The sequence below is a fragment of the Coregonus lavaretus genome, assembly GCF_964263955.1.
Source record: "Coregonus lavaretus genome assembly, chromosome: 12".
Taxonomy (NCBI): Eukaryota; Metazoa; Chordata; class Actinopteri; order Salmoniformes; family Salmonidae; genus Coregonus; species Coregonus lavaretus.
Genome location: NC_139999.1, coordinates 5,400,849 through 5,532,495, shown reverse-complemented (window position 1 = coordinate 5,532,495; position 131,647 = coordinate 5,400,849). Strand labels below are relative to the sequence as shown.

Below are 131,647 nucleotides of genomic sequence, written 5' to 3'. Positions count from 1 at the left end.
GCTCCGTCTGCGATGGACGATACGGCTCCCTGGCCTTTGTTGACGTCGCTGATGCAGGCCCACTGGCCGTCCGTAGACTCCTTCCACAACGTCACCTGGAGACGGGCAACGACAGACACTGTCAGAATTAAAAACATTTGTGACAGCACTGAAGGGATGCACTGCACTCACTCGCCAAGTCGCTTTGGATAAAAGCTTCTGCTAAGTGGTGTGAATTACACGTACAGTGGGGGAAAACAGTATTTAGTCAGCCACCAATTGTGCAAGTTCTCCCACTTAAAAAGATGAGAGAGGCCTGTAATTTTCATCATAGGTACATGTCAACGATGACAGACAAAATGAGGAAAAAAAATCCAGAAAATCACATTGTAGGATTTTTAATGAATTTATTTGCAAATTATGGTAGAAAATAAGTATTTGGTCAATAACAAAAGTTTCTCAATACTTTGTTATATACCCTTTGTTGGCAATGACACAGGTCAAACGTGTTCTGTAAGTCTTCACAAGGTTTTCACACACTGTTGCTGGTATTTTGGCCCATTCCTCCATGCAGATCTCCTCTAGAGCGCAGTGATGTTTTGGGGCTGTTGCTGGCAACACGGACTTTCAACTCCCTCCAAAGATTTTCTATGGGGTTGAGATCTGGAGACTGGCTAGGCCACTCCAGGACCTTGAAATGCTTCTTACGAAGCCACTCCTTTGTTGCCCGGGCGTGTGTTTGGGATCATTGTCATGCTGAAAGACCCAGCCACGTTTCATCTTCAATGCCCTTGCTGATGGAAGGAGGTTTTCAGTCAAAATCTCACGATACATGGCCCCATTCATTCTTCCTTTACACGGATCAGTCGTCCTGGTCCCTTTGCAGAAAAACAGCCCCAAAGCATGATGTTTCCACCCCCATACTTCACAGTAGGTATGGTGTTCTTTGGATGCAACTCAGCATTCTTTGTCCTCCAAACACGACGAGTTGAGTTTTTACCAAAAAGTTCTATTTTGGTTTCATCTGACCATATGACATTCTCCCAATCCTCTTCTGGATCATCCAAATGCACTCTAGCAAACTTCAGACGGGCCTGGACATGTACTGGCTTAAGCAGGGGGACACGTCTGGCACTGCAGGATTTGAGTCCCTGGCGGCGTAGTGTGTTACTGATGGTAGGCTTGTTACTTTGGTCCCAGCTTTCTGCAGGTCATTCACTAGGTCCCCCGTGTGGTTCTGGGATTTTTGCTCACCGTTCTTGTGATCATTTTGACCCCACGGGGTGAGATCTTGCGTGGAGCCCCAGATCGAGGGAGATTATCAGTGGTTTTGTATGTCTTCCATTTCCTAATAATTGCTCCCACAGTTGATTTCTTCAAACCAAGCTGCTTACCTATTGCAGATTCAGTCTTCCCAGCCTGGTGCAGGTCTACAATTTTGTTTCTGGTGTCCTTTGACAGCTCTTTGGTCTTGGCCATAGTGGAGTTTGGAGTGTGACTGTTTGAGGTTGTGGACAGGTGTCTTTTATCCTGATAACAAGTTCAAACAGGTGCCATTAATACAGGTTACGAGTGGAGGACAGAGGAGCCTCTTAAAGAAGAAGTTACAGGTCTGTGAGAGCCAGAAATCTTGCTTGTTTGTAGGTGACCAAATACTTATTTTCTACCATAATTTGCAAATAAATTCATAAAAAATCCTACAATGTGATTTTCTGGATTTTTTTCCCTAATTTTGTCTGTCATAGTTGACGTGTACCTATGATGAAAAGTACAGGCCTCTCTCATCTTTTTAAGTGGGAGAACTTGCACAATTGGTGGCTGACTAAATACTTTTTCCCCCCACTGTATAGCTGGGGATCAAAATGTCACCCATTTCTGGCATTTCACCAATAAATCACTGTTGGGAACAAAGAGTTGCTTTCATATTTTCCCTTTCAACATTTGGTGACAGAAACTTGAAAAAAGGTTTATTCAGCCCACTAGTGAAAGAGTAAACACTTCACCCCTGACCTTGGGTGTCTTGGTGTGTACTGACCTTGTTGTCCCCCCCAGACACAGCCAGGATGTTTCCAGTGATGGACCAGCTGACATGCCACACCACGTCGTTGAACTTGTGGAGGAGTTTAGCCGTCCACGTGTTGCCTGTAGGGTCGTCACACGTCCAGATGAATACCCTGCCGTCCTGCACACAGACAGCAAGAGAGAGTTTTTGTTATGAGATAAAGGTCATAGCAGACCAGACCACAACAAATCAAATTAATTTTAAACTGCAGTTCACAAGGGTCCCAACAGACCTTAGAAAGATGACAGACCGCAGTCGTGTGTTCAATTCCATTTCAATTCAGGAAGTGACATTTATTTTGAATGAGGACTAAAACATCCCTATTCTAAATAAAACTGCCACTTTCTCAATTGTTGGAATTTCAAATCATCTCCGGAATGAACTGAACTGGAATCGACCTTCAGCAGTTTGTTGGGTCGTATGAGACGAGCCTGAATCACAAACATAAGTAACACTGTACAAGCCATATGAGTGGTTGTTTTTCTCTGATAGTAGTCGAGGTATACCTGGGAGCAGCTGGCGATGGTGCTGGTGGGTAGTCCTATGGATGGAGCCCAGCCTACATCTCTGACCCAATCACTATGAGCTTCCAGCTTCTGGTCCTCCTTCCATTGGCCATCCTCCTCTCTAAGAAAGAAGACATACAAACCTGTCTGGCAGCCATTTTATTCAAATTCCCCACTTACCATAGGAACCTATTTGGTAAAACTTTCCATGAAGTGGCTCACGCAATTATGGCTATATCATCGCGTTGCTATTGTACGAGAAGAGATGTTACAGCAAGTAAGTAAATATTTGAAGTGATTTCATAGAAATATAGCGGTGTTGTTGTTGTGAATAAAAACATAAGCATTTCATTAACAGAGAAGACCCCGTGACTTACTTCCAGAGCTTGACCAGGTTGTCGCAGCCTCCTGAGACAAACCTCTTGATGCAGTTGGGTTTCTGACCCGACGGTTGGTCTATCAGACTACCCGGCACCACTGCTGGAGCCCAGCTCACTGCGTTACAGCCGATCTAACAGGACAGAGGAGGGGTTACAACACACAGTTTAAAAAGCCCGTTCATACGACTACAACGTTTCTGACAGGTAATGTCAAAATACTGACCGTATGCAACTACTTTAGTTTGAAAGGATTAGCATTTGACCATTCAGGTTTATTCATACGAACACAGCATACTGTCATGAGAAAAGAAAGCTGTGGGGTGACATCAGAACGGTGAACGGTACATCCATTTAAACCGTAAGGTTCTCACTGTGTGTGCATTGCTGATCTTCTTAATCTCCCACCGTTGATCCCCAGAGCAGGTGACCAATGAGATGGCTCCGTCTGAGCTGCCACAGGCCAGGATCAGACCAAAGTCATAGGGACCCCAGCATACTGAATTCACTGGAGACACACAATGGGATAATTAAGCAGTAAGGCCAGAGGGGGTGTGGTATGTGACCAATATACCACGGCTAAGGGCTGTTCTTATGCACGACGGAACACGGAGTGCCTGGATACAGCTCTTAGCTGTGGTATATTGGCCATTTACCACAAACCCCAGAGGTGCCTTACCGCTATTATAAACTAGTTACCAACGTAATTAGAGCAGTAAAAAGTACTTTTTTGTCATACCCGTGGTATACGGTCTGATATACCACGGCTTTCAGCCAATCAGCATTATGGGCTCGAACCACCCGGTTTACAACAACTAATAACATACAATAAAAACTCACAGATCTTTAACATGTTGTGAACTCGTGAGCTCAACTGATACAATTCCCAGTTCATCCCAGAAGAATACATTATTGTCCATTTTCTTTACAGTCCACAGAAATGCTTATTTTGCTTGCCTTTTAACCCAACCCCCTGAGATATACACACCCCAAAGGGGTTGGAAGCACAGGGGTCAGGGGTAAGCCAAGGTTCCGTGCCCCTGGAGCAATTAGGGGTTAAGTGGTTATAGGAGATGCTCTTACCTGAGGAGTCGTGTCCAGTGTACTCGTACATCTTGTCCCAGGTACCGTTCTCCTCCTTCCAGATGATCACCTTCCTGTCGTAGGAGCATGAGGCCAGGATGTTGCCGTACATGGGGTGAGCCCAGGCCACCTGCCACACAGGACCCTCGTGACTGAGAGAGAGAAAATGATCAAACAGCAACATTATTAGTTCCCTCCATGTGAGTTTGAAAATGTGAAAAAAGTTCCAACGTCACAATCACACGTTTTCTACCAAGCTGATACTTGGTAGAAATCTTCCCTCCAATCGCACACTGGTGAAAAATATACAGCTAGGTTAAATAACTTCTAAAAGATAAGTGATCGAAGAACAACCACAATAGATCTCAAACCATTTAGTCACACTTACCCTCTCAAATCTGCCACAAGGATCTGTCCTCCATTTTTGACATCGAAGATCTTGACAGACCTGTCAGAAGAGCAGGTTGCCAGTCTGGTACCGTAGTAATCCATCTGGGCATCATGCTTTAGACACAACAGACCACATCAACACAGATCAAAGGTTGCAGTCATGTCGAATCAGTCATGGTAGACTTAGTAGTAGACTAGGCATAGCTAGATACAATCAATTCAGAAGATAGTTTGGCACATAACAGTACAGCGAGGAAACCTCAATTAAGACTTACAGGCAAATGGAATTAAGCTAATACACAACCCATTCAAAATCAAATCAACGACACTCAGTCAACTATCTTAGTTAGCTACACTGAAAAAATATATAAACGCAACATGTAAAGTGTTGGTCCCATGTTTCATGATATGAAATAAAAGATCCCAGAAATTGTCCATATGCACAAAAAGCTTATTTCTCTCAAATGTTGTGCACAAATTTGTTGACATCCCTGTTAGTGAGCATTTCTCCTTTGCCAAGATAATCCATCCACCTGACAAGTGTGGCATATCAAGAAGCTGATTAAACAGCATGATCATTACAAAGGTGCACCTTGTGCTGGGGACAATAAAAGGCCACTCTAAAATGTGCCGTTTTGTCACACAACACAATGCCACAGATGTCTCAAGTTTTGAGGGAGCGTGCAATTGGCATGCTGACTGCAGTAATGTCCACCAGAGCTGTTGCCAGAGATTTGAATGTTAATTTCTCTACATCGTTTTAGAGAATTAGGCAGTACATCCAACCGGCCTCACAACCTCAGACCATGTGTAACCACGCCAGCTCAGGACCTCCATATCCGGCTTCTTTACCTGCGGGATTGTCTGAGACCGGCCACCCGGACAGCCGATGAAACAGTGGGTTTGCACAACCGAAGACTTTCTGCACAAACTGTCAGAAACAGTCTGGGAAGCTCATTTTCGTGCTCATTGCCTCACCAGGGTCTTGACCTGGCTGCAGTTTGGCATCGTAACCAACTTCAATGGGAAAATGGTCACATTGATGGCCACTGGCACGCTGGAGAAGTGTGCTCTTCACAGATGAATCCCAGTTTCAACTCTACCGGGCAGATGGCAGACAGCGTGTATGGCGTCTTGTGGGCGAGCGGTTTGCTGATGTCAACGTTGTGAACAGAGTGCCCCATGGTGGCGGTGGGGTTATGGTATGGGCAGGCATATGCTATGGACAATGAACACAATTGCATTTTATCGATGGCAATTTGAATGCACAGAGATACTGTGACAAGATCCTGAAGCCCAATGTTGTGCCATTCATCCGCCGCCATCACCTCATGTTTCAGCATGATAATGCACGGCCCCATGTCACAAGGATCTGTACACAATTCCTGGATCTGTAGACAATTTTGTTTGATACCGTTCCATTTCTTCCATTGCGGCCATTACAATGAGCCCGTCCTTGTATAGCTCATCCCACCAGCCTCCACTGATTCCCAGTCATGTGAAATCCATAGAGCAGGGCCTAATGAATTTATTTCAATTGACTGATTTCCTTATATAAACTGTAACTCAGTAAAATCTTTTACACTGTTGCGTTTATATTTTGGTTCAGTATAGCTAGTTGTCAGCGTTCACAGTTCTTTGATGAGGAACTTGACTCACTATCATGTCCTCATGGGAGGTGTCCACAGTGTTGATGACGGAAACCTATATGCAAGACAAAAACAGAAGGGATGATCAGATAGCTAACTGACGTTAGCTAGAACACCACATCCTTCTCTTCATAGTGTTACAGGAGGTGCTAACGTTAGCTAACTAACTAAATGATAGAGACACTGCATACAATATCGTTTACGAAAGATTGGAACAGACATAACTGTATGTTTAGTGGTCTAGCTACTTAAATAACAGTAAACAAAAATGGTTTGTCGTTGAAAAAGACACATGTACACGTTTGCAACTTGGCAAGCTAGCGTTAGTTACCTAGCCGGTGACTGGCTAACGTCAGGTAGCTACCATTAACTGATGTTAGAATGAACCAGAAATGTTCCGCTACTTACCATGATTGATGAGTATTGTAATGAGTTTGACTCTAAACAGAGAAATTGCACTCCAAGGCGTGTAACCCTGTTACAAACGTCTCTCGGTTTTACGATATACCATCAAGAATGGTTTTCTGATCCGACGTGGCAACAACTATTAGCGTCTCCTCAGCAACACTAAAAATGTCTTCCGGGTCACGGAATTTCGACATTTTCAAAATAAATGTCCCCCACGTAATGGTAAAAAAAAAAAACGAATGAACCTGAATTTATTCATGGTGTATGACAAATAACTCTCTAAACATGAACAAACTCGCCTGTTCTGTGTTCTACGGTACTCTACTGAGTAGACTCGACCCTGGTTTTATGGACACAAAATCGATAGTCTTTCCTGTACAGTGCAATTCGTTTGTGCAATACATCAAAAATACAGCAAGACTTTTCTTAAAGTTAAATTTCAAAATTGCACCCTTGAACAATAGCACCAGTAAAATAAACAAGAATCATACAATCAACATTTTATATATTTTTACCAGTAGGCTGTTATTATGTTCTTGACATTCATTTACTTAAGCTCCAACCATTTCTCAATATGCTCCACCTTATAATATTCTTTATCTATAAAGTAGTAATTTTCTTTAGTTTAGATTTTCCCCCATGTAGAGTTATATATCTTTTTTTTACATACTTGTAACATTATGCACTATGCAAAGCTGCAAAATACAGTGGCTTGCGAAAGTATTCACCCCCCTTGGCATTTTTCCTATTTTGTTGCCTTACAACCTGGAATTAAAAGGGATTGTTTGGGGGGTTTGTATCATTTGATTTACACAACATGCCTACCACTTTGAAGATGCTAAATATTTTTTATTGTGAAACATACAAAAAATAAGACAAAAAAACAGAAAATTTGAGCATGCATAACTATTCTTTGTAGAGCCACCTTCTGCAGCAATTACAGCTGCAAGTCTCTTGGGGTATGTCTCTATAAGCTTGGCACATCTAGCCACTGGGATTTTTGCCCATTCTTCAAGGCAAAACTGCTCCAGCTCCTTCAAGTTGGATGCGTTCCGCTGGTGTACAGCAATCTTTAAGTCATACCACAGGTTCTCAATTGGATTGAGGTCTGGGCTTTGACTAGGCCATTCCAAGACATTTAAATGTTTCCCCTTAAACCACTCAAGTGTTGCTTTAGCAGTATGCTTAGGGTCATTGTCCTGCTGGAAGGTGAACCTCCGTCCCAGTCTCAAATCTCTGGAAGACTGAAACAGGTTTCCCTCAAGAATTTCCCTGTATTTAGCAACATCCATCATTCCTTCAATTCTGACCCATTTTCCAGTCCCTGCCGATGGAAAAACATCCCCACAGCATGATGCTGCCACCACCATGCTTCATTGTGGGGATGGTGTTTTCGGGGTGATGAGAGTTGTTGGGTTTGCGCCAGACATAGCGTTTTCCTTGATGGCCAAAAATCTCAATTTTAGTCTAATCTGACCAGAGTACCATCTTCCATATGTTTGGGGAGTCTCCCACATGGCTTTTTGCGAACACCAAACGTGTTTGCTTATTTATGGCCACTCTTCTGTAAAGCCCAGCTCTGTGGAGTGTTCGACTTAAAGTGGTCCTATGGACAGATACTCCAATCTCCGCTGTGGAGCTTTGCAGCTCCTTCAGGGTTATCTTTGGTCTCTTTGTTGCCTCTCTGATTAATGCACTCCTTGCCTGGTCCGTGAGTTTTGGTGGGCGGCCCTCTCTTGGCAGGTTTGTTGTGGTGCCATATTCTTTCAATTTTTTAATAATGGATTTATTGGTGCTCCGTGGGATGTTAAAAGTTTCAGATATTTTTTTATAACCCAACCCTGATCTGTACTTCTCCACAACTTTGTCCCTGACCTGTTTGGAGAGCTCCTTGGTCTTCACGGTGCCCCTTTCTTAGTGGTGTTGCAGACTCTGGGGCCTTTCAGAACAGGTGTATATATACTCAGATCATGTGACAGATCATGTCACACTTAGATTGCACACAGGTGGACTTTATTTCACTAATTATGTGACTTCAGAATGTAATTGGTTGCACCAGATCTTATTTAGGGGCTTCATAGCAAAGGGGGTGAAGAAAGTTATTTTTTTCATTTAATTTCACCAATTTAGACTATTTTGTGTATGTCCATTATATGAAATCCAAATAACAATCAATTTAAATTACAGGTTGTAATGCAACAAAATTGGAAAAACGCCAAGGGGGATGAATACTTTTGCAAGGCACTGTATATTGATTTCGCATTGCTTTGCATAGTGCATAATGTTAAAATTATGTCACCCCCCCCAAAAAAAAAACAGTGAGGTAACGTCTAAACGAAAGATAATAAATACTTTGAGTGAATGTCAAGAGCATAATAAATAAACTAGATACAGAGCCTTCAGAAAGTATTCATACCCCTGGACTTATTCCACATTTTAGTGTGGTACAGCCTGAATTCAAAATGGATTATATATATATATATATATATACATATATATATATATATATATATACAGTTCCTTCAGAAAGTATTCATACCCCTTGACTTATTCCACATTTTAGTGTGGTACAGCCTGAATTCAAAATGGTAAAAAAATTATAATTGTCTCACCCCTCAACACACAATACCCCATAATGACAAAGTGAAAACATTGTTTTTAGAATTGTTTTGCAAATGTATTGAAAATGAAATACATAACTATCTCATTTACATACATATTCACACCCCTAAGTCAATAAATGTTGGAATCACCTTTGGCAGCGATTTCAGCTGTGAGTCTTTCTGGGTACGTCTCTAAGAGCTTTGCACACCTGGATTGTACAATATTTGCACATTATTAATTTGAAAATTCTTCAAGCTCTGTCAAGTTGGTTGTTGATCATTGCTAGACAGCCATTTTCAAGTCTTGCCATAGATTTACAAGCCGATTGAAGTTTAAACTGTAACTAGGCCACTCAGGAACAATGTTGTCTTGGTAAGTAACTCCAGTTTATATTTGGCCTTGTGTTTTAGGGTGTTGTCCTGCTGAAAGGTGAATTTGTCTCCCAGTGTTTGTTGGAAAGCAGACAGAATCAGGTTTTCCTCAAGTATTTTGCCTGTGCTTAGCTCTATTCCGTTTATTTTTATATAAAGAAAACTCTCTAGTCCTTGCCGATGACAAGCATACCCATAACATGATGCAGCCACCACCATGCTTGAAAATATGAAGAGTGGTATTCAGTGATGTGTTATGTTGGATTTGCCCCAAACATAACGCTTTGTATTTAGGACATAAAGTGCATTTATTTGCCAATTTTTTTTGTTGCAGTTTGACTACTAGTGCCTTATTGCAAACAGGATGCATGTTTTGGAATATTTTTTTATTCTGTACAGGTTTTCTTCTTTTCACTCTGTCAATTAGGTTAGTATTGTGGATTAACTACAATGTTATTGATCCATCCTCAGTTTTCTCCTATCACAGTCATTAATCTCTGTAACTCTTTTAAAGTCACCATTGGCCTCATGGTGAAATCCCTGAGCAGTTTCCTTTCCGGCAACTGAGTTAGGAAGGACGCCTGTATCTTTGTAGCGACACCATCCAAAGTGTAATTAATAACTTCACCATGCTCAAAGGGATATTCAAAGTCAGCTTCTTCTTTTTTTTTTTACTCATCTAGCCATAGGTGTCGTTCTTTGCGAGCAATTGGAAAACCTCCCTGGTCTTTGTAGTTGAATCTGTGTTTGAAATTCACTACTCGATTGAGGGACCTTGCAGATAATTGTATGTGTGGGGTACAGAGATGAGGTAGTCGTTGGGGTACAGAGATGAGGTAGTCGTTGGGGTACAGAGATGAGGTAGTCGTTGGGGTACAGAGATGAGGTAGTCGTTGGGGTACAGAGATGAGGTAGTCGTTGGGGTACAGAGATGAGGTAGTCGTTAAAAAATAATGTTAAACACTATTATTGCACACAGAGTGAGTCCATGCAACTTATTATGTGACCTGTTAAGCACATTTTTACTCCTGAACTTATTTAAGCTTGCCATAACAAAGGGGTTGAAAACTTATTGACTCAAGACATTTCAGCTTTTCATTTTTAATCAATTTGCAAAAATGTCTAAAAACGTAATTCCACTTTGAAATTATGGGGTATTGTGTGTAGGCCAGTGACACACAATCTCAATTTAATCAATTTAAAATGTAGGCTGTAACACAACAAAATGTGGAAAAAGTCAAAGGGGTGTGAATACTTTCTGAAGGCACCGTATCTCCTGTAACGCTATGAAGAATGTGGAGTTCTAACTAACGTCTTTCATATAGGTTTCCTTCATCAAACACGGAGGACACCTTCCATGACGACATGATCGCGAGTCAAGTTCCTCATCCATGAACTGTGAACGCTGCTGTGACAGCCAGCTTCTAACTACGATAGTTGACCGAGTGTCATTGATTTGATTTTGAATGGGGTCGTGTATTATCTTAATTCAATTGCCCTGTAAATGTTTAGCTTTCCTCGCTGTACTGTTCTGCGCCAAACTATCCTCTGAACAGACCGTATCTAGCTATGCCTAGTCTACTACTAAGTCTACCTTGACTGATTTGACATGACTGCAACCTTTGATCTGTGTTGACGTGGTCTGTTATGTCTAAAGCATGATTCCCAGATGGATTAATTCTTATCATACGCATAGCGTTTTACTGCGGACTTTTATTTTGAAGGTAAAATCCGAAAAAGCGGAAGTGTTAATTTGGATAGGATCCAGCTCAAAGACAGTACCTTTAGACAGTACAGTATGAAGGCAGGCAGAAGCTTTTCTACTTTAACTATTTGCACGTTGTTATAACACTGTACATAGCCATAATATGACATTTGAAATGTCTCTATTCCTTTGAAACTTTTGTGAGTGTAATGTTTACTGTTCATTTTTTATTGTTTATTTCACTTTTGTTTATTAACTATTTCACTTGCTTTGGCAATGTTAACATATGTTTCCCATGCCAATAAAGCACTTTGAATTGAATTGAATTGAACTGCTTCCCCGACCACACTTGTAGGCGATGTCATGGCGACGTTGGCTCGCTAAACTCCGGTCTAACGGTCGTCTAGCGCCGAACTGCGCAAGCCAGTGTCTTAAGTAGTTTTTGACGAAAATTAAAACGTGTCAGTTTGTCACTTTCACGAGGTTGGGAGTAATAACATGTTCAACTACTTAAGACACTGGCTCGAATCTAGGTTGTGCCTTTAGATTTCGAGAAAATGCACAACTAAGGAAGAAAAACGTTTCTGTGCGCTGAGGCATTGGTTCCTGATTGGTTCCACCAGCTGTCAGTATAAACTAGGAATTAATTCTCGACTCACTCATAACACCGCGGTGCCTATTTATAACGAACCCTGAGTGTCATGTTTCCCAGTTTGTTCTTGGCCAAAGTTAGCTCGTCACTATTGCCACCCTGCCTCTCGCCATGTTCTCCGGCTGAAACTTCTGCTCCACTATTTCAAAGTTATTCATAACTATTATCATATATAAATTAACTGTAACTGGTAGTCAAGATGTCGAATATCTCCTACCATATCTCCAATCTGTTGGAGAAAATGACATCTACTGACAAAGACTTTCGGTAAGAAGCCCGAGTGCTTTGCAATGCATGTCTGAGTGTGGGATGACACAGTAATAATGTGGGCTATCAACGATGACTGTCATTTTCTGTGTCAGCCTGCCACTAAGTATTTCTGCCTACTTTTATTAGTAATTACTTTAAAACGGGCCTATAACTTATCTCACCTATTCAGATGATATTAAGTGCATAATAATGATGTCAAGGTTATGATAATAAAAAAATAAATGCTAACTCCTTTCACTAAAGTGTGTCCACAATAATAATTATGATGTAATGCTATTTTCTAGAGCCTCAAAATGACTATTATCATATTGATAACAATTGAATGACAGGTGCGATAGGGAGAGCCATGAGAATACGAGGGAGAAGATAATAGATATACTTTATTGTCCATTTCGTGAGAACCAAAACAGACAGTGTAGTCATTTCCTCCAGGTTCATGGCCATAATAAAGGAACACAGTCTAGATTACATCACAGTACAAAAGATAACTTCATTTATTAATATCAAGACCGTCATATTGGACTCGTCTTTTCCTCCAGCTTCATGGCCACCAATGACCTCATGATGGAGCTTCAGAAGGATTCTATCAAGCTGGATGAAGACAGTGAGAAGAAGGTGGTCACCATGCTCCTGAAGCTGCTGGAGGACAAGAACGGAGAGGTTCAGAATCTAGCAGTCAAGTGGTAGGCTAACGCTGGCGTGTCTCTCTTTATAATAACCATTGTGTTTGTAAAGTGTTAAAAATACACAAGGCGTCTCCTGTGTGTCACAAGGTATTTCGTATCATAGACATGTTGATAGTTAAGTCTTTCGTCAAGGACCACTTGCAGATATAACACCTTTTATTTGTTTGAACAGTGCTTTTCAATCGGTTTAGTTAGGTAACGATTCTCCCCACCGCTCTGCTGCAGCCTGGGTCCCCTGGTGAGCAAGGTGAAGGAGTACCAGGTGGAGACCATGGTGGATACTCTCTGCTCCAACATGATGTCAGACAAGGAACAACTCAGAGACATCTCCAGTATGGGTCTGAAGACAGTCATCGCTGAGCTGCCCTCATGCTCCGCAGGTACGGGTCACTTTGTTGTTCAAGCTACGCTACAGTATGGTCCTCCTTGGAGGAGCTCTGAAATGGAAACTGTCCATTGAGAGTGTATTATATTATGTCAGCTAACCATGTAGCGAATTGTGTTGGTGTAAGCAATGACAAGCATTTCGCTACACCTGCTATAACATCTGCTAAACACGTGTATGTGAGAAATTACAATTTGATTTGATTTGATTTGACTGGAGGAAGTGTCCACCATTGTTAAAATCCATGACAGGGGCCCAATCCCACAAATGCACCCCTAAACCCTATGGGCATAGGGTTTAGGGCTTAGGGGTCCATTTGGGATTGGGCCAGGGAGTGTAGCCTACAAGTGCACACTTCAGTAGAAGGGTAGAGAATCTGGACACAGCAAACTATACAGTTCTAGAATGGCTCTTTTGCTTTGAGTTACCAGGTCAGAGCCTGACTGCCAATGTGTGTAAGAAGATCACGTCTCAGCTGATAGGAGCCATGGGGAAACAGGAAGATGTTTCTGTTCAGCTGGAGGCCTTGGACATCCTGTCGGACATGTTGGGAAGGTAAGTACTGCTTTTCTAGAGTGTTATAAACATGCTTTTTAAACAGAAGACTCCATAATGACCGGCATTTATCCTATACAGATCTGGATCAAATACAGGTCAATTCTAGTATTGAAGTGCTTTTAATTAAGTTTAGAGTTTTGGGACTATGCCCCAAACACAGCTCAAGATATTTGAAAGAATGTTACATAATGTTGTTGACTAATATCTGATGCTGTACCCTCTCTGTTCTCCCCTTATAGGTTGAGTGGTACGTTGATCAGCTTCCATGCCTCCATCCTGACCAGCCTGCTCCCCCAGCTGACCAGCCCCCGTATGGCTGTGAGGAAGAGGGCTATCATGGCCCTGGGTCACCTGGTGCCCAGCTGCAGCACGGCCCTCTTCACCCAGCTCACCGAGCACCTGCTGGCTGAGCTGGGCCGGGGACAGCAGACCTCCACCACACGCACCTACATCCAGTGTCTGGCCACCGTCAGCCGCCAGGGAGGGCATCGAGTCGGTGAGGGAGCTAGCTAGCCTTAGCATGGGTGGTGTTCAGCGGGCAGGAGAGGGCATCGAGTCGGTGAGGCAGGATGGGGTATGGTGAGGTGGGCTGGGGATCAGTTTCTTTATGCTTGATTGTAGAATTTATAGTTTTTTATTAGAGTTCTTGCAATGAATGACATCCAAGTCATTTTTTTACAAAACCATCTTGATATCTGTCACCTGGTTGCACTAAAAATTGACGCACTAAAAATTGACGTTGTATGAAGTTTTAGCCACCAGAGGGCAGCATTGTATTGGTCAGTCTGGTAAGTTATTGTGGTATTGGTCCTGTTCCAGGTGAGCACCTAGAGAAGATCATCCCCATGGTGGTGAAGTTCTGCAGTGTGGAGGATGATGAACTCAGGGAGTACTGCTTCCAGGCCTTCGAAGCCTTCGTCCGTGGGTAAAACTCTCTACTGAATCTCTCTCTCTCTCTCTCTCTCTCTCTCTCTCTCTCTCTCTCTCTCTCTCTCGATAGCTCTCTCTCTCTCTCTCTCTCGATAGCTCTCTCTCTCTCTCTCTCTCTCTCTCTCTCTCTCTCTCTCTCTCTCTCTCTCTCTCTCTCTCTCAATTCAATTTCAATTCAATTTCAATTTTCAATTTAAGGGCTTTATTGGCATGGGAAACGTATGTTAACATTGCCAAAGCAAGTGAAGTAGATAGTAAACAAAAGTGAAATAAACAATAAATATTAACAGTAAACATTACACTCAGAAGTTTCAAAAGAATAAAGACATTTCAAATGTCATATTATGTATATATACAGTGTTGTAACAATGTGCAAATAGTTAAAGTACAAATGGGAAAATAATCTCTCTCTCTCTCTCTCTCTCTCTCTCTCTCGATATCTCTCTGTCTTGATTTATGATTTATTGTGATTTATTGCACCCATTACTAACTGACCAGTGGCCAGTGCTCACACGAGATTAGACACAGTTGAAAAACATACCCATAACTACTAAATAAGTTCTGTACTTATATTTCTATATAAGATGCCCCAAGGAGATGTCCCCTCATATCCCCACGGTGATCAAGCTGTGTCTGAGGTACATCACCTATGACCCCAACTACAACTATGATGTGGATGAGGACAGGGATGAGTCCATGGACACAGAGGACGGAGGGGATGTGGACCAAGGTACTCAAACTATCAACAAACCTATCAACAGCAACTATGCTGATATGCAATTACTGAATAGAGTCAGGATCAGGGTCAGGGATAGGGTCAGGGATAGGGTCAGGGATAGGGTCAGGGATAGGGTCAGGGATAGGGTCAGGGTCAGGGTCAGGGTCAGGGTCAGGATCAGGGTCAGGGATAGGGTCAGGGTCAGGGATAGGGTCAGGGATAGGGTCAGGGATAGGGTCAGGGATAGGGTCAGGGATAGGGTCAGGGATAGGGTCAGGGTTAGGGTCAGGGTCAGGGATAGGGTCAGGGATAGGGTCAGGGTTAGGGTCAGGGTCAGGGATAGGGTCAGGGTCAGGGATAGGGTCAGGGATAGGGTCAGGGTTAGGGTCAGGGATAGGGTCAGGGATAGGGTCAGGGATAGGGATAGGGTCAGGGTCAGGGTCAGGGATAGGGTCAGGGTTAGGGATAGGGTCAGGGTCAGGGATAGGGTCAGGGATAGGGTCAGGGTCAGGGTTAGGGTCAGGTTTGGGGTTAAGGTAAGGGTTAGAGTCAGGTTTGGGGTTAAGGTAAGGGTTAGAGTCAGGTTTGGGGTTAAGGTTAGGGTCAGGTTTGGGGTTAAGGTTAGGGTTAGAGTCAGGTTTGGGGTTAAGGTTAGGGTCAGGTTTGGGGTTAAGGTTAGGGTTAGAGTCAGGTTTGGGGTTAAGGTTAGGGTCAGGTTTGGGGTTAAGGTAAGGGTTAGAGTCAGGTTTGGGGTTAAGGTTAGGGTCAGGTTTGGGGTTAAGGTTAGGGTTAGAGTCAGGTTTGGGGTTAAGGTTAGGGTCAGGTTTGGGGTTAAGGTTAGGGTTAGAGTCAGGTTTGGGGTTAAGGTTAGGGTCAGGTTTGGGGTTAAGGTTAGGGTCAGGTTTGGGGTTAAGGTTAGGGTCAGGTTTGGGGTTAAGGTAAGGGTTAGAGTCAGGTTGGGGTTAAGGTTAGGGTCAGGTTTGGGGTTAAGGTAAGGGTTAGAGTCAGGTTTGGGGTTAAGGTTAGGGTCAGGTTTGGGTTAAGGTTAGGGTCAGGTTTGGGGTTAAGGTAAGGGTTAGAGTCAGGTTTGGGGTTAAGGTTAGGGTCAGGTTTGGGGTTAAGGTTAGGGTCAGGTTTGGGGTTAAGGTTAGGGTCAGGTTTGGGGATAAGGTTAGGGTCAGGTTTGGGGTTAAGGTTAGGGTCAGGTTTGGGGTTAAGGTTAGGATCAGGTTTGGGGTTAAGGTTAGGGTCAGGTTTGGGGTTAAGGTTAGGGTCAGGTTTGGGGTTACGGTTAGGGTCAGGTTTGGGGTTAAGGTAAGGGTTAGAGTCAGGTTTGGGGTTAAGGTTAGGGTCAGGTTTGGGGTTAAGGTTAGGGTCAGGTTTGGGGTTAAGGTAGGGTCAGGTTTGGGGTTAAGGTTAGGGTCAGGTTTGGGGTTAGGGTCAGGTTTGGGGTTAAGGTAAGGGTTAGAGTCAGGTTTGGGGTTACAGTTAGGGTCAGGTTTGGGGTTAAGGTTAGGGTCAGGTTTGGGGTTAAGGTTAGGGTCAGGTTTGGGGTTAAGGTAAGGGTTAGAGTCAGGTTTGGGGTTAAGGTTAGGGTCAGGTTTGGGGATAAGGTTAGGGTCAGGTTTGGGGTTAAGGTTAGGGTCAGGTTTGGGGTTAAGGTAAGGGTTAGAGTCAGGTTTGGGGTTAAGGTTAGGGTCAGGTTTGGGGATAAGGTTAGGGTCAGGTTTGGGGTTAAGGTTAGGGTCAGGTTTGGGGTTAAGGTTAGGGTCAGGTTTGGGGTTAAGGTTAGGGTCAGGTTTGGGGTTAAGGTTAGGGTCAGGTTTGGGGTTAAGGTTATGGTCAGGTTTGGGGTTAAGGTTAGGGTCAGGTTTGGGGTTAAGGTAAGGGTTAGAGTCAGGTTTGGGGTTAAGGTTAGGGTCAGGTTTGGGGTTAAGGTTAGGGTCAGGTTTGGGGTTAAGGTAGGGTCAGGTTTGGGGTTAAGGTTAGAGTCAGGTTTGGGGATAAGGTTAGGGTCAGGTTTGGGTTCAAGGTTAGGGTCAGGTTTGGGGTTAAGGTAAGGGAATTTAGGGAATTTAAATACAATCTATTGGACATGAATTGTAATAGGGTCTGCTTGTATGGCCATTGGAACAAAGTCAATGTTTCTTTCCCCCTTGCAGAGTCAGATGATGAGTACAGTGACGATGACGACATGAGCTGGAAGGTACGGAGGTCGTCCGTCAAGTGTCTGGAGGCTGTGATCAGCACCAGGAGAGACCTGCTGGTGGAGCTGTATGGTTCAGTGGCTCCAGCCTTGCTGGCTCGGTTTAAAGAGAGGGAGGAGAACGTCAAGACAGACATCTTTGTAGCCTTTGTTGCCCTACTCAAACAGACCAGGCCTTCTCAGGGCCTCATCACCACAGCAGCAGAGCCTGGAGCCAAAGAAGACCCAGCCATCACTCTGCTTAAGAAACAGGTCATTTGTTCTGGTTGTTGTTGTTGTTCTAGTTGTTGTTGTTTTCTAGCCATTATTCATCCAGGTTAGTCTCATTGAGATAAAATGACATTTAAAGTGAGTCCTCGTCCAAGACAGCAGCAGGGCAGACAGTAAACGCAATATTGTATATCACAATACAGAGGTCACAAGGTGAATTAGGAGACATACTGCAGTACATTTTATCTGAGCTTTCATTTGTTTGAGGTGTTTCTCAATGCTTTGTTTGTTGTTTCTCAGGTCCCCACAGTAGTGAAGGCTCTCCACAAACAGCTGAAAGAGAAGAGCATGAAGTCTAGACAGGGCTGTTTCAGTCTGCTGACAGAGCTGGCCAACGTACTGCCAGGAGCCCTGGGGGAACACATACCAGCTCTCATCCCTGGTAACCTCACTAACACGCTCACATACCAGCTCTCATCCCTGGTAACCTCACTAACACGCTCACATACCAGCTCTCATCCCTGGTAACCTCACTAACACGCTCACATACCAGCTCTCATCCCTGGTAACCTCACTAACACGCTCACATACCAGCTCTCATCCCTGGTAACCTCACTAACACGCTCACATACCAGCTCTCATCCCTGGTCACCTCACTAACACGCTCACATACCAGCTCTCATCCCTGGTAACCTCACTAACACGCTCACATACCAGCTCTCATCCCTGGTAACCTCACTCACTCACACGCTCACATACCAGCTCTCATCCCTGGTAACCTCACTCACTCACACGCTCACTCACCCACAGCTTCTCATTTAAATTACTACATTCCTTTGTTCATTTCTTGGGCCAGTAGTTTTTTCCCATAACAAATAGGATTTTATTTGGATCCCCATTGGCTGGTGCAGCTACCAGCTACTCTTCCTGGGGTCCACAAGAAACAAGAATCATGACAGAATACAGGACAATAACAGAACAGCTCAATGACAGAAGCTACATACATTCAACATGATCTTGACCATCTGCTGAGTGACCAGTAGGGCCTCGGAGATGATCTTATAGAAAGGGTCCTCCACACACTGCACCACCGGGGGCAGAATAACCTTCATGTGAGGCTGGGAGACGTCAGGAGGGTGGCTGCACAGGAGGACGTAGAGGAAAGAGAGGGCGTCGATTATGTGACCTGGCCAGGAAAAAACTCTGGGCCTACTGCAGTTATAGGCTACAACAATTGTTCATTTCTTCTCTGTAGTTAGTCATAGGACCAGGACTATTTCCCAGTCTTAGCCACGTGGTCAGGAAAACTCATGTCCCTAATAAATAGTACAATAACTTAAAAGGAAATAGTGTTGGAATGGCTATTGTAACAATGTCAAAAAGTCATCTTGACATTCATATTAATCTTTTCTCTGGCATCTCTCTTTTCAGGTATAGTTCACTCCCTCACCGACAAGTCTACCTCGTCCAACATGAAGATCGACGCCCTCTCTTTCCTCCACGTCCTCCTGTGCAGCCACCCTCCTGACGTCTTCCAGCCTCACATGAAGGTTATTCTGCCCCCGGTGGTGCAGTGTGTGGAGGACCCTTTCTATAAGATCACCTCCGAGGCCCTACTGGTCACTCAGCAGATGGTCAAGATCATACGCCCGTTAGGAGGTAGGTATTGTAGCCAAAGAGGTTAGAGAGGTGGACCAGTAATCGAAAGGTTGCTGGTTCAAGTCCTGGGCCGGGCGATGAAATAGTGGGGACTGAGCTGGCTACTGCAGGGCTGCTGGTGTCAGAGCGTTGTGCCTCTCGACTTCTGTCTGGGGTTGGGACAAAAGGCAGAAGAAGAATTTCCGTTCCAACCAAATAAACAATAAAGTATCTATTCTACTCTAGACAAACTACCCGCCTTTGACGTCAAGCCCTACGTGAAGGATGTGTTCTCTGGCACTCTGAAGAGGCTGAAGGCTGCAGACATAGACCAGGAAGTGAAGGAGAGGGCCATTTCCTGTATGGGTCACATAGTGTGTCACCTAGGAGACCAGCTGGGTGGGGACCTCCAGCCGACGCTGCAGATCTTCCTGGAGAGACTGAAGAACGAGATCACCAGGTAGGTAGCCTAGAGTGTTGCAGGTACGAATCCCAGCGGCGATTGGGAAAAATCTGGTGGGTTGGGACCGGAGAGTTACTGGCATCAGTATCCTCATGCCATTGAGCAAGGCACTTATCCCCTTAAACTGCTCCCATAACCCCCTACACTATACTGCGGCTGACCCTTCCTGCCAAGCTCTCTGTGGGTTTATGTGTATCTTGGGGGGGGGTAGGGATAAAGACAAAAAGTGTCTCCATGACAATAATGTATCTTATCCATAGAGTTGGAGGGCACATCTTTGCATCTCTGCAAAAATGGCTTCTGTGACAACATGGGCAGCTTCATTGAGGGCTATCGCTGTTTCAAAGTAGTCTATTTCTTCTCCTAACAGGCTGACTGCAGTGAAGACCCTGACTCTCATCGCCACATCACCCCTCAGGATCGACCTCCGACCTTTACTCACTGAGGGCATCCCCATCTTGGGCTCCTTCCTCAGGAAGAACCAGCGCGCCCTCAAGCTGAGCACGCTGACTGCTCTCAACATGATCGTGATGAACTACAGCGACAGCCTGAAGCCCCCTATGATCGAGGCTGTGCTCAACGAGCTACCTGCCCTGATAGAGGAGAGCGACATGCACATATCCCAGGTGGCGGTGATGCTTCTCACCTGTTTAGCTAAGGTGTGCCCCTCCTCCCTGTCCAAGATCGGGAACACTGTCCTACCTGGTGTGTTTCATCTGGTTCATTCCCCGTTGCTGCAAGGAGGGGCTCTGTCGGCCATCTTGGAGTTCTTCAAGGCCCTGGTGGTCACTAAGGCAGGGAACACGGGATACAACGACCTCCTGAAAGCTCTCACCGGTCCTTTCCACAGCTCAGGGAAGGCTGCAGGCCCCACGCCCATGCACAGACAGTCCTACTACTCTGTTGCCAGGTAGGAGTAGTGGTTTGTTCGATTGATTGATTGATTCAGTGGACAGATAAAGAGTTAAAGGGGATAGAGACAAGTGATATACTTACAGTGTCCTTTAGAGGCATGGGAAACATACAATTATGTTTTAATTTCTTCTGTTTTCTATTTTCTATTTTTTTTCTCATGTTTGGCCAGGTGTGTGGCTGCTCTATCCTCTGTGTGCCCTAAAGAAGCATCCGGAATGGTCACCAGCTTCATCCAGGAAGTCAAGAACCCCAAGTCTTCCGAGTCGGTCAGAATCCTGTCCTTCCTGTGTCTGGGGGAAGTGGGGCGCACCATGAACCTCGGGGGTCAGAAGGAGCTAAAGACCGTGATCCTGGAGGCCTTCTCCTCTCCCAACGAGGAGGTCAAGTCAGCCGCTTCCTGTGCTCTGGGGAACATCTGTGTGGGCAACCTGGAGGAGTACCTTCCCTTTATGCTGAAGGAGATAGGTAGCCAGCCTAAGAGAAGGTACCTGCTGTTACACAGCCTCAAAGAGGTGATCAGCGCCTGCTCGGCGGAGAGCTTGATGGCCCACGTCGAGGATATCTGGGCTCTGCTCTTTAAGAACCGTGAGTGTGCCGAGGAGGGGACAAGGAATGTGGTGGCGGAGTGTCTGGGAAAACTCACCATGGTCAACCCGGCTCAGCTCCTGCCCAGGCTCAAACAACAGCTGTCTTCAGGGTCTCCTGTGGCCCGCAGTACTGTGGTCACTGCTGTTAAGTTCACCATCGTTGATCAGCCTGTACCCATAGATTCACTACTCAAAGGATGCATAGGTAAGATGTCAAAGTGGCTCAACACAGGTCAAATGACAACCTTATTCCCTATACTGCACAACTTTGGGTTAAAGCCACATCTGGTTAAATGTAGTGCACTGTATGGTGAAACAGGGTGTCATTTAAAATGTCCAGGGTTGTATTCATTCAGGCAATGGCACCATGGGATTTATTTTTATTTATTTTTTGCAACGGAAAACTAAAATGACTGTTTGCTATTGGACTAGTTCAAGTAGTCCCTCCCTGTTTCAGTTTGCTTTCTTCCATTTGGTTCTTAATGAACATCACCCTGTTCTCTATGACATCACCCTGTTCTCTATGACATCACCCTGTTCTCTATGACATCACCCTGTTCTCTATGCCAGGTGACTTCCTGACTACTCTGCAGGACAAAGACCCGAATGTACGTCGTGTGGCGTTGGTGATGTTCAACTCAGCGGCCCACAACAAACCTTCTCTGATCCGCGGCCTGCTAGCCTCAGTACTGCCTAGCCTCTACAACGAGACACAGATCAGGAAGGACCTTATCAGAGAGGTAGTGTGTAGTGTGTAGTGTGTGTGTGTGTGTGTGTGGCCTGCTAGCCTCTTCAATGAGAAACAGATCAGGAATGGCTGTTGCGGTGACAGTATTACCGCCACACCGGCAGTCATGTGATGAAATGGACAGCGCTTTCTAAGGTGATGATTAATTCAAAACCACCGAATGCATATTAGAGCTTATATGAGCACAAGCCTGGAAAAAGAAAACCTGAATTAAAATAATGATTGTGCCGTTATACAATACATAGCACCTGCATATTACACATGGTCCTCTGGCGCTAGTCAATACATAGCCACTGCATATTACACACGGTCCTCTGTAGCTAGTCAATACATAGCCACTGCATATTACCCACGGTCCTCTGGCGCTAGTCAATACATAGCCACTGCATATTACACACGGTCCTCTGTAGCTAGTCAATACATAGCCACTGCATATTACACATGGTCCTCTGTAGCTAGTCAATACATAGCCACTGCATATTACCCACGGTCCTCTGGCGCTAGTCAATACATAGCCACTGCATATTACACACGGTCCTCTGTAGCTAGTCAATACATAGCCACTGCATATTACACACGGTCCTCTGTAGCTAGTCAATACATAGCACCTGCATATTACACATGGTCCTCTGTAGCTAGTCAATACATAGCCACTGCATATTACACACGGTCCTCTGTAGCTAGTCAATACATAGCACCTGCATATTACACATGGTCCTCTGGCGCTAGTCAATACATAGCCACTGCATATTACACACGGTCCTCTGTAGCTAGTCAATACATAGCCACTGCATATTACACATGGTCCTCTGTAGCTAGTCAATACATAGCCACTGCATATTACACACGGTCCTCTGTAGCTAGTCAATACATAGCCACTGCATATTACACATGGTCCTCTGGCGCTAGTCAATACATAGCCACTGCATATTACACACGGTCCTCTGTAGCTAGTCAATACATAGCCACTGCATATTACACACGGTCCTCTGTAGCTAGTCAATACATAGCCACTGCATATTACACACGGTCCTCTGTAGCTAGTCAATACATAGCCACTGCATATTACACATGGTCCTCTGTAGCTAGTCAATACATAGCCACTGCATATTACACACGGTCCTCTGTAGCTAGTCAATACATAGCCACTGCATATTACACACGGTCCTCTGTAGCTAGTCAATACATAGCCACTGCATATTACACACGGTCCTCTGGCGCTAGTCAATACATAGCCACTGCATATTACACACGGTCCTTTGGCGCTAGTCAATACATAGCCACTGCATATTACACACGGTCCTCTGTAGCTAGTCAATACATAGCCACTGCATATTACACATGGTCCTCTGGCGCTAGTCAATACATAGCCACTGCATATTACCCATGGTCCTCTGGCGCTAGTCAATACATAGCCACTGCATATTACACATGGTCCTCTGTAGCTAGTCAATACATAGCCACTGCATATTACACACGGTCCTCTGGCGCTAGTCAATACATAGCCACTGCATATTACCCACGGTCCTCTGTAGCTAGTCAATACATAGCCACTGCATATTACCCACGGTCCTCTGTAGCTAGTCAATACATAGCCACTGCATATTACACATGGTCCTCTGGCGCTAGTCAATACATAGCCACTGCATATTACACATGGTCCTCTGTAGCTAGTCAATACATAGCCACTGCATATTACACACGGTCCTCTGGCGCTAGTCAATACATAGCCACTGCATATTACACACGGTCCTCTGTAGCTAGTCAATACATAGCCACTGCATATTACACACGGTCCTCTGGCGCTAGTCAATACATAGCCACTGCATATTACCCACGGTCCTCTGTAGCTAGTCAATACATAGCCACTGCATATTACCCACGGTCCTCTGGCGCTAGTCAATACATAGCCACTGCATATTACCCACGGTCCTCTGTAGCTAGTCAATACATAGCCACTGCATATTACACACGGTCCTCTGTAGCTCAATTGGTAGAGCATGGCGCTTGTAACGCCAGGGTAGTGGGTTCGATCCCCGGGACCACCCATACGTAAAAAATTTATGCGCACATGACTGTAAGTCGCTTTGGATAAAAGCGTCTGCTAAATGGCATATTATTATTATTACATGGCAGAAAAACATTTTAAAAAAAAACTGATTTAAGATATCTTTGGTACATAACTGGTCAAGCGTAAATCAAACAAATTCAGAGTTAGCCTACAATTATAGTGAATTTTGCGGAACTACGCACTGTTTTCGCCAGTGCGCCGGCACAGTCCAGTGCGTCCTGTGCTAGCACCACACATGTGCCGTGCGAAAATGGGCATCCAGCCAGGACGGGGTGTGCCGGCTCAACGCTCCTGGTCTCCAGTACGCCTCCTCGGTCCAGCATATCCTGCGGCGGTTCTACGTACTGTATTGCCAGTGCGCGTGCACAGCCCAGTGCGTCCTGTGCTGATGCCTCACACGTACTGTGTGGAAGTGGGCATCCAGCCAGGACGGGTTGTGCCAGCTCTACGCTCCAGACCTCCAGTGCGCCTCCACAGTCCGGTACGCCCCGTACCTGCTCCCCGCACCAAACCAGTGGTGCGCGTATCCAGTCCGGTACGGCCTGTGCCAGCTCCTCACACCAAACCAGTGGTGCGCGTATCCAGTCCAGTACGGCCCGTCCCTGCTCCTCGCACCAAACCAGTGGTGCGTGTCGCCAGCCCGGTACGCCCCGTACCTGCACCTCGCACCAAGCGAGTGGTGCGTGTTCCCAGTCCGGCCCGGCCCGTGCCTGCTCCTCGCACCAAGCCAGTGGTGCGTGTTCCCAGTCCGGCACGGCCCGTGCCCGTTCCACCGGTGCCCAGTCCAGCTCCGGTCAGCGGCTCCACTCCGGAGCCAGAGCAGTCCGCTCCACCGGTGCCCAGTCCAGCTCCGGTCAGCGGTTCCACTCCGGAGCCAGAGCAGTCCGCTCCACACCGGTGCCCAGTCCAACGGGGAGGCAGTAGGGGAGAGGTCGTCACGCCCGGAGCCGGATCCTGTCACGCCCTGTTTTTAGTTGGTTTGGTCAGGGCGTGAGATTCTATGCTAGAAATTCTATGTTTGTGTTCTAGGTATTGTATTTCTATGTTTGGCCGGGTGTGATTCCCAATCAGAGGCAGCTGTCGCTCGTTGTCTCTGATTGGGGGATCATACTTAAGTAGCCTGTTTGCCTACCTTAGTTGTGGGATCTTGTTCCGTGTTAGGCTTGTATGTGTTTAGCCTGAGGACTTCACGTTACGTTGTTTCTTGTTTTGTTTAATGTTTATTTGATTTAATAAACATGTTCGCATACCACGCTGCACCTTGGTCTGACCCATCTCTCAATGATCGTGACAGTAACGCCAGGGTAGTGGGTTCGATCTCCGGGACCACCCATACGTAAAAATGTATGCGCACATGACTGTAAGTCGCTTTGGATAAAAGCGTCTTCTAAATGGCATATTATTATTATTATTTTATTTTTTTCTTATTTCTTGTTTATTTCACAAGAAAAAATATTTTGCATCTTCAAAGTGGTAGGCATGTTGTGTAAATCAAATGATACAAACCCCCCCAAAAAATCAATTTTAATTCCAGGTTGTAAGGCAACAAAATAGGAAAAATGCCAAGGGGGATGAATACTTTTGCAAGCCACTATATCTTGTCTGCTAAATGAACAAGCCTACAGCCTATGGCATGGAGCATAGCCAGATAACATACAGTAGGCTAACTCAAATACTGTTCTTCTGAAATACATTTTCTTCATATCATAATGTTTCTTTAGACCTGCCTAAAATATATAATGGATTTATTGTGATGGTGTATATTCAATTGTTTATTAGACTTTTTTAAATGTAGATGTTCCAAAGGCAGATGCAGAATGTATGTGTGGAGGCCTGGAGATGCTAAATGTGTTTATGTTAGTTAACGGTGAATTACCGTGAGACCGGCAGTCTTCTGCATGACAATAACCGTCTGACAAAATGTCATGACTGCCACAGCCCTAGAAAGGACCTTATCAGAGAGGTACACTGACAATTTATGTTCCAGTTTCCCAGATACAGATTAAAGTCCCAATGCAGCCGTTTTTATCTCAATATCAAATAATTTCTGTGTAACAATAAGGTGCCATACTGTGGGTTTTTTTCTCCAATTAAAATTGTTAAAAATATACAAAAATAGCTTCTTAGCAAAGAGCAGTTTCTCAAGCAAGAATTTTGCTAGGACTCTGGGAGTGGTCTCACTGGGGATGGGAAAACTGAAAACTAGCTGTTATTGGCAGAGAGGTTTGGAACTCTCTTTCTTATTGGTCTATTTACCGCCTGGTGATGTCACCAGGAAATGCCAAAACTCCATCCCACCAAAACAGGCTGAAATTTCAGGTGGTCTTTTCAAACAGCTCTTACACTAAAAGTGCATTATCATAATTTTCACAATTTCACAGTATTATACCAACATCATAGTGTGGAAATATACACTGAGTGTACAAAACATTAGGAACATCTTCCTAATATTGAGTTGTACCCCCTTTTGCCCTCAGAATAGCCTCAATTTGTTGGGGCATGGACTCTACAAGGTGTAAAAAGCGTTCGACAGGGATGCTGGTCCATGTTGACTCCAATACTCTAATGCTCCAAGTTGTATCAAGTTGGCTGGATATCCTTTGGGTGGTGGACCAGTCTTGAAAAGCCCAGAAAACGTTGCAGTTTTTGACACACTCAAACCGGTGCGCCTGGCACCTACTGCCATAACCCGTTGAAAGGCACTTAAATCTTTTGTCTTGCCCATTCACCCTCTGAATGGAACACATACACAATCCATGTCTCAATTGTCTCAAGGCTTAAGAATCCTTCTTTAACCTGTCTCCTCCCTTCATCTACACTGATTGAAGTGGATTTAACAAGTGACATCAATAAGGGATCATAGCTTTCACCTGGATTCACCTGGTCAGTCTGTCATGGAAAGAGCAGGTGTTCCTGATATTTTGTACACTCAGTGTATAAAACACAGGAAAATCATGTTTTTGAGTGCACTGGGCCTTTAATACAAGACCTGGAATAAAAAGCACTTTTAATGGCGCTGGTCCTAGGATTAATATCTGACTGGGAAACCAGCCCTATATGTGTTGAGTGGAGTCCTGTGTGTGCATTTGAATAAATCTCATGTACTGACTATGTGTTGAAAATGTGTAATGCTACAAAACAACCGTTATCGAAGAGGACACTAACACTCTCTCTCTCCATCTCTCTCCATCTGTCATCATGTCAGGTGGAGATGGGTCCGTTCAAGCACACAGTGGACGATGGTCTGGACGTGAGAAAGGCAGCGTTTGAGTGCATGTATACCTTACTGGACAGCTGCCTGGACTTCCTGGACATTTCCGAGTTCCTGGAACACGTCGAAGAAGGCCTCAAAGACCACTACGACATCAGAGTAAGACTGCAACGCAAAACTTTATTAGGACGGCAAACTAACTTCCTGAAAGGCCTAAAGCAGTCCCCTAAAACACATGGTACTGGCGTTTCAGGACACTCCTAAAACCGGACAAAAGATGCGTAAAGTACACAGCCAATTCAATGGTTTTTCGATGAGAGCAGTGCGTTTTTAGGGAGCCGGGGAGGGTCACGCGCTGTCTGTCAGAAAAGTTGGGGAGGTTTTAATCTTTAAATCTAAATCTTAAATCACCCAGAACCTGCTCCGTTTTTGGTGGAGGCTGTTACGAGAGACCAACTTTGATGCAATGAGAGATTTGTCAACCAATGCTACCAGTGAATAAAGATGTACTTATCACGACCGCCTCAGACCGCCTCAGTTGCTAAGTTCTCCATATTCCATTACTCTTTTTTTTGTATTGGCATTAGCACAGTATACATGATCCCAATTCTAGCTCCAAGACAGTGGCAATTTGAAAACATGAAAAAGTCGATTGTGCTGATTTATAGGCACATTGAACCACGTCGAGGCGCGCCGTACATTAAAACATGTCAGTGGCTAGTGCTGAAACGAAGAAGTCGTATCCGAATGAATTCCTCCATCTTGAAAAAACGGATAGAATGTCTCACCCATCTTATTTCTCTAAAGTTTCATCCTGCCTGCCCCCCCCCCCAGATGTTGACGTTCATCATGCTGGCCAGACTCTGCTCTCTGTGTCCCAACGCTGTGGTCCAGAGGCTGGACAGACTGATCGAACCTCTCAGAGCTACCTGCATCACCAAGGTAAGGAGACTGATGACATGGCAGTCCACACAAGCCTCCAATAATTAAAGGCGCCGCTTTTCTTATCTGGATGTTAACAAACTAGAACAGATCCACCTTGACTTGTGCACAGGACTCATTTTTTTTGCACTTTTTGTCTGGTTTGAATTGACTAACCAGTTCGTCCATAAACATCTTAAAATTGCTATGCTAAGCTATGCTGGTTAGGAAATATAACTGTGAAAGTGGGTGAGTGAACACCAATCAAAACAATGTGCATGATCATACAAGGGGTAATTAAAAGATGTCATCATCTTCGTCCCAGGTGAAGGTAGGGCCTGTGAAGATAGGGCCTGTGAAGATAGGGCCTGTGAAGATAGGGCCTGTGAAAATAGGGCCTGTGAAAGTAGGGCCTGTGAAGATAGGGCCTGTGAAAGTAGGGCCTGTGAAAGTAGAGCCTGTGAAAGTAGAGCCTGTGAAGGTAGGGCCTGTGAAGGTAGGGCCTGTGAAGGTAGGGCCTGTGAAGGTAGGGCCTGTGAAGATAGGGCCTGGGAAGATAGGGCCTGGGAAGATAGGTCCTGTGAAGATAGGGCCTGTGAAGGTAGGGCCTGTGAAGATAGGGCCTGTGAAGGTAGGGCCTGGGAAGGTAGGGCCTGTGAAGGTAGGGCCTGTGAAGATAGGGCCTGTGAAGGTAGGGCCTGTGAAAATAGGGCCTGTGAAGATAGGACCTGTGAAGATAGGGCCTGTGAAGGTAGGGCCTGTGAAGATAGGGCCTGTGAAAATAGGGCCTGTGAAGGTAGGGCCTGTGAAGGTAAGGCCTGTGAAGATCGGGCCTGTGAAGATAGGGCCTGTGAAGGTAGGGCCTGTGAAGGTAGGGCCTGTGAAGGTAGGGCCTGTGAAGTTAGGGCCTGTGAAGGTAGGGCCTGTGCCAGTCCTCAGTCTAAGAACCTCCTATCTGCGTTGTATTACATTTACATTTTAGTCATTTAGCAGACGCTCTTATCCAGAGCGACTTACAGTTAGTGAGTGCATACATTTTTCATACTGTATCTCGTACTTAGGCAATATGCCAAGTGGGAAATAGTGTGAACTAACATACACCAAAAGTATGTAGGACATTTACATCAGAATTACAGATCAATGTTCATCCTGCAAGCATTTTATATACAGTGAGCTCCAAAAGTATTGGGACAGTGACACATTTTTTTGAAATGATACAGTGACTATGAGGTTAAAGAGTGCAGACTGTCAGCTTTAATGTGAGGGAATTTTCCTCCATATCAGGTGAACCGTTTAGAAATTACAGCACTTTGTGTACGTAGTCCCCCCATTTTAGGGCACCACAGTGCCTTCAACAAGTATTCATACCCCTGGACTTATTCCACATTTTGTTGTGTTACAGCCTGAATTCAAAATGGATTAAATACAAAAGAATCGCACCCATCTACACACAATACCCCATAAAGATAAAGTGAAAACATTTTTTATTTTTTATTTTGGCAAACGAATTGAAAATGAAATACAGAAATATCTCCTTTACATAAGTATTCACATCCCTGAGTCAATACATGTTAGAATCACAATTGCACGTCTGGATTGAACAATATTTGCACACTATTCTTTCAAAAATTCTTCAAGCTCGGTCAAGTTGGTTGTTGATCATTGCTAAGCAATCATTTTCAAGTCTTGCCATAGATTTTCAAGCTGATTTAAGTCAAAACTGTAACTAGGCCACTCAGGAACATTCAATGCCGTCTTGGTAAGCAACTCCAGTGTATATTTGGCCTTGTGTTTTAGGTTATTGTCCTGCTGAAAGGTGAATTTGTCTCCCAGTGTCTATTGGAAAGCAGACTGAACCAGGTTTTCCTCTAGGTTTTTGCCTGTGCTTAGTTCTATTCCGTTTCTTTTTATCCTAAAAAACTCCCTAGTCCTTGCCGATGACAAGCATACCCATAACATGATGCAGCCACCACCATGCTTGAAAATATGAAGGGTGGTACTCAAGTGATGTGTTGTGTTGGATTTGCCCCAAACATAACGCTTTATATTCAGGACATAAAGTTAATTTCTTTGACACATTTTTACTTCAGTGCCTTATTGAAAACAGGATGCATGTTTTGGAACATTTGAAATTCACTGCTCGAATGAGGGACCATACAGATAATTGTATGTGTGGGATACAGAGATGAGGTAGTCATAAAAAAAATATGTTAAACACTATTATTGCACATGGTGAGTCCATGCAACTTATTATTTGACTTGTTTAGCAAATTTTTACTCCTGAACTTATTTAGGCTTGCCATGACAAAGGGTTTGAATACTTATTGTCTCAAGACATTTCAGCTTTTTATTTTTTACTAATTTGTAAAAATGTCTAAAAACATAATTCCTCTTTGACATTATGGGGTATTTATTGTGTGTAAGCAGTGACACAAAATCGCTATTTAATTCATTTTAAATTCAGGCTGTGGAAAAAGTCAAAGGGTGTGAATACATTCTGAAGGGACTATAGCTTCAACCAGTCAGTGAATCTAACCTGTTAGTTTAGTGCTGCGAACACATAGCTCTGTGTGCAATAGTGTTTAACATGATTTTTGAATGACTACCTCATCTCTGTACCCCACACATTACAATTATATGTAAGGTCTGCTAACCTCCCCTGTTGTTGTAATGGTGAGAGGTTAGCATGTCTTGGGGGTACGATATTTGTGCGTCTGTAACTTTCTCACTCATCAATATTCAATATTCCTTCAGGACTATCCGTAATGATGGTAGCATCCACAAAATAATGTCGAAGTGTTTAGAAACATATTCTATTCTTATTTACAATAAAAGTGACTCCAAAATAACACAATGCATGATTTATTTATGTATTATTGTTATCATTTCAAATCCAAAATGTTGAAGTATAGAAACAATAAATAATGTGTCACTGTCCCAAAACTTTTGAAGCTCCCTGTATTTACGTTAGGATAAAAGATGTGACCAGTGCACTATCTGCTTCCTCTATCGCCATCCCAGGTGAAGGCGGGGTCAGTGAAGCAGGAGTTTGAGAAGCAGGAGGAGCTGCGTCGTTCGGCGATGAGGGCCGTGGCAGCCTTGCTCTCCATCAGCGAGGTGGAGAAGAGCCCTGACATGGCCGACTTTGCCAACCAGATACGCACCAACGCAGAGATGGCCTCCATCTTGGAGAGCATCCAGGGAGACGCGCGCTCCAGCCCAGTGGAAAGCATGGACACCAGTTAGAACTAAAATGATAGGAGGATCGTTTTAAAGTTATTCTTTAAATTAATGACAAATAATAGAACAGAAACCGAAGTCAATGCCCACACATTTTGGCTCGATGCAAATTGTATGACTGTCGTTAGGCCGTGTTCACTGCCACTGAAATTATTCATATTCTGCCTTGAAAGTTGAGTTGGAAACGTGCCTTTTTTCACTAGTCAGGATGTCGTACGTAGGCCATAATCATGCCTTCTGGTCATTGAGGTAATACTTTATTCAAAGGACTTTAAGGCCAGTGGTATTCAGTGCCATTTTTTAGGGATGTGATATTGATACAGTATTCTCAATGAACACATTGCAAATAAACCAACGTTTTGTTCATTTAACTGTGCACCATCTAGTGTGTAAAATGTTAGACTTGCATAATGCATTACAACCCCCCCCCCCCCCCCCCCTAATATACAGTGCATTCGGAAACGCATTCAGACCCCTTTACTTTTTCCACATTTTGTTATACAGCCTTATTCTAAAATTGATTAAATTGTTTTTTTTCCCCCTCATCAATCTACACACAAGACCCCATAATGACAAAGCAAAAACAAGTTTAGACATTTTTGCAATTGTATTAAAAAATATAGATATATATATCACTTTTACATACATTACCGGTCAAAGGTTTTAGAACACCTACTCATTCTAGGGTTTTTCTTTATTTTTGCTATTTTCTACATAATAGTGAAGACATCAAAACTATGAAATAACACATATGGAATCATGTAGTAACCAAAAAAGTGTTAAACAAATCAAAATATGTTTTATATTTGAGATTCTTCAAAGTAGCAACCCTTTGCCTTGATGACAGCTTTGCACACTCTTGGCATTCTCTCAACCAGCTTCATGAAGTAGTCACCTGGAATGCATTTCAATTAACAGGTGTGCCTTGTTAAAAGTTAATTTGTGGAATTTCTTTAATGCGTTTCAGCCAATCAGTTGTGTTGTGACAAGGTAGGGGGCGTATACAGAAGATAGCCCTATTTGGTAAAAGACCAAGTCCATATTATGGCAAGAACAGCTCAAATACGCAAAGAGAAACGACAGTCCATCATTACTTTAAGACATGAAGGTCAGTCAATACGGAAAATGTCAAGAACTTTGAAGGTTTCTTCAAGTGCAGTCGCAAAAACCATCAAGCGCTATGATGAAACTGGCTCTCATGAGGACCGCCACAGGAATGGAAGACCCAGAGTTACCTCTGCTGCAGAGGATAAGTTAATTAGAGTTATCAGCCTCAGAAATTTACATTTACATTTTAGTCATTTAGCAGACGCTCTTATCCAGAAATTGCAGCCCAAATCAATGCTTCACAGAGTTCAAGTAACAGACACATCTCAACATCAACTGTTCAGAGGAGACTGTGAATTATTATTATAAATTTTTTTATTTAACCTTTATTTAACCAGGTAAGCCAGTTGAGAACAAGTAGAAAATCTATATACAGTGTGTGCAAATGTAGTAAGTTATGGAGGTAAGGCAATAAATAGGCCGTAGTGCAAAATAGTTACAATTTCGTATTAACACTGGAATGATAAGATGTGCAAAAGATGATGTGCAAATAGAGATACTGGGGTGCAAATTAGCAAAATAAATAACAATATGGGGATGAGGTAGTTGGGTGGGCTAATTACAGATGGGCTGTGTACAGGTGCAGTGATCGGTAAGCTGCTCTGACAACTGACGCTTAAAGTTAGTGAGGGAGATAAGAGTCTCCAACTTCAGAGATTTTTGCAGTTCGTTCCAGTCATTGGCAGCAGAGAACTGGAAGGAATGGCGGCCAAAGGAGGTGTTGGCTTTGGGAATGACCAGTGAGATATACCTGCTGGAATGCATACTACGGGTGGGTGTTGCTATGGTGACCAATGAGCTAAGATAAGGCGGGGATTGGCCTAGCAGTGATTTATAGATGACCTGGAGCCAGTGGGTTTGGTGACGAATATGTAGTGAGGGCCAGCCAACGAGAGCGTACAGGTCATAATGGTGGGTAGTATATGGGGCTTTGATGACAAAACTGATGGCACTGTGATAGACTACATCCAATTTGCTGAGTAGAATGTTGGAGGCTATTTTGTAAATGACATTGCCGAAGTCAAGGATCGGTAGGATAGTCAGTTTTACGAGGGCATGTTTGGCAGCATGAGTGAAGGAGGCATTGTTGCGAAATAGGAAGCCGATTCTAGATTTAACTTTGGATTGGAGATGCTTAATGTGAGTCTGGAAGGAGAGTTTACGGTCTAACCAGACACCTAGGTATTTGTAGTTGTCCACATATTCTAAGTCAGACCCGCCGAGAGTAGTGATTCTAGTCGGGCGGGCGGGTGCAAGCAGCGTTCGATTGAAGAGCATGCGTTTAGTTTTACTAGCGTTTAAGAGCAGTTGGAGGCTACGGAAGGAGTGTTGTATGGCACTGAAGCTCGTTTGGAGGTTTGTTAACACAGTGTCCAATGAAGGGCCAGATGTATACAAAATGGTGTCGTCTGCGTAGAGGCGGATCTGAGAGTCACCAGCAGCAAGAGCGACATCATTGATTTACACAGAGAATAGAGTCAGCCCGAGAATTGAACCCTGTGGCAGCCCCATAGAATCAGGCCTTCATGGTCGAATTGCTGAAAAGAAACCACTACTAAAAGACACCAATAATAAGAAGAGACTTGCTTGGGCCAAGAAACACAAGCAATGGACATTAGACCGGTGGAAATCTGTCCTTTGGTCTGGAGTCCAAATATGAGATTTTTGGTTCCAACCGCCGTGTCTTTGTGAGACGAGTGTGGGTGAACATATGATCTTCCCATGTGTATTTCCCACTGTAAAACATGGAGGAGGAGGTGTTATGGTGTGGGGGTGTTTTGCTGGTGACACTGTCTGTGATTTATTTAGAATTCAAGGCACACTTAACCAGCATGGCTACCACAGCATTCTGCAGCGATACGCCATCCCATCTGGTTTGGGCTTAGTGGGACTATCAATTGTTTTTCAACAGGACAATGACCCAACACACCTCCAGGCTGTGTAAGGGCTATTTTACCAAGTAGGAGAGTGATGGAGTGCTGCATCAGATGACCTGGCCTCCACAATCCCCGACGTCAACCAAATTGAGATGGTTTGCGATGAGTCGGACCGCAGAGTGAAGGAAAAGCAGCCAACAAGTACTCAGCATATATGGGAACTCCTTCAAGACTGTTGGAAAAGCATTCCAGGTGAAGCTGGTTGAGAGAATGCCAAGAGTGTGCAAAGCTGTCATCAAGGCAAAGGGTGGCTATTTGAAGAATCTCAAATATAAAATATATTTTGATTTGTTTAACACTTTTTTGGTTACTACATGATTCCATGTGTTATTTCATAGTTTTGATGTCTTCACAATTATTCTACAATGTAAAAAATAGTAAAAATAAAGAAAAACCCTTGAATGAGTAGGTGTTCTAAAACTTTTGACCGGTAGTGTAAGTATTCAGACCCTTTGTTGAAGCACCTTTGGCAGTGATTACAGCCATCAAGTCTTTTTGGGAATGACGCTACAAGCTTGGCACACCGGTATTTGGGGAATTTCTCCCATTCTTCTCTGCAGATCCTCTGAAGCTCTGTCAGGTTGGATGGGGAACTGCACAGCCATTTTCAGATCTCCAGAGTTGTTAGATTGGGTTCAAGTCAGGGCTCTGGTTGGGCCACTCACGGATATTCTGGTTGGGCCACTCTTGTGTTGTCTTGGCTGTGTGCTTAAGGTATTTGTCCTGTTGGAAGGTGAATCTTCGCCCCAGTCTGAAGTTCTGAGCGCTCTGGAGCAGGTTTTCATCAAGGATCTCTCTGTACTTTGCTCCGTTAATCTTTCCCTCGATCCTGACTGGTCTCCCAGTCCCTGCCACCACCATGCTTCACTGTAGGGAAGCTCCGTCACAGTGACCATCGGGTTCTTAGTCACCTCCCTGACCAAGGCCCTTCTCCCCTAATTGCTCAGTTTGGCCGGGTGGTCAGCTCTAGGAAGAGTATTGGTGGTTCCAAACTTCTATTTAAGAATGATGGAAGCCACTGTGTTCTTGGGGACCTTCTATGCTGCAGACATTTTTTTGTACCCTTCCCCAGATCTGTGGCTCAACACAATCCTGTCTCGCCGCTCTAAAGACAATTCCTTCGACCTCATGGCTTGGTTTTGTGTGTAGATTGATGAGGGGAAAAAATAATTTAATCAATTTTAGAATAAGGCTGCAACGTAACAAAATTTGGAAATAGTAAAGGGGTCTGAATACTTTCTGAATGCACCGTATATCACACTGAAACCATACCCTAAAGCAGGGTTCCCAAACTTGCGGCCCACGGGTGGTTTTATTTGGCACCCCAAGTTGAGCAAATTTCATTTTTTGCATTTTCATTGTTGGACATGACTAAAGAAAACACCAGGTAATCAGCTCCAAGTGATTTTAATTTTGGAAATCCGTTCAAGTATTCCCGCGCACAGAGAAACACAAGATCGTATATAAACGTAAGCAAGGTTTGAAATGATGTTCATATCCGTTTGTGCTTCCATTTTATTAACTGGCCTGCAGTTGAATCTAGTTGATGATCCCTGCCCTAAATGCATTACAACCCCCCCTAATATAAAATCACACTAAACCATATCATAAAAACACGCAAACAATAGAGTAAATACTATTTACAGGTGTATTTATAATTTATTGAACAAACAATAAATAGAGGCGCGTCCCAGATCACTCGTGTTCTTCGCTGCGTAGCCTGGCGTTGGGGTTGGTGATCTTGATGGCCAGTTGAGCTGCCCTCTCCACGATCAACTTCCTGTTCTTAGACGACACATTGTGGGCTATCTCTGCAGCATGGGTCCTGTGGAGTACAAGGGGAGAGATTGGTTACAGTGACAGACATGTGAGGGCAAAAAGGAGATTTAATTTCTCCGGAAACAACAACTGATGTCATCAGGGTCAGGGTCAATTATATTTCAATTCAAGTTTCCCACAATGCTTTTTAATTAAAATTGAATTTTTTCACCCCAACCCTGGATGTCACCTGTTCAAACAAAATCAATTTGAAGAGCCATGCATACACCACTTAAAAGTCTATCGCACAACATGCCATATTCCTAACACCAAAACTATAAAGCATTTAGATAAAGCTCAGCCACATGCAACTATAATAGCCACGTTCCCGGTTGATCATGTAGCAGGTTATCTTCCACCTCCTGGCTACGGGGAAAGCTAAGGGTGGAATGGGTACGTCCTCTGCCGTGCTCTCCCTCCTCCTTCAAAACACCCGTCATGAGTATGGCAGACCCAGCAGGCAACGATGAGAGGAGGAGTCAGGGGAGGAGGAGGAGGAGTCAGACCCTACTAGATCTCCAGGACATTATACACCATGCAGGACATCTACTAGACACACACACACACACACACACGGTTAACACACCCAAGGAGGACCCACATAGCCTGGTCGAGCAGACAAACCGCTACTCTCGTGTCTCATTTCAGAATGTGAGCTATTTGCGAGATCAGGCTGGTTCCACCAGGCTAGGACACAAACATTACACCAAATGAAATATTGCACTTGAATGAACACACTTCAAAATAAAAAACAATGAATAGGAGTCAAAAAAAAAAAAAAATATTCACAAGACTCACGGTCGGACAAACCAAACCATAACGTTGCACCACATGCTGAACCACGAGTCTACCTTCCACACGAGGGCTACGTTCAGCAGGAAACCCAAACGTTGTTGAACGTTACAGGTGTCATGAAATGTCATGAATAGAGCCAACAGGACTCCTTCTTACACCCGTCTATTATATAGGTTGTACATTACATAATTTCTATGTGAAACGTTCCACAACGTGGTGCCCTGCTGAATGCAGCCCTGCTTTCTGATGAAACTCTCCAGTCTCCAGCCGATACTTACACCAATCCAATGCTTTTAAATCCATGACGGGGATTGGGACTTACTTGTTGCTCATCATGAGGACCTCCAGCTCTCTGATGTTGTGGACCAGGAACTTCCTGAAGCCGGAAGGCAGCATGTGTTTGGTCTTCTTGTTGCTACCGTAGCCGATGTTGGGCATCAGCATCTGGCCCTTGAAGCGCCGGCGCACCCTGTTGTCGATTCCACGGGGTTTACGCCAGTTTTGCTACAAAGAAGAAACGTAAGAGAGGTGAGTAGTAAGGCGATATCCCGCGAATACAGTAGCCAGCTAGCGCGGTGACTAAACTGGTTCCGTTAGGGTTAGGGAAGTGTTTAGGCCAGTTAAGACAGATCGTTCACTTTCCCCATTCACATTCCTTAAAAAAAAGACGCACTCCAGGAACTTAAGCGCAACAAATTCGCAACATGGTAAGAATTGGAAATCGTAACATACAAATTGTAGGAGGTAACGTCATACAAAAATGGATGACGTACACAGCAAAAATGGGGGCCACTTTTGGCTCGCGAGCACCACTTCCAAAAACTATACGAAAACACGGGGTGCATCTTTAACCCCGTCAGTCCCGAGACCCTAGCAACAATCGTCTTGTCATTTATCCGACTGTCATTTATCTGCATGTCCAGCCCTTATATTTAGCCTCACAATGAAGCGTTTTACCATTATCGTCATGACAGCCAGGGCTACAAGTAGAACACAGAACTATTTGACAATCAGTTGCATTCATACGTTTTATTGACGTATAATCCGCCGAATCAAAAAACCTGACCAAAATTAATTTGTATGAACGCAGTAAATTTGCTTAGTGGGATATGAATATCAAAGTATTCAGTGACAACTGTGTGGAGTTCTGTGTTTGTGACAGCAACTATGTGACCTTATTACAGTATTATAGACATTATGTCCTGGGATTCCCTATGATCTTCTCGGTAGAAGAACCCCTTACCTTCTAACCACTTGTGTAGATTGTGAGTGCAATAGAGCAAAACATGTTACATGTATTTGTGAGTCTCAGCTTTTCATACATCACTTTTAACAGTTTGTAGCACGGGGCCCCGTGTAGCTCAGTTGGTAGAGCGTGGTGCTTGCAACGCCAGGGTTGTGGATTCGTTTCCCACGGGGGGGGGGGGGCCAGTATGAAAAATGTATGCACTCACGAACTGTAAGTCGCTCTGGATAAGAGCGTCTGCTAAATGACAAAAATTTTAAAATGAACCATTCGGACTCTACTTCAGCCCCCGTTAAATCAGACTTATCGCACACAATGTTTAAAAGGGGTTCGAAATCCAAATCGCGCAGGCGTCGTGGTGGGAATTATTGGGTTAAGGAAGCAGCAGCAGTAAGTGTCACTTTCAGAGATTGCTCTTCATTTGCATGTTCCAGACCTCAACCAAGATCTGGGTCGTGTTCATTAGACACCAAACAGAAGAAAACAAACGGACACAGGAAGGAACTACCGGAATTTGTCCAATAAGAAACACTTGTTTTCCATGTGCCCTAACGCAGTGGTTTTCAAACCTCTCCTCGGGGGACCCCCAGATGTTTCACAGTTTTGTTGTAGCCCTGAACTAGCTCACTGATTTACCTCATCAAGGGCTTGATGATTAGTTGACAAGTTGAATGAGGTGTGGTGGCTGTGGAATAGATAAAATACACAGAACAGCTGGGGGGTCCCTGAGGATAGGTTTGAAAACGCCTGGTTCAACACATTAACGTAGCAAGGATTCAAATACTGTTGCTACAATTAATTATATAAAGTGGCCAACACCAACTGTACCTTGACTTTGACATAGCGGTCTGACTGATGTCTGATGAACTTTTTCACCCTCTTCTTGACGATCTTGGGCCTTTTCAGAGGCCTCAATGCTGCCATGTTGCCTGGAGGAACAGAAACCAATAGTCTGTTAGCAGTAGCCTGGAGGAAGCAGTTTTTTCATTTTTCCCATTGGATTTACAGACCTTTATTAGGTACCCACAGGGGCTGTTAGCTAAGTAACTTGTTTGAGACCAGCTGGTACTCATTGTGTCATCAGGTAGCCTAGAGGCAAGTCGGCAATCCGGAGGGTTGCCAGTTCAAATCCCGGGTCTGACAGGAAATATCTGCCGGGAAATGAGCTGGCAACCAGAGGGTTGCTGGTATCAAATCCTAGATGCCATTGCCTGTCGTTGTGCCCTTGAGCAAGTCACTTAACCCTCCACAACAACTGCTCCACGGGTGCCCTAGCTTCTGTAGAGTCTGCAACAACCAGATGTTCCATTTTTCAGGGGAAATGTAAAGAGCCTGTGACGACTTCAGCTTTTGGACATTAATGCCACACTCCATCTTAACTCCTCCACCACATTAACTGGATTGGTTGAACAGTGCAGAAAAAAAAACCCCTCTGTGACAGCTTTTCTTCTTGTCAAGACAAGTACTTAGGGGAAGGGATCTGGTTTCAGGCGTTTCTTTTACACCTGACACGTTGGGTCAGGCGCCCAGTTTGGCAGCACCCCACTCTAACCTGTATTGTGTATCTTAAACTTAACCATGCATAGTATTCCTCATCCACTGGTCACTGTGTGTGTAGGTTTAGCTTATGAAAGGACTGTAAATTGTTTTCTTGAACACAAACTCATCCAGCCAACCAATATAGGTAGCATGCTGGCCTAGCTAAATGCATCTATATTATTATTTTTTTAAACAAGGATGCAGAAAACTACAGTAGGCTAATTTGCTTTAATAATTAATAATAATTGGTCATTTAGCAGACGCTCTTATCCAGAGCGACTTACAGGAGCAATTAGGGTTAAGTGCCTTGCTCAAGGGCACATCGACAGATTTTTCACCTAGTGGGCTCGGGGATTAGAACCAGCGACCTTTCGGTTACTGGCACAACGCTCTTACCCACTAAGCTACCTGCCTCCCTTGTTAGCTAATTCCCGCAGCTTGAATCGTTAATATGCCCGCGTCATTTGTAACGATTTGTTCATTTGATGTGCAATGTTTCCGCTGCAGTCGTGATACTTGCAGCAATGTGTCAAAAGCTTGTGGTCAGACATGATGGGACAGCCACGTCACTATAGCTGACAACTAGCCATATGGTCTCAGAAAACTCAACCGACCCGTCTTCCAACTTTTCCCCTAGTTACGTGTAGTCAAATCCATAGACACTAGCATCTAATTTGGCCAACTGTGGATCTGCAAAAGTTGACCGCCGCAGTTAGTAGAGTGAAATAACACTAGCGGCTACTTAACCATCTTTTGAGCCGACATCCCAATGTCCAATCTGCCCATTTTTATAAGAGCCACACATCTACAATGTCCAGCAGCAATAACGACAAATATATAAAGCTCGATTGAATATGTAATGAATACCGTTGATTTTGATGGATTAGAGTCATACAATTATAACGATGCTGACTGATTTCCATTTCCACTTACCGTTCGGTCTGTCTGCCTACTTCCAGGCAGTTCAAAGAAAGAGGGTGGAGACTCTTCTTCTTCCTCTTCCGTGGAGTTTAAACAAGATAGACCACAGCCTGTCGTTTCTTCTTCTTCTTCTTTTTCTTCAGTGGGGGTTTATCGGCGGTTGGCATCCAACGTTATGGTGCATTACCGCCACCTACTGTACTGGAGTGTGGGCCAGAGACGGGGATAAACTAAATCCTACCTGCTAACCCCGTTTCTCTTAAAAAAAGATAACAAAATATTTGAGACTATATCTAATGACGCTCTACTCAATATACTCTTTAAACTAATTTCCTGTATCCCCTTCTCCCTCATACTAAATCTCATCCTCTCTCTTTCCCTCTGATACTGCCCACACTGTAGCAATACATGCTCCACAGGCTTTATTTCCTGACAATAATCACACTTTCCTGATGGATGCTTTCCTATCACGTTTAATGTCTTATTCAACTGGCTGTGTCCCACCCTTAATCTTGTAAAAATAGCCTCCTCTCTTCTGTCCCTTCCTGCCGTCCTCCCCTCCCCGACTTTCCTCTGTACTTGAAATAAATGCCTTCCCTTATTATCTCTATTCCACTGCTCCTGCCATCTCTGCACCGTCACTGTATATATCCGTCTTTTTGCCTCTGCCTTGCTCATTGACACTTCAACATCCCCACTACTAAGTGCTTGTTTAGCCTGTTCATCTACCGCCTCGTCCCCCTCCACCCCCACATGGGCTGGAACCCAAGTAAATATTTTCTGAATACCCATCTGTTTAATCCTGCCATGGGTTTGTAGCACCTCATAAAGCAGGTATTGTCTGCTACGTGAGCTAAAGGACTGGAGACTCATTAACACTGCACATGAATCAGAACAAATAACTACTCTGTCTGGCTTGACTTCCTCCACCCACTGCAAGGCCAACAGTATGGCCATCAGCTCCACCCAGTGCAAGGCCAACAGTATGGCCATCAGCTCCACCCACTGCAAGGCCAACAGTATGGCCATCAGCTCCACCCACTGCAAGGCCAACAGTATGGCCATCAGCTCCACCCACTGCAAGGCCAACAGTATGGCCATCAGCTCCACCCACTGCAAGGCCAACAGTATGGCCATCAGCTCCGCCCACTGCAAGGCCAACAGTATGGCCATCAGCTCCACCCACTGCAAGGCCAACAGTATGGCCATCAGCTCCACCCACTGCAAGGCCAACAGTATGGCCATCAGCTCCACCCACTGCAAGGCCAACAGTATGGCCATCAGCTCCACCCACTGCAAGGCCAACAGTATGGCCATCAGCTCCACCCACTGCAAGGCCAACAGTATGGCCATCAGCTCCACCCACTGCAAGGCCAACAGTATGGCCATCAGCTCCACCCACTGCAAGGCCAACAGTATGGCCATCAGCTCCGCCCACTGCAAGGCCAACAGTATGGCCATCAGCTCCACCCACTGCAAGGCCAACAGTACAGCCATCAGCTCCACCCACTGCAAGGCCAACAGTATGGCCATCAGCTCCACCCACTGCAAGGCCAACAGTATGGCCATCAGCTCCACCCACTGCAAGGCCAACAGTACAGCCATCAGCTCCGCCCACTGCAAGGCCAACAGTATGGCCATCAGCTCCGCCCACTGCAAGGCCAACAGTATGGCCACCAGCTCCACCCACTGCAAGGCCAACAGTATGGCCATCAGCTCCGCCCACTGCAAGGCCAACAGTATGGCCATCAGCTCCGCCCACTGCAAGGCCAACAGTATGGCCATCAGCTCCGCCCACTGCAAGGCCAACAGTACGGCCATCAGCTCCACCCACTGCAAGGCCAACAGTATGGCCATCAGCTCCGCCCACTGCAAGGCCAACAGTATGGCCATCAGCTCCGCCCACTGCAAGGCCAACAGTACGGCCATCAGCTCCACCCACTGCAAGGCCAACAGTATGGCCATCAGCTCCGCCCACTGCAAGGCCAACAGTACGGCCATCAGCTCCACCCACTGCAAGGCCAACAGTATGGCCATCAGCTCCGCCCACTGCAAGGCCAACAGTATGGCCATCAGCTCCGCCGTATATACAGCCAGATGATCTGTAATACGTTTCCTGACTTCCACCCCACATTCCTGCACTACAAATGCTGTACCCAGTACGTCCTGTCCTTGGATCTTTTGAACCATCTGTGTAAATGGCCACAAAATCCTGATACACAGTTTCCAGACGTTTCTTAAAGAAATCAGCTGGATCAACACCCTCCCTATCTTTCAGTAGTCTCTCCAACACTTCTAGATCAACTACTGGAGGCGGGAGTAGCCATGGTGGATTTACAGGAATAACTACCGTTGGACTAAACTCCCTTCCATACAGTCCCATCTCCTTCGCCTGGGTATTACCCACCCACCCCAAAGCTCGTGTTCGGTCTTCGCTCATGTTCCCAGCATGCCTGTAAAATCCCTTTCGCAGGATGAGACACCCCATGTCCTTGTAGGTTGACCCAGTAATTCATTGCCAGCTGCTAGCCTGTCGTTTCCAATGGGAACAAATTAGTTATAGTGGGCAGAGCCAAGCAGGAGCTAGCGAGATCCTATTGGTCCATTCTAGCATCATCTGCATATTCCGTTTGGGAACGCCTACTCAGTGAAGATTTTTTTTACAACTTTGGCAAAGGGTAAAGTCCACTCTGTTCATAACATATTTCTAGTTTTGGGGAGCAGAAAACTGTAATGAGATCAAATGTTTAATCGATGAGGAAATGTCCAGAATGTCGGCCGAAATCCATCTCCTTCCATCTTCTCCCTCTGCTGGCCACTGGACTTCCTCTCACTGGAAACGCCAAGCAGATGCTTCACATTTATACAGTCGTGGTCAAAAGTTTTGAGAATGACAGAAGTATTGGTCTTCACAAAGTTTGCTTCTTCAGTGTTTTTAGATATTTCTGTCAGATGTTACTATTGTATACTGAAGTATAATTACAAGCATTCCATAAGTGTCAAAGGCTTTTATTGACAATTACATTAAAGTTCATGCAAAGAGTCAATATTTGCAGTGTTGACCCTTCTTTTTCAAGACCTCTGCAATCCGCCCTGGCATGCTGTCAATTAACTTCTGGGCCACATCCTGACTGATGGCAGCCCATTCTTGCATAATCAATGCTTGGAGTTTGTCAGAATTTGTAGGTTTTTGTTTGTCCACCCGCCTCTTGAGGGTTGACCACAAGTTCTCAATGGGATTAAGGTCTGGGGAGTTTCCTGGCCATGGACCCAAAATGTTGATGTTTTGTTCCCCGAGCCACTTAGTTATCACTTTCGCCTCATGGCAAGGTGCTCCATCATGCTGGAAAAGGCATTGTTCGTCAACAAACTGTTGTTGGATGGTTGGGAGAAGTTGCTCTCGGAGGATGTGTTGGTACCATTCTTTATTCATGGCTGTGTTCTTAGGCAAAATTGTGAGTGAGCCCATTCCCTTGGCTGAGAAGCAACCCCACACATTTTTTTTTTCTTTGCAGATGCTCTTATCCAGAGCGACTTACAGTTTGTGAGTGCATACATTATTTTTTATACTGGCCCCCCGTGGGAATCGAACCCACAACCCTGGCGTTGCAAACGCCATGCTCTACCAACTGAGCTACATCCCTGCCGGCCATTCCCTCCCATATCCTGGACGACGCTTGGCCAATTGTGCGCCGCCCCATGGGTCTCCCGGTCACGGCCCGCTACGACAGAGCCTGGATTCAAACCAGGATCTCTAGTGGCACAGCTAGCACTGTGATGCAGTGCCTTAGACCATTGCGCCACTCGGGAGATACATGAATGGTCTCAGGATGCTTTACTGTTGGCATGACACAGGACTGATGGTAGCGCTCACCTTGTCTTCTCCGGACAAGCTTTTTTCCGGATGCCCCAAACAATCGGAAAGGGGATTCATCAGAGAAAATGATTTTACCCCAGTCCAATCCCTGTACCTTTCACAGAATATCAGTCTGTCCCTGATGTTTTTCCTGGAGAGAAGTGGCTTCCTCGCTGCCCTTCTTGACACCAGGCCATCCTCCAAAAGTCTTCACCTCACTGTGCGTGCAGATGCACTCACACCTGTCTGCTGCCATTTCTGAGCAAGCTCTGCACTGGTGGTTCCCCGATCCCGCAGCTGAATCAACTTTAGGAGATGGTCCTGGCGCTTGCTGGACTTTCTTGGGTGCCCTAAAGCCTTCTTCACAACAATTGAACCTCTCTCCTTGAAGTTCTTGATGATCCGATAAATGGTTGATTTAGGTGCAATCTTACTAGCAGCAATATCCTTGCCTGTGAAGCCCTTTTTGTGCAAAGCAATGATGACCGCACGTGTTTCCTTGCAGGTAACCATGGTTAACAGAGGAAGAACAATGATTTCAAGCACCACCCTCCTTTTAAAGCTTCCAGTCTGTTATTCTAACTCAATCAGCATGACAGAGTGATCCCCAGCCTTGTCCTTGTCAACACTCTCACCTGTGTTAACGAGAGAATCACTGACATGATGTCAACTGGTCCTTTTGTGGCAGGGCTGAAATGCAGTGGTAATGTTTTTTTGGGATTAAGTTCATTTTCATGGCAAAGAGGGACTTTGCAATTCATTGCAATTCATCTGATCACTCTTCATAACATTCTGGAGTACATGCAAATTGCCATCATAAAAACTGAGGCAGCAGACTTTGTGAAAATTAATATTTGTGTCATTCTCAAAACTTTTTTCGATGGGTTTTAATGGCGGACTACAACCCAAAATGGCGGACTACAACCCAAAATGGCGGACTACAACACAAAATGGCGGACTACAACACAAAAAGTTGTATTGCTGCCACCAACTGGACGGGTTGAAAAAAAAAGGTAAAAATAAAATCCATACGTGATAGGGAAAACTAATTTAATCTACCCAAATAGAAATTGTACATTAGACAAAACCAAAACCAAACTCCCACTTCTTCCTTCCTTCAAATCTCCATATCCCCCTTCTCAGGCTCTAGGGCCTTAGGGGGTGGTACAGCTTGTGACAATACTCCATGCAACTCCTCCGCCGAGAAATATTTTAGTCTCAGAAACCGCTTCACCGCATCCACAATGATATCTACTTTCCTGGACCTCCTCTCCACCTTGGCAATGCCATTAATCATCCTTCTTAACCTTTAAAATGTCAGGGTCCTGCTGGTGAAAGGCATCCCCTGCTGCCTGCAGTGAAAGCCTATCCACCACCATGGACTCTTCAGGAGCACCATTCGAACCCTCAACCCTTTTAACAGCTGCTGCATATGATATGCTCTGGACAGCCCCGACTTTGGTCACCTCATTCTCTTTCAACCCTTGTGGGGCATTCCAAAGACGTGACTTCATGGTTCCCACCACAATTGCAACATGTCACATTTTCATCACTTTTAAAACACATGATGTGATCTTTTCCACAACTTGGACAACTCGGCTTTTCCCATCTGCAAACACTTGAAACATGTCCAAAAGCTTTACAGTGATCACACTGCATTGGTCTTGGGATAAATGCTCTGACTCTGTAGTTTATATACCCCAACTGCACTGGAGTGAGGAGAGACTCCATATCAAAAAACAAAATAACTTTTCCATAATTTTTAATCTCTTCAACATCGACTTCCCATGAGACGCCAGATATCACCCCCATGTTCCGAAGAGACACGTCAAACTTCTCAAACCGGATGAGACGCAACACGTTCTTTCTGATCCGCAGAAGTACAAAAATTCTAAACAAAGCCGCTTCTCGTGATCCTCACAGCCTTCACTTTACCCAGCACTCTCTCTACCAGTTTGGATATCTCAAATGGATTCTTCAAGATTGGTATTCCGATCAACTGCTCCTCATTAACAAACCGTACTCCTACAAGATACGAAGGGACATTCTCAGCACTGTACTCTACTTTGCTCTGTTTTCCATTCTTTTGGACAATATTCAAATTCTCCTTGATTCTACCGCCATTAGATTCACAATCCCCATCAGCGTCCGCTTCCGCCATCTTTCCTCTCACCAAACACCTCCGTCCCTACCCCATTGCAGTTGACATGGTGGAGTTTAACGGCGGTTGGCACACAATATGTTGCATTACTGCCCCCAACTCAACTATAGTATAAATCCATTACACTTTGTGATACAAAAAAGTGTAGGGTTATTTACCCTACCAACTAACCCTACACTCATTAAAAACCCACTACCCCATTCCACTACTTTGACCCTATCTGCTCCTGCATAATGCCAACGGCCTGGGAGGACGTGACACCATCACTCAACACACCCTGTAACTCTTCTGAAGTCAAATCTCGTATATCCAAATACTTCTCTGCAGCTGCCACCACAACATCTATTTTCTGTGATTTATGTTCCATTTCTGTGGTACAGTTGATAACCATCGCTATGAAGCCAACCTTACTGAAGCATATATCACCTATCCCTCTGTGCTGGCACAGATCTACTACCTACAGCGATCTTCTCAGGATCCCTCACCCTTGACCCATCCTCCTCTACTTTCTTCTCTGCCTCAGCACACGACACCTTCTGCACTACTCTGACTCTAGCCACCTCAACCTGCCTCTCTCGCACTGGACACTTCCGATCCCCAGCAACATGGGCACCCTTACAGTTAACACACACATCTTTATGAAGGCCCATCAGCGGAGGAGGAGGAGAAAGAAGCAGCGGGCCGCAGCAAGAGATAATTCAGAATGGGGAAGGGGGGGGGGGGGTTTCTGTAAAGGGATTGGGGAGGGGACGAAGAATCAGAGAGGGATTTTAAAAGAATTAGAATTTGGTCAAGGGTTTTTGTTGGTTTGAGGTTGGGCGTGAAATTTAGATCATGAGTTTGGAGTGTTTTTAGAATGTGAGAAAGACGGGTGAGGAATTTCTTGCAGGATTTTTAACAGGTGAGCTGAGATTGTTCCCACTGATTGTTCAGCATTTGCCATGTTTGGGTTGTGTTAGGATGTTCAAGGCACACATCACGCTTGGAATGACTGACTTACTAACCAAAAGATGTTAAGCCGTTGTTAAACCCATCTGTCATACACCTGTGTCTTATCTGGACTAAGAACAACAGCAATTAGTTTTGGGCATCATGTTTGTTCCCTCATTTTTGTTTTGATTAATATCTTTTAAATGATTATCATGATAATTGAGTGTTACTGTTTTTACATTTTTTTTAGAGGTGTTTGTGTGAAAGAGTGTGTGTAAAATGGCTTTCATGCTGTCTGACACATGGCGCTTTTCTTGTTTGTTTTATGATTTTTATATTGCTAAGTAAGTGTTCTGTAGTAGCAGATGAAATGCAACCACCGTGCATTTTATAAAACCTGTTGAGGATATTTACTATTTGAAAGAGATTTTTGTGAAAAGTAAACATGGATTGGAATGTTTGGGAGTTGCAATTTCTAAGAGACATGATGTTTCTATTTATATATGGTTTCTGGTTCATGTAGTGGTGCATTGTCATGCCAAACTGTTTCTATTGTGATTGACTTCTAAATTGTGCCGCTGTTGTTGAATGCACAGAGTGTGGAAGTGTCGGGGTGTGTGTTTCTCCACTGGGTTGGTTTCGTTTGGGCCCAATGGTTCTTTGGTGTCATGTATAGATTTTCACGTCATCCTAAACAATGGTTGTAATGTAGACTGTAAAGAACCATTGGGCCTAAACGAGGCTGGCTTGGTGGAGAAGTGCATTTTGATATTTTTTGTGCTCTGTGCATTTAGCGATAGCAGTATAATTTAGAAGTTAATCATAATTGAAACAGTACTCCCGAATCCAGGCTCTGTTGTAGCCGGCCGCGACCGGGAGACCCATGGGGCGGCGCACAATTGGCCCAGCGTCGTCCAGAGTAGGGGAGGGAATGGCCGGCAGGGATGTAGCTCAGTTGGTAGAGCATGGCGTTTGCAACGCCAGGGTTGTGGGTTCGATTCCCACGGGGGGCCAGTATGAAAAAATTAAAAAATAATGAATGCACTCACTAACTGTAAGTCGCTCTGGATAAGAGCGTCTGCTAAATGACTAAAATGTAAATGTAAATGTATCCACCGAAACTACACAATCCTTTATCTCATGCCCTCCTGCACACTTCCCACATCTTGGAATCTCCCTCCTACAAACTGCTGCGACATGACCATAAATGTTACACCTGAACCAGCGCAGTTAGGGCCTTTTAAAGGTGTGATCGATGCAGCGTTTGCTGACCATGAACGTGATCTCTGCAAGCATCTCCAAAATTACCTTCTGAAAGTCTATCGTTTACATTTTAGCAGACGCGCTTATCCAGAGCGACTTACAGTTAGTGAGTGCATACATTTTTCATACTGGCCCCCCGTGGGAAACGAACCCACAACCCTGGCGTTGCACGCGCCATGCTCTACCAACTGAGCTACAGGAGGCCCCATCATTGTGTAACTACTAGTACAATAGTATTATTTTTATTTTTGAATGACCACTACATTATCTTGAGTCTAAAGTAAATAACCTTAGGGTTTAATATCACTACCATGCTCCAGTCCTATAATATCACAATGCAACCACTTCCAATCCAGTACTGTTGTTACACTTCTCTACTTGTTTATGTGTGTTTGCCTGAGAATCCAAACTCCATGGTACTAACTCCATGGGCCCCGTGTAGCTCAGTTGGTAGAGCATGGCACTGGCAACGCCAGGGTTGTGGGTTCGATTCCCACGGGGGGCCAGTATGAAAAAAAAAAAAAAAAAGGAAAAAAAAAACGTGTAACTTACTAACTTTAAGTCGCTCTGAATAAGGGCGTATGTAAAAATGTATTCGCTATATCCTGTGTGTGTGCGCCCATGTCTTGTACAGTATCTGTGTATAAGCAGTTTAGAGAAGACCTTACCTCAGCACGTTGTTATGGAAACATACGTGCTCCACAACGTGTTCATCTTGGTATATGCAAACTAGACCACTGATGTCAGTTTATGAATTAATGACTGCTGCTTAATGTACGAGTGGCGCAGTGGTCTAAGGCAGTGCTAGCTGTGCCACTAGAGATCCTGGTTCGAATCCAGGCTCTGTCGTAGCCGGCCGTGACCGGGAGACCCATGGGGCGGCGCACAATTGGCCCAGCGTCGTCTAGGGTAGGGGAGGGAATGGCCGGCAGGGATGTAGCTCAGTTGGTAGAGCATGGCGTTTGCAACGCCAGGGTTGTGGGTTCGATTCCCACCGGGGTATGAAAAAAATAAAAAATAATGTATGCACTCACTAACTGTAAGTCGCTCTGGATAAGAGCGTCTGCTAAATGACTAAAATGTAATGTAAATGTATGTTTGATTGATCGCTGATTTCAGAAGCTGAAGCTAACCTCAAAGTGTACTGTTCTACTATTCCACTATTATAGTGATGAGTATGTAATCACTCTCTCCTTTAGCCTTGGCCAAACTATTCTGAACAAAAGTATAAACGCAAGCAGAAAACCTCAGCAGGATTTTGCTCTTAAATACACTGAACAAAAATATAAACACAACATGTAAAGTGTTGGTCCCATGTTTCATGAGCTGAAATAAAAGATCCCAGAAATGTTCCATATGCACAAAAAGCTTACTTCTCTCAAATTGTGTTCACAAATTTGTTTACATCCCTGTTAGTGAGCATTTCTCCTTTGCCAAGATAATCCATCCACCTGACAGGTGGGGCATATCAAGAAGCTGTTTAAACAGTATGATCATTACACAGGTGCACCTTGTGCTGGGGACAATAAAAGGCCACTCTAAAATGTGCAGTTTTGTCACACAACACAATGCCTCAGATGTGTCAAGTTTTGAGGGAGCGTGCACTTGGCACGCTGACTGCAGGAATGTCCACCAGAGCTGTTGCCAGAGAATTGAATGTTCATTTCTCTACCATAAATCGCCTCCAACGTCGTTTTAGAGAATTTGGCAGTACGTCCAACCAGCCTCACAACCGCAGACCACGTGCAACCACGCCAGCCCAGGACCTCCACATCCGGCTTCTTCACGTGCTGGATCGTCTGAGACCAGCCACCCGGACAGCTGATGAAACTGAAGAGTATTTCTGTCTGTAATAAAGCCCTTTTGTGGGGAAAACCTCATTCTGATTGGCCTGCCCTCCCAGGACCACCCATGGCTGCGCCCCTGCCCAGTCATGTGAAATCCATAGGTTAGGGTCTAATGAATTTATTTCAATTTACTGATTTCCTTATTTGAACTGTTGCATGTTGCGTTTATATTTTTGTTCAGTATACATCCTGTGGTTGTATTCACCTTTTCAAAAAAGACAATTGCCTTTAAATGTCAACTGCGCTATAACACTGATCTTCTTAAGAGCCTTAACCTGACCATACGAGCCTCCTTGGTGAAGATGTATTTATTGGCCAATCTGGTAATCTTGGGATTATACATGCAGTCCTCTGATTTGAAGATAATAAAGAATGTTATCGGTAAACTTTTGTCTCCTGGTTTGAATGGACAACGCACATAGTTCTCAGTTCTCAGTTGATTTACTGTGTTTCACACCTGAGTGTTCTTGATTTTTTACTTGGTTAAATTGTTCTTCCTGAAATAGTTTTTTTATTTTAATTTTTTTATTTAACCTTTATTTAACCAGGTAAGCCAGTTGAGAACAAGTTCTCATTTACAACTGCGACCTGGCCAAGATAAAGCAAAGCAGTGCGATAAAAACAACAACAACACAGAGTTACATATGGGGTAAAACAAAACGTACAGTCAATAACACAATATAAAATCTATTTACAGTGTGTGCAAATGTAGTAAGTTATGGAGGTAAGGCAATAAATAGGCCATAGTGCAAAATAATTACAATTTAGTATTAACACTGGAATGATAGATGTGCAGAAGATGATGTGCAAATAGAGATACTGGGGTGCAAATGAGCAAAATAAATAACAATATGGGGATGAGGTAGTTGGGTGGGCTAATTACAGATGGGCTGTGTACAGGTGCAGTGATCGGTAAGCTGCTCTGACAACTGATGCTTAAAGTTAGTGAGGGAGATAAGAGTCTCCAGCTTCAGAGATTTTTGCAGTTCGTTCCAGTCATTGGCAGCAGAGAACTGGAAGGAATGGCGGCCAAAGAATGTGTTGGCTTTGGGGATGACCAGTGAGATATTGTCACGGTTTCGGCCGAGGCTGCTCCTCCTCCTGGTTCGGGCAGGCTTCGGCGGTCGTCGTCTCCGGAGTACTAGCTGCCACCGATCTATGTTTCATGTTCGTTTGGTTTGGTCTTGATGTTTTACACCTGTTTTTAGTTAGTCCTCGTTAGTGTTCTATTTAGTTCTCGTTGTGTGTGTCTGTGTTTGTGTGTTATTGTTTCGCTGTCGTGTTTTGTGCGCTACTGTTTTGCCTTGTGCATTTCGTATTTTCCTCCTCTGTGTTCGGAGGTTATTTACGCACGGTTTTGTGCACCTTTTGGTTTTCGCCTGTGTGCGGACTTTCTCGCCTCCGGGCGTTTGACTCGTGAATTTGAGTGTGCTGTTCACTAAAGTATATTGGACTTATTTTTCTGCGTCCTGCATCTGATTCCTGCACCACACCCACCTACAGCACCCACTGACAGATATACCTGCTGGAGCGCATACTACGGGTGGGTGTTGCTATGGTGACCAATGAGCAAAGATAAGGCAGGGATTTTCCTAGCAGTGATTTATAGATGACCTGGAGCCAGTGGGTTTGGCGACGAATATGTAGTGAGGACCAGCCAACGAGAGCGTACAGGTCACAATGGTGGGGAGTATATGGGGCTTTGGTGACAAAACGGATGGCACTGTGATAGACTACATCCAATTTGCTGAGTAGAGTGTTGGAGGCTATTTTGAAAATGACATTGCCGAAGTCAAGGATCGGTAGGATAGTCAGTTTGCAAGCAGCGTTCGATTGAAGAGCATGCATTTAGTTTTACTAGCGTTTAAGAGCAGTTGGAGGCTACGGAAGGAGTGCTGTATGGCATTGAAGCTCGTTTGGAGGTTTGTTAACACAGTGTCCAATGAAGGACCAGATGTTTACAAAATGGTGTCATCTGCGTAGAGGTGGATCTGAGAGTCACCAGCAGCAAGAGTGACATCATTGATATACACAGAGAATAGAGTCGGCCCGAGAATTGAACCCTGTGGCATCCCCATAGAGACTGCCAGAGGTCCAGACAACAGGCCCTCCGATTTGACACATTGAACTCTATCTGAGAAGTAGTTGGTGAACCAGGCGAGGCAGTCATTTGAGAAACCAAGGCTATTTAGTCTGCCAATAAGAATGCGGTGATTGACAGAGTCAAAAGCCTTGGCCAGGTCGATGAAGATGGCTGCACAGTACTGTCTTTTATCGATCGCGGTTATAATATCGTTTAGGACCTTGAGCGTGGCTGACGTGCACCCATGACCAGCTCGGAAACCAGATTGCATAGCGGAGAAGGTACGGTGGGATTCGAAATGGTCGGTGATCTGTTTGTTAACTTGGCTTTCAAATACTTTCGAAAGGCAGGGCAGGATGGACAGTTTGGATCTAGAGTGTCAGGGGGATGACCGTCAGGGGGATGAGGCAGGGGGATGACCGCGGCAGCTTTCCAATCTCTTGGGATCTCAGACGATACGAAAGAGAGATTGAACAGGCTGGTAATAGGGGTTGCGACAATTTCAGCGGCTAATTTTTGAAAGAAAGGGTCCAGATTGTCTAGCCCAGCTGATTTGTAGGGGTCCAGATTTTGCAGCTCTTTCAGAACATCATCTATCTGAATTTGGGTGAAGGAGAAGCAGGGGTGGGGAATGGGCAAGTTGCAGCGGAGGGTGCAGAGCTGGTGGCCGGGGTAGGGGTAGCCAGGTGGAAAGCATGGCCAGCCATACCGTAGATTTATCGGTAGTGACAGTGTTTCCTAGCCTCAGTGCAGTGGGCAGCTGGGAGGAGGTGCTCTTATTCTCCATGGACTTTACAGTGTCCCAAAACGTTTTGGAGTTAGTGCTACAGGATGCAAGTTTCTGTTTGAAAAAGGCTAGCCTTTGCTTTCCTAACTGATTGTGTATGTTGGTTCCTGACTTCCCTGAAAAGTTGCATATCGCGGGGGGCTGTTCGATGCTAATGCAGTACGCCACAGGATGTTTTTGTGCTGGTCAAGGGCGGTCAAGTCTGGGGTGAACCAGGGGCTATATCTGTTCTTAGTTCTGAAATTTTTTGATTGGGGCATGCTTATTTAAGATGGAGAGGAAAGCACTTTTAAAGAACAACCTAGGCATCCTCTACTGACGGAATGAGGTCAATATCCATCCAGGATACCCGGGCCGGGTCAATTAGAAAGGCCTGCTCGCTGAAGTGAATAACAACTGGCCATTTACATGAATCCCCCCACACACACACACATTTGGAGTACAATGCATTATCCCATCCCTGCATTGAGGTACGTTTTCTGACCCATATCTCGCGCCGGCTCCACTGTGTCTTAACGTGACCATGATTGCGTTCTGACCCCAGTGCAGCTCAGTGTAAACAAACATAAAGGTAGGGTCGGAATCTTCTGGCAAGGCCAGATCCAGTTCGGATTGGTTAGGAAAGGTTTGACTTTAGTTTCAGAACCTGTTTATTTCTGTCAAACGTTTTTTTGTTGTTTTGTAAATAGTTTTTGCCACCATCATTATTCACCTCTAGCCTGAATAAAATCACTGTTTCTGCACCTTAGGCCTATCTTTTGCCTTCTGCCTGCTAGAACATTTTATATTCTGAATCAGGGGAGGTTGGAGAACAATCGACACCTCTTGTATTTAAAAAAAAATGTTTTGTAAAAGATTGAAATCATATATATATATATATTTATTTTTTTAAATGCACACTAAAAAGGGTGTTGATTGTTCTCCATCCTCCCCTAATTCAGAATATATAAATATGTTATTGACATGACATTCTTTATTCAATAGCTATTGACGAGAGAACCAAATATCCAATATAAAACAAATTTTACCTTGGTATACCGGACCATATACAGTACCTACCGGACCATGTACAGTACCTACCGGACCATATACAGTACCTACCGGACCATATACAGTACCTACCGGTTATCTAAAAAGTCGGGTAGGCCTAAACAATATTTGCTTGTGGATATTTTGTCTCATTTGGAGCAGCAGAAGGACAAACCACACAGACAACCGGTAGAGTAAGTTTAATGTATTTTTTTTCTCAATATTCTGGCTTGTAAGGAACATTTACACGATTATTGCAGGCATCGAGAGCATCCTGACTGGTATGGCAACTGCGGCCTCCGACCGCGAGGCACTCCAGAGGGTAGTGCGTACGGCCCAGTACGTCACTGGGGCAAAGCTTCCTGCCATCCAGGACCTCTATACCAGGCGGTGTCAGAGGAAGGCCCTAAAAATTATCAAAGACTCCAGCCACCCTAGTCATAGACTGTTTTCTCTGCTACTGCACGGCAAGCGGTACCGGAGCGCCAAGTCTAGGTCCAAAAGGCTTCTTAACAGCTTCTACCCCCAAGCCATAAGACTCCTGAACAGCTAATCATGGCTACCCGGACTATTTGCCCCCTCTTTTACGCTGCTGCTACTCTGTTAATTATCTATGCATAGTCACTTTAACTCTACCCACATGTACATATTACCTCAATTACCTCGACTAACCGGTGCCCCCGCACATTGAATCTGTACCGGTACCCCCTGTATATAGCCTCCCTACTGTTATTTTATTTTACTGCTGCTCTTTAATTATTTGCTATTTTTTATTTTTTACTTATCTATTTTTTACTTAACACTTTTTGAAATGTTCTTAAAAACTGCATTGTTGGTTAAGGGCTTGTAAGTAAGCATTTCACTGTAATGTCTACACCTGTTGTATTCGGCGCATGTGGCAAATAACATTTGATTTGATTTGATTAGTTTCAGGCTGTATGTACCAATTAATTGTGTATTATAGCCTAATTAATCAGACCACCTGTGATTCCTTTTTATACTATTCTAGTATAGCGTTTTAGTATTCTAATTTTATTTTTAATAATATATATAATAATATGCCATTTAGCAATAAGGCCTGAGGAGGTGTGCTAAGGGCTGTTCTTATGTACGACGCAACGCTGAGTGCCTGGACACAGCTCTTAGCCGTGGTATATTGGCCATATACCACAAACCCCAGAGGTGCCTTATTGCTATTATAAACTGGTTATCAACGTAATTAGAACAGTCAAAATAAATGTTTTGTCATACCCTGATATACCACGACTTTCAGCCAATCAGCATTCAGGGCTCAAACCACCCCAGTTCATAATCTAGTGCAGGCTATGGTTAAAGATTCCATCAAAAAGTATTACCTGTTGACTTCGTATGAAACTGATGTCGTGTCGCCCTCCGGTGGCTGTGGATGATATAGCCTATCCTCGGTCTTATTTACAGAGTCCAACGCTTGAACGCCCAACACTACACTGAACTAATTCATGCAGGTCCGGGGTTGCGTGAGAGCAGCCAGCCAGCAAGAGCACATTGCGAAGAGACTATAATAAAGTAACCAAATACAACTCTTAAACTCATAAAATGTGCCCTATGGAAGATATCAAATGCTTTTTATGAAGCCCGTTGAATGTTTGAGCAAAGTAATTATATGGCAGTTTTCTAAAAACAGAAGATATTTTTTCCCGGGCGTGGTTTGCACTCGGCATTCCTTCTCATATGCCATGTGACCTAGACCCGATGATCAATTTAAACATGACATGGAAGGGGGTGGAATGCGACCAGGTATAGAGAAAGTTTAGGTAGTTTGAAAGAAACAAACCAGGGTATGGACGAAAAGGATGACGAACAACTGGGTGAGTTTACTTTTCTTTGTAATTTACTACAGGAAAGTGAAAGTGGCCATCGGTAAACGTCCGTGTGTCATCTCCTAGTGCAGTGGTTCCCAACCTGGGGTACTAGGACCCCTGCGGGTATTTGGCCTATCCACAGGGGGGTACTTGAGAAGACTCATGAGACCATAGGCCTAATGTTAAAATGCACATTAGGGGGTACTTCTGGGGGCAAAATTCAGTTGTTGGTGGTACAGTAACCGGAAAAGGTTGTGAACCACTGCCCTAGTGCAGGGTTCCCCAATCGGCAAACCTTATTTTGGCCGCAAAGTTTTCTGAGCCCCCCCCCCCACTCCTCACCAGGAAATCAGATCAAATAGATTTTAATTCAGGAAATCTCTTCCCGAGTGTTTTCACGCATAAATAAATATTTGTACTGTTTGTAGGTCTATATGTATTTTTTTAAACTGACAAATAAAATCGATAAATCAATCAATAGAGAGGCATATGTGATCGTATCCCAATGAAATCAAGATTTGAAATGATTTGTCTAATACTGTATCTGTTTGGGATTCTTGCGGTGAATTTGCAGTGTAGCCACGTGTCTATCCACAGTTTTTATGTGAGTAAAGTCATACGGTATATATATAAAAAAAAGTCATGACAGCCCTGATGGAAACAGGAAGTTTCGATACAATTTTATAAATGCCAACAGATCACCTGTTCATTCGACATGGTGGGATATTTTTGTGTCGGTAAAATGTATTATGCTCGAGTCCACATTATTATGAATAATAGCGAGAATATTTGTATTTGTCAAACGGCGGTCAAGCATTGATCATCATGTCACCAGAATAAGAGCCTCAATATATTTATCGGAAAGCAGCATCAAGCTCATTACCCCTACACTTTCACGACCATGTGAAGTTCATCATAATGTATTTAGTCTGTAGCCTAATAAACTGCATGGTTTGCCGAGTCGTAGTGGGAGGACCACACACCTTATCATCCCGTGACTCCAAGTTGACTTTGATATGATGGTTGTTATATCAATGTTTGAGCGTAAAGGCATTTCCACTGCCAATTCATTTTACCGACACAAAAAGCTCCCACTATGTCGAACCAACAAATTATGTCGGCATTTATACAATTGTACTGAAACTATTTGTTTCCATTGCAGCTGTCGTGTTTTTCTTCTTTTCGGTATGACTTTACTCGCATAAAAACTGTGGATGTAAAGGAGGTTCCTACCCAGGTTTCAATCCAACTTGTTATGCTAGTATAGATAGAACATGTGGGATAAAACATTTCACGACAGGCCTGATGGAAACAGCAAATGTGTCGCTAAACTTCACAATGTCGACTAAACAGAATACACTAGACAAGGTGGGATCTAATGCGAATTCCCCCCATAAATAAAGTGGAAAAAGTCCCTTAACTGCTTCATTCAGTATGGATAGCAATCAATATAACAGCCGTTTTGAGGGAGTTAAATGATGCTTTCCTCTGGCTACACGCAAAGCCCTTCCATCCAGTTGTGTGTGTTAGTTATTTTTGCCTGGATGCGTAGGGGTAGGAGCCCTTCCATCCAGTTTTGTGTGTGTGTTAGTTATTTTTGCCTGGATGCGTAGGGGTAGGAGCCCTTCCATCCAGTTTTGTGTGTGTGTTAGTTATTTTTGCCTGGATGCGTAGGGGTAGGAGCCCTTCCATCCAGTTTTGTGTGTGTGTTAGTTATTTTTGCCTGGATGCGTAGGGGTAGGAGCCCTTCCATCCAGTTTTGTGTGTGTGTTAGTTATTTTTGCCTGGATGCGTAGGGGTAGGAGCCCTTCCATCCAGTTTTGTGTGTGTGTTAGTTATTTTTGCCTGGATGCGTAGGGGTAGGAGCCCTTCCATCCAGTTTTGTGTGTGTGTTAGTTATTTTTGCCTGGATGCGTAGGGGTAGGAGCCCTTCCATCCAGTTTTCTGTGTGTGTAAGTTATTTTTGCCTGGATGCGTAGGGGTAGGAGCCCTTCCATCCAGTTCTGTGTGTTAGTTATTTTTGCCTGGATGCGTAGGGGTAGGAGCCCTTCCATCCAGTTTTCTGTGTGTGTTAGTTATTTTTGCCTGGATGCGTAGGGGTAGGAGCCCTTCCATCCAGTTCTGTGTGTTAGTTATTTTTGCCTGGATGCGTAGGGGTAGGAGCCCTTCCATCCAGTTTTCTGTGTGTGTTAGTTATTTTTGCCTGGATGCGTAGGGGTAGGAGCCCTTCCATCCAGTTCTGTGTGTTAGTTATTTTTGCCTGGATGCGTAGGGGTAGGAGCCCTTCCATCCAGTTCTGTGTGTTAGTTATTTTTGCCTGGATGCGTAGGGGTAGGAGCCCTTCCATCCAGTTTGATGTGTGTGTTAGTTATTTTTGCCTGGATGCGTAGGGGTAGGAGCCCTTCCATCCAGTTTGATGTGTGTGTTAGTTATTTTTGCCTGGATGCGTAGGGGTAGGAGCCCTTCCATCCAGTTTTCTGTGTGTAAGTTATTTTTGCCTGTATGTGTAGGGGTAGGAGCCCTTCCATCCAGTTCTGTGTGTTAGTTATTTTTGCCTGGATGCGTAGGGGTAGGAGCCCTTCCATCCAGTTTTCTGTGTGTGTAAGTTATTTTTGCCTGGATGCGTAGGGGTAGGAGCCCTTCCATCCAGTTCTGTGTGTTAGTTATTTTTGCCTGGATGCGTAGGGGTAGGAGCCCTTCCATCCAGTTTGATGTGTGTGTAAGTTATTTTTGCCTGGATGCGTAGGGGTAGGCTGGTATGTTTCCAAATTGAATTTCGATGACGTCTCCAAGGGCTTGTCCTCGTGTAGCCTTGCTTATCTACAGGCGCATGGTGCTTGTGTTGGTTTTTCCAAGCAGACCATTTTGTTATCATAAAAGTTATTCCTATTAAACATTTTTCTTTTCTTTTTCTTCTATTAACTCGATCTAAAAACAGTATCCCGTTCAGATTAAGTTGCTCGATCCATCCTCGTCAGTCAGCTAATTTTACTACTCGGTTTTTGTCCATTTGTTTGAGTGAAAGGATATGCCCCACCTCCCTATGTTCTATTATAAACTTGGTATTTGTTCACCTTCTATGGGATTGTTCCTCCGCTCTATGTACATTAATCAAACTTTCTTTCTTTCTTTCTTTCTTTCTTTCCAGGACTAGCCTAGAGTCTATTTGCGTACTGTGCCATTGTTATTGAGAAGCATTGAGCGGTGCTGTGCCGTGAGATCTGGCCAAATGAATGTAATCACTAGTAGGCCTAGTAGGCTCTGTAGTAGCCGGTCGCGACCGGGAGACCCATGGGGCAGCGCACAATTGGCCCAGCGTCGTCCAGGGTATAGGAGGGAATGTAGCTGGCAGGGATGTAGCTCAGTTGGTAGAGCTCGGCGTTTGCAACGCCAGGGTTGTGGGTTCGATTCCCACGGGGGGCCAGTATAAAATAAAATAATGTATGCACTCACTACCTGTAAGTCGCTCTGGATAAGAGCGTCTGCTAAATGACTGTAATGTAAAATGAGTAGTTTTAGTAGATTACTACTTATTAAAGGGATAGTTTTCTGAGTTTTAAACAATTAAGATTTGGGGTCAAAAACCCGGAAAATGATCCCTCTAAGAACATTATTTCTGTGTTGTAGCTAGGTAGTTCTGTATGCGTCTTCTTTTTCCTTGTATACCGTAGGCCCACATCCTCTAGGTTTTATGCTGCAGGATGGGTTCAGATTGACAGACCACCCATCAACGTCTATTCTATTGGATTACCTTAACCCATGGGGCGGCGCGCAATTGGCCCAGCGTCGTCCAGGGTAGGGGAGAGAATGGCCTGCAGGGATGTAGCTCAGTTGATAGAGCATGGCGTTTGCAACGCCAGGGTATAATAATAATGTGACTAACTGTAAGTCGCTCTGGATAAGAGCGTCTGCTAAATGACTAAAATGTAAATGTAAATGTAATGTAAGCCCCACCCTACAGTACTACTCTCTGTCTCTGTGATGTATGTTAGGTACATTGTCTGAATACTAATCAATCTTTACTTTCCACCCTTGTCCTGCCGCCATTCATTATCAGTGTGTTCATCTAGGCCTAAAGCATGGCGCTAGCAACGCCAAGGTCATGGGTTCAATTCCTGCTGGGATCACACATACACATACTAAAAACGTATTACCATTTTGCAATTACTGTACATTTTACATTGACATTTGAGTCATTTAGCAGATGCTCTTATCCAGAGAGACGTACAGTAGCGAGTCATTTAGCAGACACTCTTATCCAGAGAGACTTTCAGTAGTGAGTCATTTAGCAGACGCTCTTATCCAGAGAGACTTACAGTAGTGAGTCATTTAGCAGACGCTCTTATCCAGAGAGACGTACAGTAGTGAGTCATTTAGCAGACGCTCTTATCCAGAGAGACTTACAGTAGTGAGTCATTTAGCAGACACTCTTATCCAGAGAGACTTACAGTAGTGAGTCATTTAGCAGACGCTCTTATCCAGAGAGACTTACAGTAGTGAGTCATTTAGCAGACGCTCTTATCCAGAGAGACTTTCAGTAGTGAGTCATTTAGCAGACACTCTTATCCAGAGAGACTTACAGTAGTGAGTCATTTAGCAGACGCTCTTATCCAGAGAGACTTACAGTAGTGAGTCATTTAGCAGACGCTCTTATCCAGAGAGACTTACAGTAGTGAGTCATTTAGCAGACACTCTTATCCAGAGAGACTTACAGTAGTGAGTCATTTAGCAGACGCTCTTATCCAGAGAGACGTACAGTAGTGAGTCATTTAGCAGACGCTCTTATCCAGAGAGACTTACAGTAGTGAGTAATTTAGCAGACGCTCTTATCCAGAGAGACGTACAGTAGTGAGTCATTTAGCAGACGCTCTTATCCAGAGAGACTTACAGTAGTGAGTCATTTAGCAGACGCTCTTATCCAGAGAGACTTACAGTAGTGAGTCATTTAGCAGACGCTCTTATCCAGAGAGACTTTCAGTAGTGAGTCATTTAGCAGACGCTCTTATCCAGAGAGACTTACAGTGGTGAGTCATTTAGCAGACACTCTTATCCAGAGAGACTTTCAGTAGTGAGTCATTTAGCAGACGCTCTTATCCAGAGAGACTTACAGTAGTGAGTCATTTCAATCAATCAATCAATTTTATTTTATATAGCCCTTCTTACATCAGCTAATATCTCGAAGTGCTGTACAGAAACCCAGCCTAAAACCCCAAACAGCTAGTAATGCAGGTGTAGAATGCAGGTTTAGCAGACACTCTTATCCAGAGAGACGTACAGTAGTGAGTCATTGTCACGGTTTCGGCCGAGGCGGCCTCTCTTCCTTGTTCGGGCAGGCTTCGGCGTTCGTCGTCTCCGGAATTCTAGCTGCCACCGTTCTATGTTCTGTGTTTCCTGTTTGATTAGTTTTGTCTGTTAGCCACACCTGTTTTGTGTTAGGTATCATTATGCACCCTATTTAGTTCCCTGTTTGTGTGTATAGTGTTGTGTGTAATTGTCGCTTGTCAGATGGTTGCGTAGCTGTGTTAATTTCCAGTACGCCAGTATTAGTAGTGTCCTCCTCTGTTGAGGAGAGTTTTGCGCACTGTGTTTTCGTGCGATCGTGTTTGACGCCTGTGCGCGTCTGTTTGGCCTCCTGCCGTTTGTGGATTATTTTTGCATAGTAAAGTCTTGTTGGACTGTACCTCTGCTTCTGCGCCTGATTCCCCACCACACCATCACTACATCGTTGACAGTCATTTAGCAGACGCTCTTATCCAGAGAGACTTACAGTAGTGAGTCATTTAGCAGACGCAGACGCTCTTATCCAGAGAGACTTACAGTAGTGAGTCATTTAGCAGACGCTCTTATCCAGAGAGACTTACAGTAGTGAGTCATTTAGCAGACGCTCTTATCAGGAGCCACTTTCAGTAGTGAGTCATTTAGCAGACGCTCTTATCCAGAGAGACTTACAGTAGTGAGTCATTTAGCAGACACTCTTATCAGGAGCCACTTTCAGTAGTGAGTCATTTAGCAGACGCTCTTATCAGGAGCCACTTTCAGTAGTGAGTCATTTAGCAGACACTCTTATCCAGAGAGACTTACAGTAGTGAGTCATTTAGCAGACGCTCCTATCTAGAGAGACTTACAGTAGTGAGTCATTTAGCAGACGCTCTTATCAGGAGCCACTTTCAGTAGTGAGTCATTTAGCAGACGCTCTTATCAGGAGCCACTTTCAGTAGTGAGTCATTTAGCAGACGCTCTTATCCAGAGAGACTTCTAGTAGTGAGTCATTTAGCAGACGCTCTTATCCAGAGAGACTTACAGTAGTGAGTCATTTAGCAGACGCTCTTATCCAGAGAGACTTCCAGTAGTGAGTAATTTAGCAGACGCTCTTATCCAGAGAGACTTACAGTAGTGAGTCATTTAGCAGACGCTCTTATCAGGAGCCACTTTCAGTAGTGAGTCATTTAGCAGACGCTCTTATCCAGAGAGACTTACAGTAGTGAGTCATTTCAATCAATCAATCAATTTTATTTTATATAGCCCTTCTTACATCAGCTAATATCTCGAAGTGCTGTACAGAAACCCAGCCTAAAACCCCAAACAGCTAGTAATGCAGGTGTAGAATGCAGGTTTAGCAGACACTCTTATCCAGAGAGACTTACAGTAGTGAGTCATTTAGCAGACGCTCTTATCCAGAGAGACTTCCAGTAGTGAGTAATTTAGCAGACGCTCTTATCCAGAGAGACTTACAGTAGTGAGTCATTTAGCAGACGCTCTTATCAGGAGCCACTTTCAGTAGTGAGTCATTTAGCAGATGCTCTTATCCAGAGAGACTTACAGTAGTGAGTCATTTAGCAGACACTCTTATCAGGAGCCACTTTCAGTAGTGAGTCATTTAGCAGACGCTCTTATCAGGAGCCACTTTCAGTAGTGAGTCATTTAGCAGACGCTCTTATCCAGAGAGACTTCTAGTAGTGAGTCATTTAGCAGACGCTCTTATCCAGAGAGACTTACAGTAGTGAGTCATTTAGCAGACGCTCTTATCCAGAGAGACTTCCAGTAGTGAGTAATTTAGCAGACGCTCTTATCCAGAGAGACTTACAGTAGTGAGTCATTTAGCAGACGCTCTTATCAGGAGCCACTTTCAGTAGTGAGTCATTTAGCAGACGCTCTTATCCAGAGAGACTTACAGTAGTGAGTCATTTAGCAGACACTCTTATCAGGAGCCACTTTCAGTAGTGAGTCATTTAGCAGACGCTCTTATCAGGAGCCACTTTCAGTAGTGAGTCATTTAGCAGACGCTCTTATCCAGAGAGACTTCCAGTAGTGAGTAATTTAGCAGACGCTCTTATCCAGAGAGACTTACAGTAGTGAGTCATTTAGCAGACACTCTTATCCAGAGAGACTTCCAGTAGTGAGTAATTTAGCAGACGCTCTTATCCAGAGAGACTTACAGTAGTGAGTCATTTAGCAGACGCTCTTATCCAGAGAGATTTACAATAGTGAGTCATTTAGCAGACACTCTTATCCAGAGAGACGTACAGTAGTGAGTCATTTAGCAGACGCTCTTATCCAGAGAGACTTTCAGTAGTGAGTCATTTAGCAGACACTCTTATCCAGAGAGACTTCCAGTAGTGAGTCATTTAGCAGACGCTCTTATCCAGAGAGACTTACAGTAGTGAGTCATTTAGCAGACACTCTTATCAGGAGCCACTTTCAGTAGTGAGTCATTTAGCAGACGCTCTTATCCAGAGAGACTTACAGTAGTGAGTCATTTAGCAGACGCTCTTATCCAGAGAGACTTACAGTAGTGAGTCATTTAGCAGACGCTCTTATCCAGAGAGACTTACAGTAGTGAGTCATTTAGCAGACGCTCTTATCCAGAGAGACTTACAGTAGTGAGTCATTTAGCAGACGCTCTTATCCAGAGAGACTTACAGTAGTGAGTCATTTAGCAGACGCTCTTATCAGGAGCCACTTTCAGTAGTGAGTGCATACATTTTCATACTTTTCTTCATACTGTACTGTAAGCCTTTTGGGATAAAGGCCTGACATATATATGATTTATAATCTTAAACTCAGATCTCATAACAGTGCAGGGAAACTGCTTCTCATAGGTGTTTAAATAGACTGATAACTGTATTGTGTTCAGTGACACCAATGACCAGCCTGTACTGTACTATATTTAGCCCTGTACGCTCACGCTGGTACATTCAAACGAACATTTGGAAGGAATGGGAAAGCACCCATAGGAATAATCCTGTAGCTGTGTTCCAAATGGCACCCTATTATTTACACTACTTCTAACCAGGGCCTATAGAGCTCTGTTCAAAAGTAGTGCACTACGTAAGGAATAAGGTGGTGCTGTGTAGTGCTAAAGGTCAATGGAATGAAAAGGGGCATTCTGGTGCACAAAGACAAAGTTGCCACTTGATTACAGGTTTCTGAGTGGCACCATGTTGATGGTGTCTGGGCCCTACAGGTTCCTGAGTGGCACCACGTTGATGGTGTCTGGGCCTACAGGTTCCTGAGTGGCACCATGTTGATGGTGTCTAGTTCCTACAGGTTCCTGAGTGGCACCATGTTGATGGTGTCTGGGCCCTACAGGTTCCTGAGTGGCACCACGTTGATGGTGTCTGGGCCCTACAGGTTCCTGAGTGGCACCATGTTGATGGTGTCTGGGCCCTACAGGTTCCTGAGTGGCACCACGTCGATGGTATCTGGGCCCTACAGGTTCCTGAGTGGCACCATGTTGATGGTGTCTGGGCCCTACAGGTTCCTGAGTGGCACCATGTTGATGGTGTCTGGGTCCTACAGGTTCCTGAGTGGCACCATGTTGATGGTGTCTGGGCCCTACAGGTTCCTGAGTGGCACCACGTTGATGGTGTCTGGGCCCTACAGGTTCCTGAGTGGCACCACGTTGATGGTGTCTGGGCCCTACAGGTTCCTGAGTGGCACCACGTTGATGGTGTCTGGGCCCTACAGGTTCCTGAGTGGCACCATGTTGATGGTGTCTGGGCCCTACAGGTTCCTGAGTGGCACCATGTTGATGGTGTCTGGGCCCTACAGGTTCCTGAGTGGCACCATGTTGATGGTGTCTGGGTCATGGTGCCACTAAGGTAATGGATACCTTCTACCTTTGTAATACCATAGTTATTACAATGTTAGTACATTTCACATTTACATCATTTAGCAGACGCTCTTATCCAGAGCGACTTACAGTTAGTGAGTGCATACATTTTCATACTGGCCCCCCGTGGGAATCGAACCCACAACCCTGGCGTTGCAAACACCATGCTCTACCAACTGAGCTACAGTGTAATATGTAAACTATAGTATATTGTCACATTTTACAGGAGTTATTACACAGTAATAAGGACAACAGTGAAGTGTTTTCTTGCAATTTTTTTTCCTTTGATTCTCACACATGTATCGAATCACTGTGCATGATGTTGCACAGACGATGTGTGCGTGGACTGGCAACAGTTTGCAGCACATGTATAATGTCCAGCTATCTAGTCATTTAGCATACGCTCTTATCCAGAGCGACTTACAGGAGCAATTAGGGTTAAGTGCCTTGCTCAAGGGCACATCGACAGATTTTTCACCTAGTCGGCTCGGGGATTAGAACCAGCGACCTTTCGGTTACTGGCACAACGCTCTTACCCACTAAGCCACCTGCTGCCAGTATTAAACCTTTTAATGGTAATACAATGCATGTAAATATACTACGGAGACATCACACTGTGGACCTACCTACATGGACATTAGCTGCTAATAATATGACTATAGTAGAAGGTTTATTGGTTCATATAATACGCCTAATGTTGCTCAGCTCAGCTCGACTCTCCCGCCTTCCAGTTCTTGGAGAAAAAAAATATTGTTTGATTTAAAAAAAAAAAAAACTTGCCTGACTACTCCCTAGCCCAGACCTTTCAAATCCAACATGATCTTTAGAAGCCAGAGAGAGTAGGATTGTTGTTGGATGACAATATAACATCCTGTCCTCTCCCTCCCAACAAATGTCTGTTTTTCCTGTGGGAGCGAGAGCACTGTCCAGTCCACCCATACTCCTATTATTATAGTATTATTATTATAGTATTATTGTTATTCCTGTATTATACTTATGATAACATGTTTATTCTGTTCTACTGAGCCATTTACTTTGTTCCTATTCTTATATTTTATTATTTCTTATTGTTGTTGCATTGTCGAGAAGGAACCTGCAATTAAGCATTTTGGTGGACGATGTATCCTATACATAATACAATTTGAAACTTGGTATTGGTATTTTGGTATTGTATTAGGATCCCCATTAGCTGTTGCGAAAGCAGCAGCTACTCTTCCTGGGGTCCACACAAAACATGAAACATGACATAATACAGAACATTAATAGACAAGAACAGCTCAAGGACAGAACTACATACAGTGGCTTGCGAAAGTATTCACCCCCCTTGGCATTTTTCCTATTTTGTTGCCTTACAACCTGGAATTAAACTGGATTTTTGGGGGGGTTTGTATCATTTGATTTACACAACATGCCTACCACTTTCAAGATGCAAATTTTTCTTTATTGTGAAACAAACAAGAAATAACACACAAAAACAGAAAACTTGAGCGTGCATAACTATTCAACCCACCAAAGTCGATACTTTGTAGAGCCACCTTTTGCAGCAATTACAGCTGCAAGTCTCTTGGGGTATGTCTATATAAGCTTGGCACATCTAACCACTGGGATTTTTGCCCATTCTTCAAGTTAAAACTGCTCCAGCTCCTTCAAGTTGGATGGGTTCCACTGGTGTACAGCAACTTTAAGTTAAGCTTTGCAGCTTTGCAGCTCCTTCAGGGTTATCTTTGGTCTCTTTGTTGCCTCTCTGATTAATGCCCTCCTTGCCTGGTCTGTGAGCGGCCCTCTCTTGGCAGGTTTGTTGTGGTGCCATATTCTTTCCATTTTTTAATAATGGATTTAATGGCGCTCTGTGGGATGTTCAAAGTTTCTGATATTTTTTTATAACCCAACCCTGATCTTTACTTCTCCACAACTTTGTCCCTGACCTGTTTGGAGAGCTCCTTGATTTTCATGGTGCCGTTTGCTTGGTGGTGCCCCTTGCTTAGTGGTGTTGCAGACTCTGGGGCCTTTCAGAACAGGTATCTATATACTGAGATCATGTGACAGATCATGTGACACTTAGATTGCACAGAGGTGGACTTTATTTAACTAATTATGTGACTTCTGAAGGTAATTGGTTTCAACATATCTTATTTAGGGGCTTCATAGCAAAGGGGGTGAATCCATATGCACGCACCACTTTTCCGTATTTTTTTTTTTGAATCTTTTGAAACAAGTTATTTTTTTCATTTCACTTCACCAATTTGGACTATTCTGTGTATGTCCATTACATGAAATCCAAATAAAAATCCATTTAAATTACAGGTTGTAATGCAACAAAATGGGAAAAACGCCAAGGAGGATGAATACTTTTGCAAGGCACTGTACGTTTAAAAATGGCACACATAGCCTACATATCAAAACATACACACAAACTATCTAGGTCAAATTGGGGAGAGGCGTTGTGCCGTGAGGTGTTGCTTTATCTGTTTTTTTAAACCAGGTTTGCTGTTCATTTGAGCAATATGAGATGGTAGGGAGTTCCATGCAATAATGGCTCTATATAATACTGTATGTTCTCTTGAATTTGTTCTGGATTTGGGGACTGTGAAAAGACCCCTGGTGGCATGTCTGGTGGAGTAAGTGTGTGAGTCAGAGCTGTGTGTAAGTTGACTATAAAAACAATTTGGAATTGTCAACACATTCATGTTTCTTATAAAAAGAAGTGGTGATGCAGTCAGTCTCTCCTCAACTTTTAGCCAAGAGAGACTGGCATGCATAGTATTTATATCAGCCCTCTGATTACAATGAAGATCAAGACGTGCCGCTCTGTTCTGTGCCAGCTGCAGCTTAACTAGGTCTTTCTTTGCAGCACTTGACCATATGACTGGACAATAATCAAGATAAAACTAGAGCCTGCAGGACTTGCTTTTTGGAGTGTGGTGTCTCTTTATTACAGACAAGCTTCTCCCCATCTTTACAACCATTGAATCTATATGTTTTAACCATGACAGTTTACAATCTAAGGTAACACCAAGTCATTTAGTCTCCTCAACTTCTTCAACAGCCACACCATTCATTACCAGATTCAGCTGAGGTCTAGAACTTAGGGAATGATTTGTACCAAATACAATGCTCTTAGTTTTAGAGATGTTCAGGACCAGTTTATTACTGGCCACCCATTCCAAACCTGACTGCAACTCCTTGTTAAGGGTTTCAATGACTTCATTAGCTGTGGTTGCTGACATGTATATGGTTGAATCATCAGCATACATGGATACACAGGCTTTGTTTAATGCCAGTGGCAAGTCATTGGTAAAAATAGAAAAGTGTAGAGGGCCTAGAGAGCTGCCCTGTGGTACACCACACTTTACCACACGTATGACATTAGAGAAGCTTCCATTAAAGAAAACCGTTTGAGTTCTATTAGATAGATAGCTCTGAATCCACGATATGGCAGGTTGAAAATCCATAAAACATACACTACCGTTCAAAAGTTTGGGGTCACTTAGAAATGTCCTTGTTTTCGAAAGAAAAGCAATTTATTTGTCCATTTAAAATAACATCAAATTGATCAGAAATACAGTGTAGACATTGTTAATGTTGTAAATTTTATTTTTTATTTTACCTTTATTTAACTAGGCAATTCAGTTAAGAACAAATTCTTATTTACAATGACAGCCTACACCGGCCAAACCTGGACGACACTGGGCCCGAGTGGCTATTGTAGCTGGAAACAGCTGATTTTTAATGGAATATCTGCACAGGCGTAAAGAGGCCCATTATCAGCAACCATCAGTCCTGTGTTCCAATGGCACGTTGTGTTTGCTAATCCAAGTTTATCATTTAAAAAGGCTAATTGATCATTAGAAAACCCTTTTGCAATTATGTTAGCACAGCTGAAAACTGTTGTGCTGATTAAAGAAGCAATACAACTTCTTGAGACTAGTTGAGTATCTGGAGCATCAGCAAATGTGGGTAAAAGGGATCTTGAAGAAGGAAGGCTATCACTCCGTTTTGCAACGCCATGCCATACCCTGTGGACGGGGCTTTATTGGAGCCAATTTCCTCCTACAACAGGACAATGACCCAAAGCACAGCTCCAAACTATGCAATAACTATTTATGGAAGAAGCAGTCAGCTGGTATTCTGTCTATAATGGAGTGGCCAGCACAGTCACCGGATCTCAACCCTATTGAGCTGTTGTGGGAGCAGCTTGACCGTATGGTACGTAAGAAGTACCCATCAAGCCAATCCAACTTGTGGGAGGTGCTTCAGGAAGCATGGGGTGAAGTCTCTTCAGATTACCTCAACAAATTGACAACTAGAATGCCAAAGGTCTGCAAGGCTGTAATTGCTACAAATGGAGGATTCTTTGACGAAAGCAAAGTTTGAAGGACAGAATTATTATTTCAATTAAAAATCATTATTTCTAACCTTGTCAATGACGACATTTCCTATTCATGTTCCTATATTTCCTGTTCAAATTCATTTCATGTATGTTTTCATGGAAATCAAGGACATTTCTAAGTGACCCCAAACTTTTGAACGGTAGTGTACGTTTTCTCAACAACAGGTTATGGTCAATAATATGAAAAGCTGCACTGACATTAACAGTACAGCTCCCACAATCATCTTATTATCAATTTCTTTCAACCAATCATCAGTCATTTGTGTCAGTGCAGTACATGTTGAGTGCCCTTTCTCTATAAGTATGCTGAAAGTCTGTTGTCAATTTGTTTACAGAACAATAGCGTTGTATTTGGTCAGATACAATTTTTAATAGCTGGCAGCGAGTTGATAGGTCTTCTGTTAGAACCAGTAAAAGCCACTTTACCACTCTTGGGTAGTGGAATGACTTTGGCTTCCCTCCAGGCCTGAGGACAAAGACTTTCCTCTAGGCTCAGATTAAAGATATGACAGATAGGAGTGGACTCAGTCGCTTTCCATGTAAGTAGTCAATGCCAGGAGGTTTGTCATTATTGATCGATAACAATCATTTTCCCACCTCTCCCACACTAACTTTACAGAATTCAAACTTTCATTATTTGTTTTTTAATGCATGAATACGATGGCTCGCTGTTCGTTGGTGGCATTTCCTGCCTAAGTTTACCCACTTTGCCAATGAATTAATCATTAAAATAATTGCCAACATCAAATTGTTGATTTGATGAATGATGGAGTTGAATTTGTCATTATGTCATTGATCTTGGCTTCATAATAATAATAAAATAATAATAATAATATGCCATTTAGCAGACGCTTTTATCCAAAGCGACTTACAGTCATGTGTGCATAATACAGTTTCTTCTTCTTTTTGTTGAGTTTAATCACATAATTTCTCTATTTGCAGTAAGTCAGCCAGTCAGATGTGCAGCCAGACTTATTAGCCACTCCTTTTGCCCCGTCTCTTTCAACCAGACAGTTTTTCAATTCCTCATGGAGCCTTAACAGTTCTAACAGTCAGTTTCCTAACAGGTGCATGTTTATCAATAATTGGAAGAAGCAATTTCATAAATTCATCAAGTGCAGCGTCTGGATGCTCCTTATTAATCACATCAGACCAACAAATATTTTTTACATCATCCACATAAGAGTCACAGCAAAATCTTTTGTATGATCTCTTATACACAATTTTAGGCCCAGCTTTTGGAACTTTGGCTTTCCTGGAGTATAGCCACTATATTGTGATCACTACATCCAATGGGTACGGATACAGCTTTAGAACAAAGTTCTACAGTATTAGTAAAAATGTGATCAATACATGTGGATGATCTTGTTCCTGTAGTGTTTGTAAACACCCTGGTAGGTTGATTAATACCCTGAACAAGATTACAGACACTGGTTACAGTGAGAAGCTTCCTCTTGAGCGGACAGCTTGATGAAAACCAGCCAATATTCAACATGCCAAGACCTCTCTGTTTACATCACATACACTATCAAGCATTTCACACACATTATTTAGATACTGACAGTTAGCACTTGGTGGCCTATAGCAACACCCCAAAATAACAGGCTTTAGATGAGGCAGGTGAACCTGCAACCACAGAACTTCAATAACACTTTTACAGTTTAGTCATTTAGCAGACGCTCTTATCCAGAGCGACTTACAGTTAGTTAGTGAGCGCATGCGTTTTCATATTGGCCCCCCGTGGGAATCGAACCCACAACCCTGGCGTTGCAAACACCATGCTCTACCAACTGAGCTACACGGGACGCTTGACATGAGTTATTCTCTAAGCATTGCAGGGATATGGCTCTGAATATATACAGCAACACCTCCCCCATAAGCGTTCCTGTCTCTTCTGTAGATGTTATATCCTTGTATTGCTACTGCTGTATCATCAAAGGAATTATCCAAGTGAGTCTCAGAAATGGCTAATATATTAATGTTATCTGATGTTAGCAAGTTATTGATTTCATTAACCTTATTTCTAAGGCTACATATATTAATATGGGCTATTTTCAGCCCTTTCCTGGGTAGCCTATCAGAGATAGACATAATACTGAAAATAACAACAACAACAAAAAAACATACATTCAGCAGTCCATTAATCAGTTGGTGTGTGTGTGTGTGCTGTGGGGTTGAAGCTACGAACCTATAGGCTTGGCTGTCTCATCCCTTCCAGGCTTCTGGGAGGGAGGGCGGACAATGAGCCTGTCATAGCGGATGTAAGCAATGTCCCCACGTGCTCTGGCAGCTTTCATGGCCGGGATAGGTTATTTTATCTTCTGGTGCAAGACTTCAGGATTGTCCTCGTTGAAGAAGATGTATGTTCCTCTCAAGTTCTTGGCTCTTTCCAGAACGGCTACCTTGTCCTTGAACCTCAGGAACTTGACCACTATCGGCCTGGGCCTGTCACCTGGGCCTGTCACCTGGGCCTGTCGCTTGTCACCTGGGCCTGTCACCTGGGCCTGTCACCTGGGCCGGTGGTGGGGTTCTCTATTTCCATGACTCAAGCCTGCCAGATACTCATGTTAGATGAAAGCTAATGTTATTTGCCTGATTGAGAGAAGTTTCCAATGATGTGACCATCGGAATAATGAGACTGTTTGATCAATTACAAAATGACTGTTTTCAAAAGAGCATCTGTGTCTTTTTTTGTCTCTATTATTCAATTCTATATCTAAGGTTTTAATGTTGTTTGTCTCATTGAGCGAGAACGTTACCAATGATGAGACTGAGCAGACTGATGAATCCATATGGTTTAGATAGAAACTTCAATGTTTTTTAGAGACAAACGTCACTGTTGTTTAGATAGAAACTTCACTGTTGTTTAGATAGAAACTTCACTGTTATTTAGATACAAACTTCCCTATTGGACACAAGCCAATGATTTATAAAACTTGTTTACTGCTCTGTTAAACTTGTGACATACAGTATAACCCCCTTTAAGTTGGACTATAACCAGGGCCTAGCCTATATCCAACATCTTCTGACCATGTGACCTGACCAGAACCTTGACATCTGAGTCTCTGTCATAACTGGGTTTCTTCTGACCACGTGACCTGACCAGACCTGAACCTTGAAGACTCCTGGCCCCGGTTATTAGAGTCAGGAAAGACTCCTGGCCCCGGTTATTAGAGTCAGGAAACACTCCTGGCCCCAGTTATTAGAGTCAGGAAAGACTCCTGGTCCTACTCATATCAGGGTCATATTCATTAGGCACCAAATGGGAAAAAGACTGTCTGAAACAGAGTGAAATGGGGAGGTACTATTGGAATTTGTCCAATAACAAACACTCATTCTTGTTTTTCGTTGCGTGGCCTAATGGATAGTTGGGACATGAACCAGATGTTTCCCATTTGTGATTTGGTATCTCCCTGGTTTGATTACATCACTCACTGTTTGTGTTCCTCTGACATCGACAGGAGCGTTTGATCCCAACATTCCAGAGGAGGGTCCGTCGGCGCCCCCTCCTGGCTGGCTAGACTGTGTGACGGGGTACGATGAGCCCAAAGGAGGAGGTGAGACACACACACACACACACACACACTGAACTGTGTGACAGAGTACGAGAAGCCAAAAGGCGGGGGTGAGTGTCAGTCAGTTTGTCTCCCTAAATAATCAACACCTCCTTTATCAGCTCATTCAGCTGTCTGTGTTACTCACTTCAGCACACAACATTGAACGTGATCGAAGTCTGGGTCTGAAAAGGCACCCTATTCCCTACACAGTGCACTACAATTTACCAGACGTCTACGTGGGCACTGGCCAAAAGTAGTGCACTGTGTTGGGAATAGGGTGCAATTTGGGACACAGACAAAGTGATTGAGTTGGCTGTAGATCACTTTAACTCTACCCACATGTACATATTACCTCAATTACCTCGACTAACCGGTGCCCCCACACATTAACTCTGTACCGGTACCCACTGTATATATAGCCTCCCTACTGTTATTTTATTTTACTGCTGTTCTTTAATCATTTGTTATTTTTATTTTTTACTTATCTATTTTTTACTTAACACTTTTTTTTCTTAAAACTGCATTGTTGGTTAAGGGCTTGTAAGTAAGCATTTCACTGTAAGGTCTACACCTGTTGAATTTGGCGCATGTGGCAAATAACATTTGATTTGATTTGAGATCCTAGTGTTTATTTACCCCGTCTGTTTTGAGGATTAAAGACCAAAATAACTTAATGAATGCCTTCATATGAATGTCTGAAATGCCTTTATCAATGACTGAAATGCATGTATTTCCCTCAGACACAGGAGACCAGAATGCCTTTATGAATGACTGAAATGCATGTATTTCCCTCAGACACAGGAGACCAGAATGCCTTTATGAATGACTGAAATGCATGTATTTCCCTTAGACACAGGAGACCAGAATGCCTTTATGAATGACTGAAATGCATGTATTTCCCTCAGACACAGGAGACCAGAATGCCTTTATGAATGACTGAAATGCATGTATTTCCCTCAGACACAGACCAGCTGTACCCGCCGCCTCCTGCCTACAACCCTCAACCTGAGAATGACAGGAATGCATCCGTCCCTAACGTCAGGTGAGACTAGATACAGTACTGTACTATTTAATATATAAGTATTTTCTATGTTTATTGGATAAAGGGAATGCTGAAAGAGCAGTTGTCCGGATTTGAACCCATGCTGGGAGCGGTACATTATACGTGTGCTCCAGAGGCAGCAGCTTAAAACCGCTAGACCTCCCACAGTACTGTAGTACTACACCCCAGACTACAGTACTGTAGTACTACACCCCAGACTACAGTACTGTACTACTACACCCCAGACTACAGTACTGTAGTACTACACCCCAGACTACAGTACTGTACTACTACACCCCAGACTACAGTACTGTAGTACTACACCCCAGACTACAGTACTGTAGTACTACACCCCAGACTACAGTACTGTAGTACTACACCCCAGACTACAGTACTGTACTACTACACCCCAGACTACAGTACTGTACTACTACACCCCAGACTACAGTACTGTACTACTACACCCCAGACTACAGTACTGTACTACTACACCCCAGACTACAGTACTGTACTACTACACCCCAGACTACAGTACTGTAGTACTACACCCCAGACTACAGTACTGTAGTACTACACCCCAGACTACAGTACTGTATTACTACACCCCAGACTACAGTACTGTAGTACTACACCCCAGACTACAGTACTGTAGTACTACACCCCAGACTACAGTACTGTAGTACTACACCCCAGACTACAGTACTGTAGTACTACACCCCAGACTACAGTACTGTAGTACTACACCCCAGACTACAGCAGTGTACTAGTACACCCCAGACTACAGTACTGTAGTACTACACCCCAGACTACAGTACTGTAGTACTACACCCCAGACTACAGTACTGTAGTACTACACCCCAGACTACAGTACTGTACTACTACACCCCAGACTACAGTACTGTAGTACTACACCCCAGACTACAGTACTGTAGTACTGCACCCCAGACTACAGTACTGTAGTACTACACCCCAGACTACAGTACTGTAGTACTACACCCCAGACTACAGTACTGCAGTACTACACCCCAGACTACAGTACTGTAGTACTACACCCCAGACTACAGTACTGTAGTACTACACCCCAGACTACAGTACTGTAGTACTACACCCCAGACTACAGTACTGTAGTACTACACCCCAGACTACAGTACTGTACTACTACACCCCAGACTACAGTACTGTAGTACTACACCTCAGACTACAGTACTGTACTACTACACCCCAGAGTACAGCACTGTAATACTACACCCCAGACTACAGTACTGTAGTACTACACCCCAGACTACAGCACTGTACTACTACACCCCAGACTACAGTACTGTAGTACTACACCCCAGACTACAGTACTGTAGTACTACACCCCAGACTACAGCACTGTACTACTACACCCCAGACTACAGTACTGTAGTACTACACCCCAGACTACAGTACTGTAGTACTACACCCCAGACTACAGTACTGTAGTACTACACCCCAGACTACAGTACTGTAGTACTACACCCCAGACTACAGTACTGTAGTACTACACCCCAGACTACAGTACTGTACTACTACACCCCAGACTACAGTACTGTAGTACTACACCCCAGACTACAGTACTGTACTACTACACCCCAGACTACAGTACTGTAGTACTACACCCCAGACTACAGTACTGTAGTACTACACCCCAGACTACAGTACTGTGGTACTACACCCCAGACTACAGTACTGTACTACTACACCCCAGACTACAGTACTGTAGTACTACACCCCAGACTACAGTACTGTACTACTACACCCCAGACTACAGTACTGTACTACTACACCCCAGACTACAGTACTGTACTACTACACCCCAGACTACAGTACTGTAGTACTACGCCCCAGACTACAGCACTGTACTACTACACCCCAGACTACAGCACTGTACTACTACACCCCAGACTACAGTACTGTAGTACTACACCCCAGACTACAGCACTGTAGTACTACACCCCAGACTACAGTACTGTAGTACTACACCCCAGACTACAGTACTGTACTACTACACCCCAGACTACAGCACTGTACTACTACACCCCAGACTACAGTACTGTAGTACTACACCCCAGACTACAGTACTGTACTACTACACCCCAGACTACAGTACTGTAGTACTACACCCCAGACTACAGTACTGTACTACTACACCCCAGACTACAGTACTGTAGTACTACACCCCAGACTACAGTACTGTAGTACTATACCCCAGACTACAGTACTGTAGTACTACACCCCAGACTACAGTACTGTACTACTACACCCCAGACTACAGTACTGTACTACTACACCCCAGACTACAGTACTGTAGTACTACACCCCAGACTACAGTACTGTACTACTACACCCCAGACTACAGTACTGTAGTACTACACCCCAGACTACAGTACTGTACTACTACACCCCAGACTACAGTACTGTAGTACTACACCTCAGACTACAGTACTGTAGTACTACACCCCAGACTACAGTACTGTAGTACTACACCCCAGACTACAGTACTGTAGTACTACACCCCAGACTACAGTACTGTAGTACTACACCCCAGACTACAGTACTGTACTACTACACCCCAGACTACAGTACTGTACTACTACACCCCAGACTACAGTACTGTACTACTACACCCCAGACTACAGTACTGTAGTACTACACCCCAGACTACAGTACTGTACTACTACACCCCAGACTACAGTACTGTACTACTACACCCCAGACTACAGTACTGTACTACTACACCCCAGACTACAGTACTGTAGTACTACACCCCAGACTACAGTACTGTAGTACTACACCCCAGACTACAGTACTGTACTACTACACCCCAGACTACAGTACTGTAGTACTACACCCCAGACTACAGTACTGTAGTACTACACCCCAGACTACAGTACTGTAGTACTACACCCCAGACTACAGTACTGTAGTACTACACCCCAGACTACAGCACTGTACTAGTACACCCCAGACTACAGTACTGTAGTACTACACCCCAGACTACAGTACTGTACTACTACACCCCAGACTACAGTACTGTAGTACTACACCCCAGACTACAGTACTGTAGTACTACACCCCAGACTACAGTACTGTACTACTACACCCCAGACTACAGTACTGTAGTACTACACCCCAGACTACAGTACTGTAGTACTACACCCCAGACTACAGTACTGTAGTACTACACCCCAGACTACAGTACTGCAGTACTACACCCCAGACTACAGTACTGTAGTACTACACCCCAGACTACAGTACTGTAGTACTACACCCCAGACTACAGTACTGTAGTACTACACCCCAGACTACAGTACTGTAGTACTACACCCCAGACTACAGTACTGTAGTACTACACCCCAGACTACAGTACTGTACTACTACACCCCAGACTACAGTACTGTACTACTACACCCCAGACTACAGTACTGTACTACTACACCCCAGACTACAGTACTGTAGTACTACACCCCAGACTACAGTACTGTACTACTACACCCCAGACTACAGTACTGTACTACTACACCCCAGACTACAGTACTGTACTACTACACCCCAGACTACAGTACTGTAGTACTACACCCCAGACTACAGTACTGTAGTACTACACCCCAGACTACAGTACTGTACTACTACACCCCAGACTACAGTACTGTAGTACTACACCCCAGACTACAGTACTGTAGTACTACACCCCAGACTACAGTACTGTGGTACTACACCCCAGACTACAGTACTGTACTACTACACCCCAGACTACAGTACTGTAGTACTACACCCCAGACTACAGTACTGTACTACTACACCCCAGACTACAGTACTGTACTACTACACCCCAGACTACAGTACTGTACTACTACACCCCAGACTACAGTACTGTAGTACTACACCCCAGACTACAGCACTGTACTACTACACCCCAGACTACAGCACTGTACTACTACACCCCAGACTACAGTACTGTAGTACTACACCCCAGACTACAGCACTGTAGTACTACACCCCAGACTACAGTACTGTAGTACTACACCCCAGACTACAGTACTGTACTACTACACCCCAGACTACAGCACTGTACTACTACACCCCAGACTACAGTACTGTAGTACTACACCCCAGACTACAGTACTGTACTACTACACCCCAGACTACAGTACTGTAGTACTACACCCCAGACTACAGTACTGTACTACTACACCCCAGACTACAGTACTGTAGTACTACACCCCAGACTACAGTACTGTAGTACTATACCCCAGACTACAGTACTGTAGTACTACACCCCAGACTACAGTACTGTACTACTACACCCCAGACTACAGTACTGTAGTACTACACCCCAGACTACAGTACTGTAGTACTACACCCCAGACTACAGTACTGTACTACTACACCCCAGACTACAGTACTGTACTACTACACCCCAGACTACAGTACTGTACTACTACACCCCAGACTACAGTACTGTAGTACTACACCCCAGACTACAGTACTGTGGTACTACACCCCAGACTACAGTACTGTACTACTACACCCCAGACTACAGTACTGTAGTACTACACCCCAGACTACAGTACTGTACTACTACACCCCAGACTACAGTACTGTACTACTACACCCCAGACTACAGTACTGTACTACTACACCCCAGACTACAGTACTGTAGTACTACACCCCAGACTACAGCACTGTACTACTACACCCCAGACTACAGCACTGTACTACTACACCCCAGACTACAGTACTGTAGTACTACACCCCAGACTACAGCACTGTAGTACTACACCCCAGACTACAGTACTGTAGTACTACACCCCAGACTACAGTACTGTACTACTACACCCCAGACTACAGCACTGTACTACTACACCCCAGACTACAGTACTGTAGTACTACACCCCAGACTACAGTACTGTAGTACTACACCCCAGACTACAGTACTGTACTACTACACCCCAGACTACAGTACTGTAGTACTACACCCCAGACTACAGTACTGTACTACTACACCCCAGACTACAGTACTGTAGTACTACACCCCAGACTACAGTACTGTAGTACTACACCCCAGACTACAGTACTGTAGTACTACACCCCAGACTACAGTACTGTACTACTACACCCCAGACTACAGTACTGTAGTACTACACCCCAGACTACAGTACTGTAGTACTACACCCCAGACTACAGTACTGTAGTACTACACCCCAGACTACAGCACTGTACTAGTACACCCCAGACTACAGTACTGTAGTACTACACCCCAGACTACAGTACTGTACTACTACACCCCAGACTACAGTACTGTAGTACTACACCCCAGACTACAGTACTGTACTACTACACCCCAGACTACAGTACTGTAGTACTACACCCCAGACTACAGTACTGTAGTACTACACCCCAGACTACAGTACTGTGGTACTACACCCCAGACTACAGTACTGTAGTACTACACCCCAGACTACAGTACTGTAGTACTACACCCCAGACTACAGTACTGTAGTACTACACCCCAGACTACAGTACTGCAGTACTACACCCCAGACTACAGTACTGTAGTACTACACCCCAGACTACAGTACTGTAGTACTACACCCCAGACTACAGTACTGTAGTACTACACCCCAGACTACAGTACTGTAGTACTACACCCCAGACTACAGTACTGTAGTACTACACCCCAGACTACAGTACTGTACTACTACACCCCAGACTACAGTACTGTACTACTACACCCCAGACTACAGTACTGTACTACTACACCCCAGACTACATTACTGTACTACTACACCCCAGACTACAGTACTGTACTACTACACCCCAGACTACAGTACTGTAGTACTACACCCCAGACTACAGTACTGTACTACTACACCCCAGACTATAGTACTGTACTACTACACCCCAGACTACAGTACTGTACTACTACACCCCAGACTACAGCACTGTACTAGTACACCCCAGACTACAGTACTGTAGTACTACACCCCAGACTACAGTACTGTACTACTACACCCCAGACTACAGTACTGTACTACTACACCCCAGACTACAGTACTGTAGTACTACACCCCAGACTACAGCACTGTACTAGTACACCCCAGACTACAGTACTGTAGTACTACACCCCAGACTACAGTACTGTACTACTACACCCCAGACTACAGTACTGTAGTACTACACCCCAGACTACAGTACTGTACTACTACACCCCAGACTACAGTACTGTACTACTACACCCCAGACTACAGTACTGTAGTACTACACCCCAGACTACAGTACTGTGGTACTACACCCCAGACTACAGTACTGTAGTACTACACCCCAGACTACAGTACTGTAGTACTACACCCCAGACTACAGTACTGTAGTACTACACCCCAGACTACAGTACTGCAGTACTACACCCCAGACTACAGTACTGTAGTACTACACCCCAGACTACAGTACTGTAGTACTACACCCCAGACTACAGTACTGTAGTACTACACCCCAGACTACAGTACTGTGGTACTACACCCCAGACTACAGTACTGTAGTACTACACCCCAGACTACAGTACTGTAGTACTACACCCCAGACTACAGTACTGTAGTACTACACCCCAGACTACAGTACTGTACTACTACACCCCAGACTACAGTACTGTAGTACTACACCTCAGACTACAGTACTGTACTACTACACCCCAGACTACAGCACTGTAATACTACACCCCAGACTACAGTACTGTAGTACTACACCCCAGACTACAGCACTGTACTAGTACACCCCAGACTACAGCACTGTAGTACTACACCCCAGACTACAGTACTGTAGTACTACACCCCAGACTACAGCACTGTAGTACTACACCCCAGACTACAGTACTGTAGTACTACACCCCAGACTACAGCACTGTACTACTACACCCCAGACTACAGTACTGTAGTACTACACCCCAGACTACAGTACTGTAGTACTACACCCCAGACTACAGTACTGTAGTACTACACCCCAGACTACAGTACTGTACTACTACACCCCAGACTACAGTACTGTACTACTACACCCCAGACTACAGTACTGTACTACTACACCCCAGACTACAGTACTGTACTACTACACCCCAGACTACAGTACTGTAGTACTACACCCCAGACTACAGTACTGTAGTACTACACCCCATACTACAGCACTGTACTACTACACCCCAGACTACAGTACTGTAGTACTACACCCCAGACTACAGTACTGTAGTACTACACCCCAGACTACAGTACTGTAGTACTACACCCCAGACTACAGTACTGTAGTACTACACCCCAGACTACAGTACTGTAGTACTACACCCCAGACTACAGTACTGTACTACTACACCCCAGACTACAGTACTGTAGTACTACACCCCAGACTACAGTACTGTACTACTACACCCCAGACTACAGTACTGTAGTACTACACCCCAGACTACAGTACTGTAGTACTACACCCCAGACTACAGTACTGTGGTACTACACCCCAGACTACAGTACTGTACTACTACACCCCAGACTACAGTACTGTACTACTACACCCCAGACTACAGCACTGTAGTACTACACCCCAGACTACAGCACTGTAGTACTACACCCCAGACTACAGTACTGTAGTACTACACCCCAGACTACAGTACTGTACTACTACACCCCAGACTACAGTACTGTACTACTACACCCCAGACTACAGTACTGTAGTACTACACCCCAGACTACAGTACTGTACTACTACACCCCAGACTACAGTACTGTAGTACTACACCCCAGACTACAGTACTGTACTACTACACCCCAGACTACAGTACTGTAGTACTACACCTCAGACTACAGTACTGTAGTACTACACCCCAGACTACAGTACTGTAGTACTACACCCCAGACTACAGTACTGTACTACTACACCCCAGACTACAGTACTGTAGTACTACACCCCAGACTACAGTACTGTACTACTACACCCCAGACTACAGTACTGTAGTACTACACCTCAGACTACAGTACTGTAGTACTACACCCCAGACTACAGTACTGTAGTACTACACCCCAGACTACAGTACTGTACTACTACACCCCATACTACAGTACTGTAGTACTACACCCCATACTACAGTACTGTAGTACTACACCCCAGACTACAGTACTGTACTACTACACCCCAGACTACAGTACTGTAGTACTACACCCCAGACTACAGTACTGTAGTACTACACCCCAGACTACAGTACTGTACTACTACACCCCAGACTACAGTACTGTAGTACTACACCCCAGACTACCGTAATAAAACTGTATAACGGCACTGAGCCTTTTTCTAAAAAGGAGGGGTCGTAGACCATTCCTCCATACAGAATCTTTCCAGATCCTTGATATCCTTTGTTTGCACAGGTTTTCAGTGGGATCCAAGTCCGGAGACTTAATTTTGCGGTCAATTAGCCATTTCTTTGTGGATGCTCAGGTGTCATGGAGTTTTTGGCACACAGCATGACATTTGTATTTGTATTTATTAAGGATCCCCATTAGTTCCTGCCAAGGCAGCAGCTACTCTTCCTGGGGTCCAGCAACATTAAGGCAGTTATATACAATTTAATATACACTGCTCAAAAATATAAAGGGAACACTAAAATAACACATCCTAGATCTGAATGAATGAAATAATCTTATTAAATACTTTTTTCTTTACATAGTTGAATGTGCTGACAACAAAATCACACAAAAATTATCAATGGAAATCAAATGTATCATCCCATGGAGGTCTGGATTTGGAGTCACCCTCAAAATTAAGGGTGGGAAACCACACTACAGGCTGATCCAACTTTGATGTAATGTCCTTAAAACAAGTCAAAATGAGGCTCAGTAGTGTGTGTGGCCTCCACGTGCCTGTATGACCTCCCTACAATGCCTGGGCATGCTCCTAATGAGGTGGCGGATGTTCTCCTGAGGGATCTCCTCCCAGACCTGGACTAAAGCATCCGCCAACTCCTGGACAGTCTGTGGTGCAACGTGGCGTTGGTGGATGGAGCGAGACATGATGTTCCAGATGTGCTCAATTGGATTCAGGTCTGGGGAACGGGCGGGCCAGTCCATAGCATCAATGCCTTCCTCTTGCAGGAACTGCTGACACACTCCAGCCACATGAGTTCTAGCATTGTCTTGCATTAGGAGGAACCCAGGGCCAACCGCACCAGCATATGGTCTCACAAGGGGTCTGAGGATCTCATCTCGGTACCTAATGGCAGTCAGGCTACCTCTGGCGAGCACATGGAGGGCTGTGCGGCCCCCCAAAGAAATGCCACCCCACACCATGACTGACCCACCGCCAAACCGGTCATGCTGGAGGATGTTGCAGGCAGCAGAACGTTCTCCACGGCGTCTCCAGACTCTGTCATGTCTGTCACGTGCTCAGTGTGAACCTGCTTTCATCTGTGAAGAGCACAGGGCGCCAGTGGCGAATTTGCCAATCTTGGTGTTCTCTGGCAAATGCCAAACATCCTGCACGGTGTTGGGCTGTAAGCACAACCCCCACCTGTGGACGTCGGGCCCTCATACCACCCTCATGGAGTCTGTTTCTGACCGTTTGAGCAGACACATGCACATTTGTGGCCTGCTGGAGGTCATTTTGCAGGGCTCTGGCAGTGCTCCTCCTGCTCCTCCTTGCACAAAGGCGGAGGTAGCAGTCCTGCTGCTGAGTTGTTGCCCTCCTACGGCCTCCTCCACGTCTCCTGATGTACTGGCCTGTCTCCTGGTAGTGCCTCCATGCTCTGGACACTACGCTGACAGACACAGCAAACCTTCTTGCCACAGCTCGCATTGATGTGCCATCCTGGATGAGCTGCACTACCTGAGCCACTTGTGTGGGTTGTAGACTCCGTCTCATGCTACCAATAGAGTGAAAGCACCGCCAGCATTCAAGAGTGACCAAAACATCAGCCAGGAAGCATAGGAACTGAGAAGTGGTCTGTGGTCACCACCTGCAAAACCAGTCCTTTATTGGGGGTGTCTTGCTAATTGCCTATAATTTCCACCTGTTGTCTATTCCATTTGCACAACAGCATGTGAAATGTATTGTCAATCAGTGTTGCTTCCTAAGTGGACAGTTTGATTTCACAGAAGTGTGATTGACTTGGAGTTACATTGTGTTGTTTAAGTGTTCCCTTTATTTTTTTGAGCAGTGTATTACATGACATTACATTTCATAACACTTTTCACAACATATTATGTGTGTTCCCTCAGGCCACTACTCTACTATCACATATCTACAATACAACATCCATGTGTACGTGTGTGTAGAGTGCATGTCTTATCGTGTGTGTGTGTGTAAGCGTGTGTCTGTGCCTGTGTGAGTGTCTCTTCACAGTCCCCGCTGTTCCATAAGGTGTATTTTTATCAGTTTTTTAAAAATCTGATCTTACTACTTGCATCAGTTACCTGATGTGGAATAGAGTTAATGTGGAATAGTCATGGCTCTATGTAGTACTGTGCACCTCCCATAGCAGCGTGTGAAGCCATAACACATAAGTTTTTCCAGCAGCAGACTATGATCGATAATGTCAAAAGCCACACTGAAGTCTAACAAAACAGCCCCCACAATATTTGTATTGTCTCAATCTGATCTGATTATTCTGACCAATGACCAGTCATCTTTTATTTGCATATGTATCCTCCTACTTTGAAGAGGTAAGCGGTGTAGGCTCTAGTCCAGGGGTGTCAAACTCATTTTAGCTCAGGGGCCACATGGAGGAAAATCTATTCCCAAGTGGGCCGGACCGGAAAAATCATGGTATATATAACTTAAAAACAACAACTTCAGATTGTTTTCTTTGTTTTAATACGATCAACATACAACATAAAGCTGGAGCCTGAGGACAGTGTCCAAAAGCACAACATCACTATTAATCATAAAACACCTCAAGTTATTTGAAAGTTCTGAGGACAAAGAACACACAAACACACAATGCCTCAGTGATTCACAGAAGTATATCACAGATCACAGAACTATATCAGGGTGTCATTTCTCAGGCAGAAATGTAGATAAAAATAATGAAATCCTGTTCCCCAAACAAGTGCAAGAACCACAGAGTCAAGAATAGGTTAAATATACAAATAAAATAAAATCAATTAAAAACAATAGCACATCAACATAAAAACATATAAACATAAATCTGAAAGCGTTGCTCAAACTCCCGTAACAGTCCAGTTATTTTATCTTTGAACCGCTTCATGTCTGCCACATGTTGGGTCGCGCACACATTTTTCAGACAGGGGAAGTGAGCTGCATCACCACCGGCAAGTTGCGTCTCCCACAATGACAGCTTCAACTTGAAAGAACGTATGCTGTCATAATACTGCGTGACAACTTTGTTGCGCCCTTGCAGCTGTTTGTTCAAGTTATTCAGGTGCTCTGTAACATCCACCATAAATGCAAGGTCCGGCATCCATTCTGCGGAATGAAATTCTAACACTGGTTTGCCCTTTTCTTCCATGAACTGTTCAATTTCTTCTCGTAAATCAAAGAAACGCCTCAGCACAGCACCTCGGCTTAACCATCTTACCTCAGTGTGGTATGGCAGGCCATAGATGTGGTCTTTCTCTCTGAGAAGGCTGTCAACTGACGGTGATTCAGGCTTCTGGATCGGATGAAATTAACAGTTTGGATGACCACCTTCATGACGTTATCCATCTTTAATGACTTGCAACACAAAGCCTCCTGGTGCAAAATACAGTGAAAAGTCAAAAAATCACGTCCTCCATTTGCAGATTGCACTTTCTCTCTGAACTTTGTCACAACGCCTGCTTTTTTCCCGATCATTGAGGGCGCACCATCTGTAGCCAGGCTGACAGCGCGGGACCAGTCCACTCCGACCCTGTCCAGCGCGCCGACGAGTGCGGTAAAAATATCAGCTGCTGTCGTTGTATCTGTCATCGGCACCAACTCCACGAACTCCTCGGTGACGGTCAATGTGTCATCAACTCCGCGGAGGAAAAAATGGCCAGTTGTGCAACATCTGTAATGTCCGTGCTTTCATCAATTGCAACCGAAAACGCAATAAATGACTTTACTTTTTGCTTCAACTGGCTGTCCAAATCCACTGAAAGATCGGAAATCCTGTCTGCAACTGTGTTTCTTGTCAGGCTGATATTTGCAAAAGCCTGCCGCTTTTCAGGGCACACAATCTCCGCTGCCTTCATCATGCATGTTTTTACAAATTCACCCTCACTAAATGGTTTTGAAGCCACTGCGATTTCATTAGCAATGAGGTAGCTAGCTTTCACTGCAGCGTCACTGATGTCTCGGCTGTGAGTAAACACAGACTGCTGTTTCTTCAGACCCGCCAACAGTTCATTCACCTTCTCTCATCTCCGCTGTCCTTGAAAGTTGTCATATTTGTTGGCATGAAGACTCACATAGTGGCGACGAAGGTTATATTCTTTCAGCACTGCAACATGCTCTGAACACACCAAACACACAGCTTTCCCATTCAATTCCGTGATTAAATAGGATGACCATTTTTCTTGGAACACTCTGCACTCTGCGTCCACTTTTCTCTTTTTTGACAGAGACATATTGGGGCAATGAGGGTGCCAAAGCACATAATGTTAAAAGTAGAAGCCGTAATAAATATCGCGGGCAAAACAAAGTAGCTCATTGGCTGCACGTGCTTGACCTACTTGCTCTGCCCCGGTATAAACAGTTCGCTTGCTTAACACAATTGCTATTGCGCCATCCAGTGGACCCAATTGGAACAGCAGTTTATTTTATTGAAAAATTGCAGCGCATTTTTATACTTAAAAAAAAATATATATATATATATATATATATATATTTTTTTAACCATCTCGCGGGCCGGATTAAACCCGTTTGCGGGCCTGATCCGGCCCGCGGGCCGTATGTTTGACACCCCTGCTCTAGATTCTAGACGATCCTATCTGCCAATCAGGGCTGTGTATGTAAATATAGAAACATTTATATCAACACGCCCTCACGATCAGACGATTATGCCATTGGCAAAAGGAGGTTCAGGGAAATAAATGATAAAACATGTATTCGGAGTTATTTTCATGAAATAAACACACACAGTGATTTATTAGACGTACAGTGATGATAAAAAAAAAAATATAATACATAAAAAAAAACTGCTGAGATACATAAAAAAAAAAGTAGAATTCCAATTTAATTGTGTTTGATTGTATTTATTATTAGGGGTGCCAATAATTTTGACCCATATCTTTTTGAGATTTTTTTATTTTTTACTTGTTAATAAAAAATCTATTTATTTGAGCGATTGTACTAGTATAATATATACTTTTTTCATTTGTTTGAGCATACAATATATCTCAGTATTTATATTATTTATTTTATACACTATTTTTTGCTCATCTCTATCAAGGGCGTCAATACTTTTGGATCTGACTGTTATGTACAGTGGGGAGAACAAGTATTTGATACACTGCCGATTTTGCAGGTTTTCCTACTTACAAAGCACGTAGAGGTCTGTAATTTTTTATCATAGGTAGTACACTTCAACTGTGAGAGACGGAATCTAATACAAAAATCCAGAAAATCACATTGTATGATTTTAAAGTAATTAATTTGCATTTTATTGCAATTCTATCAAGGGCACCAATACTTTTGGATCTGACTGTATTCTACAGGGTGCCTCAAGTGTCAGAGGATGTAGCCAGAGAAGCTCTCCTGAGGTTTGTGGGCTCCAAGTGGTCCAAAAGCAGCAAGCCTGCCAGAAACCTGACCTTCAAGGAGTTACAACCCATCACAATGTATCGGGTAGGTCTGCTAACGAGCCCTTCATGCTAGACCCGATGTTGGTAGTATTTACATTTTACATTTTAGTCATTTAATTTTCATTTAATTTTTTATGTCTTATGAAACCTCTTGTTGGTAGTATCTCTTATGAAACCTCTTGTTGGTAGTATCTCTTATGAAACCTCTTGTTGGTAGTATGTCTTATGAAACCTCTTGTTGATAGTATGTCTTATGAAACCTCTTGTTGGTAGTATCTCTTATGAAACCTCTTGTTGGTAGTATCTCTTATGAAACCTCTTGTTGGTAGTATCTCTTATGAAACCTCTTGTTGGTAGTATCTCTTATGAAACCTCTTGTTGGTAGTATCTCTTATGAAACCTCTTGTTGGTAGTATCTCTTATGAAACCTCTTGTTGGTAGTATCTCTTATGAAACCTCTTGTTGATAGTATGTCTTATGAAACCTCTTGTTGGTAGTATCTCTTATGAAACCTCTTGTTGGTAGTATCTCTTATGAAACCTCTTGTTGGTAGTATCTCTTATGAAACCTCTTGTTGGTAGTATGTCTTATGAAACTCTTATGAAACCTCTTGTTGATAGTATCTCTTATGAAACCTCTTGTTGGTAGTATCTCTTATGAAACCTCTTGTTGGTAGTATGTCTTATGAAACTCTTATGAAACCTCTTGTTGGTAGTATGTCTTATGAAACCTCTTGTTGGTAGTATCTCTTATGAAACCTCTTGTTGGTAGTATCTCTTATGAAACCTCTTGTTGGTAGTATCTCTTATGAAACCTCTTGTTGGTAGTATCTCTTATGAAACCTCTTGTTGGTAGTATCTCTTATGAAACCTCTTGTTGGTAGTATGTCTTATGAAACCTCTTGTTGGTAGTATGTCTTATGAAACCTCTTGTTGGTAGTATCTCTTATGAAACCTCTTGTTGGTAGTATCTCTTATGAAACCTCTTGTTGGTAGTATGTCTTATGAAACCTCTTGTTGGTAGTATGTCTTATGAAACCTCTTGTTGGTAGTATCTCTTATGAAACCTCTTGTTGGTAGTATCTCTTATGAAACCTCTTGTTGGTAGTATCGTTTGGAGACGTACACTGAGTCCAGATCCAGTGCCTGGGAGATGGAGCCATATACTGGTAAAGTAATACTGTCTCAGGACAGCTTTTTGTCTGTTTCAAATAACTAGACAAGGTGTTCGTCAGAAACGGACATATTGCTGTCAGTTACAAAATACACACATTTCTGAGTGGAGTTCCAGGTTCTTCCTATACAGTACGTGTAGGGCGTGTAATGTAAGGCACGACAACGCATGACAACACAGTTGGCTTAACTACAGCACACACGGATCTGCAACCAGGCGAGGTATCCACAGCACTCTGTGCTAAATGAGTATTTCTTCCTCTTCCTCCCATCTCCCAGGCCAGGTGGTCGACGGACCTCAGTACGGGATGAGCCCCCCTCCGTGGGACGTCCCGGTGCAACAGCCACAGAGATACACTGATGTGATCCTGAAAGTGCGTGTCCCTCACTCCTCCTTTGTAAAGGTATGTGTACTTTATTACCTCCGGAAAGGAGTCTGGAGACAGACCGCAAGGCGCTACAGAGGGTAGTGCGTACGGCCCAGTATATCACTGGGGCAAAGCTTCCTGCCATCCAGGACCTCTATACCAGGCGGTGTCAGAGGAAGGCCCTCAAAATGGTCGAAGACTCCAGCCACCCTAGTCATAGATTGTTCTCTCTGCTACCGCACGGCAAACGGTACCGGAGCGCCAAGTCTAGGTCCAGAAGGCTTCTCAACAGCTTCTACCCCCAAGCCATAAGACTCCTGAACAGCTAATCATGGCTACCCAGACTATTTGCACTCCCACCCCATCTTTTTACGCTGCTGCTACTCTGTTAATTATTACATTTTAGTCATTTAGCAGACGCTCTTATCCAGAGCGACTTACAGTTAGTGAGTGCATACATTATTTTATTTTTCATACTGCCCCCCCGTGGGAATCGAACCCACAACCCTGGCGTTGCAAACGCCATGCTCTACCAACTGAGCTACATCCCTGCCGGCCATTCCCTCCCCTACACTGGGCCAATTGTGCACCGCCCCATGGGTCTCCCGGTCGGCTACAACAGAGCCTGGATTCAAACCAGGATCTCTAGTGGCACAGCTAGCACCGCGATGCAGTGCCTTAGACCACTGCGCCACTCGGTAGGCAATTATTTATGCATAGTCACTTTAACTCTACCCACATGTACATATTACCTCAACTACCTCAACTAGCCGGTGCCCCCGCACATTGACTCTGTACCGGTACCCCCCTGTATATATAGCCTCCCTACTGCTATTTTATTTTACTTCTGCTCTTTTTTTCTCAACACTTTTTTGTTGTTGTTGTTTTATTTTACTTTTTTATTAAGAAATAAATGCATTGTTGGTTAAGGGCTGTAAGTAAGCATTTCACTGTAATGTCTACACCTGTTGTATTCGGCGCATGTGGCAAATAAGATTTGATTTGATTTGATTCTACACATAAAATCAACTTTTTTGTAATTACATCAACTCTACTTTTTTTTGTAATTTATAAATTTTTCCAAGTCCAAAATTCTATTGTAAAGGTTGTGTGTTACACTCCTCACTACTGCTGTGGTTGTTTCAGACGTGTCTCCTCACTACTGCTGTGGTTGTTTCAGACGTGTCACCGATGCCATGGCTGTGGTAGGACGCGCTGCACACACTGTGCTGGGAGGGGAAATGTAAGTAGCAACTCCTCCCTCCTTATTTACATTCCCTCTCTCTCTCTCTCACTTCTCTTTAGACATTTTAGTCAAGGAGGTCCAGGAGTTTTGCCTGAGCAAAGCGACCTGACCAGCAAGTTATAGGGGTGGTTTTTCCGTACATAAATAATATTAAGGCCTATCCCAACTAAATGTCCGAGAATCGTCCCATAGGTTATAACTAGCAGGGTGCTGAGTTGTTTCTGGTCTGGACATGTTGTCAGGGAAACCTCCTGGCCCTGTTTCAGAGGTATTAATAGACTATCCCCTGTTTCAGAGGTATTAATAGACTATCCCCTGTTTCAGAGGTATTAATAGACTATCCCCTGTTTCAGAGGTATTAATAGACTATCCCCTGTTTCAGAGGTATTAATAGACTATCCCCTGTTTCAGAGGTAATAATAGACTATCCCCTGTTTCAGAGGTATTAATAGACTATCCCCTGTTTCAGAGGTATTAATAGACTATCCCCTGTTTCAGAGGTATTAACAGACTATCCCCTGTTTCAGAGGTATTAATAGACTATCCCCTGTTTCAGAGGTATTAATAGACTATCCCCTGTTTCAGAGGTATTAATAGACGATCCCCTGTTTCAGAGGTATTAATATACTATCCCCTGTTTCAGAGGTATTAATAGACTATCCCCTGTTTCAGAGGTATTAATAGACTATCCCCTGTTTCAGAGGTAATAATAGACTATCCCCTGTTTCAGAGGTATTAATAGACTATCCCCTGTTTCAGAGGTATTAATAGACTATCCCCTGTTTCAGAGGTATTAATAGACTATCCCCTGTTTCAGAGGTATTAATAGACTATCCCCTGTTTCAGAGGTAATAATAAACTATCCCCTGTTTCAGAGGTATTAATAGACTATCCCCTGTTTCAGAGGTATTAATAGACTATCTCCTGTTTCAGAGGTATTAATAGACTATCCCCTGTTTCAGAGGTATTAATAGACTATCCCCTGTTTCAGAGGTATTAATAGACTATCCCCTGTTTCAGAGGTATTAATAGACTATCCCCTGTTTCAGAGGTATTAATAGACTATCCCCTGTTTCAGAGCTATTAATAGACTATCCCCTGTTTCAGAGGTATTAATAGACTATCCCCTGTTTCAGAGGTATTAATAGACGATCCCCTGTTTCAGAGGCGATGTCCGTTCTGCCATGGACATGGACGCAGGACAACAGGACATGGACGTAACAACAGGGCCGGCAACAACAGATGTTCCAGCTGTCAGGGGAGAGGAAGGAAGAGGTAAACATTGACAGTATATTTTACATTGAGCAGACGCTCTTATCCAGAGCAACTTCCAGTTAGTGCGTTCATCTTAAGATAGCTAGGTGCAACAACCACATACCACATATCACATTCATAGTAAATACATTTTCCTTCAATACAGTAGCAATAAGTAATCCGTGCTAGTTCCACCATTGCAAATCAAATCAAATTGTATTTGTCACATGCGCCAAATTCAACAGGTGTAGACCTTACAGTGAAATGCTTACTTCCAAGCCCTTAACCAACAATACAGTTTTAAGATAGAATAAACATTTTAAAAATCACACAAACAAATACAGGGGGGTACCGGTACCGAGTCAATGTGCGAGGGCACCGGTTAGTCGAGGTAATTCAGGTAATATGTACATGTAGGTAGAGTTATTAAAGTGACTGTGCATAGACAATAAACAGAGTAGCAGCAGCGTAAAAGAGGGGGGGTGGGGTGGGGGGGGGCAATGCAAATAATCCGGGTAGCCATTTGATTAGATGTTCAGGAGTTTTTTTTATTTATTTTTATTTCACCTTTATTTAACCAGGTAAGCCAGTTGAGAACAGGTTCTCATTTACAACTGCGACCTGGCCAAGATAAAGCAAAGCAGTGCAATAAAAACAACACAGAGTTACATATGGGGTAAACAAAACATAAAGTCAAAAATACAGCAGAAAATATATATACAGTGTGTGCAAATGTAGCAAGTTATGGAGGTAAGGCAATAAATAGGCTATAGTGCAAAATAATTACAATAGTATTAACACTGGAATGCTAGATGTGCAAGAGATTATGTGCAAATAGAGATACTGGGGTGCAAAAGAGCAAAATAAATAACAATATAGGGATGAGGTAGTTGGGTGGGCTAATTTCAGATGGGCTGTGTACAGGTGCAGTGATCGGTAAGGTGCTCTGACAACTGATGCTTAAAGTTATTGAGGGAGATAAGAGTCTCCAGCTTCAGAGATTTTTGCAATTAGTTCCAGTCATTGGCAGCAGAGAACTGGAAGGAATGGCGGCCAAAGGAGGTGTTGGCTTTGGGAATGACCAGTGAGATATACCTGCTGGAGCGCAGACTACGGGTGGGTGCTGCTATGGTGACCAATGAGCTAAGATAAGGCGGGGATTTGCCTAGCAGTGATTTATAGATGGCCTGGAGCCAGTGGGTTTGATGACGAACATGTAGTGAGGACCAGCCAACAAGAGCGTACAGGTCACAGTGGTGGGTAGTGTATGGGGCTTTGGAGACAAAACGGATGGCACTGTGATAGACTACATCCAATTTGCTGAGTAGAGTGTTGGAGGCTATTTTGTAAATGACATCGCCGAAGTCAAGGATCGGTAGGATAGTCAGTTTTACGAGGGCATGTTTGGCAGCATGAGTGAAGGAGGCTTTGTTGCGAAATAGGAAGCCGATTCTAGATTTAACTTTGGATTGGAGATTCTTCATGTGAGTCTGGAAGTTGAGTTTACAGTCTAACCAGACACCTAGGTATTTGTAGTTGTCCACATACTCTAGGTCAGACCCGTCGAGAGTGGTGATTCTAGTCGGGTGGGCGGGTGCCAGCAGCGTTCGATTGAAAAGCATGCATTTAGTTTTACTAGTGTTTAAGAGCAGTTGGAGGCTACTGAAGGAGTGTTGTATGGCATTGAAGCTCGTTTGGAGGTTTGTTAACACAGTGTCCAATGAAGGGCCAGATGTATACAAAATGGTGTCGTCTGCGTAGAGGTGGATCTGAGAGTCACCAGCAGCAAGAGCGACATCATTGATATACACGGAGAAAAGTGTCGGCCCAAGAATTGAACCCTGTGGCACCCCCATAGAGACTGCCATAGGTCCAGACAACAGGCCCTCCGATTTGACACACTGAACTCTATCTGAGAAGTAGTTGGTGAACCAGGCGAGGCAGTCATTTGAGAAACCAAGGCTATTTAGTCTGCCAATAAGAATGCGGTGGTTGACAGAGTCGAATGCCTTGGCCAGGTCGATGAAGACGGCTGCACAGTACTGTCTATTATCAATCACGGTTATAATATCGTTTAGGACCTTGAGCGTGGCTGAAGTGCACCCATGACCAGCTCGGAAACCGGATTGCATAGCGGAGAAGGTACGGTGGTATTCGAAATGGTCGGTGATCTGTTTGTTAACTTGGCTTTCAAATACTTTCGAAAGGCAGGGCAGGATGGATATAGGTCTGTAGCAGTTTGGATCTAGAGTGTCACCCCCTTTGAAGAGGGGGATGACCGCGGTAGCTTTCCAATCTCTGGGGATCTCAGACGTTATGAAAGAGAGGTTGAACAGACTAGTAATAGGGGTTGCGACAATTTCGGCGGCTAGTTTTAGAAAGAAAGGGTCCAGATTGTCTAGCCCAGCTGATTTGTAGGGGTCCAGATTTTGCAGCGCTTTCAAAACATCAGCTGTCTGAATTTGTGTGAAGGAGAAGCGGGGGGGGGCATGGGCAAGTTGCAGCGGAGGGTGCAGAGTTGGTGGCCGGGGTAGTGGTAGCCAGATGGAAAGCATGGCCAGCTGTAGCAAAATGCTTGTTGAAATTCTCGATTATTGTAGATTTATCGGTGGTGATAGTGTTTCCTAGCCTCAGTGCAGTGGGCAACTGGGAGGAAGTGCTCTTATTCTCCATGGACTTTACAGTGTCCCAAAACTTTTTGAAGTTAGTGCTACAGGATGCAAATTTCTGTTTGAAAAAGTTAGCCTTTGCTTTCCTGACTGCTTGTGTATATTGGTTCCTAACTTCCCTGAAAAGTTGCATATCGCGGGGGCTATTTGATGTGTATTCGAGTGGCGCAGTGGTCTAAGGCACTGCATCGCAGTGCTAGCTGTGCCACTAGAGATCCTGGTTCGAATCCAGGCTCTGCTGTAGCCGGCCGCAACCGGGAGACCAATGGGGCGGCGCACAATTGGTCCAGCGTCGTCCAGGGTAGGGGAGGGAATGGCCGGCAGGGAGGTAGCTCAGTTGGTAGAGCATGGTGTTTGCAACGCCAGGGATGTGGGTTCGATTCCCATGGGGGGCCAGTATAATTTTTTTTTTAAATAAATTTAAAAATTTAAAAATAAAATAAAACAATAAAAAATATATATAAAAACAATAAAAATATATGTATGCACTAACTGTAAGTCGCTCTGGATAAGAGCGTCTGCTAAATGACGTAAATGTAAATGTAATGCTAATGCTGTACGCCACAGGATGTTTTTGTGCTGGTCAAGGGCAGTCAAGTCTGAGGAGAACCAGGGGCTATATCGGTTCTTAGTTCTGTATTTTTTGAATGAGGCATGTTTATTTAAGATTGAGAGGAAATTACTTTTAAGGAACAACCAGGCATCCTCTACTGACGGAATGAGATCTATATCCATCCAGGATACCTGGGCCAGGTCAATTAGGAAGGCCTGCTCGCTAAAGTGTTTTAGGGAGCGTTTGACAGTGATGAGGGGTGGTCGTTTGACCGCGGACCCGTTACGGACGCAGGCAATAAGGCAGTGATCGCTGAGATCCTGGTTGAAGACAGCTGAGGTGTATTTAGAGGGTATGTTAGTCAGGATGATATCTATGAGGGTACCCATGTTTACGGATTTAGGGTTGTACCTGGTAGGTTCGTTGATAATTTGCGTGAGGTTGAGGGCATCTAGTTTGGATTGTAGGATGGCTGGGGTATAAAGCATATCCCAATTTAGGTCACCAAGCAGTACGAACTCTGAGGATAAATGGGGGGCAATCAATTCACATATGGTGTCCAGGGCACAGCTGGGGGCTGAGGGGGGTCTGTAGCAAGCGGCAACAGTGAGAGACTTATTTCTGGAAAGGTGGATTTTTAGAAGTAGAAGCTCAAACTGTTTGGGCACAGACCTGGATAGTATGATAGAGCTCTGCAGGCTATCTCTACAGTAGATTGCAACTCCACCCCCTTTGGCAGTTCTATCTAGACGGAAAATGTTATAGTTGGGGATGGAAATTTCAGAATTTTTGGTGGCCTTCCTGAGCCAGGATTCAGACACTGCTAGAACATCAGGGTTGGCGGAGTGTGCTAACGCAGTGAATAACTCAAACTTAGGTAGTAGACTTCTGATATTTATGTGCAAGAAACCAAGACTTTTGCGATTACAGAAGTCGGCAAATGATAGCGCCTGGGGAGTAGGAGTGATACTGAGGGCTGCAGGGCCTGGGTTAGCCTCTACATCACCAGAGGAACAGAGGAGGACTAGAATAAGGATACGGCTAAAGGCTTTAAGAACTGGTCTTCTAGTGCGTTGGGTACATAGAATAAAGGGGGCAGATTTCCGGGTGTTATAGAAAAGATTCAGGGCATTATGTACAGACAAGGATATGGAAGGATATGAGTATATGAGTATATTTATCTTATTTATGTGTTTAATGTCTATTTTTTCTTTCATGTCTGTCTCTCTATGTTTTGCTGTATCGTTGTCTTCAAATTGTTGTTCCATATTCATACCAAATAACTTTCAAGTGCAATTATTTACTAAATGCTGGTACTGAAAATTCAATAAACAAAGTATAAAAAAAAAAAAAAAAAAAAAAAAATCCAATGTTCTGGGTGAAATACCGCTAGCTGTGGCTAATAGCAAGTAGCTAGTTAGCTGGCTAGCTAGTTTCAACTGGAGATTCTAGATAAAGGTAAGTCAATAATAGAATCCGTTCCACATTGAGTGAGGCGGGTTGCAGGAAAGTATATTTTGTAGAAGGATGAAAAGTCTGATAGGGAAATATGTACGAAAAATACAAAAAAACAGGGTATTTACAGGCTATTTACAGACACACGACAAAAACAGAACTGCACTACTACGCCATCTTGGAACAGTCTTATGGCTTGGGAGTAGAATCTGTAAAGAAGCCTCTTGGACCTTGACTTGGCGCTCCGGTACCGCTTGCCATCTGGTAGCAGAGAGAACAGTCAATGACTAGGGTGGCTGGAGTCTGACAATTTTTAGGGCCTTCCTCTGACACCGCCTGGTATATAGGTCCTGGATGGCAGGAAGCTTGGCCCCAGTGATGTACTGGGCCATACGCACTACCCTCTGTAGTGCCTTGCAGTCGGAGGCCGAGCAGTTGCCATACCAGGCAGTGATGCAACCAGTCAGGATGCTCTCGATGATGCAGCTGTAGAACTTTTGAGGATCTGAGGACCCATGCCAAATATTTTCCGTCTCCTTAGGGGGAATAAGTTTTGTCGTGCCCTCTTCACGACTGTCTTGGTGTGCTTGGACCATGTTAGTTTGTTGGTGATGTGGCCACCAAGGAACTTGAAGCTCTCAACCTGTTCCACTACAGCCCTGTAGATGAGAATGGGGGCGTGCTCGGTCCTCTTCTTTTTCCTGTAGTCCACAATCATCTCCTTTGTCTTGATCACGTTTAGGGAGAGGTTGTTGTCCTGGAACCACACGGCCAAGTCTCTGACCTCCTCCCTATAAGCTGTCTCATCGTTATCGGTGATCAGGCCTACCACTGTTGTTTCATCTGCAAACTTAATGATGGTGTTGGAGTCGTGCCTGGCCATGCAGTCATGGGTGAACAGGGAGTACAGGAGGCGACTGAGCACGCACCCCTGAGGAGCCCCTGTGTTTAGGATCAGTGTGGCATTTGTGTTGTTACCTACCCTTACCACCTGGGGGTGGCCCGTCAGGAAGTCCAGGATCCAGTTGTAGAGGGAGGTGTTTAGTCCCAGGGTCCTTAGCTTAGTGATGAGCTTTGTGGGCACTATGGTGTTGAACGCTGAGCTGTAGTCAATGAATAGCATTCTCACATAGGTGTTCCTTTTCTCCAGGTGTGAAAGGGCAGTGTGGAGCGCAATAGAGATGGCATCATCTGTGGATCTGTTTGGGCAGTATGCAAATTGGAGTGGGTCTAGGGTTTCTGGGATAATGGTGTTGATGTGAGCCATGACCAGCTTTTCAAAGCACTTCATGGCTACAGACGTGAGTGCTACGGGTCGGTAGTCATTTAGGCAGGTTGTCTTAGTGTTCATGGGCACAGGGACTATGGTGGTCTGCTTGAAACATGTTGGTATTACAGACTCAGACAGGGAGAGGTTGAAAATGTCAGTGAAGACACTTGCCAGTTGGTCAGCACATGCTCGGAGTACTCGTCCTGGTAATCCGTCTGGCCCTGCGGCCTTGTGAATGTTGACCTGTTTAAAGGTCTTATTCACATCGGCTACGGAGAGCGTGATCACACAGTCGTCCAGAACAGCTGACGCTCTCATGCATGTTTCAGTGTTACTTGCCTCGAAGCGAGCATAGAAGTAATTTAGCTCATCTGGTAGGCTTGTGTCACTGGGCAGCTCGTGGCTGTGCTTCCCTTTGTAGTCTGTAATAGTTTGCAGGCCCTGCCATCTCCGACGAGCGTCAGAGCCGGTGTAGTACGATTCAATCTTAGTCCTTTATTGACTCTTTGCCTGTTTGATGGTTCATCGGAGTGCATAGCGGGATTTCTTATAAGCGTCCGGGTTAGAGTCCCGCTCCTTGAAAGCAGCAGCTCTACCCTTTAGCTCAGTGCGGATGTTGCCTGTAATCCATGGCTTCTGGTTGGGGTATGTATGTACGGTGACTGTGGTGATGATGTCATCGATGCACTTATTGATGAAGCCAGTGACTGATGTGTTGTACTCCTCAATGCCATCGGAAGAATCCCAGAACATATTCCAGTCTGTGATAGCAAAACAGTCCTTTAGCTTAGCATCTGCTTCATCTGACCACTTTTTTATTGACCGAGTCACTGGTGCTTCCTGCTTTAGTTTTTGCTTGTAAGCAGGAATCAGGAGGATAGAGTTATGGTCAGATTTGCCAAATGGAGGGCGAGGGAGAGCTTTGTATGCGTCTGTGTATGGAGTAAAGGTGGTCTAGAGTTTTTTTCCCCTCTGGTTGCACATTTAACATGCTGGTAGAAATGAGGTAAAACGGATTTCAGCTTCCCAGCATTAAAGTCCCCGGCCACTAGGAGCGCCACCTCTGGATGAGCGTTTTCCTGTTTGCTTATGGCCGTATGCAGTTCATTGAGTGCGGTCTTAGTGCCAGCATTGGTTTGTGGTGGTAAATAGACAGCTATGAAAAATATAGATGAAAACTCTCTTGGTAGATAGTGTGGTCTACAGCTTATCATGAGATACTCTACCTCAGGCGAGCAAAACCTCGAGACTTCCTTAGATATTGTGCACCAGCTGTTGTTTACAAATATACATAGACCGCCACCCCTTGTCTTACCGGAGGCTGCTGTTCTATCCTGCTGATACATCGTATAACCCGCCAGCTGTATGTTATTCATGTCTTCATTCAGCCACTACTCGGTGAAACATAAGATATTACAGTTTTTAATGTCCCGTTGGTAGGATAAACGTGCCTGTAGTTCGTCCACTTTATTATCAAGCGATTGTAAATTGGCCAATAGTATCGATGGCAAAGGCAGATTAGCCACTCGTCGCCGGTTCCTTACCAAGGACCCCGATCTCCTTCCGCGATATCTCCTTTTCTTTCTACTGCGAATGACGGGGATGAGGGCCCTGTCGGGTGTCTGGAGCAAATCCCTCTCGTCCGACTCATTAAATAAAAATTATTCGTCCAGTTCAAGGTGAGTAATCGCTGTTCTGATATCCAGAAGCTCTTTTCGGTCACAAGAGACGATAGCAGCAACATTATGTACAAAATAAGTTACAAACAATGCGATATAAAAACACACGAAATAGCACGGTTGGTTAAGCGTCCATAACAGAGAAGAGCTTCTTCATCACTAAGCTATGCTTAACTCACAATCTCTCTCTTCATGATATAAAAAAACGAAGTTAACATGATGTCTACCGCAACGAGGCATTAGCTGGAAATGTAATTTTATATAATGTTATGTAAAGTAAAAGGACAGCAACTGTATACGAAGTGCAACTTGTATTGTATCAATAATGATTAAGTGATTTAATTAGTGATTCATTGATTATAGCTACTTGAGTTTTGATGATTAAACCTCTCCTTTGTTCTGGTTTTCGCCTCCAGATGTACTTTCTGTTGACTGATTTGTTGGCTAATTGATTGATTGGTTGGCTAATTTATTGATTAATTGGTTGGTTAATTGATTGATTTGCTAATTGATTGATTGGTTGGCTAATTTATTTATTAATGTCTCTCCTTCAGGTGTATGTTCTGCCATGGACTTGATTGATTGATCGCTTGCTTAATGTCTCTCCTTCAGATGTATGTTCTGCCATGGACATAATTGATTAATTTGTTGATTGATTGGTTGGCTAATTTATTGATTGATGTCTCTCCTCTAGATGCACGTTCTGCCATGGACATGGCCACAAGACCTGCCCTACCTGCCAGGGCAACAGAAACCTGATGCACTTCATTCAGCTCACCATCACATGGTACTGAACTGGGCCCGTTTTCCTGATGGAACCTAAGTGTTTTTTTGTGTGTGTTTCTTTGTACTTTTTCTCCCCAGTTTCATGATATCCAATTGGTAGTTACAGTCTTGTCCCATCGCTGCAACTCCCGTACGCACTCGGGAGAGGCGAAGGTCGAGAGCTATGCGTCCCCCCCGAAAACACGACCCTGCCCAAGCCACACTGCTTCTTGACACACTGCTCGCTTAACCCGGGAAGCCAGCCGCACCAATGTGTCGGAGGAAACACAGTACAACTGGCGACCGAGGTCAGTGTGCATGCGCCCAGCCCGCCACAAGGAGTCGCTAGAGCGCGATGGTACAAGGACATCCCGGCCGGCCAAACCCTCCCCTAACCCGGACGACGCTGGGACAACTGTGCACCGCTTCATGGGTCTCCCGGTCGCGGCCGGCTGTGACACAGCCTGGGATCGAACCCGGGTCTCTAGTGACACCTCTAGCCTACAAGTGTTTTAACAATGCATTGGTCCTGACACCACGCAGAGAGAAACGCTCACTACTTCGTTGGTGTCGACACTGAAAAGCAGCACTGCTCTCGGATCAGCTTTCTCCATTCAAATCTTACCTTAACATTAGAATTAGTCCACAATGCTGATGACGGATCAGCTCCTAGAGAGATATTACCACCTATGGCTGCAAATAGGCTATTGAGCAGGCATATTATGCCTACCCAATAATAATGCACTAAATCACAGATTTGGCACATCAATCAATCAATCAATCAAATGTATTTATAAAGCCCTTTTTACATCAGCAGATGTCACAAAGTGCTTATACAGAAACCCAGCCTAAAACCCCCAAACAGCAAGCAATGCAGATGCAGAAGCATCATTGCGTACATCATTGCGCACATCTTGTCACACATCATGAAACACATTGAGGCAAAGAAATTACAGGCAGTAGGCCAAGTTGTAAAATATAACTCAATATGATTGAAATAGGCTTGTTGACCCCATGTAGCCCATGTACCGTATATTTTAATGCAGTCATCTCGGTTTTAATTTGAAGCATAATTTTATCCTTCCCCTGTTTGTAACAATTGCAAATACTTTGGCAAACTTTGTATTTGTAATCAACTTCGTTCTGAAGTTATCGTCAGTCACCGTCAGACGGATAGCCTAAACATTGGGATTCTACGGGGAGCTCTTCTGTGAATAAAGTGGAAGGGGAAATTGGCTGCTCTACGAGGGGTCCGGATCACTCGCGGATGTTCAATGGTTTTTAAGAGCCACGTTTCTACCTCGGCTACTAAAGATCCATCGTAAGAAGGTTCTAACGATGGGATCTTAACGCTACAAAGGCTCTGAGAAACTACGCCCAGATCTGTCTGGAGGTCTACTGCAAGAATCTGATCCCACTACATTCAGCTCACCGTCACGTGGTAGTGGACTAGATTGGACTGGATAGCGCTGTTTTAGAGCAGTGATGGGCAACTCCAGTCCTCAGGGGGGCCTGATTGGTGACACACTATTGCCTCAGCTGAAACACCTGACTCCAGTAATCAACTAATCATGGTCTCCTGTTTAGAAGAACAATAACTTTAGTTATGACAGACTTGTCAATAAGTCGCTTTAGGCAAGTCCAAGACAAGACTCACTTCCTGTGTACAGAACAGTCATAATGCAAGCTGAACCAACAGTACATGTTATTGTCCTGCTGAACAGTATTTGTGTAACCTGTAGTATTGTGTCAACTCTAAGTCAACAGAAGCAGTGATTCCCCTTGGATATATTATTATTATTTCAGCAGTGGTGACAATGGGTTAGCGCAATGACATGCTAGCTGTTCCCATAGACTTCCAGTCATTGAGCCAACGACTATCCCATTTAAGAGCGTCACAACAGAAATATATAGGAATAAATGATGACTTATTTTTGGCAGCGGTGGCAACAATTTAGGAGCGGTGGGCCACCGCTTGGTAAGTGAATATCAGAGAAACACTGAACAGAAGCATCCTGTTGCTCCTTTATCCTACAGGAAGAACCACGTGTTTGAGTTCGTACCGGACCGGCTGCCTGAGTTCCCTCTCAAGAAGTTTGAGAAGGTGTCTGGGGACGCGTTCTTCGTTGATGAAAGTATTCTGGTGAAGGTCTATTTTATTTTCCCAAGTGGGTGCTGTAAAGACATGTTAACCCGATCCCAGATCTGTATGTGACCGTTCATGATAGAGAGGTTGGCTAGAACCACACCAGGCTACCTAGTCTGTCACTGTGGTGTATGTTACCATGGACACTAACCTTACCGGGCCCCATTCCCTCAGGTGTACCCCATCGTGGGTTTCCCTGACCAGGAGATCTGTGATGCCTCCAAGAAGGCGTCTCAGGAACACCACAGCAAGTTCTCACCACAGCAAGTTCCCTGTCGCATCCTACAACAGGTGAGTTATCTCTGGGCATATAGCTAGTGTCCTGGTCCAATACTCATTAACCGCATCCTCCCTCCCTCCCTCCCTCCCTCCCTCCCTCCCTCCCTCTCCCCTCCCTCCCTCCCTCCCTCCCTCCCTCTCCCCTCCCTCCCTCCCTCCCACCCTCCCTCCCTCCCTCCCTCCCTCCCTCCCTCCCTCTCCCCTGTCAGTCGTATCCTACAACAGGTATTCTTCTAGTCTTTCAGCCCTGTTAGGGACCTTTCCTAATACTCCTGGATCCTTCCATCCTTTCCTCCCTTCCTGTCCTCTTGTCAGTAGAATCCTGCAACATGAGTCATCCCTGTAAGGGTTCTGTCCCAATACTACTCAACTGCATTCTTTCTTACTTCCTTCCTTCCTTCCTTCCTTCCTTCCTTCCTTCATCCTCTTGTCAGTCGCATCCTGCAGCTGGTGACCCTTCTCTGGGGCTTTTCACAATACTGAACTTAACCAAGCCGAGTCGGACCAAGCCGCTACTGAGCTAGCCCGGTTAGTTTTCCAGCATAGTTTCTGGAGTCAGCCCAGTTTTGATTTGGGTCAGGATGATAGTGTGAAAAGGGTATCTCAGCCTGAGGGCCATGTTGTAATACTCCTGAACGGACTCCTTCCCTCCTGCCGTGCCCCACCCTGAGGCCCATAGCGGCCTGTTTCTTTACTTTTCAACTGCATCTTTTTTTTAAATGCAATTGCCTTTAACGGCCACTAGAGGCCAGCACTGACATCAATATAACAGAGCCTCCCTGGATTGAGGAGGTTTGACGACAGCAGGGACTTGATCGCGTGTCTTTTAAATATCTACTCAAATGTTTCTGTTTCTTCACAGCGTCAAACCATTGAGCTGGTACCCATCACTCACGCCTTCTATTCCTACAGTGGAAAAGACTACGACTACTTTGTATACGGTCTCGAGAATAAGGTTTTCACTCCTAAATATCCTTCCGCCTGTGTTATATTATAAAGGAAATATCTCATTTTTATTTTTTTATTTTTTTATTTCACCTACCAATAACCTACCAATAATGCAATGGTAGTCCTGTCCTTTTAATGAATATTTCATAGTCATTATAATATGCTTTACTTATTGTTGTATAATCATTGGATAAGGAACATCTACAGTATGCTAGAAATGTGTAACTACCGTCTTATTGATTGTGCATAGAGGAAAAGTCTATCCTGACATTTTTACGTTTGTAATTATTATTATTTTTACTCAAAAGGGTGCTAGCCATTGTGGAACTCAGTGTGTGTAAAATCAGTGCCTGTTCATTCCAGTCATTCCATTTCCTTCACACAATTAAATTGAAAGTATATGCTATACTATAGCAATGAAATCCAAAGTATATGAAGTTGGATAATGGAATATTTTATTCTGAATTATGTCATGTTTGTATGTAACTCTGACGCCTCTCCAGTTTTGATCATAGCGATGGAACCATAGAAATAGAATGAGAAGCAGAATCATTCTAATTCTGTGGAGAATCTAGTCAATCTGTTTCTATGGTTTGGGATCATCCACTGAAGTCTAAACTCAGAGAGTAAGAGAGGTATTGCCAGTGTGGAGCTTGTGTGTGTTTCTAATTGTAATCAATTAAATGGTTTTATATCAATCTGAATTGTAATACATGCACCTTACAACCTACATGGAGAATAAAAACAATACAACGTTTCTATAACCTGTATTTTTTATAATAAATTAAAAAACGATGATTTTGAATATTTGTATTTTTCATCATTTGGAACTGGAAGGGTGGGATAACTTGCTGAATAAAATTAATTACTTGTCTATGCCCGTTGTTATATTACCCAATCAATACTGTATCATGGTGGGCTCGATACACCTGCACAAACACGCTGTTCCCACCCGGTGTGAGTGAAATGAGCTGGTATTATATCGGCGAGGAGAGTGGGAGGGAGTCGGGAAGCGCAGCGCAGGAGGATGGAGTGTTATAGACTATTGGAGGAGTGTCCTTCCCAGCCCAGCATGCGGAGTTTGTTTATAACGTGTGGAGGGGGACAATGTGGAGACTTCTCACATCACTGCGCTTTTTCAAGGCTTGCCGCGGTCCGTTTCTGTCGCTGTATCGGTAGGCTGTCTGCGGTCAATTTGGAGTGGAATAACTCATCTTCAGGATTCACTATCAACAGTAGAGTGTCTGGTGAGTTTGCAGAAAAGTTTACTGTGTGATAACCGTGATAACTTTGTGTTTACTGTGTGATAACTGATAACTTTGCTGTGTTTACTGTGTGATAACTGGATATGTTTGTAGTGTGCTCTGAGGTAGGCTATGAAGATATTGTGGGAAGGTAAATTCTATAAAGTGAGTGGTCTTCGAGATCATTTTTTTGTTTAGTTGATTAATTCTACCATTTTTTTTAAACAAGCAGACATAAAACTTGAAAAAACTATTTCTAGATCAATCAGTATTCTACCAAAATTATTTTAGACAAACGTTTGTGGCTCTGTATATAACCATTTCTTTCATATCATATGGACATTCACCTTCCTTGAAAATCCACACAGTCAATAAAGCCTAATCAATTTAGACCATGATCTTCTTTCTGAGCTTAGTTATAGGGCTGACTGAGGTTCAGAATGAAACACATTGTCTAAATTGAGTAATTCATTGACTGGATTTTCAAGGAAGGTCCATCTGAAAATGGTAGAAATAGAACATTCAAGTGTAAAGTTTTATGAATGGTCAAGAGAAGTAAGCCAATAGCCATACAGTGAACCACCCCTAACTATATCCCTGGTCCTGTCTGATATGAGTAACGTTCACTGTAGTGAACCACCCCTAACTATATATCTGGTCCTGTCTGATACAAGTAACGTTCACTGTAGTTAACCACCCCTAACTATATCCCTGGTCCTGTCTGATACGAGTAACGTTCACTGTAGTTAACCACCCCTACCTATATCCCTGGTCCTGTCTGATACAAGTAACGTTCACTGTAGTGAACCACCCCTAACTATATATCTGGTCCTGTCTGATATGAGTAACGTCCACTGTAGTGAACCACCCCTAACTATATATCTGGTCCTGTCTGATATGAGTAACATCCACTTTAGTTAACCACCCCTAACTATATATATACTGTATATCCCTGGTCCTGTCTGATATGAGTAACGTCCACTGTAGTGAACCACCCCTAACTATATCCCTGGTCCTGTCTGATATGAGTAACGTCCACTGTAGTGAACCACCCCTAACTATATATATACTGTATATCCCTGGTCCTGTCTGATACGAGTAACATCCACTGTAGTGAACCACCTCTAACTATATCCCTGGTCCTGTCTGATATGAGTAACGTCCACTGTAGTGAACCACCCCTAACTATATCCCTGGTCCTGTCTGATATGAGTAACGTCCACTGTAGTGAACCACCCAAACTATATATCTACTGTATATCCCTGGTCCTGTCTGATACAAGTAACATCCACTGTAGTGAACCCCCCAACTATATATATACTGTATATCCCTGGTCCTGTCTGATACGAGTAACGTTCACTGTAGTGAACCACCCCTAACTATATCCCTGGTCCTGTCTGATATGAGTAACATCCACTGTAGTGAACCACCCCTAACTATATCCCTGGTCCTGTCTGATATGAGTAACATCCACTTTAGTTAACCACCCCTAACTATATATATACTGTATATCCCTGGTCCTGTCTGATACGAGTAACGTCCACTGTAGTGAACCACCCTTAACTATATCCCTGGTCCTGTCTGATATGACTTTCTTGCTGTGACTCTGTCTCCATTGTGTCTTTCCTGCTGTGAATCTGTCTCCATTGTGTCTTTCCTCCTGTGAATCTGTCTCCATTGTGTCTTCCTCCTGTGACTATGTCTCCATTGTGTCTTTCCTACTATGACTGTCTCCATTTCATGCCATTCTACATCATTTTACATGACTGGAGACTTTGGCAGAATCTTTTTTAATACCGCACACATGATCAAAATGATGGGCTACTTTGACACTGACAAACTGAGAATCAGAGATCAATAAAAACGACCTTGAATCCATTAATAGCCTAGGCCTACGTGTGTGGAGACATACTGTAGGCTACAATATGACGAGGAAATTATGATCCTTAACATGCTTTCCAGTTTCACTGACTCACCCAATGACTCGCATCTCACTCGCCGGTGATGGTCGATGCGTTCCTGCCAAAAGCCCATATCTCGCGCTTGTTTTACTTTGTAAAACAATATTTGGACGTTTATCAAATATTTTGTTAGCCTGCAGCAGACAGATTAGAGTCTTCTCTTTCCAGCAGGAGCCATTTGGTTTCCAACCCGTATTTGAAATATTGCGAAAGGCCTGTTCTGTCTCGGTGCTGTTCACTGACAGATTTGCGGCGCGTTCTCGACTGTAGGCTATGCGTTGTTTCTGGCTACACACAACCCACAGCTAGGCAATTTTTTTCAGAGAAGCTATTGATCTTCTGTGGCTAAATTATGGGCATTTTCATGGTGTAGTAGGCTATTCTGAATTAGTTCATTTATTTATGAACAGACAGCAGTTATTCTATAACTTTGGCAAATGTATTTCAATTTATCAGGCGTGATGCAGCTGCTGTTTAAAGGTGAAAACGCACCAAAAGATGGGGAAAGATACTTTAACCTGCTTGGAGAGAGAGGGAGAGGGAGCGAGAGACGGAGGGAAATATTAGGGCGAGAAAGAAAGACACAGAGAGAAACAGAGCGAAAGCTGCTTGGAGAGTTTGAGTATGCTGTCGTTGACACGTTAACACTGATTTAGAGAGCTGCCCACTCTCCAATGTAAAGAGCCTGCAAGCCGCGTACTTCGCTCTCTGTGGTACTCACAGTGCGGTGTTCACTGTTCACAGTGCTTATCTTTCTGATGGCCTGCTCCGCTGGTCACTGAGGTGCCTGAGCCACAGGCTAACAAACAATAGCCAACCTAGTATCCTGTATATTTTTCCTCCCATACTCTACCCACATAACGTTTACAACCTTTATGCAAGGCTGTTGATGGCGTCAAAATGAGATTATCATCATATATTATTTTCAGGACTGTCTGTTTGATATAAAGAAACAGATGTTTAAAGTACTGTACAATGTAATCTCTCCATATATATATATATATATATATATATATATATATATATATATATATATATAACGCCCTGCCATAAATCAATCAATATATATATAACTATATAATACCATGCCATATATCCATCAATATATATAACTATATAACGCACTGACATACAGTACCAGTCAAAAGTTTGGACACACCTACTCACTCAAGGTTTTTTCTTTATTTTTTGTACTATTTTCTACATTGTAGAATAATAGTGAAGACATCAAAACTATGAAATAACACATATGGAGTCATGTAGTAACCAAAAAAGTGTTAAACAAATAAAAACATCTGTTATATTTTAGATTCTTCAAAGTAGCCACCCTTTGCCTTGATGACAGCTTTGCACACTCTTGACATTCTCTCAACCAGCTTCATGAGGTAGTCACCTGGAATGCATTTAAATTAACAGGTGCGCCTTGTTAAAAGTTAATTTGTGGAATTTATTTCCTTCTTAATGTGTTTGAGCCAATCAGTTGTGTTGTGACAAGGTAGGGGTGGTATACAGAAGATAGCCCTATTTGGTAAAAGACCAAGTCCATATTATGGCAAGAACAGCTCAAATAAGCAGTCCATCATTACTTTAAGACATGAAGATCAGTCAATACGGAAAATGTCAAGAACTTTTAAAGTTTCTTCAAGTGCAGTCGCAAAAACCATCAAGTGCTATGATGAAACTGTCTCTCATGAGGACCGCCACAGGAAAGAAAGACCCAGAGTTACCTCTGCTGCAGAGGATAAGTTCATTAGAGTTAACTGCACCTCAGATTGCAGCCCAAATAAATGCTTCACAGAGTTCAAGTAACAGACAAATCTCAACATCAACTGTTCAGAGGAGACTGCATGAATCAGGCCTTCATGGTCCAATTGCTGCAAAGAAACCACTACTAAAGGACACCAATAAGAAGAGACTTGCTTGGGCCAAGAAACACGAGCAATGGACATTAGATCGGTGGAAATATGTCCTTTGGTCTGATGAGTCCAAATGTAAGATTTTTGGTTCAACCGCCGTGTCATTGTGAGACGTAGAGTAGGTGAACGGATGATCTCTGCATGTGTGGTTCCCACCGTGAAGCATGGAGGAGGAAGTGTGATGGTGTGGGGGTGCTTTGCTGGTGACACTGTCAGTGATTTATTTAGAATTCAAGGCACACTTAACCAGCATGGCTACCACAGCATTCTGCAGCAATACACCATCCTATCTGGTTTGCGCTTAGTGGGACTATAATTTTTTCCCCAACAGGACAATGACCCAAAACACACCTCCAGGCTGTGTAAGGGTTATTTGACCAAGGAGAGTGATGGAGTGCTGCATCAGATGACCTGGCCTCCACAATCACCCGACCTCAACCCAATTGAGATGCTTTGGGATAAGTTGGACTGCAGAGTTAAGGAAAAGCAGCCAACAAGTGCTCAGCATATGTGGGAACTCCTTCAAGACTGTTGGAAAAGCATTCCTCATGAAGCTGGTTGAGAGAATGCCAAGAGTGTGCAAAGCTGTCATCAAGGCAAAGGGTGGCTACTTTGAAGAATCTAATATATCGACCATCACCGGCGAGTGAGCTGCGAGTCATTGGGTGAGTCAGTGAAACTGGAAAGCAGGTTAAGGGATATAATTTCCTCGTCATATTGTAGCCTACAGTATGTCTCCACACACCTAGGCCTAGGCTATTGATGGATTCAAGGTCGTTTTTATTGATCTCAGATTCTCATATATTTTACTACATGATTCCATATGTTCCATATGTGTTATTTATTTTGATGTCTTCACTATTATTCTACGATGTAGAAAATAGTAAAAATAAAGATAAACCCTTGAATGAGTAGGTGTGTCCAAACTTTTGACTGGCACTGTATTCCATCAATATACACTGCTCAAAAAAATAAAGGGAACACTTAAACAACACAATGTAACTCCAAGTCAATCACACTTCTGTGAAATCAAACTGTCCACTTAGGAAGCAACACTGATTGACAATAAATTTCACATGCTGTTGTGCAAATGGAATAGACAACAGGTGGAAATTATAGGCAATTAGCAAGACACCCCCAATAAAGGACTGGTTTTGCAGGTGGTGACCACAGACCACTTCTCAGTTCCTATGCTTCCTGGCTGATGTTTTGGTCACTTTTGAATGCTGGCGGTGCTTTCACTCTAGTGGTAGCATGAGACGGAGTCTACAACCCACACAAGTGGCTCAGGTAGTGCAGCTCATCCAGGATGGCACATCAATGCGAGCTGTGGCAAGAAGGTTTGCTGTGTCTGTCAGCGTAGTGTCCAGAGCATGGAGGCACTACCAGGAGACAGGCCAGTACATCAGGAGACGTGGAGGAGGCCGTAGGAGGGCAACAACCCAGCAGCAGGACTGCTACCTCCGCCTTTGTGCAAGGAGGAGCAGGAGGAGCACTGCCAGAGCCCTGCAGAAATGACCTCCAGCAGGCCACAAATGTGCATGTGTCTGCTCAAACGGTCAGAAACAGACTCCATGAGGGTGGTATGAGGGCCCGATGTCCTCAGGTGGGGGTTGTGCTTACAGCCCAACACCGTGCAGGACGTTTGGCATTTGCCAGAGAACACCAAGATTGGCAAATTCGCCACTGGCGCCCTGTGCTCTTCACAGATGAAAGCAGGTTCACACTGAGCACGTGACAGACGTGACAGAGTCTGGAGACGCCGTGGAGAATGTTCTGCTGCCTGCAACATCCTCCAGCATGACCGGTTTGGCGGTGGGTCAGTCATGGTGTGGGGTGGCATTTCTTTGGGGGGGCTGCACAGCCCTCCATGTGCTCGCCAGAGGTAGCCTGACTGCCATTAGGTACCGAGATGAGATCCTCAGACCCCTTGTGAGACCATATGCTGGTGCGGTTGGCCCTGGGTTCCTCCTAATGCAAGACAATGCTAGACCTTATGTGGCTGGAGTGTGTCAGCAGTTCCTGCAAGAGGAAGGCATTGATGCTATGGACTGGCCCGCCCGTTCCCCAGACCTGAATCCAATTGAGCACATCTGGACATCATGTCTCGCTCCATCCACCAACTGCATCGTTGCACCACAGACTGTCCAGGAGTTGGCGGATGCTTTAGTCCAGGTCTGGGAGGAGATCCCTCAGGAGACCATCCGCCACCTCATCAGGAGCATGCCCAGGCGTTGTAGGGAGGTCATACAGGCACGTGGAGGCCACACACACTACTGAGCCTAATTTTGACTTGTTTTAAGGACATTACATCAAAGTTGGATCAGCCTGTAGTGTGGTTTTCCACTTTAATTTTGAGGGTGACTCCAAATCCAGACCTCCATGGGTTGATAAATTTGATTTCCATTGATAATTTTTGTGTGATTTTGTTGTCAGTACATTCAACTATGTAAAGAAAAAAGTATTTAATAAGATTATTTCATTCATTCAGATCTAGGATGTGTTATTTTAGTGTTCCCTCAATTTTTTTGAACAGTGTATATAACTATTTAACGCCCTGCCATATATCCATCAATATACAATATATATACAAAAGTGTGTGGACACCACTTCAAATTAGTGGATTCGGCCAGTTCAGCCACACCCGTTGCTGACAGGTGTATAAAATCGAGCACACAGCCACGCAATCTCCGTTGACAAACATTGGCAGTAGAATGGCCCCACTGAAGAGCTCAGTGACTTTCAATGTGACACCGTCATAGGATGCCACCTTTCCCACCGTCATAGGATGCCACCTTTCCATCAAGTCAGTTCGTCAAATTTCTGCCCTGCAGTGCTGTTATTGTGAAGTGGAAACGTCTAGGAGCAACAACGGCTCAGCCACGAACCGGCTCAGAACGGGACCGGCGAGTGGTGAAGCGTGTAGCGCTTAAAAATCGTCTGTCCTCGGTTGCAACACTCACTACCGAGTTCCAAACTGCCTCTGGAAGCAAGGTCAGCACAATAACTGTTTGTCGCGAGCTTCATGAAATGGGTTTCCATGGCCTGTTTTTCATTCTGTAGGCTAACGTTATGCATCTGAGATCAGTTAGTTGTTTTATGACCTTTCTCTGTGTTCATCATTGTGTTTATTTAAATGGCGTTAAGGCGTTACGTTACGCTAACATCATGTACTGTATGTATCACGTATAGAGCCAGGAGTTATTCCTGACTGTGTGACCTGAGCAGGCAGGGAAATCTCTGGGTTCTAGTTAGTCCTTAAACGATGTCTATAATGTCTATGATGTATATACTCTATACTCCTCCTTGTCCGTTCTCTTTTCTCTCTCTCATCCTCCTCTTCCTCCTCCTCTTCCACCTCCTCTTCCTCATCCTCTTTCTCCTCCTCCTCCTCCTCTTCCCCCTCTTCCTCCTCCTCTTCCTCTTCCTCTTCCTCTTCCTCCCCCTCCTCTTGAGGCTGGGGCTGAGGCTGGGCCGAGGAGGGTTTGAGACTGGGCTCTGGGGCTGGGCTGAGGGGGGTTTGAGGCTGGGCTCTAAGGCTGAGGCTGGGCTGAGGGGGGTTTGAGGCTGGGCTCTGGGGCTGGGCTGAGGGGGGTTTGAGGCTCGGCTCTGGGGCTGAGGCTGGGCTGAGGGGGGTTTGAGGCTGGGCTCTGGGGCTGGGCTGAGGGGGGTTTGAGGCTGGGCTCTGGAGCTGGGCTGATGGGGGTTTGAGGCTGGGCTCTGGGGCTGGGCTGAGGGGGGTTTGAGGCTGGGCTCTGGGGCTGGGCTGAGGGGGGTTTGAGGCTGGGCTCTGGGGCTGGGCTGAGGGGGGTTTGAGGCTGGGCTCTGGGGCTGAGGGGGGTTTGAGGCTGGGCTCTGGGGCTGAGGCTGGGCCGAGGGGGGTTTGAGGCTGGGGCTTTAGTTTTAGATGGTTTATTATCAGAGTTAACCTGTGTTATGGTCAGCCAGGCACAGTGGGAGGCAGGCAGGTTCTGGACCTCTCATGGAAGACAGATACTGTGAAACACTGCAGGACCATGGCTCTGTGGACCGAGAGAGAAGACAGATATTTTAAAACACAGGGAAGTAGATGCTGCTGGATGCTTTATAGTCCAGACCGGGTCCTGGACCCTTCTCATTGTTTCTGGATGAGTCAGGCGGAGGGAGGGAGATGGGGGGGAGGAAGGAGATGGGGGTGAGGGAGGGAGATGGGGGTGAGGGAGGGAGATGGGGGGGAGGGAGGGAGATGGGGGGGAGGGAGGGAGATGGGGGGGAGGGAGGGAGATGGGGGGAGGGAGGGAGATGGGGGGGAGGGAGGGAGATGGGGGGAGGGAGGGAGGGAGATGGGGGGAGGGAGGGAGGGAGATGGGGCGGAGGGAGGGAGATGGGCGAGAGAGTCAGAGACCGAGGAAAGAGAGAGGAAGAAAGGGTGAAAGAGAGACAGATGGTAGAGAGAGAGAAACAGAGAGACTGAGAGTTTCAAGATGTCTCAAGTACCACTGGGTTCTGTCCTATGAGTAACAAAGTGTGTATCTTCCCTAAACGTCTCAGCCATATGTCTCAGCCATACGTCTCAGCCATACGTCTCAGCCATACGTCTCAGCCATACGTCTCAGCCATACGTCTCAACCATACGTCTCAACCATACGTCTCAGCCATACGTCTCAGCCATACGTCTCAGCCATACGTCTCAGCCATACGTCTCAGCCATACGTCTCAGCCCTGTCTCAGCCATACGTCTCAGCCATACGTCTCAGCCCTGTCTCAGCCATACGTCTCAGCCATACGTCTCAGCCATACGTCTCAGCCATACGTCTTGATGTGGTGTACTTTGGGCCATACGTCTTGATGTGGTGTACTTTGGTGACCCTGTCTCAGCCATACGTCTTGATGTGGTGTACTTTGGTGACCCTGTCTCAGCCATACGTCTTGATGTGGTGTACTTTGGTGACCCTTTGGCTTTCCTAATGATATTTTACTAGGAACTCCCTGGACTATAAACCACCAGCGACAAGATGGCCCCGTACTGCATGGCCACCGCTTTGCAAGCTCCGACCCAACTTTGCCATTTTGTGATTTTGTTTGTCGTTTATTATTACTTTACTTCCTCTAAATGTATCATTTCTTACAACCAACAAGATTTTTTAAAATATTTTTTATTAGTGTATACAGTTGAAGTCGGAAGTTTACATACACTTAGGTTGGAGTCATTAAAACTCGTTTTTCAACCACTCCGCACATTTCTTGTTAACAAACTATCGTTTTGGCAAGTCGGTTACGACATCTACTTTGTGCATGACACAAGTAATTATTCCAACAATTGTTTACAGACAGATTATTTCACTTATAATTCACTGTATCACAATTCCAGTGGGTCAGAAGTTTACATACACTAAGTTGACTGTGCCTTTAAACAGCTTGGGAAATTCCAGAAAATGATGTCATGGTTTTAGAAGCTTCTGATAGGCTAATTGACATCATTTGAGTCAATTGGAGGTGTACCTGTGGATGTATTTCTAGGCCTACCTTCAAACTCAGTGCCTCTTTGCTTGACATCATGGGAAAATCTAAAGAATTCAGCCAAGACCTCAGAAAAAAAATTGTAGACCTCCACTAGTCTGGTTCATCCTTGGGAGCAATTTCCAAACGCCTGAAGGTACCACGTTCATCTGTACAAACAATAGTATGCAAGTATAAACACCATGGGACCACGCAGCCGTCATACCACTCAGGAAAGAGACGCTTTCTGTCTCCTAGAGATGATCGTACTTTGGTGCGAAAAGTGCAAATCAATCCCAGAACAACAGCAAAGGACCTTGTGAAGATGCTGGAGGAAACAGGTTCAAAAGTATCTATATCCACAGTAAAACGAGTCCTATATTGACATAACCTGAAAGACCGCTCAGCAAGGAAGAAGCCACTGCTCCAAAACCGCCATAAAAAAGCCAGACTACGGTTTGCAACTGCACATGGGGACAAAGATCGTACTTTTTGGAGAAATGTCCTCTGGTCTGATGAAACAAAAATAGAACTGTTTGGCCATTATGACCATCGTTATGTTTGGAGGAAAAAGGGGGACTTGCAAGCCGAAGAACACCATCCCAACCGTTATGCACGGCGGTGGCAGCATCATGCTGTGGGGGTGCTTTGTTGCAGGAGGGACTGGTGCACTTCACAAAATAGATGGCATCATGAGGAAGGAAAATTATGTGGATATATTTAAGCAACATCTCAAGACATCAGTCAGGAAGTTAAAGCTTGGCTGCAAATGGGTCTTCCAAATGGACAATGACCCCAAGCATACTTCCACAGTTGTGGCAAAATGGCTTAAGGACAACAAAGTCAAGGTATTGGAGTGGCCATCACAAAGCCCTGACCACAATCATATAGAACATTTGTGGGCAGAACAGAAAAAGCGTGTGCAAGCAAGGAGGCCTACAAACCTGACTCAGTTACACCAGCTCTGTCAGGAGGAATGGCTTGTGGAAGCCTACCCGAAACGTTTGACCCAAGTTAAACAATTTAAAGGCAATGCTACCAAATACTAATTGATTGTATGTAAACTTCTGACCCACTGGGAATGTGATGAAAGAAATAAAAGCTGAAATATATAATTCTCTCTACTATTATTCTGACATTTTACATTCTTAAAATGAAGTGGTGATCCTAACTGACCTAAGACAGGGAATTTTTACTAGGATTAAATGTCAGGAATTGTGAAAAACAGAGTTTAAATGTATTTGGCTAAGGTGTATTTAAACTTCCGACTTCAACTGTACACTACCAGTCAAAAGTTTGGACACACCTACTATTTCAAGGGTTTTTCTTTATTTTTTACTATTTTCTACATTGTAGAGTAATATTGAAGACATCAAAACTATGAAATAGCACATTTGGAATTTTTTCTCCCCAATTTCGTGATATCCAATTGGTAGTTACAGTCTTGTCCCATCGCTGCAACTCCGTACGGACTCGGGAGAGGCGAAGGTCGAGAGCCATGCGTCCTCCGAAACACGACCCTGCACCAATGTGTCGGAGAAAACACAGTACAACTGGCAACCGTGTTAGCGTGCATGTGCCCGGCCCGCCACAAGGAGTCGCTAGAGCGCGATGGAAGAAGGACATCCCGGCCGGCCAAACCCTCCCCTAACCCGGACGACGCTGGGCCAATTGTGCGCTGCCTCATGGGTCTCCCGGTCACGGCTGGCTGCGACACAGCCCGGGATCAAACTCGGGTCTGTAGTGACGCCTCAAGCGCCTTAGACCGCTGTGCCACTCGGGAGGCCGTACCGACAATAACTTTTGAACATCAGATCGGAAGTTACTTACCTCAATTCTGACTTCAATTTAGACTGATCTGCCCTGGGCTCTTTCTGTAATTCCGACTCAATTTTCGAGCTACCCAAGAGGAAAGGCCGACGTTACAGAGGCAAGAGAGGGGGGATCCTGGAGAGATCAAGGAGAAGGGAGAACCGGCCACCTCTTCCCTCCATTCTACTGGCCAATATATATTCACTTGATAGTAAGATGGATGACCTCCGATCGCGGATTTGATACCAACGGGACTCTCGAAACTGCAATATTCTCTGCTTTTCTCGAGCGCTATGGAAGTCTGGACCCATTGTTCACCTATCTTTGAACACCTGATGGTCAAATGCCCTTTTACCTCCCGAAATAGTTTTCAGCCGTTATAGTGACTGGCTGGGGTGGGATGGGTCGGGGTGGGCTGGGGTGGGCTGGGTCGGGGAGGGCTGGGCTGGGGTGGGCTAGGTCAGGGAGGGCTGGGACGGCTGGGTCGTGGTGGGCTGGGGTGGGCTGGGTCGGGGTGGGCTGGGGTGGGCTGGGGTGGGCTGGGTCGGGGAGGGCTGGGCTGGGGTGGGCTAGGTCAGGGATGGCTGGGTTCGTGGTGGGCCGGGGTGGGCTGTGTTGGACCTGGCTGAGACGGGTCAGGCTGGGTCAGGCTGGGTCGGGCTGGGTCAGGGTTTTTCGGGCTGGGGTCGGGCTGGGTTGGGCTGGGTCAGGGTGGGGTGGGCTGGGTGGGTCGGGCTGGGGTCGGGGTGGGGTGGGCTGGGTGGGTCGGGCTGGGGTCGGGTTGGGTTGGGCTGGGTCGTGTTGAGAATAAGAACGTAAAGTAAATGGCTCAGTAGAATAGAATAAACATTTTAGCTTAAGTATAATACAGGAAGGCAGCATTTATAGTCCAATATTTACACATGTATTGAGGAAGGGGAGGATGTGGCAGTGTATAAACTGAGCAGGATAATAGGAGTCTGTTAGCAGCAGTTGTGATGTGTGTGTAGCATGAATGTACTGTAAGCACACACACACACACACACAAACACACACACGCACACACACTGGTAGCTGTCAGTCTGACTCCACTGAACTAAAAGAGGTAGCAGCGGCAGTCAAACTAGGCTCTGAGGAACAATGGCAAACAAAAATAAATGCATTCATGTCAAGCACATTGTCCTGCTATAATTCCAACAAATGTCTCTAACCAAAAACAAGGCAGGATCAGACAGTCCTCAGCAACATGGCAGCAAATGGGACAGTAGTCCGCTTGATGGGAGCAGCTGCTGTCTGTGTTGTTGCGTTTTAGTGTAGTGTTGTTGTGTTGTAGTGTTGCAGTGTAGTAGTGTATTGTTGTAGTGTAGTGTAGTGTAGTAATAATATAATATGCCATTTAGCAGACACTTTTATCCAAAGCAACTTACAGTCATGTGTGCATAAATTTTTTACGTATGGGTGGTCCCGGGGATCGAACCCACTACCCTGGCGTTACAAGCGCCATGCTCTACCAATTGAGCTACAGAGGACCGCATTGTGGTGTAGTGTTGTAGTGTAGTGTTGTAGTGTAGTGTTGTAGTGTTGTAGTGTAGTGTTGTGGTGTAGTTTTGTGGTGTTGTGATGTTGTGTTGTTGTGGTGTAGTGTTGTGGTGTAGTGTTGTGTTGTTGTAGTGTTGTGTTGTTGTAGTGTTGTGGTGTGGTGTAGTGTTGTATTGTTGTGTTGTTGTGTTGCAGTGTAGTGTTGTAGGGTTGGGTTGTGTGTTGTTGTGTTGTTTTGTGTTGTACTTTGTCATGATGTTTTGTGTTGTACTGCATTGAGATGCTTTGTGATGTTCTGTGTTGCATTGTGTTGTGTCTTGTTGTGTTACAATCTGTAGTCACTTCCACCCTCTCCCCATGTCTTCCTGGGGTTGGCGCCAGACCACAGCTTCACCCAGATACACAAGACTAGTGGAGACTAGGGGAGACTAGTGGAGACTAGGAGAAGGAAGCTCACCGGTCACTGCTTGGCAGGATGACTACATTATTGTTGACTTACTCTGAGAGGATAAGAAGTAATTAATTACGATTCTAGAAGAGAAACACACGGGACCTACTGGACTGCAGTGGTAGGGTCCCAAACGGCACCCTATTCCCTATATAGTTCCCTACTTTTGGCTCCATAGTGTGAGGGACTGGTCCAAAGTAATACAAATAGGAATGGAATGGGGTGCCATTTGGAACTCAGGCTTACCCACATGAAACAATACTATAGAATTACTATTTTATAAAAAAGTCGGTGGTGTTTTTTTCCAGAATTTACTGTAGTATTCGCTGTAATGATTCTGTGGACTACAGTCTGCAAGTAGTATTTACTGTAATATTTACAGTTAACTATAGTATAAATACTGTAGTAAAAGAAAACCGTAGTATACACTATAGTAATTCATGTAGTGTTTTGCAGATTGTAGTATACTGTAGTATCTACTGTAGTGTTTTTGGGGACATTACTGCAGTATTTAGTATTTAACTTTATTATCTTTGAAATAGAAGTGGAGGCTTTCTCCTTCAGGAAACCTACTGGGCAAATACTAAAAGAGCAAATTTAGCCTGTAGGTAAGACTAATATTTCAGAGCTTCTGTTATATTTTCTATAACCTGTAGGGAACACTATATATGGTCTATACTTGGCAAGTAGGTTTCTCACTTATGGGTGGCACAAGTTGTTATATGGAGGAGGGGAATGGGCAGGGTATATGTATAAATAATGTAGTATTTACTGTAGTAAAAACAAGTGTAGTGTTTTTGCAGACTGGAGTGTTTTTGCAGACATTACTGTAGTATTTACTACAGTGCTTTTTTATATAATACTTTAGTATTTACTAACATTCTATAGTTAGTACTACACCTGATCGGGGGGATACTACAGTGTGTAGTATAGTATTCTACAGTATACTACAGTTTACTACAAAATTATATAGTAAGTACTGTAGTAAACTGGAGCATTTATTTATGTGGGTAGAGTCTGTTGGCATGCCACTTCACAGACGACAACACGCAAACAGCTGCTGATGGTGCGTGTGTGTGTGTGTTTGTGCGTGTGTGTGTGTGTGTTTGTGCGTGTGTGTGTGTGTGCCGCGTGGTGCAGAAACCCAGTCCTGTGATCTCTTGGCGGAGGTTTGTAATTTGGCTGGTGCTAGCCTACAGTCCAGTCTATATGAATGTCTAATATTTAGGTTGGTGTGGTGATGTGATACACAGAGCATTCGGAAAGTATTCAGACCCCTTGACTTTTTCCACATTTTGTTTACGTTACAGCCTTATTCTAAAATTGATTAAATCGTTTTTCCCCCTCATCAATCTACACACAATACCCCATAATAACAAAGCAAAAATAGGTTTTTAGATATCTTTGCAAGTTTATTAAAAGTAAAAAATGGAAATTTCAGAAGTATTCAGACCCTTCACTCAGTACTTTGTTGAAGCACCTTTTGCAGTGATTACGGCCTTGAGTCTTCTTGGGTATGACGGCACAAGCTTGGCACACCTGTATTTGGGGAGTTTCTCCCATTCTTCTCTGCAGATCCTCTCAAGCTCTGTCAGGTTGGATGGGGAGTGTCGCTGCACAGCTATTTTCAGGTCTCTCCAGAGATGTTCGATCGGGTTCAAGTCCGGGCTCTGGCTGGGCCTCTCAAGGACATTCAGAGACTTGTCCCGAAGCCACGCCTGCGTTGTCTTGGCTGTGTGCTTAGGGTCGTTGTCCTGTTGGAAGGTGAACCTTCGCCCCAGTCTGAGGTCCTGAGGGCTCTGGAGCAGGTTTTCATCAAGAATGTACTTTTCTCTGTTCATCTTTCCCTCGATCCTGACTAGTCTCCCAGTCCCTGCCGCTGAAAAACATCCCCACAGCATGATGCTTGGCATTCAGGCCAAAGAGTTCAATCTTGGTTTCATCAGACCAGAGAATCTTGTTTCTCATGGTGTGAGAGTCCTTTGGGTGCCTTTTGGCAAACTCCAAGCGGGCTGTCATGTGCCTTTTCTGAGGAGTGGCTTCCTTCCATAGAGGAACTCTGGAGCTCTGTCAGAGTGACCATCAGGTTCTTGTTCACCTCCCTGACCAAGGCCCTTCTCCCTCGATTGCTCAGTTTGGCCAGGCGGCCAGCTCTAGGAAGAGTCTTGGTGGTTCCAAACTTCTTCCATTTAAGAATGATGGAGGCCACTGTGTTCTTGGGGACCTTCAATGCTGCAGACATTGTTTGGTACCCTTCCTCAGATCTGTGCCTCGACACAATCCTGTCTGGGAGCAATTCCTTCGACCTCATGGCTTGGATTTTTGCTCTGACATGCACTGTCAACTGTGGGACCTTATATAGACAGGTGTGTGCCTTTCCAAACCATGTCCAATCAATTGAATTTACCACATGTGGACTCCAATCAACACACACACACAGACACACACAGACACACACACACACACAAAGCCTATCTAATTCAATTAATCCTAGTGAGGGTATTCACAGAGGTTAATTTGGTATTCCAGTGAGATTCAATCCATATAGGCCAATTTCCACAAGTGTAAGGGGTTAATGCAATATTCACTCAGAAATTGTGCGATGGGTTTGATTGGTTCTCTCCAAAAATATATTTTCCTCGGGGGTTGAGACCTCTCACCGTTGTAATGGAAGGGTGCGGCACTCTGGGCTGTGTGGCTGCTGTTGGATTGAGAAAGAAACAGAAGCCAACCAGTAAAAGCACAGACCTCTTCATTATTGACACATTGTGGCGACAACATCAAAGACCCATTCCTGACTATGAAGTCAGGAGGACACCATTCCCACCGTCCCCCCACACCATTCCCACCGTCCCCCCACACCATTCCCACCGTCCCCCCACACCATTCCCACCGTCCCCCCCCACCATTCCCACCGTCCCCCCACACCATTCCCACCGTCCCCCCACACCATTCCCACCGTCCCCCCACACCATTCCCACCGTCCCCCCACACCATTCCCACCGTCCCCCCTCACCATTCCCACCTGTCCCCACACCATTCCCACCGTCCCCCCACACCATTCCCACCGTCCCCCCACACCATTCTCCACGTCCCCCACACCATTCCCACCGTCCCCCCTCACCATTCCCACCTGTCCCCACACCATTCCCACCGTCCCCCCACACCATTCCCACCGTCCCCCCACACCATTCTCCACGTCCCCCACACCATTCCCACCGTCCCCCCACACCATTCCCACCGTCCCCCCACACCATTCCCACCGTCCCCCCCACCATTCCCACCGTCCCCCCACACCATTCCCATCGTCCCCCCCACACCATTCCCCACTGTCCCCCCACACCATTCCCACCGTCCCCCCACACCATTCCCACTGCCCCCCCACACCATTCCCCACTGTCCCCCCACACTATTCCCACCGTCCCCCCACACCATTTCCCCACACCATTCTCCACCATCCCCCCCACAGTATTCCCACCGTCCCCCACACCATTCCCACTGCCCCCCACACCATTCCCACTGCACCCCCCCACACCATTCCCACTGCCCCCCCATACCATTCCCGTCATTCCCCCCACACCATTCCCACCGTCCCCCCACACCATTCCCACTGCCCCCCACACCATTCCCACTGCACCCCCCCACACCATTCCCACTGCCCCCCCATACCATTCCTGTCATTCCCCCCACACCATTCCCATCGTCCCCCCCACACCATTCCCATCGTCCCCCCCACACCATTCCCATCGTCCCTCCCACACCATTCCCATCGTCCCCCCACACCATTCCCATCGCCCCCCCCACACCATTGTAGCTTTACTCTAGCTCCACTGTAGCTTTACTGTAGCTTTACTGTAGCTTTACTGTAGCTTTACTGTAGCTTTACTGTAGCTTTACTCTAGCTCCACTGTAGCTTTACTGTAGCTTTACTCTAGCTCCACTGTAGCTTTACTGTAGCTTTACTGTAGCTTTACTGTAGCTTTACTGTAGCTTTACTGTAGCTTTACTGTAGCTCCAGAAACCAAATTATAAGGCAAGGTACTTTCCTGGAGTTATCCAAAGCATTTCCAGAGAGCGATTTGCTTGTCCTTAACTGTAACCCTGGGGTTGGGGGGGTAGAGGGGGGGTAGAGGGGGACTTTATACCCCAGGGTGGGATCAACCATAATTATGTGTGTGTGTGTGTGTGTGTGTGTGTGTGTGTGTTTGTGTGTGTGTGTGTGTGTGTCTCTGTGTGTGTGTGTGTGTGTGTGTGTGTGTGTGTGTGTGTGTGTGTGTGTCTGTGTGTGTGTGTGTGTGTGTGTGGCCGAGATCAACCATAATGACCGAGGGTAATAACACTCTGTCTGTGTTGTGGTTCATGAAGGGCTTTGGAGAGGGTTTGTTCTCTGTAGGTGGAGGAACTAAAGCAAGGTGAGCTAAACTAGGGGCAGACTGGGGATCAATTCCTTATAACAACAGATGATTGAGATTACTTTCTGTAAGTCTTTGATCAATTCCTTATACCAACAGATGATTGAGATTACTCTCTGTAAGTCTTTGAAGGCCCTCTACTGATCCTTGCTGTGTTTAAGTAGGGCTGTTTCAAGATGGAGATAAAGCCAGAGACTGAGGCGGCAGAATTCGTCAAGCGATACCACATGGGCCGAAGCTATACTTTAAATCAATAGCTCTTCAGGGGCCAGATCTGTGCTGTGAGTAAATTACGGGGGCCCCGGCCAGGGTTGGGCCCTGACACAAAGGATTTACACAAGGACACCTAATCTTTAACAGATAGTGTGAAGAATGTAAAATGATGAGTCAACAGCTCATCATGGTTTTGTCAGGGCTGTTAAGGGCCAAATCAGGCACATGATGCTATGAGACTGGCATTAATCAGGCAACCCTAGCCTCTGTCTCTCTCTATGGGGTTTTATCTCAACGTGAAACCCTCCTCATGCATGCTTCTCCATAGTCTCCCAGTGATTTAGCAGGTTCTCCATAGTCTCCCAGTGATTTATCAGGTTCTCCATAATCTCCCAGTGATTTATCAGGGTCCTTGACCTGGAGAATTCCAGCATACAAAGAAAATGGGTTTTTGCAAAGTGGGATTATCTATTCCCTGTAGAGCTCTCATTTACACGCAGGGATCTGATCTGGTCTGGTCTGGTCTGATCTGATCTGGTCTGGTGTGGTCTGCTACAGGTCTGGTCTAATCAGGTCTGGTCTGGTCTGGTCTGACTCCCACCCAGAAAAACCCAACGCTCAATTCGATCAACCTGCCTGGTGGTATTTACACAGTAGCTCTTTATCCCCATGGAATAATAACACCACAGAATAATAACACCATGGAATAATAACACCATGGAATAATAACACCACAGAATAATAACACCACAGAATAATAACACCACGGAATAATAACACCATGGAATAATAACACCATGGAATAATAACAACATGGAATAATAACACCACAGAATAATAACACCATGGAATAATAACACCATGGAATAATAACACCACAGAATAATAACAACACAGAATAATAACACCACAGAATAATAACACCACGGAATAATAACACCATGGAATAATAACACCATGGAATAATAACACCACAGAATAATAACACCACGGAATAATAACACCACAGAATAATAACACCACAGAATAATAACAATATGGAATAATAACACCATGGAATAATAACACCATGGAATAATAACACTGCGGAATAATCGCATGATTATGATTCTGGAGTGGGTCGAGAGTTTCAAGTTCCTTGGTGTCCACATCACCAACAAACTATCATGGTCCAAACACACCAAGTTCCTTGGTGTCCACATCACCAACAAACTATTATGGTCCAAACACACCAAGAAAGACGTGAAGAGGGCACGACAGCGCCTTTTCCCCCTCAGGAGACTGAAAAGATTTGTCATGGGTACCCAGATCCTCAGAAAGTTCTATATCTCTGCACCATCGAGAGCATCCTGACCGGTTGCATCACCACCTGGTATGGCAACTGATCGGCATCCGACCGTAAGGTGCTACAGAGGGTAGTGCGTACAGCCCAGTACATCACTGGGGCCAAGCTTCCTGCCATCCAGGACCTCTATACCAGGCGGTGTCAGAGGAAGGTCCAAAAAATGATCAAAGACTCCAGTCACTAAAGTCATAGACTGTTCTCTCTGCTACTGCACGGCAATCGGTACCGGAGCGCCAAGTCTAGGTCCTAAAGGCTCCTTAACAGCTTCTATAAGACTCCTGAACAATTAATCAAATGGCCACCCGGACTATTTGTTTGTTTTTACACTGCTGCTACTCATCCATGCATAGTCACTTTACTTTACGTCTGGCACTGCAGGATTTGAGTCCCTGGCGGCGTAGTGTGTTACTGATGGTAGGCTTTGTTACTTTGGTCCCAGCTCTCTGCAGGTCATTCACTAGGTCCCCCCGTGTGGTTCTGGGATTTTTGCTCACCGTTCTTGTGATCATTTTGACCCCACGGGGTGAGATCTTGCGTGGAGCCCCAGATCGAGGGAGATTATCAGTGGTCTTGTATGTCTTCCATTTCCTAATAATTGCTCCCACAGTTGATTTCTTCAAACCAAGCTGCTTACCTATTGCAGATTCAGTCTTCCCAGCCTGGTGCAGGTCTACAATTTTGTTTCTGGTGTCCTTTGACCGCTCTTTGGTCTTGGCCATAGTGGAGTTTGGAGTGTGACTGTTTGAGGTTGTGGACAGGTGTCTTTTATATTGATAACAAGTTCAAACAGGTGCCATTAATACAGGTAACGAGTGGAGGACAGAGGAGCCTCTTAAAGAAGAAGTTACAGGTCTGTGATAGCCAGAAATCTTGCTTGTTTGTAGGTGACCAAATACTTATTTTCCACCATAATTTGCAAATAAATTCATAAAAAATCCTACAATGTGATTTTCTGGATTTTTTTTCTCCTCAATTTGTCTGTCATAGTTGACGTGTACCTATGATGAAAATTACAGGCCTCTCTCATCTTTTTAAGTGGGAGAACTTGCACAATTGGTGGCTGACTAAATACTTTTTTTCCCCCCCACTGTACATGCAAGCGGTAGGTGGTCACATTATGAAATACTGTTATACATCAGTGGCTGCGGTTCCGGATTTTGTGCAGAAATATGGAGATTTCTGTGCATACGGGATCCACTAGATCACTCGTGACTCAGCTGCCGCTTGTACCAAAAAAATAAAAAAACATTCAAACAAACGTAGTTCTTTGTCTGTTGTAACAGTAGGCTACTGCTAATAATAAACACGGCATAAACAGGTTGTCTAGCAATGTAGTGTTCTTTTTCACGCAGCTGCTTAGGCGAGCTACATGTAGCCTGCACAGGACATCAAACTAGCAAGACAGACAGGCAGTCAATAGTGATTTAATGCCATTGCAAATATTGGCAAAAGAGGAGGCAGACTGCTGGCTCTATGGCAGCATCATTTTAAAGTCATCACACAAAATGTTTACTGTTGTTATTTATTTCCCCAACGTAATGTGTAGACTGCTTCTTGCTTGTGCCACAGCAATATTCGTTACCACAGACAGAGAAGGTTGTAGCCTTCATATATATATATATATAAATTCACGTCCATTCAAATTGCAGCTGTTCAGAAATATAAGACCAGTGGTGTAAAGTACTTAAGTAAAAATACTTTAAAGTACTACTTCAGTCGTTTTTTGACAACTTTTCCACTACATTCCTAAATAAAATAATGTACTTTTTAATCCATAAACGTTCCCTGACACCCAAAAGTACTCGTTACATTTTGAATGCTTGGCAGGACAGGAACATGGTCCAATTCACACACTTATCAAGAGAACATCTCTGGTCATCCCTACTGCCTCTGATCTGTAGGACTCACTAAACGCAAATGTTTCGTTTGTAAATGATGTCTGAGTGTTGGAGCGTGCCCCTGGCTATCCGTAAATTTAAAAAACATGAAAATGGTGCCGTCTGGTTTGCTTAACATAAGGAATTTGAAATGATTTATACTTGTACTTTTACTTTGATATTTAAGTATATTTTAGCAATTCCATTTACTTTTGATAGTTAAGTATATTTAAAACCAAATACCTTTGGACTTTTACTCAAGTAGTATTTTACTGGGTGAATTTCACTTTTACTTGAGTCCTTTTCTATTAAGGTATCTTTACTTTTACTCAAGCATGACCATTGGGTACTTTTTCCACCACTGGCAAAGACAGAGGCTACATCATCATGTAGATCAAATTGGTTGAAGGAACCTTCCTAATATTGAGATGCCCCCCCCCCCCCCCCCCCACCTCCAATGCTTCCCATAGTTGTGTCAAGTTGGCTGGATCTCCTTTGGATGGTGGACCATTCTTCATACACACAAGAAACTGATGAGCGTGAGTTTGGAACTATCTCTATTCCATTGGTTCCATTCCACCAGGCAGGAAAACTCAAACAAACGGAGCTAATGACGTATTTGATACAAAAAAAATACAAAAAATAAAAAGTATCTGAACACAGGTTGGTCTGCTTAGCATAGGCAAGGCTCTGTTCAAAAAGCCTGTCAGTGTGTCAGTGAATTGGGAATGTGGATGGGTGGGGACTGAGTTTTCCATTAGAGGAGCTCTGTCCTACACCCAGTCCCTGGGCTCTTTGTCTGGGCTGAATGGCGGGTCTGAAAGGGGCAGATGGGGGCTTGTTTCTTGGCTGGTTAAAGACAGTCTTCTCCTCTCTCTCTCTTTGGGGGGGGGCATCCCAAATGGTACCCTATTCCCTTATAGTGCACTACTGACCAGGGCCTATATAGGGCACTATGTAGGAAATGGGGTACCTTTTTGGGGACACGACCTATGTTGCTGGGTCTTTTCATGACTCACTAAAGCCGCCTAATGAGAGACCCTGCTTTTCCTTCACTTGGTGTCAATCCAGGGACCTCTGCTCTGTCTGCTGTGAAAGGAATTACAGTATAACTGGTAACACGCGCGCACACACACACACACGCACACGCACACGCACACACACACACACACAGACACACACATACACACACACACACACACACACACACACACACAGACACAAACACACACACACACACACACACAGACACACACACACACACACACACACACATACACGCACGCACGCACGCACGCACGCACGCACACACACACACACACACACACACACACACACACACACACACACACAGAGAGATACATATTCTATATCTTTGCGTTGGCTGACAACAACCCTTTACAGACAACTTAAACTCAGACTAATATGGGAGTTCTTCTAGGATTCCACATTTTTATGTTTAGTAGAAGGGCCTGCGGCAATATTGTAAAATCATAATTGAAAACGTATTGTAATAAACAAGTTTCATAACAGGTATTTTCTCCTCAACAACAACAAGGTTGAGGGTTACAAAGCATAACATGCTGGGAAACGATCTTTGGCAAATTATTATTTATCTGAAAGACCTTAAGTTATGTTCTTTCTCAAGTTGGGACTGGGCGGCAGGTAGCCTAGTGGTTAAGAGCGTTGGTCCAGTAACTGAAAGTTGCTGGTTTGAATCCCCGAGCCGACTAGGTGAAAAATCTGTCTATGTGTCCTTGAGAAAGGCACTTAACCTGAATTGCTCTTGTAAATCTGGAAAAGTAGGCAGAAAAATACTAGTGCTGTGTATGGTCAGTTGTCCATTCTGCTTTTAACTGTGCTCTGGTAAGCTCACAAGGAGGCCATTATTGCTATACAGATTTAGGATCTTAATTTGAGCCATTTTGCTACATGTTAGCACATTTATTTTGTAGGGGTTGATCAATATATTGTTATGGCAAATCAAGTCTGAAATGTTAAAGTGGAAATTATTAACTTTAGAAGCCTTTTAAAACCTTGAAATAACTACAAGTTTGCATTTCCTGCTGTGCAGGAAAATTCCCCGCAACAAAAGAGGGATCAAATTAAGATCCTACATCTGTACACATCTGATGAATGGTCAGTGTTACTAAAAGGTGAAAAGCAGCACTAGTCCCATCTGATGAATGGTCAGTGTTACTAAAAGGTCCTGGTTTCCTGCTGCACTCTTCTTTCTCACCAGTCACAGACCCATGAGGTTGACGACGAGGCAGAGAAAGAAGCACCCCATACACACACACACACACACACACACAGCACAGTAAACACACACACACACACACACACACACACACACACACACACACAGCACAGTAACACACACACACACACACACACACACACACACACACACACAGACACACACACACACACACACAGACACACACACACACACACACACACACACACACACACACACACATACACACACACACACACACACACACACACACACACACACACACACACACACACACACACACACACACAGAGACACACACACACACACACACACACACACACACACACACACACACACACACACACAGGTTTTTGGTTCTACAAATCAGCAGGCCCATCTCGTTCTATGGTATGTAATTATGCTTCTCATTCTTTTTAACATCCGTCTCCTCACTGACGTCCTCACAGAAAGAAACGACAGAAAGACAAAGAAAAGACAGAGAAGAAAGGAGTGAAATGTCTCCCCCTGTTGACTTGAACTGATGGTCTCTATCAGGTCCGTTCTCTTCAGTCACGCTATCAGTGTAATGTCTCTCAGCTGTCCCTCTGAGCCAATACTGAGATAGACTGATACGACTAGTCTTACCCAATCAGGGGGCTAGTATTTGGTCAGTATTAGGTCAGTATTCGTTTATTCTTCGAGGTTTAAAACCTCAGTGTTGTGTCAGTGTTGGGGTCAAATCCATTTAAATTCCAGTCAATTCAGGAAGTACACTGACAATTCCAAATCTAATTCCAATTCTCTTCAATGCTTTACAATGAGGAAAATGCGTGTGTGTCTGTGCGTGCGTGTGCATGCCAGGTTATCGTGAACTCTCTGCTACACTAATTCCATGTCTGGACCCCCTGGGAGAGACTCAGGGATGTTGATGAGGTATTGTTAACAGAAAGGTTCCCAGGACTAATCAGCCATCTTTATGTTCTATTTCCTACAGGGGTCAAACAGAAAAACTGCTAGTGACTTTCTAAAATTTTACTCACATCTCTCCGTAAAGTCGTAAGATAAAAATATAAGTCGATGATATCCCTGATGAAGTGATACCATTAACAAATGTGTGCAAACTGGGGACGTTGCAGAGAGTAAGTGTATGGTATTTGACCCTGCTACTCATTGTTTGTGTGTGTGTGTAACTAACAGCTCCCAAAATAGCTTCTCTCATTGAAAAGGCTTTGTGCTGTATTTCCGTGCTTAGTGAGTTCCCATGGTTAGTTTGTATGGCTGGTTGCTATAGCCTTCTATGGTTAGTTTGTATGGCTGGTTGCTATAGCCTTCTATGGTTAGTTTGTATGGCTGGTTGCTATATCCTTCTATGGTTAGTTTGTATGGCTGGTTGCTATAGCCTTCTATGGTTAGTTTGTATAGCTGGTGGCTAACATGGTACTATAGCTATGGACAATTCATGTGATATGTTACGAATCCAATTACGAATTTGTTGGGCTTGGAAATGAATCTCTGCTGAGAAGGAAACAAAAATAAAAGTATTATTGTTTGCTCATTTAACGTGTGTGTTAGCTTAGAATGATGGAAATGATCCTAATAATATTAATAAAGAGTGATTGTGACCCTTGGACCTGTGCTTTTATACTTTGGTCCCTCGCATGTTTTTGTGTCTGCAGATACTTAAAACCAGGAGGGGGAAAATACCGGAGATTTGAATTACACATTAAAACATTCAAAACAGTTGTTCCCCTTGATTTATAGTGAACAACGGAGACATGGTTTCAATCATCATTAAAGGACTCTTAAGGAGGCTTCTGGCTGCACGCTGTAGGAGTTCTGGGTCCTAGTGGACCTCTCTACAGCCGGTCCTGGTCAGGCCATACTACAGAACAGATCCTGGGCTGTTTGCACAGTACAACGACAGTAGTACTCTCAATGAGTTCTGGGTCCTAGTGGACCTCTGTACAGCCGGCGATAGTCTGCCCATGATATGGATTCTGTGCTGTAACACAGTAGTAAGCTAACCTACTCTGAAGTCCCTGTTTGTCACCAGCTGTACAGGACTGAGTAGAGGACAGTTTATACTGTGTGAGGACAGTTCATACTGTGAGAGGACAGTTCATACCATGAGAGGACAGTTCATACCGTGAGAGGACAGTTCATACTGTGTGAGGACAGTTCATACCATGAGAGGACAGTTAATACTGTGAGAGGACAGTTCATACCATGAGAGGACAGTTAATACTGTGAGAGGACAGTTCATACTGTGTGAGGACAGTTCATACCATGAGAGGACAGTTCATACCGTGAGAGGACAGTTCATACCGTGAGAGGACAGTTCATACTGTGTGAGGACAGTTCATACTGTGAGAGGACAGTTTACACCGTGAGAGGACAGTTCATACTGTGTGAGGACAGTTCATACTGTGTGAGGACAGTTCATACCATGAGAGGACAGTTAATACTGTGAGAGGACAGTTCATACCATGAGAGGACAGTTAATACTGTGAGAGGACAGTTCATACTGTGTGAGGACAGTTCATACCATGAGAGGACAGTTCATACCGTGAGAGGACAGTTCATACCGTGAGAGGACAGTTCATACTGTGTGAGGACAGTTCATACTGTGAGAGGACAGTTTACACCGTGAGAGGACAGTTCATACTGTGTGAGGACAGTTCATACTGTGTGAGGACAGTTCATACCATGAGAGGACAGTTCATACTGTGAGAGGACAGTTCATACTGTGTGAGGACAGTTCATACCAAGAGAGGACAGTTCATACTGTGAGATGACAG

At 44.4% G+C, this 131,647-nt stretch overlaps 4 protein-coding genes across 4 annotated transcripts in view; 2 read left to right on the top strand and 2 right to left on the bottom strand.

Moving 5' to 3' along the window:
* The window catches only part of LOC311138297 (protein SEC13 homolog), a gene marked incomplete at its 3' end in the record, with an annotated part of 6,892 nt that extends 294 nt beyond the window's left edge, over window positions 1-6,598 (bottom strand). The window contains exons 1-9 of the mRNA XM_084172976.1: window positions 6,455-6,598; window positions 6,057-6,101; window positions 4,396-4,511; window positions 4,008-4,159; window positions 3,299-3,432; window positions 2,925-3,058; window positions 2,548-2,668; window positions 2,015-2,161; window positions 3-95 (exon numbers count right to left, since the gene is read on the bottom strand). Coding sequence (XP_084029102.1) covers window positions 3-95; window positions 2,015-2,161; window positions 2,548-2,668; window positions 2,925-3,058; window positions 3,299-3,432; window positions 4,008-4,159; window positions 4,396-4,511; window positions 6,057-6,101; window positions 6,455-6,457 — 945 coding nt within the window. The 5' untranslated portion in view covers window positions 6,458-6,598. The remainder of the gene's footprint in view (window positions 1-2; window positions 96-2,014; window positions 2,162-2,547; window positions 2,669-2,924; window positions 3,059-3,298; window positions 3,433-4,007; window positions 4,160-4,395; window positions 4,512-6,056; window positions 6,102-6,454) is intronic.
* Window positions 6,599-11,964: 5,366 nt separating this feature from the next.
* LOC311138948 (cullin-associated NEDD8-dissociated protein 1-like) lies at window positions 11,965-31,908 on the top strand. The gene is made up of 17 exons (XM_084173765.1): window positions 11,965-12,053; window positions 12,596-12,739; window positions 12,968-13,122; window positions 13,559-13,682; window positions 13,925-14,181; window positions 14,505-14,610; window positions 15,200-15,345; window positions 17,496-17,791; window positions 18,050-18,191; window positions 19,181-19,408; window positions 19,634-19,847; window positions 20,221-20,760; window positions 20,935-21,557; window positions 21,923-22,092; window positions 27,377-27,541; window positions 28,217-28,324; window positions 31,325-31,908. Exons 1-17 carry the CDS (start codon window positions 11,986-11,988, stop codon window positions 31,547-31,549), a joined length of 3,711 nt encoding a protein of 1,236 aa, XP_084029891.1. The 5' UTR covers window positions 11,965-11,985; the 3' UTR covers window positions 31,550-31,908.
* A 4,070-nt stretch (window positions 31,909-35,978) lies between these two features.
* Window positions 35,979-41,000, bottom strand: LOC311138967 (large ribosomal subunit protein eL32-like). Its single transcript, XM_084173785.1, has 4 exons — window positions 40,919-41,000; window positions 39,275-39,375; window positions 37,523-37,704; window positions 35,979-36,412 (listed from the first exon to the last, which is right to left on the bottom strand). The coding sequence occupies exons 2-4, from the start codon at window positions 39,368-39,370 to the stop codon at window positions 36,283-36,285; spliced, it is 408 nt and encodes a 135-aa protein (XP_084029911.1). The 5' UTR covers window positions 39,371-39,375; window positions 40,919-41,000; the 3' UTR covers window positions 35,979-36,282.
* Window positions 41,001-56,340: 15,340 nt separating this feature from the next.
* LOC311138958 (protein SSUH2 homolog) lies at window positions 56,341-105,186 on the top strand. The gene is made up of 12 exons (XM_084173775.1): window positions 56,341-56,709; window positions 73,667-73,762; window positions 74,723-74,804; window positions 88,493-88,622; window positions 89,687-89,747; window positions 90,031-90,155; window positions 91,300-91,362; window positions 92,531-92,640; window positions 100,940-101,032; window positions 103,048-103,153; window positions 103,331-103,447; window positions 104,298-105,186. Exons 1-12 carry the CDS (start codon window positions 56,682-56,684, stop codon window positions 104,430-104,432), a joined length of 1,146 nt encoding a protein of 381 aa, XP_084029901.1. The 5' UTR covers window positions 56,341-56,681; the 3' UTR covers window positions 104,433-105,186.
* Window positions 105,187-131,647: the final 26,461 nt, after the last annotated feature.

Bases quoted from the DNA above. Each gene is read 5' to 3' on its own strand.
- LOC311138948 (XM_084173765.1), top strand. From the start codon at position 11,986: ATGTCGAATATCTCCTACCATATCTCCAATCTGTTGGAGAAAATGACA. The intron at 13,123-13,558 runs GTACGGGTCACT...TTGAGTTACCAG, and splicing joins GCTGCCCTCATGCTCCGCAG to GTCAGAGCCTGACTGCCAAT. The intron at 17,792-18,049 runs GTCATTTGTTCT...GTTGTTTCTCAG, and splicing joins TCACTCTGCTTAAGAAACAG to GTCCCCACAGTAGTGAAGGC.
- LOC311138967 (XM_084173785.1), bottom strand. From the start codon at position 39,370: ATGGCAGCATTGAGGCCTCTGAAAAGGCCCAAGATCGTCAAGAAGAGG. The intron at 37,705-39,274 runs GTACAGTTGGTG...TCTTCTTTGTAG, and splicing joins ACCGCTATGTCAAAGTCAAG to CAAAACTGGCGTAAACCCCG. The intron at 36,413-37,522 runs GTAAGTCCCAAT...TGTACTCCACAG, and splicing joins GTCCTCATGATGAGCAACAA to GACCCATGCTGCAGAGATAG.
- LOC311138958 (XM_084173775.1), top strand. From the start codon at position 56,682: ATGGACGAAAAGGATGACGAACAACTGG. The intron at 56,710-73,666 runs GTGAGTTTACTT...TGACATCGACAG, and splicing joins AAAGGATGACGAACAACTGG to GAGCGTTTGATCCCAACATT. The intron at 101,033-103,047 runs GTACTGAACTGG...TTTATCCTACAG, and splicing joins ATTCAGCTCACCATCACATG to GAAGAACCACGTGTTTGAGT.